Source organism: Lates calcarifer, linkage group LG17, assembly GCF_001640805.2.
Source record: "Lates calcarifer isolate ASB-BC8 linkage group LG17, TLL_Latcal_v3, whole genome shotgun sequence".
NCBI lineage: Eukaryota > Metazoa > Chordata > Actinopteri > Centropomidae > Lates > Lates calcarifer.
In genome coordinates this window covers 15166389-15310567 of record NC_066849.1, presented here as the reverse complement: position 1 = coordinate 15310567, position 144179 = coordinate 15166389, and the positions used below count along the sequence as shown (strand labels likewise).

Below are 144179 nucleotides of genomic sequence, written 5' to 3'. Positions count from 1 at the left end.
AGGGGCCGCAAAGAAAAACAAACTCATGCTTACCTTCCTAAGGGACGAGGAGACATGACTTTATTATTGGATATACTGGATCTCGGCCTGCAACAACTACCATGCTTGTGTGTATAACAGTAGATACATTCATTCATTCACATAACACTGACTGAAACATCAACAGAATAGACAAAGAGCTCATATATGATGAGCTCTGTTACAACTTATGCACAGAATAGGTCTGTTATGCAAGACCGGTCCTCGGTAATGAGGCTGCGTTCAGGACTTTGTAGAGCATGAATAATGTGTTTGCATGAACTTACCCAACTTACCAAGTTCACTTACATAACGAGGACTGTTCAGGTTTCATGTGCGTGCACTAAGCCAAATACCTCTAGCGGCATTAGTCAGTTTATTTGTTCTTTGTCTTTTGCCAAAAGGCCTGTTGGAGCTTCATGTGATACTGACACGTCAGGGTAGCAAATAGGGTCAACTAGGCATAAATTTTCAGAGGCACCAGTGCATCTGATAATTTCAAATGCAGTAGCCTGAAATAACAGACGGCTTGGGAGATCAGTTACATACAACTGGTGCCTTACTCTTGGTTTTCAGCCGAGAGAGAGAGAGAGAGAGAGAGAGGAGATCCAGAGACAGAAAAATCTGAGAGAGAGAGAGAGGGGAGTCATGGCTCAATATAGGAGCCACAGAGAGCAAGGCTGAATCCCTTCACTTCATCACAGTCCTATTAAACAGAGTCAAATTAATGAAATAGAGGGTCGGGATCTAAGTGTCTGTCACTCAAAATGAGGTCACTCTGAACTCATAAAAAAAAAAAGATGAAATCTCATAAAACCTATAAGTCACTTTCTCATTATTTGTGTTGAGAGTCAGAGCTGCCTGGCCTCCTCTGGGGTTCTGCTGTATTCCAGAGGATATTGATCCTGGGGCTCTAATGCAATCTGGCTCCCCCGTCAGTGCTTATTGACTCTGGGGTTTTAGACTAATGCCTTCTGAATAAACACTGATGTGATCATGTGCAATAAATGAGACCAAATGGGGCAAAACAACAACAGCAGGAGAACAGTCTGAGCCATACGTGAAAACAAGCAAACACCACCTGTAAAGAAAACATGGACTCAGTTTGGTGTGTCACCCTGATCCAAGCATGAGATGAATTATGTGGGTTAAAAGATTTGTTCTCAAGGTTTTATACTCATCGTGGATACTTTTCTACCTTCTCTCTGGCTTAAAAGATATCTGATAAATAATGAGAGTGATGTGTATTAAAAAAATGGTTAAGAACTAAACAGTTTTATATCATTTAGCATATGAGCATCATTATAATGTATCTCCCTTGTCATAATGAGGAGAGAATTACATTCACAGTAATTTAATTTGTAATGAGGAAATTTGCTATAGGTAATGTAATTGTGTCTTTCACAGGTATAATTACAGAAAATTAAGAGTCATGAGTAGTCAAATTATATAACAAATACATTTAAAAAGTGAAGACTTTCATGAAGCCCATACATGCTAAGGTTCTGTTGGGTTATGTAGCCCACAATCATTTTGTTTGAGTATTTTGGATTTTGATAAAACCAGGGACAAGAGGACACAGTGAAGCATCACCAACATGGGATGCCCCAAGTCAGAAGGTATTCCATTGTAGGGGTTGTTCAGTCAACAGTACTGTATACTACTGTTGACATACGTTTGTACACATTTGCACATTAAACAATGCACTACAGAGGAAAACGACAATAGTGGCAGGCTACAATCAATTAATAGTTTTATTTATTTTTATTTTCTCTTTTACAGTATTTATTTCAGGTTTGGCATTTACTTTACAATAAAGTCATTATATTTGTCAGCTTCATCCCTCAAAGTTAGGATGGCTGGTTCGTTGATTGTGTTTTGCAGAAATGCTCTCCAAGGGCTGCTGTCTTTAGCTATCGATGTCTGCGCAGTAGATTGCCATTGACTTTGCAATGGGAGATTAAAATGTCACACTGTGGAGGGATGAGACTAATTAATGTCTAACTGGAAACTATGGCATCCAACAATTCCTCTGAGTCTTCAGGAAGAAGTTAACTTCAAACATGCTGCTGCTGTTGCTTATAGAAGCCTGTAAGTATTGATGTATATTTGACCTCAAAAGGAAAGAAAATTAGATTTGAATTACCAATCAAAAGTTACTGCTTGAATTGGCATGCTGCATATATATTTCACTGCACAAAAAATCGAGGTGACACTGTGTGAAAATAAGTAACAATGGAAAACAAGTGAAAAACATGTTATGTAAGTGTCCTCCCACCTGGCTTAGGGGTAAGGCTGAGAGACGGAGGAACAATGGCAATCAGCATGATGTGCCTCTGTATTCAGGTTTAAAGGGATAATTTGATTGAATGCCAAAAGACCAAGGAGACAAGGGCATGCATGTAAATTACATCAACTGAAAACACTTGAAAAATGTTTTTCAAATTTCTCTTTGTATACAGTCACTTCAGAAAGTATTCAGACCCATTCACTTTTTGCACATTTTATTGTCTTGTAGATTTCATTTTAAACAGATAAAATGGCCTTCTACCCATCAATCTTCCATCAATAACCTATAATGACAGAGTTTTGTTTTTAGAAATGTTTGAAGTTTATTGAGGGAATTGTTCAGACCAGTAATTCAGTACTTTGTTGAAGCCACTTGAAGCAACACTTACAACTTTGAGTTTTCTTGGGTTAACTCAAAGTTTACCTTTTGGTTGGGCCCCTCAGGGACAGTCGGCTATATGCTCAGGTCACCTGTACTCTGGTCTGGGTTTTCCTCAAGGACTTCTCTGTATTTGGCTGCATTCATCCTTCCCTCAATTCTGACCAGTCTCCCTGTTCCTGACTTTGAGAGGCACCTGTGTAGAACAATTATTCCACCACCACCATGCATCATTGTAGGGATGGTGTTAGCCAGGTGAAGAGCAGTGGCTGGTGTTTATCAGGCATGATGTTTAGAGTTCTGCTCAGAGTGTTTTTGTCTCCAGAGAATCGGTTCCCTTGTGCTCTCAGAATCCTTTAAATGCCGCTTGGCAAACTCTAACTATGCCTCTTAGTCAAGGCTTCTGTACAGCCACTCTACCATAAAGAACTGATTGATTGAGTGAGTGCTGCTGAAATGGTTGTCCTTCCAGACGGTTCTCCCATCACTACGGAGGACTTTTGAAGCTCTGTTAGAGTTCTGACGCTCCTCTGTCAGTCATTGTATCAAAGCAAAGATGACCGTAAAAGTAGCTGAAGTTTGTTTGGAGGCCTGGTATTTGCTCAAATTACCCATCCATAAAGCTGGAGACTGCTGCAGCTAGTCAGGTGTGATACTCCTGAGCTACTGCTGGGTTTCACCACGTGAAAATACAAACACAGTGTGAAGTGCGTCACATCCACCAGCTCTGCTGTCAACTACAGCAGGTGTGACTCAACAAGCTGTGATGAGCCAATCAATACTTCTCAATAAGACACTACAGAGAACTTAATGTCTTAACTTAAATGTCTTTACATTTGTGTTTTCTTTCTTTTACTTTACATCGTCTCACTGTGAATTTATCTCACTCAAGTCTGTGGACTTAATAGTTCTAAATCAGCAATCCTGCTGTTACAGCTCTGATTACGGTGCAGAGCCTCATACACTTCTAATCAGGGAGGCTTGATAACCTCTATGTATGGTCAGAAAATCAACCATGATGTTCACCCTACATGCATATTATTTCACCCCCACACAAAATTTAAAACCTGATTTTCTTTGATTCATTCATCAGGGTGAGAAATTTCTGGCTGCAATCAAGACTTATTCTGAATCTAAAGCTGTTGGAGTGGAAATTGACACTTGTGGCAACAGATCCTAAAACCTGTCACGCTATAGAACAAGCTGGCTTGCTGGGAGATACATAATGTAGAGAAAATATGAAGCTGTGCACTCTCACACTTCCCTGAAAACCTAAAAAAACGCTAATACTACAGGATAACATATGAGTATTGTTAACATGCTGATGCTCTATAGGCATATTCACAATCTTTAGTTTAGCTTGTAACCATGCTAACATTTGTTAATTGGCACTAAACACACAGAGTGCAGCTGAGGCTGATGGGATGTCAGAAACCAGTACTAGATGAAAAATTAAGGAATCACCAAAGTCATGGGCTTTTATTTTCTCTCTGAGGATGAATGAGTGAGCCAAAATCTGTGACAGTTCATCCAACAGATGTTGAGATATTTCATAGGATGAGTGAAAACTTTGACTGGCTCGTGACTTAGAGGAAAGGACAGGGAATCATACAGATTATTCCTGTGGACACTGTGGATTTCTGTACAGTATTTGTATCAATGGCATGCCATCCAGTAGTTGCTGAGATATATCATTGTCGACCAGCTGTTTGACTTTGCAATCCAGAAATATGTTGTAAAAAATGACACAAATAGAAGAAAAAAAGAATGAAATATAAGAATAGATGATCTATTCATCAAAATTTCCAAAATACAGAAAAAATAAGGCATATCACCATATTGCAAAGTCTATGCTCTGCTATAGTCACAAGCCATATAGTGGATATGTAGAAATGTGTGTGTTGTAATCCACTTCCAAGCTTGCTGAATCTAAAATAGATTTGAGTGAGAAGCTGCTTTTGTGAAGATACATTGAGTGCTGCTTTTACAAGGATTTATCAGTTATTCTCTTGCCAATAGTGATGGATTAGCCAGTGGAAAGTGGACTTGTGCCAGTCAGAAGCTCATTGGAGCAGATGAGATTATGTTGGTTTTGAAGCCTATTGATCTCAAGGTGATCCTCTATGCAAATACCCAAAGGAGTAGACTTGAAATGCACTTGTGTGCCTGTACATCAATCAAGGCCCTACAGTGTGAGCAGACAGCACTTTAGAGCCTGATATTGAGGAACTATGAGGACTGTCTCTGAACACATGGCCTTACAGAGCTCCTCCAGCTCTTATCAGTAGAAGTGTTCAGAATCATTAAAGGCTTTTTGAACTATGTTTATTCTCGCTAGCTGTTCAGATTTGTTTAGTTTATTTGCACCTTGTGATAAAAAAAGTAGATGTAAAACAATTGAAGCTTGATAAGAAATCTAATTTTCCAAACTTGAGCAGATGAGATAAAAAATGATGCTTGTGTGAAAATATAACAGAGAACTGAATGTGGAGAAATGTCATTTGTTTCCAGTTGTAATAAGACGTAATTGTGGAGATGGTCACTGAAAGACTGATTGAGTCTGCTTAAGTCAAAGATCGTGTGTCAGCTGATGCCTTCCAAACTTGTCCAAAAGTGATGCCGTGTCACTCAACACAAACAAGGTATTTTTGACACTGCAATTCCTTTTCTACACGGCCACACAGAAGAAACCACAAAAGTACAGAAAATGGCCAAACAACATTCCTATTGTGCTTTTGCAAACAATACTTCTGAGCATGTGCCACGTGAGCTGCAGAGGTCCGGTGCCTGTGACATCAAACCATACAAGCGTTCACATTATTATCCTGAGGTAGAAAAGCAGACACTGAAAAGAGGACACAGAGGAGTGGAGGGTGGGGGTATTTGATGTCAACTGTTATCTGAAGGTTTGTTCTTTTTTTTTTTTTTTAACCTACAAAAGTCATGAAGACGGATAAAGTTTCTGACATTCAGATTCACATTTCATACACACACATGTGCACTAAAGCGATCAGAAAAACATCAGAGAAGCAAATCATGGAGCAAAACTGACAACATAGATGACATTTGAGCAATGTGGATTTGTCAAGGCTGATGTCACTGCTGATAGAGAGAAGCTGCTAATATCGCTCTATTGTGTCCCATAAATAATGCTTTTGATTAATATCTGGCATTTGATTCTTGCCTCTGATTAACTGTATTCTATTTTTGTGTCTAGTCTTATCAAAGTAAGAGAATGGATCACCAAAATACCGCAGCAAGAAGACACAGCAGCAGTAGCTGAATTATAATATGCTGTAGGAAAAGTGCCAGGAAAGTAAAAGCTGAGAGGAGAGGGGGACACAGTGTTTTTGATTTACTGTACATGTGCTCATATATCACTCTGGTATCAGACAGACAAGAATTTGCGGTCCCACGTGTGACCTTTCATCATCAGTGTGCCATTTTAACACCTCAATTTCCCATAACATCTGACCATAACGATGCTGTTGCCTTCAGGAGAGAGAGAAAAACCAAAGTGTGTCCTTTTTTTTCCTTTCTTTTTTTTCATCAATTTTGTCCACCGCCTTGGTAAAGAGAGGGAGATGAGAGGAAGGTAATGACCGGTTTCACTGTAGCACGTGAATAAACAAACTCATTTCCAAGACTTCTGCTGGACAGATGGCGACAACACGTGCTGTCACAAAGGGCCATGATGTGAGTCTCCTCTCATCTGTCTTTTGCCCTTTTCACTCTTTTTTTTTTTTTTTTTTTTTTTTACTGGAACCATTTGTTTTTGTCTCGAGAGAATCTAAATACAGAGTTGGGGCAGAGTGTGGGAGCTGTACTCACAGCATCAGACTCATCACCTCCATCACCACCTTGTGATGTAAAATAATGACAATAATACACATACGTTGCGAAACATTTACCAATAAACAGGATTTGATGTCGGATCTCTCAGTATGAAAATCGAAGGCACATGCTCAAACAAAATAGAAATCCCACAGAAACCCTGCATTTTCTCTGCTCTCTGCAATCTTTACACTCTTGCACTTTCTCTTTTTCTATCACCTTTTTTTTTATTTTTGCCTTTCTCCACAACCATCTCCTCAAGCTGTCATACCTGTCTGTCACTCCTGTCTCTCAAATATATATGTACATTATATAAGCAAGTCATGTATGGATTTTTTGGTTTTCATGAACGTAGAGCAGCATCAGTTTAGTGGCATTTTCCCTTTAAATTTCAAACTCCTCCATTGCATGACCTATAGTGTCTTCATGGTCAGTGAACTGTGACGGGGTAGAGTTAACTCTCAAGTTGCTGCTGTTTGTGGTTCAGATCAGAACCATGATGGCCTCTGGGTATTTAGAGAAAGCTTTGATTAGCTTTGTTAGTGTGAGAGAAAGAGATGAACCCCCCACCCCACCCCCTACTCTCTCTCTCTCTCTCTCTCTCTTGATGGAGCGACTGAGAGATGAGAGGTGGTGGCTTCCGTGGAGAGCAAAAGATGCTGCTGTGGAATCTGAACATGTCTCTCCACTGTCATCTTCCACAGCATTGCCTGCTGCTCGAGTGAGCTCCACTAATGACTGCAAGAGCTTCAGTCTAAACTTTGAAAAGGATAGAGCTTAGTGAAGTCAGCTTACAGTACATCTGTTACTAACCTCTTTGAGACTGGGAATCGAGACCCATAAAAGAATTAGATAGATAGATAGACACATCTTTGAAACACGGTTCATTCAAGAAAACTGAAATAAACCTCTGGTATTGTAATGTGTTTAGAACATGTCAAATCAGTTGCTAAAAACTGACATAAAAGACACAGCTGTCAGAACTCAAAATCATTTGCCATTGAACACAGTAGGGTCAGTAAAACAACCACGCTAGAGTAGCTTTTTGTTTTCCTAATGCGCTGAGTAGATACTAAATACCTTTTGCCCTGTTTTTACACATGTGTAAGTTTCCATTTTGTCTCTGCATGATGAAAAGGGGCAATTATAAAATGTGTTGCCAGGAAACTTCCTCATTGGGAGAGCAATGTTTAGGTGTTGAAGCCACAGCTGAATGTAAGCGTAGCTGATCCAGCTTGCCTACGTGTTTCACCGAGGCTGATGATGCAGTATACACAGATTAAAATTCCCTGCAGAGGACCACAGATGTATAATGGGAACTTGACTCAAAGATGGTGCCCACTTGCTTGAATGAAAATTGCTAAAAAGCTGCAAAGGTTTTTTTTAGCTTCTCTTTGTGTTATGTGGCCCACAGTCTACACTAGGGTGCCGTCACAAAGAATAAAACTTGAGAAGGAGGTTTTCCTTCTGTAGGTTTTTAGGTAGTATTAGGAAGTGTTTCCACAGGTCACTTAGCCTGAAAGCAATAGTTCATTGTATGTCGCAAAGGACAGCTGTGAAGACGATAGAGTCAAGCTGGCTCCAGTCCCCAGTGGCTGTTGTCATAACAACCAAGGCCGTAAAGTTATGATGGACCGAGCCTCCGGTTGAGCCAGCGAATAGTCATAACACAGGAGTCCTTCAGTTCCAAGACGGATTGTCTTCCCTTGGGAGAGTACTGCATGAGAATACACAACAGGACTTAGGTGAATGTGATTTATTGTTTAGGATTTGGTACCCAATAGAATATTCACATATGTCCAGTTAGGTGTTGTTGTCCTGTGAAGAATATCCTTATTTGGATGTGAAGTAAGTTTGTATGAGCTCTGTATCCCTTTTCAAAGCAAGATGTCCCTCTCAATTTGGTGGCATTACCCAATGTTAACTTGTATTATTCACCTCTATTCTCCTTGGCCAAACTGCAGTAAAGGATTCTGCTTCTCCTGAAATTCCCATCGTGTGAGTTAACCAGCTCACAGATTTCCATCACAAAACTCATTTTTCTAGGCTCAGAGAAAGTTTTATAATTATAAAACCTCCATTAAAATTCATAATAGAAAGTAATGACCAACCTTGTTTGCAGGTGGTATTCTATGGGAAAATTTATATTTGAGCTGCAGGAGATTTTTTTGTTGCAATATTGCAAGTGGTGACTGGGACAAATTGAAATGGAGGTTGATTGGTGGCTCCAAATTCAGCTCACTTTATACATCAATGATGGGCATCTTTATCATTACATAGCACCTATTTTTGACCAACAGCATCCAGCAGCTCAGAGTTAACAACTCTGCCAGAATCCCTATGCACAGGCAGTCCTCAGAGTCTGTCTGACCTTTCATACTCACATTGTGAAGTTTCATCTAGGGCTGCACCTAACCATTATTGTCATTACTGATGAATATGTTGATTATTTTTACAATTATTTCACTGTAAAATGTTGAAAATAGTGTTTCCCAGAGCTAAAGGTGACATCTTTGTCCAGTTTGTTTTTGTATGACACTAATACAATATATATATGTAGAAAACATTTAACTGACTCAAAATAGTGACATTGACAACTAATTGTATCAGTTAAAACAAATACAATTAATGTGTCTACTAATGACTGTATCCTGATTCAAATGACTGATGACCTGTATGTAATTGTGAATCAGTGACATATATACTGTAGTGACAGCTCAGAACATTTCGGCCTCAGAATCACTTTAAAGTCCAAATGTCTTTGTGAGCACTCATCTGTAGTCGCCTGCTGCAGCATAACCCACCTCAGTTATTGTAAATGTCGCGGCATGCAGTACATACACTGCGAGCTCACGTGAAGTGTTGAAAGCATATTTTTCAAGGTCCCAGGAACACCTGTACTTTCATGTTCAGACAGAGAGAGGAACATTTCATTCTGATTTAATCCTCTTGTCACGTTGACATAAAGATTATGGATGTCAGCTGGCAACCTTCACTTAAAGCAATTTTGGACTAAGACATAGCAGTATTAATAGATGTAAGAGCTTATTTATTCTTGTTGTGATATCCTTGTTGATCATTGATTTCTGTGTGAAAATGTCAAGGGAAAGGTGATTTGTCGTGCTTCGAGCTGGAAGGTGCTTGTGCTAATTTCACTGTAACTATGGTAACTGTTTCATGTTATCGATGACCTGTATGCAAGACACGCATAGAGATACAATAGGACAATCAATTTAGGCAGAAGGTAAACATCTCTGTAAAGGGGAATTGGAAAAAAGAGCCTGTTTTTTTAATTTGCGTGCAGCATAAAATGGAATCTGTTTTAATGTACTGGTCGAAGTTGGTTGTGAAAATTGGTAATGATTCATTTTAGGTTTGCTCCTGCTGCTGTGCAAATACAGCTCATGTTTATCTTAATCAAAAAGTAAATCTAGAGCACAAACAAGCAACAAAACAAGAGCAAGACAGGACCATGTTTAAAATTTCAAGGTTGTGTCTGACTCTGACTCTATGCATGCTTCTGATTACTTTCATGTTGACTTTGGGTCTTTATGAACCAGTATCTAATACAACTAACTCGAGGATGCACTGACTAAACATTTCTTGGATCTGGTTTGAAATACAGAGAGTTTCTGAAAGGCAGAATCTGCCTTCAGCATCTCTTTTGTCTGTTGTCTTCTATTGAATGCTCAGCTGTGTATATCTCCTAGTGCTGACAGTGAGGCCTGCAGTCACGGAGCTATTGTCAGTGAGCCTAAGTCATTGCAGCTTTAGAGATATATTTATAGATTTTCTTGAACTGGTCTTATATCTCTTTGAATGTATTGGATCTGTACCACAGTGGACTCTTTGTCTCTTCTTTCACACTACAAAAAAAAAAAAAAAAAAAAAAAAAAATCCACACTGAGTTCTCTGTCCTCAGTCTACCTACAGTTACCTCTCTCTCACCTCATCCCTCCAGTCAGTCTTTTGTCGCCCGCCACCATTCGTCCAGCCCCTCAGCCAATCAGCCAGTCGCCAGTCAGCCATGGGCAAATGCAATACTGTAAAGGGCCTCGACTGATTTGATTAATCAAAACTAAAGTGGGCAGAGAGTAAGTGAGGGGAAAGAGGCCGGACCTGCGACTAGATTGTGTTTCTGTCCGTGTGAATGTGCCTGTTTGAGTCAGTGTGTGTGAAGACAGGAAGGTAAACATGTGGGAGGATAAAAAAAAAACAATGAAATGAAAATGAAAACATGATGCTAAAAAAAAAAAAGACAGGCTTAAAATACAACCATTTAGCCACTATTTTATTCTGAACGCTCAGTCTCTCACATCAAATTATTTATATCCACATACATTATATTTTCTGTAAAACACCTGTAAATATTTTTTTAAGTGATTTTGGTAGCAAAGTGTGAACTCTTCAGGAAGCAAAATGTTTATTGTAACTTCTGTAATCTTTGGTCTGACAATGACTCATTTATCAGCTTGATATTGTGGTCTCCCTTCCTGTCTTGCTTAAATGAGCAAGTTGACAGCAGCTACATCCAGTGTCTCCTTTGTCTAAAATTTCTACAATAAATTCCCCTGGTTATCAGTCAATAGCCAATAGTCTTCCTTCAGAAATGATTCTTTGTGTCTTGTTCCAAGCGTTTATCAGAGTTAACCTGTTGTTCCTGCTTTTTAAAGAGATTTAGAAGATTGCCAATGACTCAGGCATTTGTCACATGTAGATTTTTGCAATGAAAATTTGCAAGCACTTTGAGAACTGTATGACTTTTGCAGACTTTATAAAAAAAGGAGCAATAGTATTATAACAATCTATATCCATATAACCTACCAAATCCATGTGAACATGTGCACAGCCTGCATTCTTGTTGCTTATTCTTTAATTTTCTCTTGTACAGTATCCAATATGTTGTTATCTCTTCTCAGAAACATATAATTCACATTAGTGTAAACTGATACTAGACAGAAAGAATAAGAAACTGCAGATTAAAGGACCACTCATTAATGCAACTCGGGGGGGAACAGTGACATACCATAATTGCCACTTCATTGTCACCTTGGAAACTGCTGGCATATTTGAAAGTCTCTCACCATTTCTCCCTTTCTTTCTCTCTGATGCACTCTGTATCTCCTCTTCCATTCATGTCAAATTATCTGTGTGAAGTACTGACTGAGTGCAAGTTAATAATGAGAAAGACAGACACAGGAAAAGAGGGAGAGCAGTGACCAGTCTGGCCGACCCTTTCACTTCCCCAATTACAGTGCAGCCAGAGAGCTGCCCCTGGCTGACTGGAGCACCAATTAACATCCACGGTGAGAGGCTTTAGGAAACCTCTCTGAGTCAGTCCTGTGACCTGACATTCACCCTGGCATCACTGTATATTAACAGCCCGCCAATGAGACCATAATGAGATCACACCCAGGCAGAGGGTATGAAGTGCTGTGCATCCCTCAGGACACAACTTTGGCACAACATACTGGCTGGAAATCCTGCATGAGCTCTGGCAGATATTTTTGAATAATGACGCTCACGAAAGTGCAGCGCAGGGTGAACCTTCTGCCAGATGGGGACTAGGACCACATATTCCCACAGTGACCCCCAGAGGATACCATGGGAGCCTTGGTCATAAGCCTTCTCTAATGGCAACCCAAACTCAAAAATCCACTTAGTAGCTGTTGTGTTTTCTATCTTTCTCCTCAGCAGCATGTATTTCCAGACGCTACCTCACTTTTCTGGTTCTTGGGAACTCAGGGACTCTGATTAACAGAGTCACACACACAAGTCACGACAACTTCTCTTAAATATATGATAATGTATTATATTTACACATACTGTAGCTCCATTCATCAAATGAAGACCCTGAGATGCAGCTGAATGCTCTGTGACCTAGTAAGTGGACCTTTCATCTTAGATTATCTGAATACTCTAAAACATCTAAATCTAATCTAAAAACACATGGAAACTAGATGAACATCCCATGACTCCTTGAGTATCTCTGTGATAAGATGAACTTAATAAGTCCCACATGGGGAAATTTGCAAGTGAGGATGAATAGCCAGTCCATTTTTTCTGTGAGTTATAATACTTTGTTTCCATTTAGTTCTGGTCTGCTTTATACTCACACTGACTTACCAGAAAGGATCCATGAGGTGTAAAAATGAAGTCATATGGATTGAAACGTGACTCCATTCATTGGACAGTTTAGATTACTGTCATTCTGCATCATCATCATTTTTATTTTTTTTTTATCTCCATTGGTGGTCATAAAGAAATAGGTATGAGCATTATGAGTGCAGACTCCAACTGGACCTCATATGTCATTAAATGTGATGGACAGTTAAAACAGGATAATGATGAGGTGTCTGGTATGAAGGGTGGATATGGGAGCTGCTGTTAAAGAGTGGTCACTACATTGTTCTCACTTTTTAATGAAGAAAATGGGAAAATCTGTGGTGTAGGACCCAAGTATGACAGCTTCTTTCAGTTTTATATATTATTGTAGACTTAATATCTTTGCATTTTGGACTGTTCATCAGACAAGAAGAAGACAAGATATTTAAAAAGCATCAGATTAGATTGTTTAGCACTGTCGCCTCAGGAAAAGGGTTCCAGGTTCAAACTCCAGTTCGTTCAGGGCTTTTCTGTGTGGAATTTGCGTGTTCTCTCTGTTCCTACATGGGTTTTCTCTGGGTACTCCAGCTTCCTACCACAGTCCAAAGACATGCAGGTTAATTGGTGACTTCTAATTCCCTGTAGTTGTGAATGTGAGTGCGAATGGTTGCTTGTCTCTCACCCCTGCGATGGTCTGTCCAGGGTGTACCCTACCTCTCGCCCAGTGTCAGTTGGGATAGGCTTCAGCCCCCTGCAACCCCTAAGGATAAGCGGTATAGATAATGGATGGATGGATGGACTGTGGGAAATTTAAAATCGAAACATATCAATTGAATATGAAAATAATAATCAGTTGCAGCCCTAGTTTTAACCCACTCTCATTATCTGATGTATCAAAGAAAACCTCTAGTCATGTGCTGATACACATGCATGTTAGAGTGGAGGATACCCACTCTGTGTGCAATATAGCAGTTGGTCCACACCAGAATTTGAATGATGGTGTTCACACCAGTGTGAATAAAACCAAATAGCTCATCTGATTCATAAACCTTTTCTTGTTCTGTTCAATTTTCAATTCAGTTTTATTTATATAGCGCCAAATCACAACAGTTCTCTTTTCTCTCTTTCTTTACCACTCTTGTCATTTCCTCTCACCCTCCTAAAGCCTCCCAAACCATGCATTTTGTTTAACAAAGCACAAAAAATCAGCACTTCAACACTAGACTCAGCACTAAAAATAGGGAATAATATAAAAGAAAATGGGACATTGAGGTATCAGGCAGCCTGTGACAATCTGACAATAGATGTTATAATTATTTATTTATTTTGCGTTTCATCTGTTCGTCACACCCCTTAGGAGCTCAGCTGAAAAGGAGTGTGCGCAAAATGCCACAGCGGTTATGAAAATAATTATGCAACTGTTGAACTCACACAACACGCAGGAACTAACATTAGCTGGCAGGCAGCCAGAGTGGCATCCATCCAGTCTGTCACTGTACGAGAGAGAGAAAGAGGACGAGAGAAAGAGGGGGATTCATGTACAAGCTGAAGCGATGAGACTGATTGCTAAGTGGGATTTAAGATGACAGCACCAGCCACTAATGGCTGTAATGAGCTGCAGAGCTGAGGTCTGGACCACATGGATTAACAGGTCATCGGTTGACACACATTACATGCACATGTTGATGTATGGATGTGTTTTCATGACAACATCTTTTGAGTAAACAAGACAAATTTGAGCTCTTTATCAGGCTGAAATATATGAATTAAGAGTCTTGTGTGCCAAACAAAGTGCAGAACTTTGTGGGGTGTGCTCGCTGCAGAATCTGTTCTCAATTTCTGGCTAACAAGCCTCAGAAAGACACAGGCAGGAGGACAGGATGACACTTCCAGGTCAGATCCAATGATTTTTTTTTTTTTCTCTGCTATCGGGTGGAGTTCATATGCGACCTCAGAGAGAGCAGCACTGAAGATGATCAGCAAAGAAATGCACATTCTGCACAGTGACTCATTGTGCTCACGCTTATTATTTGCCCTCAAAAGTTGAGTCTTGTCAAATCTTCGGCTGTGTATGCCGAAAATGATTTATGATTGATAATTTGGTAAACCTCACATACATAAAGACTGGCATCACTCAGCAACTTTGACCTCAACTGTATTGATTAATTAAGACAATAATGATAAACAACAATAAATAAATTGCAGACAAACAAACAGTAAAGACAAATTAATTAAAAGGATTCTTTTTTATTATTTTTTCTCCCATAGGTTATTATCCATCAACATGCTTGAAAAAGACCATTGTGAAGTTTAATTACAAGGAATGTATGTTGGTCTATTGTATAAACCAAACAAAACAAACTTATTACTGCAAGCCTGCCCCACAGTGACCTGAGAGCCGAGGCTTATGTGCGATGACAGAGAAGTTAAAAGGACATCTGAGGACACTTAGGCAGTAACTCAACAACAACATGAATACATTTCCTGAAGATCCTGTAAAACAATATATCCATTTTAAAAGGGAAACATTAACCCCAGTAGATGAATGTCATAATTTAGTGTCTTTTAGAATAGTGCAGGTAGACAAACAGGTAAAGCAGTAGCTTTGTTGACATTTTATAAAAAGAAGAGCTATGAGAGTTTTGCTTTGTAGCCATTTTATTTAGTTTTAATATGGGTCAGTGTTGGTTATAAATGGTATAAGTAAAGTAATGGTAATAGTATCAGTAGTAATAAAGCTCAAACTGCTAAAAGTCTGACTAATGCATGTGGTGTTACTCAATACTGACTGACCCGAAAAATGAAAAATTGCAGCCAAGAGCATAAAGTGTTCCCTCCTCTCTCACTGCAGAGATCACTGTCAGCTGAACAGTATGTGGAGATGTGGAGAGATAACAGTAGAGATAACTACCCCTTTCTTTATTTCGCTCTCTATCCCTCTCTCCTTGCCTTACACTCCCCCTCCCTCTGTCCTTTATCTCCCCCATTAAAGGGCTGAAATTAAATCTTTGGCAAAGCTCATGCAGTAATCCTGGATTCCAGGACTCCGCACTGGACTGCACTTAAACTGAGATCACTCTATCCTCTCCCAGTCTCCCTCTCTCTCTTTTTCTTTGTACCGCTCTCTCTCCTTCTCTTGTTATGCTCTGTTTTTCTCCTCCTCTTGTCTTTGTCTGCTGATAGGATGCAGCTCTCAGTCTCTGAGACACAACAACTATACTTTTTGTAATGACACTCCTTTCTCTTCCTGGATTACAGTAACCTGATGAATCACGGGCTGGCACTTAATTGAGGTGGCTCTCATGTTTCACTGCATCATAATGGTTCACATTAATAATCATAATCAAGTGTACGAAATCCCATACAAACAAAAAATGTAAATAAAGAATGCACTCCCATCCATTTACAATTATTTAATCTCATATGATTAAGAAACAGTTCTCTGAATTTTCTGGTTTTTGTAGCTTTTTTCACAGGATTAGAACCAAATCTGACGTTTTCCAGTTAAAATATCAAACAGACACAAAGACAATACAATGCAATAATCGACTCTCAGACTTTGTTTTGTTGTCCTACTTGATACTGAATCTTCTGCACAGCTGTTTGGTCCTCCAGCAGTTGAAAATGCCATTTGTGCTGAAAGAAAAACATTTACTTTTGCATCTATTTTGATATTTAATATGTGTTAGACTGGATGAAGTTTGGAGTGACACCCCATTAACCTCAATACAACTACAGTGTAGCTCACAGGGGATCTACACAGTCAAACATAGCAGATTTTATAATGAATGAATGAATGAATGAACAAATACACAATTATTAAGTTCTGTATATATACAGAACTTAATAATAGAATATATTATATATATATATATATATATATATATATTAGTATATAGACAATCAAGGTGTGTAGTCCGTAGTCTGCTTTGCTCCGTTCATGAGGTGTTGTTGTCCCAGTATCATTTTAATTCATCCAGGCATAGTGAAACTTATTTCACTGTACCCAAAACAAATTCCTGTGCATGTTGCAAGTGAAGCTGAGGCTCATAACTGAATGGAAAGGATTTAGGCTGGAAGATTTTGTCAGCTGGTTCAGAAATGAGTTCAGCCTGTTTGCACAAGTGTATTTTTAGCCTCTCACTCAGACAGTAGAAACGCTGAATATTGTCTCACAGCTGTGAGAACAGATCACCTCAGGAGGTGAGAGATGGCGATAAAGTGGTGGAAAATTCAACAGGGTACCAACAAAACTGAGAGTGACAGCCGCACTGTGATATAGAATCTTTTTATACTTTCAATTCTCTCACTCACCTCAGAGATAGATGCGAGGGCAATGTGTAGTAAAAGGCCTTTCCCTGAACTGTTGTAATTTATTAGATTTAATGCTGTTTGGTTTGAAATTCTTCCAGGAGGACTTGTTTGTGCTGTAACATCCTGATACGTCAGAAGCCGATATTGGAATAGCTCTCGCAGAATGAAACTGTTTCATCTGCTGACAGTAGTACGCGTGTCTTTCCCTGCAACTAACCACAGCCAAAAGCCCGAGAGGCATTCATTATCATGTTCACATTTTCTCTCGTTTTCATGTGCCTGTAGAAAAACTCCCCTTCGGCTTCTCCGTCGCTCCTTGCATGTTCCTCAAGTGTGTGAACGTGGCACCAAGCCCACTCATAACAAGAAGTGTGAGGAGTCTGACCTACACGAAGAGCTGGCTCATCCTCGTCCAACCAAAAAATCTGCTGTTTCACGCAGTAGTGAACATGAAGTACTTAACAAAATTGAAATTGGATGTAACTTCAGTATGATTGTAGAGAGAGTGCCTAAATGGCTTGGGGTCGTCTCAGGTGGTGAAGTGGAATCTCAACAGAGATAAGTGAAGCAGCTGTGAAGATTCTCAGTCACCCAGGTCGTGGTTATTCAAGAAAGGTTGACTGGAGGGCAGCTGGACTAGGTTTCAGATACTTTCACCTCTCATCCAAGAGGCTTCTTCATTTCTGACTCACTGGTGTTGAGACCCTGTGGGGGTTATCAAAGCCATTGATGTCACTGGGTTTGTTAGTGAAGCTCAGTGTAGCTCTGTATACAACAGAACTGGTTCCATTCAGGTAATTTCTGCTCTGGTAGCGTTTAGCATCACTGCACTGTCACACACTGTCACCTAGAAAGCCTTAACTGAGGCCCTGCTCATTGGACTCCAGCCTTTGATGGCAGGATCGAACCATGGCGGGGGAAACTGGAGAAGGTCTGATATAAACAAGCGAAACATGTAAATGTCACTGGAAGCCAGCATCAATGTAACTGGCCAAATTCCCATTTAAAAGTAAAAGCAGCAAAACACATTGAATCAGAATGACTGCAGAGATAATGAGATATAGTATAACCACCAAAAAAACAAAACAAAACAAAATAAATAAAAAAAACAGTAGTCTGTGTTTTTGGTGACTGGCTAAACTGGTGCATACAAATATAGAGGAGGAAGCCTGTGTAAAATAAAACTCAAAATACAGCACTCAGACAACCTTGTGAGATTTTAGCACTGAGGCCAGCTGGCTGCACAGAAACTGTTGCCAAGGTTTTATGAAGAAAGCTTTATTGTCTTACCAAGATGAAAAAGAAGTGGTTCATATAAAAGCACCAAAATTAATTTATTTGTACCATTTGATGTGCTGAACATTCATATTTGCAATAAAATTGGAGCTTCACCTTGGTGAGGAAAAAAAAAGTCCTTTGAAAATGTTTTAACATTACAGCATTACAGAGTTTAAGAAACCTGATGCATTATGTTTTCGTTTTAAAAATTGTTATTTGAAGGGGATTTGTCGCCGCTGAAACCACAGAATCAAAAAGCACAGTGTAAAAGACGAACAGATCAGCAGAAGAGACAAGATTCGTGCATCCGCGAGTGGGTGCATGGAGAGAGAGCTGGGGAGGGAGGGAGATGTCAGCCCACAAGCACGTGTCACGGTCGCCTGCTGTGGCTCCCCCCGGTGCCTTGTGGGGAGAAAAAAAGAGGGCTGATTGATTGACCTGCTGCACAGAGAGGCATCAGTCAGCAGCCACTCAGTGTCCACAGAAAGAGACGATGGTAGGTGGAAGCAAGGAAAGAGGAGAGGAAGGATATAGAGATGAGAAGGAAGAGAAAACAAACAGAGAAAAGGGAAATAAAGAGATGACTAAGAGTGAATGAAAGAGGAAAAACAAAGGTAAAGAGCTGCAGTATAATGACAGTGACAAAGACAGCGACTGAACTGAGGCAACAGATAAAAAAAAAAACGTACAATGAACGACCATACAGCAGATGACCTATTCCACCATAATCAAGCTGCAGTCAGAAGGTGGAGGTGGACGGGCAGAGAGATCTATTTTTTTCGCTCGTTTTCTCATCACGTTCAGTGCATGTGGAGAGCACGTGTGACGGTGGAGGCCCTTGTTCTTCGTTGATTACCCAGCTTCACATTCACAGGCTGTCAGTGTGACTGCCAGTTCTGTGGGTGAGAAATGAGTGATGCTGCCTTACTGAGGGAAAAAAAAAAAAGTACGGGAGATGTCAGTTCATCATTCAGGAAAATATCTTACTTTTTATTGTGCAGTTATACTTTTCATTGAGGTAAACAGAGCCTGGTGCATGTCCCAGCATGCACTGAGTAGGGAGACACACTCCTTCACCAGCTGTCATCCTTTCATTTACTCAAAGGACAATCTATAGTCTCCACTTTCTCATATTTATTGTGTGAGTCTATAGATTCCCTTGTTGTCCCCCCTTAACATCACAAACAGAAAGAAATATGCTGATTTGCTTCATGTAGGATTCTCCGTCTTCATCAGTTTATGATTCATTTGCCGTCCTTCAGATTAACATGGTGTGAAGTGACGGGATGAAGCCACTGCGTTATGATGATGAATTCTATTTCTGAAACTATGTCTCTGCTGTGCACCAGTTGCTGAGGTTCTGATACAGATAGACTACTGTGAAAGCACAGTGTTTTTTGCTCTAACTCCGATTGCCAGAGATGGAAATCTTTTCTGGCGTGATGATTGGTCAGGGCCCCACAACACTATCAACAGCTATCAAGGAGGCAATAAAGGCTTTTCACTTCCGTCGTTAACTTCTGAAACTCTCTTCAAGAAGCATTTTAATATCATTCACTTGAGTTTGAAGAGACTGAGGTAAAAGAAATTTTTAAAAGTAATCGCTGTAACATAGTCACCGGCCCTCATGCTGCTTTTTCCTGTTTACTAACCCTGTTATCTGGTGCATTCACGTGGCTGAACGTAATACACCAGAAAAGGAAAAAAAAAACATAAAGGTAAACCTGTCTATTCTCAAAGGACAAGGAGTCAGGTGCCTTTTTAGTGGGTTTACCCAGGTTTAAAAAACCTGCACATATGCACTTATTTTGAATAAATTAGAATACATGATATTACTGAAACTGTTCACAACCAAACCTCATGTGGGATTTTTTTACTTTTACTTTTTATGTCAGGTGAGATCTTTTGGTAGCAGGAAGATTGGGCAGATGCATTTACTTTACCACGACATATAGCACCTGGTCCTTTACTACATTATTATGATGCTATACTGCAATTACCAGATAGTTAGCAGTGCATATAAAATGAATATATACAAATACTAGTCTTATCTTCTTATAAATAAAGTTTATTTCTGTTAAAATTGTGTCAAAAATCAGAACTCGTTGTGTGTGTACTATGGTGTGTACCCTTTAGGCCTCACTGATGGGTTGAATACATTGAATAAGCTGCAGTCAGAAGGTAGAGGGAGAGAAAAATCATTTTTTATCTCCCTTGTTTTCTTATCACGTTTAGTGCATGTGGAGAGTACGTGTGACGAAAGAGGCCCTTGTTCTTTGTTGACTACCCAGAATTATGTTCACAGGTTGTCAGTGTGACTGCCAGTCCTGTGGGTGAGAAATGACTGATACTGTGTTACTAAAAAAAAAAAAAATGAACATGAGCAGGGAGATGACAGGGTAAAAGAGTTCATTGAGGAAATTTCTTACTTTTTATCTCTATACTTTTCATAGAGGTAAACAGAGCCTGGTGCATGTCCCAGCATGCACTGGGAAGGGAGACACACTCCTTCACAAGCTGTCATCCTTTTATTTACACAAAAACCATCTAGAGTCTAGTGTATGATTACTGAAAATGGATGATTCCACAACTTCTTAAACATGTCTTAGGAAAATATATTAACATTAAATAATGAAATTACAATTTTTTTGTTTAAATCCATTCAAAAACTTCCTCTACAGATTCCCTAGTAGACCCCAGTTTTCATCAGAAACACACTGAAAGAAATATGTCGATTTGCCTCTTGGAGGATTCTCCATCCTCATCAAATTATGATTAATTTGCTCTCTGTCAGATTCACATGGTGTGAAGTGACAGCGTGAAGCCACGGTGCTGTGATGATGAATTCTATTTCTGAAACTGTATTTCCTCTGTTCACCAGTTGCCAAAAAGCACAGTGTTATCAACTCCAGCTCTGACTGGCAGTGATGGAAACTTTTTCTAGCACGAAAAGATGTCAAGGTCCGCTGTCAACAATAGCTAACAAGGTGGAAATAAAGGCTTGTTGCTTCCGTTGGTAACTTCTCCTTGCTGTCTCAGCCACAAATTCCATCGGTCTCTGTTCAGGAAGCACTTGAACATCACATTTACAAGGGTAAACTAAGTTACTCAAGCTACATTTATAGCAGTAGTGACTGATTCTGATAGATATTTCTTACCCAACAGAATGTGCTACCTTAATTAGAAATACATTTATGAAAGTAGGAGTCCATTCTAATAGATAATTCCTACTTGCACTACTTTACTTACAGCTACTGTACATTCATAAGAGTATTCTTTTACACTGATAGACATTTCCTACTTGAACTATGAACACTGAAGGAATTCTGACACATAAAAAAAGAATTGTTTAATAATGAAAACAACAACTCCCACGATTTCAAGGAACTTTTTTGACAGCAAAAATATAAACTCATACATAGAAAACAATGTGTTTTAGCTGCAGTCAGAAGGTGGAGGTGGAGGTGATAAAAGATCTATTTTTTTCACTCTTATTTTCTCATCACGTTTGGTGCATGTGGGGAGCACGTGTGATGGTGAAGGACCTTGTTTTTTGCAGTCAGTGTGACTGCCAATCCTGTGAGTGAGAAATGAGGGCTGCTGCGTTACTGAAAGAAATGAAGATGACAGGATGAGAGAGCCCATTGAGAAAATATCTTACCTCCTGACAGTCGTTCTTTTTTTTCCTGTGCAGTTATCCTTTTCATAGAGATAAACAGAGCCTGGTGCATGTCGTTCCAGCATGCACTGAGTAGGGAGACACACTTCTTCACAGGCAGTTATCTTTTTATTTAAACAGAGGACAATCTAGGGTCTCCACATGTTTATTGTGTGAGTAAAATGTATTTACCTTGAATAGCGAAATCACAATTTGTACAGATTTGTATTTCTTGATTTAACAGAGAGACCTTTACTCTGCAAATCCATATACCGTAATTTCTGGACTATAAGCCGCTACTTTTTTCACACGTTTTGAACCTTGTGGCTTAAACAATGATGCAGCTCATTTATAGATTTTTACGGGCTGATGAACCTCATGCCAGCAAAACATTTAGCCTTGTCATATCAGACCAATGAAATTACCGAACAGGTCACAGTGGACCAATGAAACTGTTCGAATTAGATCAAACGCACTCACACTAAATTCTTCAGAACAGTCATTTTGCGCTTAATGCACACACCCTCATCATGGGATCACACTAAGAAACGCATATGATGCTTTTAAAGGCAATCGATCCGGCTGTCGAAAAATGAAATAGAGCTGCTGCATGTAAGCTTGGCATCAATGAATCTATGGTGAGACGTTGGAGACGGCAGTGTGAATGTGTAAATATCTCATGTTACAATGTAGACACCTGGGGCTTATAGACAAGTGTGGCCTATATATATATATATATATATATATATATATATGTACATTTTTTTTTCTTTTTAAATTTAATTTCTGAAATTGTATTTCCACTTTGCAACAGTTGCCAATTCAAGTATCATAGCGAACAAGAAGTTTAGTGCACTATATAGTAGATTTCAGATTGTCGATTTCAGACGCGGCCATGTTTACTTGCTGGTGGTTTTCTTCTTCCCTGCCTTTGCTGGTGTGTTTCTTGGTGCATCACTGCCACTTGTAGATCAGTGGAATAGTGTGAAAGCAAGAATTTGTATTGCGTCAACCAAATGCACGTGCACATCTGTGTGCATCATCTGTGCATGTGTATGATACAAACAAAATGAGGACCCACACATAAAACCATTACTCCATAGCATTCAAATACTCCCACAGGGTACGTTTCACTTTAAACTGATTTATTGACTGTATTTTAGGCTGCAGTTTAAGTAAAGAATTTCTCTCTTTTTAACACAAGAAAATACCTTTAATCATTTAAAAATGCATTTTAAAAAGCAATTCAGGAAAGTCAAAGTAAAGAATGAGGCAGCCTCAGATGAAAAACAAAGGATGACTGAATACCAGCAACAGCGTGTGAGAGTGAAGTAGGATGAGAGAGGGAGATGGAAAGTGATGACGGAGGGGCGGAGAGAAGGAGGTTGCTATAGTGAGCGATGGAAGCCCAGAGTTGTGAATGTAGGTCATCAATTCAGAAATGTATGTCAGTGTGTTAGGACCGAGGGATACGGCTTCAGTTAGCAGAGCGTGAGAGACAGATAAACGCTTGGCTGTTTGCCAAACAAAGGCAAACACATGATTAGATGAGTAATGGGAGTGAGTGCTGCTAAAAAAAAAATAAAAAAAGAGGAGAGAAGAGAGGGAAATGTAAGTCGGGGAGAAAGAGACAAAAAGTCAGTCAACTGTTCAATACAGTAACATTCAGAAGTACAATAGAAACATAAACACTGTTAATATATGTAGTTATATAGTTCCGATTCATGAGTTTTTCCTGTTGTTAAATGGTAAATGGACTGCACTTATATATTGCTTTTCTTGTCGTTCAGTTGACCACTCAAAACGCTTTACACTACATGTCACATTCACCCACTCACACACACATTCATACATTCATATACTAAGCATGAAGCGCTCCAACATCCACACCCATTCACACAATGTAGGGGCAACGTGGAGTTCAGTATCTTGCCCAGTATCTTGCCACTTCGGCACGGACTGGAGAAGCCGGGGTTCGAACCGCTGACCTTCCGCTTAGTGGGCGACCCGCTCTACCTCCTGAGCCGTGCCGAGAGGTAACGTAATTAATTTATTCATGCAGAGAGAACTGTCTTAACCCAAAACAGCAGAAAACTCTCTACCACCTTATTAAAATCCAAAGGTTTCTTTCTTGGAATATTGAGCAATATCCAGGCATGACTGTTATGATTTGTGCAGTTGCAAGGCATAAAAACTTCTACAGTAGATTCTCCCATAAACTTTTTCATTCTGGTTTGTCTTCTACCATGTCACACAGTAATGTCACTCTGAATCCCGACTATGTGTGGCAGTTGAAAAAAAATAAATCAAGTGTCAAAAGTGTCAGGATAGTCACTGAGAAGACTTGCAGGCTTTACACTTTCAGTATCAGTGAACTAATGTTTTAAGGGATAAAACAAGTGGAGGGTGTTTGAACTGTGAAAAACTGACCTGAAGCGATTGCTAATGGTGATAAAGGAGTGACAGACCAAGAAAAACAATGAAAAATCTCTTCCAGCCACCTTTGTGCTGCAAACTCTAGCATCTCTGAAGCAGAAAGTTTAAGGTCGTTTCCATAACCTACACTTTGTCTAGTCCTCTTTGTCGGTACTCAAGAAAAGGTTAGAATAAACACTGATTACATGGTTCTCTGCGCCGACCTCATGTTACTGTCCAAAGAAAAGCTGTGGTGAGAGGCAGCGAGTATGTGTGTGCATGCAAATGGATTGTCCTATTTCATGAGAAGCAGCAACAATACTCCCCCTCAGAGTACAGCAGTGCCTCCCATAGGCAGCCCACAGGATCTCTGCAGTTTTATTCAGTGTGAACAGGACATAATCTATCTATCTATCTATCTATCTATCTATCTATCTATCTATCTATCTATCTATCTATCTCTACACAATAATGAGGATTTATAACTTCTGGTAATTTGTTTTCATTTTAACTTCTTCCAAATTTGATGAAAATTTATTTAATCTAGCTTCCACCGTACATATAAAACAAAGCGTGACTCTGCAACTGCACAGTCCATCTGCACTGCGGCCTCAACATTGTTCACACGGTTAAGAGAAATCAGAAATATGTGAGCGTGTATGTTTTTCTAGTTTGAAATTTCAAAGCATGAGCAGGGATGGCCCAGTGACTGGTGTGTTTGTCCAACTCCAACTGTCAGGAGTTTGTTTTGTCCTATTTTAGTGTAATACTTGTCAGTCTTTAGAGTACAGCCGACTGTCACGAGCAAACTGCCAGACCACAGTGAACAAAGAAAACTTCGCGGGCACGCTAAGTACAAATGACAAAGCATACATCAACAAACATCATGTTCTGTCGCCTTCTGATACCGAGGCCTTTAGCCCAAACCACCAGAGCTGGCACGGACTGGAATGAGAGCAGCTGCGATCAAGCTGGCATTGATAAATCAAACTTCCCCTGCAGTAGTAACCATAAATAATGAGCCGTGACCAAAGTTACGTAACACAATTAACTGGAAGCGCAGCAGCATCCATTTGCAATTCCAAGAAGAGCCAAATACCATCGCCCCATTAACTGCAGCCTCAGTGTTGTTTGTATGCTGCATGCATACACACAACATGCAGGTCACGTGCATGTGTACATTTGTTGGTTTGTGGAGCAGCTGTGCATTTTTGTGTGTGCATCTGAGGGCAGGAGCATGCACAGGGTGTGCTGGACAAATATGTTTTGAGATTTCTTCAAATGAATGAATCTGTCCACTCATGTCTGCCTCATAGATTTCAACTGATATTGTATGTGACTCCATATAAAATGATGATAAATCATATTAAAAAATAAATGATAAAGTAATGTAATATTTCCCATTAGTAAATACAACAAATAGTCATTTCAGATGATATGTGGGTTTATCAAGTTGATTCCATCATATTTAACTTAATTTAAAACCATGTAAACTTTTAATTTCTATGTGAGGGAAGGGTGAGAACATAGAGCAGCATTCTCATGAGCACAAAGAAAGTCTAGGTAATGGGATAGTAGGGAGTAATTATAAGTAATGAATGTCATTAATGTAATTATCTGGGAGCTTTATTTTGCTGTTTCATAATCTGTTGTAATTGTCTCCTCTCCTCTTCGCCTGTATGTTTTAAATGTGAATGTTCCCTTTCCGTTTTTTCTGTCAACATATGCCTTTAAGACACATACAACACTACCTATGACTGCTTACATTTCAGTGATCCCAACAAAAATTTGCGTAGGCAGGATTTTATGATTATAATGCGAGTGTGTATTAGCACATATGGTATTAGTGGGACAGCATGTATGTGCACCAGTCATAGTAAATCAGAGTTGCTGTGGCCAGTGTCACTCCAACAGAAGTCACAGCAGATATGAGTGGGTGGTCCGGGCTGAAGGATGGGGGCTCCATGCCAGGGCTAAACTGGCAGCCTCTCTGGGGCAGACGGAGGAAGTGGCACTTCCACGGGGGTGGGACGGGGGCCGGGGTGGTTGTGGTGCTATCTTTGTGAGATCCTGTATGTGTGTTTTGAGGCATCAGAGTGTAAAGACTTTCGTAAAATCAGATTGTGATTATCAGCAGATGTCTCTAAATGTTGGTTGTATATACCCTGTCACAAGATAAATAAATAAAAATCTGTACCATACGTCTAAAAGGTGCTGTCCAAAGCTGTACTGCAAGATGAACGCTTACAATCCACAACTCCAACTTTCACCTACATGTTATACTAATTTCAGAATGAAAAACATTATTTTTATCACTCGTTTATTGCGAAACTGTTGTCAAAACTGCCATTGCTGTAGATGTAAGCCTGAATCTGTTTGTCTATTCATCTGTAATCCCTGTGATAGACTTGTAACCCGTCCAGGATGTACCTTCCCTCTTCCCCAGTGTGTGCTGGGACAAGCTCCAGCTCCTTGCAGCCAACAGATTTAGAGAACTGATGGATATGTAGAGGAGATGGTTAATTTTGAATTGATGTACTGTAGTTACTGAAAGGTCCTCAAAAGAACAGGAATATAAACATAGAAGAACAAAGCCTGTTCAGTATTATTTAAGCATGAAAAATCCCACTTTTAAAATGTCTTAAATGCAACGCCAGTTAAATTCTGCTGTGTGTATGTACACCTTATTTGTCACCCTAAAACACATACAGCACAAGCATAAAGCTCACCTGTAAATAACATAATTTAAACACACAGGCAGAAAAAGAAAGTGCACGCACAACCGTGGTGCAGTGGCTGGATGTGTACAGATGGATCATTGGTTTGTTAAGCCTAAAATTGAGCAGAAGCCACAGAGACAGCGATGCATGGAGACACAAAGAAAGACAGAACGAGCGAGAATATATTTTCAGTATCCTCCATCACCACCCACACCTTTTAATTCACTGCCACTGACAGCTGGTGCTATCTTTACTGTGAAGACATGTGTTTATTAAACCTGGATGCTACAGGGGGAAAAAGCAGGAAAAAATGTGGCTAACACATTTAACTGCCTATGATGAAAAGATATTTTTTTAAAAAGATTTTTAGCAAGTGTTTAAAGCAGGACATCTGTTCATAATCATTTACCATTAGATGGAGATTTGCAGCACAAAACTTACTACCAACTGTGTGAAATGTCGACGACACATGAAGCAGCCTCCACCAGTGGAAACACTAGAAAAGGCAACAGAAATCTGTTCCATTTTTTTTGCTACAAATTCAACTTTTCTAGCTTTGACTAGCGAATTTGCACTGTTGACCATCAGCAAGCTGTCTTCATGTTACTTCTGAGGGAACTGAAAATCCAGTCCAAAATGAGGCCTTATAGTTTTAATTACGGATTTATTTTTAGATAGTTCTCCATTTTTATATCAGTGTCTTTAGAATAACTTGTGAGGAAAGTGATAGAAGCCAGGTTGTGTGGTTGTTTAGTGCATCATCTTATCTCAACAGGAGGACTGAAGCACGGTAAAGACAATAAAAGCACAGTGTAACAATTATTGAATTAGCTATTCTGCTGTTTATCTGTTTATCCTGCTGGAGACAGGATACGTGACATTTACCATACTATTATAACAAGCAGCTTAACAGAGACAAATGAAGGATATTTTGCACATATGATTAAATCAGCTAATTACAACAAATTACAGAGGAAGATGGCATGAAACCGCTTAATTGAGCTCAGCTACAGTTTGCCTGTTTCAGGTGTTATTTCACATTACCAGTGACGTGAGTCATCATGACACACACATTAGTGGTAAATGTTAAATCTGCAGAGGAGAGCAACAGTTGTTGATGGACAGGCAGCTGGAAATGTGAAGGCAGGTATAAAGCGAATCTGTGCTTTGTGTAAGATTGTAGAGGAATGTGTGTGCATGCCACGTGCATGTCGGGTTCCATTCATATTAGGGTTGAAACACACACTAATAGACACACATACCATCATGGCAATAAAAGCACAGGACACACACACACTGACTCTGTTTCCTTAAATGTGAATTCCACATATGCAACAAGGTCACCTGTGTTAAAGCAGATTCCAGTAAAGCCCCTGTGGGTGCACCTGAGTTCAAACACGCAGCCTTGTCTATGTGGTGGTTTGTAATTTGCCATTCACATCAAAGCTGGCAGAAAGTAAGGCTAAATTTAAATTGAACAAATGATTCATTTCTCCACCACCACTGCTGATTTCAATTTAATCAAAGCCTTTATTCCAACATGGAACAAAATATTCCCCTGAACAGAACATACTGTTGATGAAATAGCAGAACATTTAAAGCAGTGTCAGTATTTTGCCTGGTACCTCGCTGCTTTCCAAAGCACCCTCACCTGAGGGAGAGGAGTAATTTTCATTAGTCACCGCTCTTTTCACACAGCAGGCTCGTCTGTGACAAAAGACATAAACACAAAGAGAGAAAGAGGAGCGAGATTGGAACAGTAGGAGCACCTGTTTGTTGTTTGGATGCAGAATGTGGGTCAAACTCATGAAGGCTGATGCTTTTCAGTTGCAGAGACAACAAAACACCTCTCCACCTGCCAGGAGAAATTAATTTTTTCTGTAGCCTTTACATGTGGCCTTGTGTGCTTGTGTGTGTGTGTGTGTGTGTGTGCATGAATTCCTCACAAAAAGGCATGTTTCTCTTTGCATCTGCTCATCATCAGCTCAACCATGAGAGGTTTTAATCAGCTGTTCACTTGCACCCCACCCCCACCCCCTTCCTTATTTATTTATTTATATATATATTTTTGCCCTTTTCCCCTTTTCTCTCTCTGCGTCATTCACAGGTTTGGTGTCACTTGTGGCCTTTCTGTTCCATCTCCGATGTTCATAAATGTTCTTTATTCATAAAGGGCACAGACCATTTTAAGTGAGTAATGTGACCCACATTGTTGTGTAACCCCATTCCATGCCCCAAGATAGGAAGGGAAAAAAATGTTTTAGACTGGGCACTTACCTACCTAAAAATAGTGTTTCAGAGTCATAAACAAGCCTGGAGTTGGGCAAAGATTTGCCCCATAAACCAAAAGAAAAAATAATAATAATACAGAACTGAAGTATTGTATTGTTTTTTTCATGCAGTGGCTGTTTTGCTTGATATCCTCTACATGGGAAGAAGCATAGATCAAATGATGGAACCAGGTCGTTTGATCTGCAAATACAACACTCAGGTGAGTGTGTTGTATCTTTGTGTGTGCATGAAAATGTGTAGATGTAAATGTGGTGTGTGGTGTATTTATATGTAAAGGATATGATATGATAAATTGTTATTTGAGGATGTAAAACTACACAGGAGTGAGAATTAGACCATGTCAGATTGTTGTCTTGATTAGATGGCACTGGATTTCAGCGTGTCTGCTTTCTGTAAGAATCAAGTGATGCTGACAAGTGCCACGTCAGACCTAACGGAAATGCTTTGTGTGTGTGTTTGCGTGTGTCTAAGTGATATAAATGAAAGAGAGGGCAAAGAGTGCAAGATTTTGATTTAATTTGTATGCCAGTGAGTGTTCCTTTGCTACCCATTAGTGGCATATTATCAAGGTCACTGGATATGACACAAATACTTAGTCATCGGTAATTTTATGCAGGGTCAGTCACGTCAGAGAGTCAGAGAGAAAGAAACTGAGAAAAACAGAGTGAATGAAAGATGAAGCTACAGCTAATGTGGAAGTGTTATTAAGAATAATCACCAAACCTGGTGTGCATCTTAGCTGTGGGGAGTACTTTAGCATCTTTTAGCTTGACCAAAACAGGAGAGCGAAAGAGCTAAAAGGAGAGCGAAAAATATAGCTGTGGCTACTCTTTAACATTTTCCATCTCTGGCATCTCTGCTAGTTGTGGCATTTACAAACACTAATCTGAGAATAAGTGTTTTGAGTGCCATCTATCATCTTTAGAAAAATATATATATTTTTTGTAATTAGCACAAAAAGAATAATTTGGTCTTAAAATCTAGCAGGAGCAACTCATAGCAAGTGTCAAAACAATTTTCAGTACCGCATGTTGACAACAGGTGAGCAGCCACCGCTGTGACCTCAGAAAATCAGAGCTGCCAGTCAAAGTCAGCTGTGATGAATGAGACTTTGCTCTAGGGCTTGATTGAGGAGGTTTCTATTCTAGGTAAGCAACTATTGCATGTGTGTAGAATTTAGGAGAGGGTTATAGAGAAATTCCTACATACACAAGAGGCTATACTGTTCAGTCATTCATCAGTCAATATGTCCATCAACATCCCCCCTGTTGGATACATTCACTGTGCAAGTATACTTGACCTAGATCATTAAAATAATGTTTACCACTAAAGAGCATCAGCTAAGACTTCTGTAGATGTGTTATATCATGTACAGTGTTTACACAATATTCGTGCATTCAGCATATTACTCCTCTAGTTCCTCTTGTGTATCTGTATCCAAGTAATTACTGGAATAGACGTGTGTGTTCATGATTCTGATCTATAGAAACCTGTTGGACTTGGTAGGTACAACTTCTTTCTCTGTATGCATTATTCTATAACTCCTTTCTGGTTAAAGTGCAGAGCTAGTCAGAATCATCTCCAGCCACCCTGTCACCCTATCACCCTGTTACCCTGTCACCCTGTCGCTAATACTGTCATATCTTTCATGTTGACGTCCTGTGTGTATACAAGGAACTTGTGATTAAGATGCTACTCTGTCAGTGAGGTCAGTCTGAGAACAGCATGTACATCATCTAAGAAGGCTTTGATTATTTGACTCCTCTGTCATAAATGCCAGTGAGTCACTGCTTTGGCAGAGACACAGGGCACGGACGCTGGCCATCTGGGCCAAGGAATGAGGACAGAGCCATGGACACACAGACTGCCTGTAGGGCATGCTGTCATTTGATGGTGGCTTATAACGATGCTCTCATCAATCGACTCTGCTTGCTCTTGCTCTTTTTCTAAAAGAGAGAGTGGAGGGTAAAGGGTTACATAAGTAAAGGTGAATCATCAAGTGTAAATAATTTTTCTTTCATTACAATCAGCCTCCGATGTACCCAGGCTCCACACGTAGTTGAGCTGAAATGTAATGTTAGCATGCCAGCATTTGCGTATGTTTTACCAACCACTGTATATACAGTAAACATTCTTAGGTTTAGCATGTATCATTAGGATAACTAATAATAATTAAAATAATAATAATAATAAGGCAAGGATTGATTTTAAAGGTGCTATACGTAAGTGTCTGAGTTTAAAACATTACAAAATTAACTAAAATTAACAATAGAATGTGATGAAATAACAGTTTTTACATTATGTCAAAGACTAATATGTATATTTTTTTGTGGAGATGTCCTGAAGTTAGCATGCTAACCTGCTAGCGCCAGCCTGTTACATCTCATAATGCCAGTTTGTACCTCAAGAGGCAATAGTGAAGCACTGTAGCGTCCAGTCTGCTCTCAGTCCAACACGAGAAGAAACTACATTCGACTGCAAAGAAAGGAGTTGATGAAAAGACAATGTAAGACAAGAGTTAAAATTGGCATTGCTGTCCACCGCTGGAGACAGCTCATGACAACTAAAGGAATGAAGTTTGATGCTGAACACAAAACATTTCCTCCAGACTAGTAAGTAAATGACTGTTAATGCTAACGTTGGCTATGTAGCAATAGCAAAACTTTACATTAGCACCTCTAAAGTATAGCTAAAGCTGATGTGAATTCTGTCATTCAGTTTGGCTATATGATGTTATAAAGAGTTAAAGAATGTTTTTTTTAATTAGTGGCTTTAAATGAAAAGTTATTGGATCACCAAAGTCATTAGGATTTATCCTCTGGGGACCTTGAATGACCTTGAATTGCCTTTGTGTTTGCCCTTCTCCACATGATAGTGAGAGGTCAGAGGTCATCTACAGAACAGCACTGCTTGTACTGAAGGGAGTTCAGTGCCTTTAGCAGGGCAGCTGCTCACTGTCATGACACTTAAACACAAAGCTTCTGGTTGACTGACAGTCTCCATCTGCTTATTAAACTATCCTGCAGGCCACACTGAAGGGTTTCTAGTTTTTAAATGTGGAAGAAAATACACTCTCTGAATTGACTGAAAAAGAAATGGATGCCAATGGATGCCATCCCAGCAGATCTGTGATGAATCTCCCACAGAGGGTCTCCTAACTGAGCACCTACATCTTGTTATACTGTGTGTCATTCTCCTAATGTATGCAGTGGCAGGGCCTGACTGGCTGTTAATCACCGCTAGAGCTTCTCCGCTGCTAGCCTGTTGCATGTACTGTAGCACACTGACCTACTTATGGGGTCTGCTGTTTGTGTCTTATATCCTGCCTGACACACAGACGGCAGAGTGGATCAATGTATCAGAGCTTTATTATCGTTACCTTTCCCTCTGGTTTTCATCTCAGTCTCCGGAGTATTTCCATCATCAAGCCTGTGAAAGATAAAAGCAATGTATGTATGTGCATGCCTGTGTGTGTATGTGTGTGATTACGTGGTCCGCAGTGTGTACCCACGTATGTGAGAGCCTCATTATATATGTGTTATGAGTGAGAAAGATGGGTAGTCACAGTATTAAAGCAGTAAAGTCGTTTTATAAGCATCACTGTCCTTTCGCATTATATTAAAGCTGGCCACACACACACACACACACACACACACCTGCTGGCCGGTTCTTCCTCCCAGCTCCCATAAATACCATCTTATGATCTTGCCAGAAGTGATCTGTGTGGCCTCAATAACAATCAGACGTTATATTACCAACAAAAATACCACAAAATGGGGTCAATATTTATGTCTTGTCAGGTGACTGGCAGCTCAGGTGCTGAAAACTCAAAAAGGAGCACAACCATCAGGGAACACTCAACAGACACAAGACATTTCACTGCCACGAGACTTCATCAGCTCTACCGATTAGTTGTCTCTGGCATTTTTACATCTGGGTCATTCACACCTTGATGTCCTATTAGAGCTGTAAAGGTCACGTCAGTCAAGATTATTCGAGACTGAACTCAGCTGACTCCTGCTTTTAGCTATGAAATAGTTGCTTTTGCCATTTTCCAGACCAGACATCTCTCTCAGCAACACAAATTCCCCAAAGCATCTTATAATCAAAGATATTGACTTTGCAGGAGAGAGTATTGCCCAGTTTGCTGTAATCTCATTTGGTTCTTTGGTCATTGATTTATTTATTTAATCATTGTTCGATAAGCCCTATGGGAGCTTAATTTTCTGCTCAGTCACATCTACTATGACCTCAGGCTTTACTGACAACACTTAACAGAGTTAAGCAGAATAAGAATAAGGTAGAATAAGTAGGTCAGCTAATCAGTTGTTATCAAAGCAACTGAATTCAAGTGATTTTATTTGGTTTTTCTTTAAATGATCGCATATTTCTGCAGAATGTGAACAGAAGATTGCACAACATTGTTTTAAGGCTTAAACCAAAGTACATCCACATACTGTATCTAAGTCCAAAATCTAAACAAGACTGTTATTATTAAGCAGCACCTGAGTGGTCCATTGAGATTCTCCATAACCAAACAACTCTCACTGTGTGTTTTGAAATGCATTAACCCTCAGCAGCATGTGTGAACCTGGCAGCCAAAGCTGGCAAGGAAGGGATAAACTTGGAGTTCATTCAGAGATACTCATGTCAAGGAATTGTCCTTTTACTGTATACAGTAGCAAACAGACTTGGGGTTTAATGTAAGATTTAGTGGATAGATTTGGCTGCTTTCCAAGGAAGTTTGCGGAGAACCTGAGCATCAGTGAGGATTCTGTTGAGACTGCTAATCCCCGGTTAATTTGAGGGGTGAATTAGTAATTCAGGGGAAGACATATAATATATAATACATAATTTAAGACTTCAAATTACTACTGTGATTTGTGAGTTATGTATACAGGTGGCATGACATAAGTTTGAAGACCTTGAATTTACACAAAAAGTACATTTAGTTTCAATTTTATTCAATTCAGTTCAGTTTTATTTATATAGCACCAAATCACAATGGAAATTATTTCAAGGTACTTTTCATATAGATCAGGTCTAGACTGTACTCTTTATATTCTAAAATTTACAAAGAGAGACTCAACAGTTCCTGTCATGAACAACACTAGGTGACAGTGGAAAGGAAAAGCTTAGTTTTTAAAGGCAGAAAGGGTGGGTGGTCATCTGCTTTGACTGGTCAGGTTTCATTTAGTGGACTAGACCCTCAGAACACTCAATAATAGTACTGAATGCAAAACGAGACAGTACGGAAAGTAATGTATGACATCAGTGTCCCTTACTGTCCCGTCAAACTGCCTGCTTATCTCATCCTTCACATGAAGATCATTGCAGTCAAACTTGCTGTTTACGAATGACGTCTGGGTTTAGGTCCAATTTTTTCAGTGTCATTTTATAGGCTGTCACTATTGGTAGGCAGATTATACATTAACTTCCTACATCTGAACATCATAGTCCTGTATGTGCCTATCCGGCAGTGTGACTACATTCATTCAAACTTGTTCCATCTGCCCAAACTTGAAAGTCATTCAGCGATCTAAAACACCTAGTAAGATTGCTGTCGTGACTTTAAAAGAAATATGATCAGGAGCCCAGTTTCCAAAAACATCTTCAGACTGAGATCATCGTTGTCCTATTTTAAGTGTACTGATGATAATCACTGCCTTAAGATGCTTTTGGGAAAGAGGGTCCAAGATGGTTATTCAGACCTGAGGCCGACATGTTAAATTGCTTTCAGATTAACAGATACTGGCTTTATTTAACTTATTTCAAGAAATGATTTATTTTACGCATGAGGAACAAAAAATCAGAGAACTCCAGTGCACTGGGGACAAATTCAGTCAGACTCACCCCATCTTAAGGATAGTTCGCCACCTCCGATTTTAAATCAGATTCTGCAGCTGAATGCAAGATTAGATGTTAACATGGACATTTCTCCCTGTGGACTTTGAAGTAGGGCGACACAGAGACCTAATTTTTGCTAGATGAAACCATATATTATGTGGGTCAGCCTCCCAGCCAGTGTTCACAGTTTGCATCTTCCCACAAGGCATTGTGATTCCATATCTTGTGAATAAATGGCTGTAATATGACTAGGTGTAGCTCTTGAGACAGTCTGTTCATATATCTCACTGTCCCATCTCATTGTGAGGCGGCGTGTTCCCTGTGGTTCGTGACGCACCACCCAAATCCATCCTCTGTACCCGCCTGATCTCACATAGTTTATCTTGTGTCATTCACATGATTGAAAACTGAACATACAGTGCATATGAGAAAAAGGGACTTACATGTCTCAAGGGTTTTTGTTCTTCCTGTTACTGAACTCAGACTGTGCTGTGTTGTATGTACATAATCCATTTTCCCTTTAAGGCTTTTGGTAACACATTATTTCACAATGGATTTATTCTATACTCTGTTCAATGGAAACCTTTTTTATACCTCCCGCTATAGGCTGTGAAAATCCCCATGTTACATAATGTATTTAAACCGGCATGACAGTACAGGACTATCAGTAAGCACTTAAAGAAGACTATTCTGTACTTTATTATCTCAGTTAAGAGCTCAGTTAGTGCAATTAAAAGTGCTTTACAGGTGAGTTACAAACTACTGAAACATAAATGGTCAAAAGAGGGGGGACAGATGCACACAAGAGGAAATTCAAAGAAATCTAAGTTTAGAATTTATTTTAAAAAAGTAAATCAGTAAAATAAAATTAATATAGTTAACTTAATCTTGACCTAATTCCTTCTAAATGGAGCTTTTTGCCAGTTTTTAACTGCTTGACTGCTTTTTGTCAAGTGTCAGCATCTGTCTGCTTATACCCACAAATCATTTTGAATTGTTTTTACTTATAAACTGCTCCAAACATAATGAGTAATCTTCCAAATCACCAAGTCAGTGTGTAAACCAGCCTATATTAAAATGTATTTACTAAGTTAGCAAAGTTTGCTGATACACTTGCATCCCTTGAGGAAATAGTTTGACATTTTAGGGAAATACACTTATTTGAACTCTTGCCAAGAGTTAGATGAGAAGATCATTACCACTTTCATATCTGTCTATTCAATATGAGGCTATAGCCACCAGTCAGTTATCTTAGCTTAGCTTAGACAGTATGCAGCTAAGAAAATCAACCAACCATGGCTCTAAAGCTGATTAATTACACATTATATCTCTGTTTAATCTGGATAAAAACTGAAATGTAACAATGACAAGTTGTGGCCCTCCTTAGAAGTTCTGGTAGGTGGATTTTGTTGTTTTTGGACAGAGCCAGGCTAGCTGTTGCCCCTTTGTTTCCAGTATGTATGCTAAGATAAGTGAAGTGCTGTTGGTGGTAAGTTCATATTTACTCTACAGACAGGAGAGTGGTATCATTCCTCTCTTTAAAACTCTCTGCAAGAGAATGCAGAAGTGTATTTCCCAAATTCCTAAATCTAAAATAATAAACCAAACCTCCAAGTCTCCACAGAAAATATATGGATTATAGGTTATACGTTTGTTTATCAGATGAAAATAATATATTTATATTATAGTATCAACAGTATAGCTATATTATATACCCTAGATCTTCTCTGTAAAACAGGATCTTTCTGGGTTGCAGGTATATTGTTTCATCTCTTGCCAGGGGTTTCACTTTTTAGTGATCCTGTTATTTCTGTTGTTCACCCACACATTTCAGGTTATTCTACTGTCACAGTCAGTCAATGTCAGCCTGGATAAGAGCATCAACTCAGTGTGTATAAGATACATTTCAAAATCACACACATGAGTCTCGCCTGCTATTTACTTAAACTAATGAGTCTCAGAAATTATGTTGATAGTCAGTGGCCCAATTTCGAGCAGTGCCATTTCAGCTGATGTTTCATCTGTTGGTGACTCACAAAATGACCCTCTGCTGTCATTATAATCCCCCCTCTTGTTTATAAGTTACAGCTGTTCTGACACTGAGAGGTGGAAAACAGAGCAATCTCTGAAGGCCACAGATGGTGGTGGAGTGTGTGAGTGCATGTTAATTTGTGCCTCACTCTTTATGCATATGCAAAAACCTCAGGATGTGAAGATGGCAGCATGATGAAAAACAGGAATGGACACAGGGAGTACATCAAATATGAACTCTCTGTAGACTTAAAAGGTGGCGGTACAAAGTTGTGATTTGCGGAACTACTTTCCCAGCTAATGTAGTCATGTGTATGGGCATGATTGCTGGTCACACAAAGTCCTAATGTTCCTATGTTTAAGTAGCCCTCACTGAATCAGTTGAGAATCTCCTCTTAAGTAAGTTTTTCTTTGAAGTCACAGGATCCACAGGCACAAGAAAGCTTTTTATGCCTTAGCAGCAGCATACATTGTTTCTGATTGCTGATATTCAACTTGATATCAGCCATTGCTGGCAGACTGTTGAGTTGTCAGGAAATAATAGGAGTTCTGCAGCTCTTGGGGCAGTCTCTTGAATGCATATTGACTGTGTAAAGGTGAATCCAATGCATTGGTAAAAGATGGCAGTGTTGTTGGGGCTGCCGCACAGCATGAGGGGGATAGAGTCAGACCATGGCTGGAAATGGCACATGAAATTAATAGCCAATAGAGACTGGGATTGCAAAGTCATTTTTACACGATGAGTCACACTTGCACTTAAGTTGAAAACAAGATTTCAAAAATCAGCACACTGTTGTGCACACAGAGTCTCGCACTGTTTGGTTGGTATGCTCGATGTTTTAGAACACAAAACAAACTAAAATTCCACAGGCTCTAATCAAAAATGTGAATCAATCAAAACTTGACAGGATAAATCACCAGCTGTAGTCAATGTCATCAAGGTTTTGAGATATCACATGCAAGCTTTAAGTCCTACCTTTTGGCCTAAAACAATTCATCAAGCTTTCATTTTGTCCTTTTGCAGTGAAGGAAACTAAAAGAAGAGGAAGCAAAGAGAAGCCAGGGGGAGGACATTCACAGAGCACAGGAGGAGGTTTGTTTTAACTTTTTCTTTTCTCCTATAAATCTTTTTTAAAAATTACACCAGACTGATGTCTGTAAAAATTATGGACTATAATTTTACTCTGGCATGAAAAGCCCTTAAACCTGAAACTATTAGATGAAAATAGACAGGTCTGGTCCAGGTTGTGTTTGGCCTAGAACAACACAAAGACTGGAAGCAGAGGGAGACAGTTTGTGTCCATTAAAGATTAAAAATATGCCTTTCAATTGGAGGTTGGGCATTTGGAGCATTTGCTGGCAGCAGAAAGTGTGGTTTTAGTTGTAATGAGTAACTTTAATAACTGCATCGCATCATATTGACAGGCATTCTTATTATTTTATCCACCCCGTTCAAATCCACGAGGGTAGGCTTAATAATAGACACACCTCTCGTATAATGCAATGCAGTTAAACAGCACCACAGACTACATACTCTAAAATGATCACACTGTTGAATTGACACCTCTTAAACACAATGTCAACAAAACCTGAACATTAACCTTTAAGAAGGGAGGATTTACTGCAGGACTGTTGTATTAGAATAGAAGGACTCAGAGGGACTGCTTTCAAAATATATTTGAAGAGACTCATATAATGAGTCAATGCAAACCAGCCATAGAAGATGTAGTCAGTGTTTTTCCCTCAGTACTAAAAGCTCCTCCATCACCACATAAATCGACCTGAAAAAAATTGAGGGATCATAACAGATTTGATAAGTGCTATTCCAAACTGTTAATCACCTTAAATTTAATTGTTTTTTTGTTTTTTTAAGGTGGTTTGAATATATTTCTATATGTTTTTGTAGTGGACTTTCAACACCTTGATAAGAATGTGCAACATCTGTTTTTTGCCTCAAAAAAATACTGTCATCATTGCTATAAAATGTGGTTAAATTAGCCAAGCATCAAATTGCCAGACAGAACATTCACAGCCAACAAGAAAGAGATAGTCCAGGGCAAATGCTTTCTGAATTACGAGATGAACAAAGTTTAAGAAAGTTCATGTTGTATCTGTGCTGTCTGCAAGCAGTGCCAAAAATATAAAAAGTTTCAGTGTGTTAAAAGCGAGGCACTATATAGGTTCAGTGCATTCCCAGCTAATCAGCAGTAGAGGCACTTGGCACATTTACTGTCCAAGGAAGTGCAGACTGTTCACCTCCCAGTGGTCAGCTGACAAAAACCGGGTAAACGGGTCACCTGTTTAAACACCAACAGCGACTCGTTTTTGACTTGTTGCCATACGCACAAGTGTAGGTAGACTCCTACACGTGTCCATGTGCTGTTCTCTTTGTGTGCACGTCTGTAGGAGTACCATCATGCAACACTTCTGTTGGCTTTGAACGTGGGGCCGATTTAGTGAGTCACCCATGATTAGCTGTTACAGCAGCAATAGTTTCTGCAGAGTGTTTTTGTCTTTGCTTCGCTGCCAGTCTTAAGGAAAGAGAGCTGCAGAGAAACACTCTGAGTCTCTCTAAGCTCTGGACTGAGCTGTTTGTGTTTCTTGGATGAGACATCGGTGCTACCGCCTGTATCAAATCTATACCAGCCTGCTGTTTCTGCTGCTTGCCCTGAAGGTAAAATGTGCTCAAAGTGTTTGTCGATGAATCCAGGCTGAGGGATTTTAGAAATCACAGCACACTAATATGCTGGGTGGCCTAGGGTTATTATGCCCAGCCTAATATAATTTAATCAGTGTAGGAGCTGTAATACAAGGCCAGGCGCTGGAAATTCAAACAGCCAGAGGAGTCAGGAAGTGTAAAAAGCTACTTTGTTAATGCACTCTGTTGGGATGAAGAGTTGAAATGTTATTGCTTGCTCACCTGTGCTAAAATGCCTGTATATCCATGCAGTCAAGGGTACTTGTATGACGTGAACGCCCCCAACAGAGAAATTCTCACATCTGAGGTGCTGTCTTACTGATGTCACCAGGGCCTAAAATCAGCTGTCGGGTAAAGCTGCTCATTAAGAGCTAAAAATGCGTGAACCAGCTCTCTCCTCACCTCCCACAACACGCTCTATAATGTACACAACCTGTTGTGCGAGAAAACATCACTGAAAAGAATGTAAATGTTACACAGACACGTGAGTCAACACATGTCTAGGGCTTCTCTCGAAAAATGAATCTGATTTCATCGCACTGCAGGAATCATCGTTATATTTTCTGACACATCTTGATACAGGATGCGTTTTAGTTTCATTTGTAAACTGGGTTATTTTAATGTCCGCACATTCAGGGTTCAAGGCTGATTGATGCTGTTTCTCTGACTATGAAGGGTTTGCTGCCTGCCTTGGCAGATTTGAGTGACAGATATAGGTCATGTCTAGCTTGTCGCAGATAAACAAGAACACAGCCACAGGTTTGTATAATGAGAAACGTGAGGGCGCCCTATTAATATACATTGATTTTAACCATCTCATTGTAACCCTTGAGCGACTAAAAGTGTCCTGTTTTCCATGAGGAGGATGGGAGTGTTGTCAGCTCTCCCTCCTATTCACACCCAAAGAAGCAAAAATGTCATCTGTGACCTGTTTAACAACTGAAACGAGAACAGAGAATAACTTCTGTTTTTGTCTTTAATAGAACATCATAAAAAAAGTAATCATATAATTGATTTAGGAAATCTGAACATACACAGGTAACAAAGTGGAAGCTTGTCTATGAAAAGGTCGTGTAAAACTACTTTCACATTCGTTTTTGTCATGGAAGAAACACATCACCTCGAGTCTTTAACACTGAACAAAGCAGCTTTATAATCTGGCGACAGCTTTCTAAGAGAGATGGAACATTTATTTATACATTTATTTTCAGACATTTATTAGCCCTTAAAAAATATCACTGCACATTCAACTTATTGACAACAGTCATTTACCCCTTTCACACCAACAGCAAATGCATTTTTTTCACAGTTATGTTGGTGTGAAAGGGTGAACATAGGTTAATATTGTAAATATGGGCACATTGTCATTGTAACATTTATTAAGTTACACCAGATCATTCATGTTGCCATCCATCTTGAATCTCTACCTACTTCCATTAACATATATATATTTATACACATTAGAGTTTGTGTGTTTAAAAGGGGCAAGAATACATAAACCCTGTAATGCAGTGGTTTTCAAACTTTTTGTGCTCAAGGCACGTCTGTATTCATATACCTGCAAAATCGCCTTTATACCATGTTATCACTCTTATCACACTGTTAACACTTTTGAATTAATGCCAAATAAAATTTGATAACCAACTATTTTACTCATGAAATATTTATTAACAAAATAAAGAATTCATTTGGAATCAGACCAAGCCGAGAGGAAGAGAGTGTGTGGTGTGGTGAGTTGGGGATGGTGTGTGTGTGTGTGTGTGTATGATGTAACATCCAAAACTCTGTGTGTGTATATATACACATTCATCCACATTACACACTCTTCACACACAACAGTTTGTGAAAACTAAGCCAAGTTCGAAGCATCAAAGATAGCTGATCAGAACATAAAACGATAAGTGGAATACAGTATTCACAGGGTGATTCAGAACTAGCCATCATGAGTAGAACTCGGAGTCCACAGACAGAGAAGAAACCAGAGGTGAGCGTGGACACTCTACTCCCTGTTGTTGAGTCCTTCTTTAGAAGGATCACATCGGAACAAAATCTGAAATCAGGTAAACCTGATGATGCCACAAAGATCATGATGGTACAGATTCTTTTGGACCTCATACTGTCCATTCTGACGGCTCTTCAGAGCACCACTGTAGCCATGTCTGAGGAGCCTGTATTGTCCAGTGGGAGCAACACAGGTCCATACCGTCAGCTCAAAACACTTAAAACGTTGGAACCCAGGAGAAAGTCTCCAAAGGATCAGCAGAGGACAGGGACAGTCTTGTGGCTTCAATATCTAAAGCTGGTGATAATCAAGAAGGAGGTCAGAGAAATATCAGAGTTTATATGACAGACTATGATCATAAGCAGTTGGAATCTGGTTCCCTCCTGGAGATTAAAACCATGGGAGATAACATCGCTCAGGTGATTGTGGACAAAGTTAAGAGCCTGGAAGAGAGAGGTGCTGCAGGAACACCCAAACACCAGTTCTGTCTGAACAAAGGTGACATTTGTTGCAAAGCAGTTTGCCCAAGCATTAATTTGTCACATTGCAGAACAACTAAAGGCCACATTTTTGACCACCCAGAAGCTGAAGGCAGGCAGTCAGTGCTGGAGTGTCAGATGGTGAGAAACAACAAGGAGAGAATGAGGTCTGTGAATCTAAATGGATAGAGGACATTAACAATGGAAAAGTCCAGATGCTCAGAAAAGAACTTGGTGATCTCCTCAACGATTACATGCACGAGATGCACCCAAAGCCTGTCAAAGAATCAAATGGGATGGGTTCATCTTGGATCAGAGTGGTTGTTACTCCACTACACAACTCGTGTCTGCTGACATCAACACCGGAGTGTGGCGTTTCCTCTGTCTAATGGAGCGGTGGCTTAACACACAGGCTGACACCCACAGTGACAGGGTGACATCCCTCGCTGTAGCAGACACAGAGACATGTGCCAATCGCGAAGAAGAGGAAGAAGATCCAAGAGTGAAGGGTGAAAAAAAACACAAAAAGCTCATCCAGATCATTGCTGCGAAGCTAGTTTCCTGGGTCTTTGACAAAACAAAGGCAAACTGCACTTTTGAAAACCCAGAAACCATCATAAAGGGTCTGTCTGAAAAGATATGGGCTGAAGTCGAGGGTGAAGACTTTAATATTACCCCCGGACATGATGAAACACCTCAACAAGGCCATTTTCAACAGCCTGTGCAAAAACTGGGATGGAGCAGACATCATGCTTTCTTTACTTATTTTGAGAGATCCACAAATTGAAAAATACATCGCCGCCTCTTTCAAAGATCATCTGAAGATGAAGCCTAAAGAAATTCAGCAAAATCAGCAGATTTTGCTGAATTTTGCTCAACTGGCCTCTGCTGGCCAGAGACCAGTGGAGTGGAAAGTTACCTGGATATGGGGCAGGATTTGAACTCTCATGGCCACTTCAGTTTCTCCCACTTTCAAAACTAACAAACCAAAAAACACATGCAGCAATTGGGCACTCTAAATTGATGGTTGATGTGTTTTGAATGGACTTAAACTCAAACCAAAGAAAAAAAAAAATGTTTCTGTTGCATTACTCAGTAGTATCACTCAATTCATGCACCAGTTTCAATGAGGAAATTCTACATTAAGGGATTTCTCAGTGTTAGTATGCACTATTAATGAATACAAACAGTAAACAGAGACAAGACACAAAAAGAAAAACAAATTAAATAATAACAGTGGTTTAGCCCTTTAGCTACAAGACACCAATATTTTTACATGACTGCCAACCAATGCAACAAAGATGTTTCTGATTTTAATATTACACTGTAATCTATCACATTGAAAAATGTATTGCACTATTTACTTTGCATTTATTTGTCAAAGCAGTGATGCGATTTTGAGCAGGGAATGTTTTGTAACCTCTGTGTTGCTGTGGAGAAATAAGCTCTGACAGTGGTAAATTTGAAAGTCTGCTTTTTCATTTAAGATGTGACAAACTCCATTAGTCCTTTTCACAATGTTTATATCTGGGCACTACTTTCCTTTAAGACTGGACTTTTCAAATACATACTTAATCTTGTGCAGTTGTTATAAGCAGATGAGTTTACTTTCTGGAATACTGGAGTGTCCCTGAACGCAACACTATGTAGAATTAGTCCTTACTTCTGAATGAAATGCAATGTTATTACTGTATGTACTGAAAAAGCAGCAATAAAGAAGTGCTAGCTGTGATGGATTACTTATTTTGAGCAACTTTCACCCTGCAGTTTTAGCAGTGAAAGAAATGGAAACCAATTGGTGCTTAAAGGGCATGGAATCAATCACGTTATAGTTAATGAGCCAAAAAACAATTAATATTAAAGCCAGCAGAATAAATGCAGCCATCATCTAGTCAACAAAACCCTTGATGATAAAGCATGTGGTTTTAAGTTGTAAAGTGCAGTCAAGAATTGAGAATAGTTATTTTTCAATGTTCACTCTGATTCTACGCTCCTTTTTCTAGTTAACAATTTGTTTTAGAGCTAGAAAGACTAAAGAGTATTGCTCTGACAGAGGCATAAAAATACTGATCAGCTTCAGGATGAATTCAGGAGAAGCTTATTGATTTGGAATAATGTTTACTCTCAAGTGTCTGTGGTCGCTTTTCTTTGATGGCGCAGGGCATTCAGCTGCTCTGCCCTGACTGTGCGTACGTGTGTAAGTGTGCATCACCTCAGACAATTTCCTGACTGATGAATATTGAGTGTTGACATTTCTTTGAATCTGGGCGTTTATTCAGTGAGCACAGCAAGAAAAAACTCAAAAGTGGGTCAGTGTCTGCAGTCACGGTCCCGGACCCATCACTCCTCCTGAGGCGTGTGTTTGGCCTCAGCTAAACCGCAAATGCAAGGGCACCAACAACAGCTATCAGTGCCATCATTGCTAACCATTATCTCCCTGACCCTTCCTCCACCCTCCACCTTTCCCCCTCGATATCTTCCAACCTACAGAAAGATGTGTCTGGCAGTGTGTTGTGTCCTGTGCCCACATGGCTCCGGAAAGATGGGAGTCTACTGGTGTTAACCCCCTCAACACCCACACCCACCCCCCTTCTTCCACAGACCACAGAGGTGGAAAGTAAATGGCACCAGATTAGCCCTCATCTCACTTTACCGGGGTAAACTTGGGTCACTGGAAAGCTTGAAGTGCAGGGAAACAGAGTGAGAATGACATTTGCTGACTTTATATTAACTGCAGATATCTCAATTAGGGTGACGACTAACAATTATTGTCATTAATGATTAATTGTTTGATTATTTTCTTGATTTATTGATGAATCATTTTCTCTATGGACTTAAGAAAAAAAAAGCCTGTATAATTTCCTAGGATTATCCAATCAATAGTCCAAAACCCAAATAATTATATTTAACAATTTATCATACAAGTCACAGAAGAGCATTATATTCTCATAGTTAAGAAGGTACAACCAGCGAATGTTTGGCATTTTTCCCCATACGATTATTTAATAATCGAAATAGTTGCCGGTTAATTTTTTGTTGATCTAATCTGTGCAGCTCTATTAGCAACATGAATTCCTTTTGGATTATCAGTTTTCCACCACTCTGTGTAATGTATGTGGATAGTGGACTTGGATAGCAAATGAAAAGAGAAATTACTTCAAATTGACAACGACTGCATGATGCATTGGGCATCATTCATTCATATGGACATAAGCCCCCACATTCATTTGAACAGGGGCAACTCTGACCCAGCTGTGGTGCCAAAGCAGTGCCCTGTGAAAAAACTTTTGCTGTAATTCAGTGTAACATCATCGCCAATCACAGATATGCAAGAGCTCTTTGCGACATAAAACTAATTTACCACTATAATAGTTTTCGAGGGCAGCAAAATTCCTCCTGATAATGATGTAAACCATTCTGCAGTGTTAAGTATTCGGTACCAGAAGAAATCCTAATGTAGCGCCTTGCATTACTGAAGTGCAGGGCTATTTTCACCCTGAACGCACTTTAAGGACACCAATGTGTGGAAGGGCCCTTCGATAGCCCCTTAACCAGCAGGGGGCAGAGTCTGTGACTACAGCTGCACGGTCGAGAAAGGAAAACTGCCGTAAAAAAATAGTTCCCGTAAACTATACTGTAGATGTCACAGACTCCTTCTCAGTCCCAGCATTAGTGCAGCACATACGTCAGTCATCTGGTATAGGGGAGTTACAGTTCCCATGGTAGATATAGACAGGTCCATCACAGCGATAATACAGCTGAAACACATCTCCGTACCCGTGGTCCCTCCACCAGGTGCACAGCTGCCTGTTCCAGCCACAGGCCAGGGAATAAAACAGTTCAGGATGCTCCATACCGATCATGGTGAAGAAGTCCTGGTCACCGAGGTGACCCCTGAAGCGATATTGGTCGGCCAGTTTGGCCACGTTGCTGGGCTTCAACAGTTGGTTGTAGAGTGCTGAGGCCCTCATCGCTCCCAGGTCCAATAACATCACACCACTGTTGAAGCCTGGGAGGCCGTCAGGAGGAGGTTCACCTACTCTGGTCCGAGGGTTCTCCTTACGATACTGCCAAAAGGTGTGTCTGCAGAAAGAGGGAAAGAGTTGTTAGCCGTAGCTCCGTCAACATCATTAGTTAACTTCCTGGCCCAGTTGACTGACAGGAACTTTTCCAATTCGCCATCACTCTGCTGAAATGATTTGGCATGAACAGTTTGTATTAAATCATCAGGGAGTCCAACTTGTTTTTGTTTGTCCACTCCATCACTCTTAGCTCCGACGTCTGCTGTGTGCAGAGTTCTGCCTGCTTACTGAAAACCGCATGCCTGTCACAGGAACATGCACAGTTAAAGTGGAAACTATCAGTGTTGCAGTGTTAATTCCGACTGACAACACTGTCAGCAAGCCCTGCAGGAGAGACACACCGCGGTGCAGTAGGATTTCATAATTTAGCACTCCTGTGCAAAGTCTAGCCATATGCATGGTTTTTACTCAGTCTTGTTTACCACAATCAGGTCAAATGGAAAAAGTCAATTGGTGGATTTACATTTAAAGGGAAAGTAAATTTGCATAGTGCTTTCATGTAGAGTTACACTTTGTTCTGACACATAAATTCACAGTTGCAAATCTTCTTGACCATGGTGAACAAACAGCTGGAGACCAATGGAGAAGACATCATTTTAGTTGTGTTGCACCATCCTATTTTATATAACCCTGCTCTGCTGGAGTATTAACTGTTCACCCACAGAGGAGTGTTCGGCAGCCAGTTGAGAAACAGGAGTCAGTGTTATCCTTACCAAGCTTCCCACACCAATTTGACTGTGCCACTTTCTGGTGCCTGAGGGATTACTTTTTTCCTATGTCCAGTCCATTAATGACACCCAAACCTAAGTAGGATATGTAGAGCATAGTGCAAAAAAATAAAATCTTTCAGGCGGTTAAAAAATGATAGGATAACTTGAAGCCGTAGGTGCAAAAGAGTCAGGAACCATGTGTGCCTCATTTCCCTCTGTATAACCCAATCACATTTTTGGTCCAGTGATTACAACAACATTTGAATCTGAACTCATGCCTGTGCACCAATGGTAAAATTTCACACTCAAATGTATGTTTGGGCTGCCACCATGCAGTTAGAAAAGTGAGGGGCATCTCTGTTTCAGTTGTTTGCTGAACAAACAACACTCTGGCCAAAAACAGGAAGCGAGTTGGTCCAGGACTGTCAGAGGCTTGTGCCAACTCAGCACCCTGTTCTGCCAATATACCGACTCTGAAGCAGCTAAATGACACACAGGGCTTCATTCGCCAATCATTGTGTCACACAAGTAAGAGGTCTTTCCTAATATTATCTTATTTCCAAAGTTTCTTGAGCAATGCAAGAAAGGCTTTAATCTAGTGTAATATATAGTGCTTGCTTTATGTTATGTTAGACATGATTTGGCACACTTGACTAACATGCATACCAGCATCTATCAAGCAATCCTTTAGTATTTTTCAGGTTGTATGAAAAATGTAATCAAGGTAAGCTGCAGATCTGATATATTATTTACTCAAAAGAGCAAAACAAACTACATAATTTCAGTATTAATCTTAATCTCACACTTTTTCCACCTCTAAAAAACTGGATTGCAAAGAGATGATGCAATGGCACTAACAGAATATAGTGAAGGTGTCTGTAGAACAGAAAAGTCTCTAAACTGGGTCCAGTTGCTCAAAGAATACTGAGCTACAGGAAGGAAGCTACACTTGTGAGAAAGCCAAAGAAGGAAGGGAGATTTGGGTAAGGGCCAGTTCATTTAACTAAAGCTGTGATGGTCCCTGCTGCATCCAGAAGAACAAATGCCCCCACTCTCCTCCTGTAAGCACTGAGCTGTTAGTTGTCTATTCAACCCCTGATGTTCAAGTATGTACAGTATGTGCTGCTCAACTTATTCCTCAGGGAAAACAGATGAAAACTGAACAAATAAACAGGAAAAACATGCTATCACGTCTTCATCTGTTTTCTTACTGTGTTGCTGTGGTTTTCTAACTTGTATCAAGTGTATGGAGACCACTTGTTTCTCAGCTTTGGCTATGCCTTTTTTTGCAGGGGGTGGTGGTGCAGTATTCAAGAAAGTGCAAAATGCTCTTTTCTATATTCTGACTAACAGCTGTTGGGATGATGTTTCATTTCTGCCAGACACAAGGATAATTGAGAATTTTCCCTGTTTTCATGCATGTGCGTACACTCTCTCTCTCTCGCTCTCTCTCCCCCCACAGAATTGAGATTATTCCTAGCACTGGCCAAGCTGGAGGTAGATTAAATATTAATGGTAAACTGTACTCACTAAAAACACAAAGAGACAGAAGACGGAAGGCAGTAAAAAAATATGAAAAATAATGAGGAAACAAAAGAAATCAAAAATATTCTACCAGCTGCGCTCTGCCTTTTCTCTTGGTGCAGCTCAATGCACATGGGAAAATTGTGTAGAACAGTTATGCTCGCTATAGTAGAAGAAACCTCTTCCTCTCCTCCACTCTGTGTGTACAGTTTGATCAAATCCAGTGGGAGAAGTGGATCCTCTGAGTCACACTTTGATATTATTACTGACCTATATTCACCAGCTGTAGCTTGTCCACACAGTTTTATACAGTCTGCCGGTTTGGTAGCTGGGGACTTGTGTCCCCTGTAGAGCATTTATCGTCTTTAAGACATACACTAGGTCTACGTGCCCAGACACACATTCAGAGTGAGCATCGTCAGTAAGGGAACATTTACACAGACTTTTCCATTCTGCTGTTTTGACATAGGAATGCACTAAGTGATCTGAACCACATGTAGTTACATAATATACGACTGACACCATTCTGGTTTTGAGAGATGACAGATAAGGCAATGTTAACAGTGATGGGGGGCAAAAAATATATTCCCAAGTTTATCTGAAGGTAGTCAAGCCTCAGCAGCCTGTGTTAGGCAGTTAAGTGGTATCTTAAGCAGTTACATGCTTTTTAGAACAAAATGATCTCTACCTCTCTGCCACCACTGGGAATGATAACACAAAGAGGGAATTTATTACTAAAAAGACTCTACCCACTTATCCACTAAAAGAAACTATCCACTTAAATTGTATAACTCCAACTGGTTTAGAAGTAATTTTTACACAAAACTATGACTGTCTTCGTGTTCAATTTCACACCAAATATGCCCAGAGTCAATTTTAAATTTAAATGTAGATGTTACCTCAAGTTTTGTTTTAAAAATGTATGAACTACTATACAACTTCATTTGATTTTAGGGAGTGAGATAAACTTTCTCTAGATTATACTTTAACTGAGGTCATTAAATCATCAGCTGCATAAAATACACATGAAAATGTTTCCAGTCAAGTTCTTATATAAATAACATCAGGAACTGTTTACAGATGAACCGCAGGCTTGATGCACAAAGGCATGTGTTTACAATTACTAGTCCGACAACATACCTCTCACATACTGTATCAAATACTTTCGTGTTGTTTTCATGCTCATTTTGAGGCACAAAAAACCTAGCGAGTACAGAACGCAGCTCTGTTGTCTGTGACAGTGCCTTCAGTTTCCTCTGTTCCCATGTACCAGGACACTCAAACCAGACTCAAACAACACACATAACCTCTTACAGTAGCTTAGATCACTGCTCCTACAAGTACTTCTTCTCCTGCTCTACCAGTTCACAGCCCCATCGTCTCCTGCCTCCAATATTTGCTGCCAACCTTTCAAGTCAAGTGTCACTCTCTCTCACTCGCGAAAGAATGAAAAGCATTAGCAGGTGACGGGGACATTCTGTGCTGCTATCCCATCCAAATGTGTTCTCCACTTTGTTCAGGACAAACAGCCTGCTCTCTGAAAGCAGTGTAAAACACTCTCGCTGTCAGACGGAGTGAAATGAAATGTCTGGTCCTTTTCATCACAGAGTAGTTTGGCAACATGATGAATACATATTAAAGAAAATTCCAGCACTGATGGAAAAGAGGAGCATTCAAACCCATACTTTACACTTTTTTATGTTAATTTTTAGATATCTAAAAGGAGATAATATATTTGTGGTTTTAAGTACCGAAAACCATCTCAATATAGCTTTGCATCTCCTCTCTGGAGCTCTGGCAAGAACATGGCATTTTGTGTCTGTTTCTGAGCCTCTCCTTTGATTGGCTGACTGTTTTCTGAGTGATGCACAGCCAGGCCAACCACAGGTAATGGATTGTAGCCTGCTGTAGCTTGGTAAAACTCTCCCAGTAAATGTAAACGGTTATAGCAACCACTGAGGAAAATGTTAAGCACTGTTGAAATGAGCCAAATGAACCCAACTAAAATGCTCTGGTATTTCAGGAAAAAGAAACTTTAGTCACTGGACTCTAATATAACTGTTCTCAGAAAGGCTTGTAGCTTGCTAGCTAATCAATGGAATGACTGTTTGATGTTGTGTTGTTGATAAAGTTAAAATGACCAAAAGGTCTGGGAGGTGGGTCCAGGTGGGCCATGCTGGGAGCATAGCTGAGGGGCGTCCTGATGGCTCAGTTTGTGAATACAGGCTGTGTGCATTTCTCAGTGGGTTGTGCATTTTGATAGTTTCACAGCATTTGCACAGCACCTGGACCTGCTTTATAATCAAAAAAGACTTTTTCTCACTTTCTACAAATTGGGACCTTTAAAATTAATTCATAGCATATCTTATAAATCTAGGTTTATTCTAACTTTAACACTTCCTCTTCACTGATTTAGGGGATTATGTTGGTGTTGAGTAGTTTTTCCTTCCAAGAACAATGTATCTCTCAGTTTCAAAACCCCATTTTGATGAGAATAAAGACAGACAGGGGTGTCACAGTGAGACTGATACATAACTCACAACCATCTGGCTGAAAACACTAAAATGCTTAACCACTGGAAAATGTAATATTTCACATTCAACATTTAATTCCATTTTAGAGCAAAAACTGAGAATATGTGGGATGTATCACACAATGGAGACTCGCTACACAAAGCATAAAGAGAGTGACTTGCTTCTGGCTAATGTCTCTCATTGTGTTTGTGGCTTTGACTATGACACTTATGTAAGTGGGTCTTGTCTCCTGGGTTTTAAAACATTACAAATGCAGCTACAGAGAAAAGACATGGGGAATTTTTTCCAATAATGAACTTTTCAGTGGCAGGATGTGCTCTGAATGTGGCTGGTGGGAGGATGCGTTCTCCTGCATAATGCTCTGTCCATTAGCACCAAAACCGAGTGGGAGCTGAGAGCCCTCTCCACTCAACACAGGAAAACACTCCAGTGGAGAGGATGCACACACAATGCCTCACTAATAACAAGTTTTAAAAAATTAAAATATTACAAAGTCCATTGGACACTGGCTAATGGCTAACAAGCCAGCTTACTGGACTAACAAGCTGGTAGTGGAATTGTTCCACAAATGCTCACTCTGGATGGATTCTCTTCTAAGTAAAAGACTTCATACACTGACAATGTAACCACACAGGTTTGTTAAAAGATGACCCTGATTACAATTTATGTTTTCCCATGATACTATTAGTTATCGAAGTCTCTCATAAGGTGAAACATGAGCGTCCATTAAGGCATGATGTAAATCCCACATTCAGCTAGCTCTCGGTCTCATGGTACATATGTCAGGCTCTTAGATCAAATTTAGTTTCTTTGGTTGTTATCATTTCTCACTTCCATTTTGAGCACCACAGGAAATAACTTTTTTTTTTACCTGCTTAACAGATGCTTTGGTTCCTGGTTCGTTTTTGCAGTAAACGTGTTGGTAGAAGCTTTTGACTCGTTTTTACTCATCAGGAATTTACTTTCTTCGTATGTAGCTGTTTAATCCTCAAATATATTTCAACCCCAATTTTTTTTGCAACATGAGGTTTAGAAAAGAAAAAAAAATCACAGCATGGTCAATACCAAACATTTCATTTTACTTGGAATGCTTGGATTTGTATCCAGAAATTGCACCTGGCATCACAAGTCACCAAAGTTCAAGCAGAAAATCCACCAAAAAAGGGGTTTTGTTCCTTGACTCATTACAGCAAAGCTGTACACCATGACTGACTGGATGGATAGCAATATCCTTGAGAGTCTCAGTGACGTAAACTGCCCAGCTGCTGTCAACACTTTTTAATTTCCTTTAAAAAAAAGAAAAGGACAAAAATCAATTCCAGGTCCTGGAATGTGCCTCAGAACTCTGAACTTGAAAACTCAAATATGCTGGTACAAAGAGTTGTTCTTCATAACATTGCCAGGGTTGGACGTGCATACATGCTGGTCTACAAAGACAGGGAACCAGCTGTGACAGTTTGTGTGAATGTTTTGTTGACATCCTTTTAAATTCAACCAGTGAGGCTGTTCATGCTAAGAGGCACAATCTCTTGCTATGCTGCCGGTTGTTTTAAATAAGAGTGTCTGGGCACACAGGAACAACATTAGCAGGGGATTCCCAAGGTTGGAAAACCATTGAGCTAGTGCAGTAGAGGGGCAGAGATACAGATCTGTTTACAGATATTGGTGCCAATTGCAGTCTGCCAGGAAAACCAAGGCTCCGCTTCTGAAACTTCTTGCACAGAAACCTGACGTCAGCAACGTTTATGGCTACGTACACTAAGCTTTACTGTCTCATGAATTTATCAGCCTTGTTACACCATGACAACCATGTCATCAACAAAATCATGAGGTAGAAACTTTATTATAAACACGCATTTAAGGACTAGAGATTGTAATGAACTGAGATATCATCAGTCGTGAGATGTGAATGCATTTAAAATTTGAATGAGAGTGATACCGACACATAGTCAACAAAATGCATCCGGTTGAAAACTAAAAGCCTTCAAACATTTAACTTGCAATGATTAGTCAGTGAATTGATTGGCTGATCATAACATGAGTCTTAATATTATTAACGATTTTTCAGATAAAAACGCCAAACATCTAATGGTTTCAGCCTTTTGAATGTGAGAATTTCCTACTTTTGTTTGTCATAACATAATAGAAGTTGAATATCTTAAAGTTTTAGACGTTTAGACACTTGATGACATCAACTTTGGCACAATTGTGATTTGTCAAATTTTTTCAATGTTTTTTTTTTTTTAGACCAAACAATTAATTGAGAGAATAGGAAGATAAAAATAATTGGTTGTTTCATTCACACAGTCTTTAAAATCCCAGAGGAAACCACCTGCCTGTGTGTTTATCCCAGTAAGCAGCTGCTCCGCGAAACCCTCCCACCTGACCAAGCTTCATGTAAGCTTACTATCTCTCTCACTCACACACACACACACACACACACACACACACACACACACACACAGTCGCAGTGATGTCCTGTTTTGATGCTGTGCCTGGATGGAAAACAGTGAAGTAGTCTAAACGGACCAGACGTGTTTGTTTTACTATCTTGGAGAGGGACGGAAAAATCAGCTGAGGAACAAAGAGCTTTGAAAGTGCAGTCCCTTGTTGACGTGTGCGCACACACAGACACACAGACACACACACACACACACACACACAGATCACTTCGTTGCCAGTAAAAAGTAACACATTTTGGTAAAGCTGATGTTCCAGTTTACTAGATTAATGTGGTTGGTATGTACCTTCATTATCTTTATCAGATCAAAAAATGTGGGAGGATAGTACAGAATGTGATGTGTACCGATTCCCAAAACGTCTTACTCAACAACTCTCCTGACTGATATGCAAAGTCTTACAGTGCCAATAGAAGCACAAAATTATCTCAAATGTGTCAAACTAGTTTACTGTTTAACATAAAGTATGCCAACCTTCTCTGTGACTTTTAGTGTTTAATGTTTTCACACAAGGAGTTGTAAGAACTTTGCCTACATAAAACACAGAAATGCCACTCTGAAGGTGACAAAGGTTTGATTTAGATCGGAAAATTGCTGGTCAAAGAGTAAGCAAACAAATCCAGGCATTTAACAACTTTCAGTAATTATTGCATTGACTCCTCCGCACACATCCTTCCACTGTTCTCATTGCTAAGTTATGAGTTGTGTTTATAAGAACAAAAACAATGGTCTGAGAAGGCGGTTTATTCTTCCTTTATAAGAAGAGAACGGGACAGGGGATAAGACGAGGGAGGAGTTAAATCTGCAGTTCTGCAGGGCAACCACGGGGCACCGTAACCTGACATCACAGTGGGTTCAATAAGTTTACTTGACTGACGTCAAGTTTCTGATGAACCTTACATGCAAAGCAAATAATACGGCCAGTTAGAGAAGGTTATATGGATCTTATTAGTGTGTTGCCAGAGTTTATCAGTTCGGAGGATGAGCAGATTGTTTATTTACTCCAGACAGGTCTGACAAAGAGACAGAAGGCAAAAATCAGATTCACAGGATGAGAACAAAACATTTCCTGACAATAGGCGTCTCTCTGCTTAGATCCTGCCAAATCCTCAATTATTTATCTCCCAGTAAGGACTTAAAATAGCTTATTCATGAAAACATCACATCATACTGTCAGTCTCGCACCATTTTGCAACTGTTAATTCTTGGATCAGTATTTTGTAGCACTGTCTCGATGCTGCCATGTAAAAGGATGGTTCTGAGCAGTCTGTGATTCGTGGCTGGCTGATTTTTGTACCATGGCAACATTTACCTGATTATTAATGGGGGAGAAATGCATCAATGTTTTTTTTTTGTTTTTTTTTAACCAGATGACATCAGAGTTTCCTGTTTCATTCAAAGTCCAGACTGACAGTGTATTCAGGGTACTCGGTCCATCTTCAAAAGGATTCCATTCAGACACATTTTCTGCACATTCAATAGACTCTGCCCGGAACTGACGAAAAAAACGGAAGCATGATTCAGTACGGACTTAATAATATAATGTAATTTTCTTATAAAGTAATTGCCACACATGAGAGAGAGCTGAAAATTCTGCTCTCTCACAAATCAAAGGCACCCTGTGAAATCGATGGTTCATTACTACCAAGACCTTAAACCTCCCCATATGCAAAAGACTCCAAAAGGAACACATAGCAACATGTCTGAGATGCATTTCTGCCTCTTTTGAAGCACATTTTTGTGTACTGATAAAAGCAAGATGCCAACGTGATTAAGAATCGGACCAAGCATTCAGTTAACGTGACAAGACAGTTTTTGACAGTTTAATATTGTGGATGCCGCAGAAGCCCTGTAATAGCTGGTGTCATGTGTGCACGCTGTCTACCTGTAGACTGGCTGCATCTCTCTGGCGATGCCTATTACCGCTCCTGGAGGAAACCGGTCAAATTCTTGGAAGAGGTCCCTGATATTGGTCCTGTATTTCAGATCCAGGTCAAGCTGCACGATGCGTGTCAGACCTGAAAGAAGAACACACTGATGAAAATCATCACTGATGAGACAACATCATCAAACTCATCTCCCTGAGACTACTACCAGCCTCTGGTAGTCAAAACTGAAAAAAAAAAATTATTCTAAACATATGTAAACTACTAAAAGAATAGTTGCTGTTTGATAAAGAACGAGCGACCTTCATTCATGTAAACACATGATGAATAATAATTTCATTTTAAGCAAGTTTAATCAATGACAAAAATGAGCTCTGCCTTTTTAAAATGGTCCCAGGAAATGTACTTCTGAGTGAACCGTGCATGTAGGCTGAATTTCTCTGACCACCAGCACATCATTCAGTGACCTCCTGCATAATCACTTCAGCACAGTCTTCCCAGGAAGACAGAGTTAGAGGAAATAAGAACAGACTCTGATAGACTTAAAAAAGCTTAACACAATTATATGCTTGCTCTGCAGCAGCGTATCTGACTTCTGTTCTCTGTATTGTTACCAACTGCCTTAAAAAACAGGAAACTGCATGACGATGTCTATAAATTGTAGGAAGAAATGCATATAAAGTTGAGAATACTACAAAAAGCACAATGTGCAGGCTGTGTTTGACAACTGTGAGTGTACACACAGTAAATGATTAACACTGTCTCTTGTTGTTTGTAGATCAAATCATAACAGTAACCAGGATATTCAAGCCCTCATCTGTTCATTGTTTCAGTTTCCTATGTTTTGCTGGTTGGCATGGTGATGAAAGGATGGGAAATACTCAGGAATGGTGCACCATGGGCACAAGGCAATTACTGAGCTGATGAAAACATTTGCCATCTCAGCTTGAGAGGTACTGTCAAAGATGACAGTCTGTAGTTTAAGGGCAGTAAACATTTATTGGCAATGCAAAAGGTTAGTTAGACAACATCTGCGGAACTGGAGCATGATGGGGCTACTTAAAACTTATGAGTCGCATGATTTGTCTGTGTATTATCTACTGAGCTCATGAACCTCAATATGTTTTCAGCTCATCACAGCCTTGTTGAGATTCAGTGTCCTTCAGATACTTTATCACATTAATTATGTGTGCAACAGTGACAGCGTGTGAAACACAATTTTTGTCGTGTCCATCCATAATGTCAAAAAGTTTTAACCCTAACCCTAACCATATGAGCTGCTGTATTCGTTTGCCTGCTGCAATACAAATGAACTGTCCTGAAGTTGCAACAGTTTCCCAATATATATCAGTGAAGTTCAAGCCATTAGAAACACAGTGTCTTGTCTCTGTAATTTGATTTAATGTCTGTCCAACCAAAAACAGGATCCTAAGGCTCAACATTTTGCAGATAGTAACGCTTTAAAAGTTGGTATTTTGGACTATAATCAGTGTTAATACTGAGCAATCAAAAATTCCAAATGTTCCAAAATGATTCAATTGTACCATGCTACCTCATGACACCATTATTATTAACAGACAATCATCAGCTATTACAGACCTGGTTGGTGTCTGTGTCATACTTAATTCTGGTAAAAATCTGGTGAAATCCAGTGCAGTATCTGACTCAGCAGGGTCAGAAAGAGTCACAGTCTGTTTTTATCTCAGAAAAATAAATCACAACCTTGGCCTCGACAAAGCCAACTGAAAACTAAAGGCAACAGTAAACGGTATGACTATGGGGTGATCATGGCCGAACTAAAAGTATCTGCTAAATGATAGCGTCAAAACAAATGACGGAAAAAGAAGACTCAGCAATACGGCAGCGACCTGTTTTCTATGCTCTGCAAACAAGGAAGTGGCCATCACAATGCCTTCATGTACTGTGGCAACAGAGAGGGCCACGGAAGAGTAATCTCCGAGTGGTCAGCGCTGTTTGTTTGTACTAACGGGGCTTAGCTAGTGGGAGTATAACAGGAAGAGGGTCTCAAGTTGTTATAACATTGTGATGTGGTTGGTTTGATGTTAGATCAATGACTCAACACAAAGTTCTATGAAGGTGAAAGTAGGGTTGGACGGTATGGATGTTTATGTTTGTAATTACAGCATATTTTGACCCAGCAATTTTTCTTTCAGCATTTTGGATTATAGACAATACGTCTTTCACAGATGCCCAATTACGACCTGTATAAAAGTCCCACTGCTGGATTTTCTCATCATAAGAAGAGATATCAGTTAGTGTTATTATTTTTCCCCACAGCTAAAGTTGCTTGTGTCAGGGCTGAAGTACATTCTCAAATATTCTTCGTTCATCATGTGTATATGTTTTGCTTTTATGTGATATTGTCCGTTGTCAGATATCTCAGTTGTTTCTATCCGCCTTTTCTCAGCAAATGTGTTTGTTTTAGAGTAAAACTGAAGCTTACCCTGAATGATCGACAGGACAAACATGACAAATCCATTGCTTGATAAATAATAAAATGGATGCTATGGAACCATTTCATGATAAACAGAAGGACAAAAGGAAAATTATTATCTTGGAAAAAGCGCAAGACTTTTGAAATGCTTGTCAATTAGTGCTTTAGTATTTCAGGCTCAATAGATTTGTGAGTGTATAGAAAGCTGGATATAAGCCTGGAGAGACAAAGAAAAGGAGACAGAGCATGTCTTATCCATGCTTCCCCCACTTGCATTTCTACCTCCTCCGTCATTTGCTGTCAGCATGAGGATGGAGAAATCAAGGGAAGGTGATTTTTTTTTGCAAGTTGGAACTCCCTATCCAGAAAAATGTTCAAGTGCTGCCAACTGCTGATGATTGGCACACAACTGGATCACCAGTTAAGACTTTAACCTGCTCTGTACAGTGTGTTTGTCCTAAAGTTAAAAACTTAAAAGTGAACGGAGTTTACCAAAGATCAACACATCAACACACTACAGCCTCAAATTAACCAGTGTACACATGCAGGAGCAGATGTATCAAAGGTTCATGCTTTTCATTTTTTTGAGATATTTTTTAAAAAGGAGTCGATTGTTTAAACTGACTTTCTTCTAGATTTGCTTTTCATTTAAGAAATGAGGGAAAATTAAAGCATTTAAATAGGAAGAATCAGTCCAGTAGTAGGAGTCTCCTGTGGTGGGCAGGCAGTGGACTGAATTGTATAGGACTGAGTCCATGTACTGCATAGCACTGTTTTATTTCAGTAACCTCTTAATTATACGTGATGTTTTTCTGTATTTACAACAACAAAATGGATAAACAGAAATAAAGGGTGTAAAAAAACAAGTCTTGGCCAGCTGCGTGGGTGACAAATTTATTGCAGCAATAATGTTGTTAGGGTGGCTTAAAGCTCGCCTGAGGCTCTGGTCAGATCAGACATTCGTACACAACTAAACCTCATCTCAGCCACAGCAACAAAACAACAGAGACACTGTTATCTAATGCTACAATTTTTTTTTTCAGAAAGAAAGTGGGTCAATCTCATTAAGCCCTAATATCAGTCTTGATGTGAGCACTTACAGCTGTTTTGTAAGGGTCATTGTCTTCTGCTTTTACCAGCATTCACTGGATATTCACAGTGGTTAATTTTTTAAAGAGATCACTTGAAATCCATTTTCACTATCATTAGGTTCTCGTGCATCGTATGTGTTTTTAAAGCATAACATAACTAAGCAATACTAATTTTGTTGAACTGCAAACCAAGTTTAGACTTGAATCTAATTGCTGAACTTTTTTTTGATTTTTTAAAATGCTGGCTAGTCATGTTGACCTGTTTGCTGTGGGCACTCTGCAGTCAGCTCATTAACCTTGAAACAGTAAACAGATCACTTTCATGGCCGTGTGTGTTGTATTAATAATAATTGTATAAAATATCCAGGTCACCAAGTTTTTTCAATATGCTGAAGTCTGTCCTCAAGTGAGTTCTCTGGAACTCCAAATCAAAGTCCCCATTAGACCCTTTGTGGACCTGAGCAGCTTTATAACTGGGCAGCTTTAAAGGACATTTCAGTTCAACTCTGGTCTAATACATTACACCATTCCAGTCATATTGAACCCTAGCCTGTTATTTTATATCAGTAAATCAATAGGGCAGAGTTATTAGCTCTGGGGTAATGGGGTAGGGAGTATGATTAGAGCAGCAATGTCTTTTAAAGTGTGGCTGTTTAAAAAAGGCAATACATCATGTATTAGAACTGCTAGTATTATGAAAATGTTTTATCACCAAATAAAGTGTTTTCTGTGCTTCATCTTGGAATTTCACCAGGCTCTGACAAGTCTGGGAAGTGTTGCCAAACCCCATTGATATACTCACAGTCATAAGGCAAATAAAGACAGAGCCTTAAAACTCCTGAAGTAAATTTACATTTTTGACACACATCTGTTATGCAAGCTTTGACCAGCCTGGCAACAAACAGGTCAGCTACTACCCTCACTTCCAGGTACCATCTTTCTCATTTTAGTAAAGCAATTCACACATTAACACCACTTCTACCTTCGGTGGAAAATAGAGGTCAAGGTTGTTGAAGACACTCATGTCCCAGCATGCTGAGACCTCTCGAGGGGATGCAAAACATGCGACACCTCTCCACTAACAAAAACAGGGTTTCTTAGGAACCTTATTGTTAATTACAACAGGTTTCCATTGTGCAGTTTTATTTCCTGCCCTCCAAGGACAGATGGTGTGAAAATAGAGTCTTCTCTCCACGTGACTGGTTTCATTATGATCTGTGAGCTTATCACAGTGTTTGAATTTTCACAGCAAGTTGCTGTTAGATACTGCAGAATATTAGACAAAATAATTTTATCTCAAGGTCTACTCATTAGCCTTTTCCTGGACTCCCTGAGAGGAACTTGCTCACCAGGGAGCTCCCCCAAGAACTACATATCTTCAAGGGCTTTTTTCTGTTTGCATTTGCACCACCAATTGAGACGGTGAACTGGCATAAGCCAACTAGCAGTCGCTATATCAACATCAAAATCGCTTTGTGCTTCCCCCAACGCAAAAACACTCCATAAGGCCTGAACTTCACTGTCAGTCCATTTGTCCATGTTCCATTTTTTATGAGTTATGAGTCATTGTTTACACACCCATTGTCTTTCACTGGCTATGAAAATGTCGGTTGCTGCATTGGCTCATGTTTGACCAATCACCGTACATTTACGTCACTCGCAGTTTTTCTTGTGCTACCTAAAGTGAAATATTATCTTAAAAAAGTCAGGCAAAAAAGCAGTCTACGAACTACCATCATCCCAGTTCTTGCAGTGCGGACACAATAAAAAAAAGAGGAGGGTCCTCCAAATTACTAAAAAGTCTTTTTGCACTTCGGTAGACACAGTTTCATCTCAACTGTCTGTGAAACCTTGAACCTGACAGTAAAAGCTCTTCCTTATGTAACCTAATAAAGCATATGATTGATTCCTACCTTTGTAAAAATGTATTTTGCTATTTAAAGGACCTTTTTACTTACAACAACAATGTGATGTATGGTAGATGGCTGTCTTACAATATAATATCAGGTCCTGAAGAAATGTTTATGTTGTGATATGGTTGTTGTGAGTGTAATATTGTGGTAGTGTTGTGTTGGAAATTAACACAATATTCACCTCTATTTGGTTTATTATGTAAAAATACTGAGTACACAATAGACTGCTATTTAATGACAGCTCAATTTCTCAGTCTAGATTTAATAGGTCTAATAAAAATAAAATTCACACCCTGCAAACATTTTTATTCAGGCTGTGTGGCTAGCCTTACACTGAATCCACAGCCCTGACAATTTCCTCTGCATCTCCCTCCTTTTCTGACAACCAAATTAAACCTTAAATCAAAACATCTCCCACTTTGCAAGTTAGAAAAGAGCACTGGTGTGGATTTGCACGCCACATATCCCTCCACTCTCTCTGTTAAGGCAAACACATTATGCCCTTTCTGGATGAAAGCATTCTTTAAATAGAAATGGGTGACCACTTGGATACACAGAGTGGATGGGTGGCACATGTGGTTGATCAATAAGCATTTTAAGGAAGCAACGTGAGACACTAGCAGACACACGACGCCAGTTCAGCTGTCGGACAGAAACACCCAGTGCCTCTTTAGCAATATATTTAAAATCTGGTCAATGCTGCACCACAGATTACTTTTCAGAACTGACAGCTGAATGACAACCACGCTCTCACACATTTCCCACAATCTTTTATCGTCCTTTTCACACATCTTTTTCTTCAAAATTTTGAAGAAAACCATAAAGAAAACCTGGATTTGACCACAGGGGTTGTCAAGCTCCCAAATGTGGACATGCAGTACATTTGTTTGGGAAAAATAACGTTCTAGCTTATTATGTCCCAGTGCAAAACATTTGATAAACTATAAACTGTTACTAAACTATTCACATCACTCCTCGCTGTGCACCCTGAGTTACAGTTTAAAAACCTCCAATGGGATGGTGTCCTGCTGTCTGCGAGATGGACACTTCAGCTTTCATACGTGCGCCTGTGTCACCTATTGATTCAAACCTGAAAGCCGTAATGGTTTTGGTTCATCTGCGGATTGATGCCCCATGCTGCACACCCACTGACGTGAGCCACAACAGTGAAACAACAGAGGAGATCGCTGCCATCGTTCAGCACCAACACAGGGGGCACTAATGTGGGCAGCAGTGACACAACACATCCCCCCTTCCTCGCTCCCCAGGGCCTTTGCAGCATGCCACGTGTCTGTTAGATACCTGCCCGTACTGCCTCTTCCAGCTGTGCACCGGCAGTGCCGGAAACGAGAGGTGAGCCTTTGAGTGAATTTAAAACACGGTCTGCCAGACAATCAAAGTGGTGTATGGTGTTTGAAGCTACAAAAGCCAATATAATTATGTTCTCTTTTTTAATTAGACATGATGCATAAAGTGCACATCATCCCCACTATAACTTGGGAACTATAGTCCTTAAATACAACTTTACTTTACTTTGGTGATTTAATCTGACACCCCGACCCATTTAAGCTATTCTAAAGTGAGCTGTATCTGTAGTTGAATAAATGCTACAAAGAGAGGTGAGAAAATGTGCTTTTCTTACTTTCAGGCATGATTTGATGCATGGCCACAGACAGGAAGAAGATGGCGTCGCTGTAGTAAGCTCCAGAGCCAGCACTGAAGTGTTTCTGCATAGCCTCCACAATAGGGAAGAGCTTCTGTGTCAGAGCCACCACGTCATGAAACAGCACCTGCGGGAAAGATCAGCACCAGTGAAATCGTGTAAGTACAACAGTCTCTAAACTGCTGAGGAGCTGGGAGCTACTTAAGATATTGTTTTATTAGACTTAGTATAGTCTGAGGTTTTGTTTATGGCATTACAGAAACAAACAGTGAATATATGTACATGCTCAAAGACTTTTGTAAAAAGTTTCTGGTTGTGGGTAACTTTTTACTGGCTATTACTGCAGGAGGCTGCACTTTGTGGAAAGAATCAGAGGCAGAAGACATCTTTCTAAAAAATTCCATTGATGTGGCATTTCCAACTTCTGAGTTTACATGTCGTGACATCTGCTAACATTAGAGTCCATGGGAATATTTCTTTAACGAAATATCCTACTTGAAATGGGTTAAACCATTTACTTCTTTTATGTGTGTATAATTTGAAAATCTGAGAAAACCAAGGATGACAAGCTGTACACATTCCGAGGGAAGGTGCTGTTCAAAAGTGGGTAAAATTAACCATGACCATGGATAGTGACTCATAAGAACCTGACACTCGCTTCCAGTCCACTGCAGACAACTGTTTCCTAGATATAAAGTAAGCCCTTGTACTTTCTTTTTAAGAGCAGTTTCCTTACTAGAGACAGATGAAATCTGTCTTTAGCTTTGCTTATGCAGATTCCTGCTTAAGCGAGCCTCTTGGAGATGACATTAATAGCTTCTGTAATCTCTAAATTAGATGAGACAGTGTGAAGATTCTCATTCATTCAGGTAATTGTTATCCACGAGAAGTTGAATCGAGGGCAAAAGGACTTGGTTGTAGATACTCAAAGACATTTCACCTCTTATCCAAGATGCTGCTTCAGGTCAGGACTGAAGAAGCCTCATAGATAACCACCAAATTTTTGTTGTAACACACTCTCTTATGTCATCTTTAAGGTTTTGGTCAGGTCAAGCCATACTGATCTACTACTGGAATTCTATTAAATGCTGTTTTCTTGTGTAGCTACTTGGTGTCTCCCAGTGCTGCTCCTGTGAGCTTTAAATCCCATCGTGGCTGTGAGGCAGCAGTTTCTGCTCTGATCAGTACAGTAGATATCTCCACAGATTACTGAAAGAGGATTTTTTTAAATACAGTAAGCACTGATTATCATTAAAGCTTTCCTGCAGGAGAAAAACTAAAAAAAAACAAAAAAAAACAAAAAACTATTAACTCGGAGCATTTCCTGAGGACAATCAAGGATTTTCTGGTCTAAGCCTGGCATCAGTTGTGTGTATGTTAGAGTCTTTACATATAATCTTGACAATATGGCTGGTGTATTATGAATCAGGCCCATGTGCCTCGATGGGCAAACGTCATTTAGTGATCCCTCACAGATTAAGGTAAGCCCTTGGTCATTTGTTGAAATCAGTGTTGGTAATGCGATCTAATGGCAAATAAAATCACTGCTGTGGGTAGAGGAACTAACATTTTCAAAAACCTCACAAATAATGCTCACTGACTGGGACTGCAATGGACACATTCAAATTCTATACATTCATTATATTTTCTTAAGCCATTCAAAACAAGTAAGTCGCATCATAACGCTTATATCAGACGATGAATGCACATTTTGACTGCAAGAGTTAGAACAGCAGTTGCTCTATGCAGAGTAAAACTTCAAAAATAAAAGCTAAAAGCTAATTGTCTCTGTGGTTTCATTAAGAAAACACCACTGTCAGTCACAACCAATTCAAGTCAACAGACAAAACAAAACAACAAAGAAAGGCGTGAGTAAAATCAGGGGAAAAGTAATGCTAGGTTTTCCACAAGAATAATTTTGCTACATAAAATGTAACCTGGAAAGACAGGACTAACAGTAACTATGGATGGTTAGTTGAGGACAGGAAAAATCCTAAATCCAACTTTTATGGCATGTTAATTATTGGAAGGTTTTCTATGTTTAATAAACAATTTTGCAATTCTGCAATTTACTCAAATGAACCAAATATTTGACATTCTGATCAAAAGGTTACATAGGACTGCTACTTTAAGTCTTTTGAGATCAGGTGGATGGTTTGTGAACAGGACATCAGTCAATATAAGTAATCTGCACTGCCAAAAACAAAGTTTATTCCAGTATAGTAAAGGGTTTACCTATGTGGGAATGTTTTTAAGGCCTAACAGATTGACCAACTACACAGTTCCATCAGTCAGACTAATATACTGTCTTCTGGCTTCAGCTTTTTGATGCATTGGGTAAATGTGGGCCAGCCACCCAACTGCAACCTCCACAATCTGTTTATATTTTGCTTTGTGCAAGTGACACACAGTTGATGGCGGACTAGTATTTTGCCATGTGAGCAGCTATAATTAATTTCACTCTGTACAGAAAAAGCACAAAAAGACCAGCAGTTATACATTTTTATGTGTCACATAAATGAATGCTCACGCAGCAGTTCCTTTGATAAAGAGGAACCAGAGGAGCTCTCTGACTAACCAGCCTTGAAAACTGACATGCCTGAACACACAATTCAAACTCTCTTGTTTTACAGTAGCAGTATAGTCTTAAGCACCTGCTACTTTTTATAGTATTTTATACTTAGAACATGTGGTTTGTGAGCAACAAGTTAAGGCCCCACCCTTCCCCTGGAGTTGAACACGAATGAATTCTGAACCTGTGAGAAACAGCTGGCGATTGTTTTAAACATGGGATGTGATCTGATGTTCGGTCAAACGTTGTAATTAAGTTAGAGGAACATTATACTTTGCTTACAGGCTATTGCTCACCATTCTGGAGTGAATAAAAACACATTGTATTTCAACAGGCACTCTACACCCCACTTCTCCAACCCAGATTTTTCCCACAGATCACAGATTTTAGGACATACTGACACACTGCCAAGCAGCCGCACAGCATTTTTAGTCAGTGATAAAATAAATGCTGTTCTGTTGTATCATCTACACTTCTGATACCTCTGGTATTCAGTCTATGTGGCCAAATATTATTATTAGCTCAAAAACAGAACTAGCTGTTGACTTGAGAGACTGGGCATGTCAGGCAGTCGCTGGCACGCTGCGCTGCTTTTTGAAGGAACGCCAGTGCTGAGCAAAATTTCCTTTTTTGACTTTTGCGACAGGACCTGCTTACCATAACCTCTACTGAACAGAGTATGAGAGGGAGAAACTGAGAACTTTAAGGCTTAATACACAATGAGAAATATTACAAGTGAAAGGTGGATATGTAGATAAGTTTAAAACATTCCTATACTTCTTTACCTGTCGGTAACATTTACTGTCTTTGTGTGGACAAGTTTTTTTAAACAGAAATGAATAATAGGAGAAGATAAAAGTTCATAAAGTGGAGTTAAAACATCTACATGAACCAGAGTACCTGTTAGAGGGACATTATTTTCAGAGGCTCTCCATAAAGAGGTGAGGATATTAACCCTTTGCTCCTTAGCATCTTAAAATACACCGCCCCACTCATTTGGCTTTGGTAGTGCTACTTTAGATGTATTTTGGTCTGTACTGGACTCAGTGTTCACACAACCTTGATAAATTATACATTGTTTGAAAGCTCCAAGTCTCCTGATTCTATTTGTGCAAAGCATTTCAGAATCCACACATCACTGCAACAGCTGTTGTGATGAACTGGATTGGTCACATAAAAGGGCCGACTACAAACCTTGTATTACCTTTTTATATCCCCCCCCCCCAAAAAAAAAAGGAAAGGAAAATCTATTTAAATTTCAATCATGTTTGTGAATCTGTAACCTTTAGTTCAGTATCTCCCAAACTCATTCTGACTTTTTAGTCAGAAAATTTTAAGTTTTACGTTCAAAGGAGACCAGGATTATGACTGAAATCAAAAGGGTTGAAGGACAATAAGCGTTTGTGAACTGTATGCGCTCTCCTGCTGACAGGAACAGGATTTTAAACTGGGAATCATATCACAACACTCTGCTTAAATTCTTTGCAGTCATTAGCACTAGAGCACACACTGCTTAAGACTCCAGTATGTTGTGTGAAATATGGTCAGCAGTAATGAGCACAGCCTCTGGGTAGTGTGACTCTGCAGGCTGTTTGTTGCTAATGTCAAGTGGGTCATTGAATTCACTGCTGTTGGGACGTGATGGAGGCTGAGGTTCTTGTGTAACCACTGTTTTACCCTCAAGTTCCTTTAAGATAAATAATTAAAAGAAATGAGACTCGTGATGAGCAGACAAGCATGTCAACATGCTCAGATGCACTGCCTCAGTCGGCCTCTGGGGAGAGTCCATCCCATCTGTAACTTTTGACTTTTCTGTGGGAATGTTTGGGTGCACGCCAAGAGAGATAAGGCAGAGCAGTATATCAGCTTTTTAAGGTATATCGATATATTCCTAAATAAGATGCAGGACGAGCTAAGACTGTTTTTATCACAACCCAGCCCGACTCGCTCTTAAGTTCCCCTGCAACATGCTGCTGCTTTCCACTAATATGAACTAAGGTGCTAGTTCGAAGATGGTTCGACTTGCAAACTTTTTAAGAACCAGTTTGCTTTCCCACGCACTAGAGAGCCACAATAGATCACATCATTATGTCACTGTAAACGTCTGCATTAGGGATAGACCAATTATCGGCCGGGCTGATTATCGGCGCCGATATTCCGCACTCTGACGCATATCGGCATCGGCCTTTTTTAAAATCCGACGGCCGATAAGAGAGCAATTTAAAACTGGGTTATTTTGGCTCTGATGCAGCCCCGCCTCTCTGTCTGCAGTCACTACTCTGTCTCCAGCATTATCCCACCCACAGCACCATCTGATTGGTTACACGCAGAGCCACGGCACAGGTAACAGCCAATCAGCAGTGAAAGCTGTGCATGCACAGTGCGCACACACACGGCGGAGAGGAGAAAAAGTTTGAACTTAAAACAAAGATAAGTGAAAGATAAAATACCATTTCAGTTATATTGAAATTTTGGAAAACTTTTTTTACTGTAGAAAACTTTAGGGAGCTATTTATTTGTTTAATTTTCCATTTAACTTTATAAGACATGCTGCTGAGCTCCCTGCACTTTTTGTTAGAATTTTAAAACAAAGATGTCTATTGTCTAACATAAAAAACAACCTTTAACATGTTGCAAATCTGAAAAGCTGTTTAATAAACATATGCTTAAAGGCATTTAAACAAAGTTAAGTGTTGAAGTTTGTATTATTCAAAATTTTGACGCCAATATTTTCACTTTTACTGCAAATGAATATCGGCTCCAAATAGATCAGTTATCAGCCTCCTTGACTACTAACAATCGGTATCGGCCCTGAAAAAAACACATCGGCCTATCTCTAGTCTGCATACATCTCAACTTTCCCAGCAACACTAGTGCCAAGCACAACAACAATAATGTCAAGCTACACTGTCTCCTTACAAGTGTTGCTCCTGGCAACTCCTGCTTTGCATTAGATTTTGATTATTGTTTTAATAGAAGGGGCTTGAGACATTTCATGTGGCTTTGACTTACAACTTAAAAATTTGCCCACTCTATATAAAATACAGAGACACTGGGGTCCAAGATCATTATTCAGGTGAATGGGAATGTGATCTTTGACATTTGGACCCCACTGTATTTTTGAGAATCTGGTCCTGTCTTAACATCCTGGTAACAAAACATATCTCACAGCCCTTCACCATCCCATGTCTGACCCTGAACAGTAAATGTGTCCAGTATTTTACATGACACATTTCAGCTGTGTTCCTGCAAGGCTTTGAGCATAGAGGATGAAATGAACAGTAAGCAATCTAACCCGCAGGCTAAAATCTGCCAATATGCCAAGCTGAGCAAGCCTCTCACCAATCCAAAAGCAGGCATGGGATCAGTCTAAGCTAACAGAGAGCTGTAACATCCACACCAGATGTTGCAGATGATGAGACATTCCTGAGAGAAAAGGTTTGGCTGGGGAGGAGGATTTGGGAAGGGATAAGTAATCTGGAAACAACTTTATGACTTGTGCTCTGTGAAGAGTACAAAAGAGGAGAAACAGGGCAGGACACTGTATATAACAGAAAGAGCAACAGAGAAAAGACATAATCCTCTCTTTTGGCAGAGAGAGCACATTTGAGGAGGGATATCCCCATTACTGAGAGATTTGTTTGGCAGGCCAACACTGCCCCCATGTGTTTCAACTTTTACCAGCATGTACAGCCAGTGTGTTTCTCTTTCAGGAGGCCGTTTTAATTTGGATTAAGGAGTCAGAATGCTTTTAAGTAAGTGCTTGTCATGTGTCATGTGTTAGAAACTCTGGTACAAACACTGGCTCTGCCACTGGTCTGTCAGACAAAGTTGTGCAGTCAACATACAAGACAGATGCAACAAGAAACCAAATAGCCAATAGCAAATAGATGTGGCTCTAAGACAGTGTTTCAGGAAAAAATATCTTAATAATGATATTAATTTCCTTTAACCTGCCCTCACTTTACTCAATAACTACATTAGTAATGTAAAAAATATATACGTTATTTTAATGCAAATCACAGGCAACTTTACAAGAAAGCAAGTTTCCATCATTAAGTCAAAACATCTCAAAGATTTCTTATGTCTCAAAAATCAATAGATAACTGATAAATGATTAACTACCTACCTCATACTTAAACGTTGCGTCAAGGAGAAATTCCTGCAGCATCCTCTCTCCCAGTTCTTGGCTGGCCTGATCACTCACAAAATGAAACACCAACACCTCTCCTTCCAGAAATTGTCCATGCTTCACCATGGACAACATGGCCACCCTGAACTTGTCCTGCAGGCTCCGGCTCTTGTCCACCTTGGTGAACATCATGAGTGCGTGGTAACGTTGGTTAGCAGCCTCACCATCCCCTCTCTTTGATCTGAAACCCTCGCTCTCTCCTCCTTGCTCCTCAGATCCAGCTGTGTGCGAGAGCCTGGTGTCCACAGTCAGGTCTGCATCATTTCTGTTGGTGTTGTGGCTGGCCTGGGTCTGCTTGATTCTCTTGGTGGTGCTGGAGAAGTTCTGCTTCTCTGAGCCAAAGTAGTAAAAAGCTACAACAGCGAGTGCAGCAGCCAGGAGAAGCACAAACTGATAGGACCTAAAAGTACTGATCCTACCCATGGTTCTGGCTACTAGTCTTAAGATGCCCATATCTTCCTGTTGGCGTCATCAGAATGGGGGCATAAATGAGAAAACATTCACCATATTGTGCCCTTACAGTTCATGGTTAATTTTTATATGCTGCCAACATTTTCCTGAAAGAGAAAAAATTGTTATTTTAGTCTCATCTCAACAGTAGAGCTGAACAAGCAGTTGAATAGTTGATGGACAGAAAAATAACTAAGCAACTATTGTGATTATCAATGAATTCAATAAAAAAACTGTGAAACAAGTGAGTGGATTTCCCAACTTTCTTTGTTATATATCACTGTAAACTGAATATTCTGGAGTATTTGGACTTTTGGTCAAAAACAACAACAACAAATAAAAAATCAAATCAAAAAACAAGACATTTGAGGACATGTCATGCAGCTTTGTAAAGCTGTAACGGGCATTTATTTTTTGACGTTTCACAAATAGACCAAAAGATCACCACATTAGTCAAAAATTAAAATAGTCATTAGTTCAGCTGTACAGTACAATAGTCATTAGTTCAGTGTTGTGCCAGCAAAACACAGTACTACACTAACACAGTACTAGACTAACAGTAATGTCAATGAAAAAATCAGATGAGTACTGAAATCAGTTCTTGTGCCTGTTAAACTCCTTTTTAATGGTCCGCATGCTCCACAGCTGGATCTCTCAAAACTTAAACACTCTTTGAATGACATCCTGTCATCTCCAACTCAGGCTCAAACAAATATAGCGGATTTCAAAATATTTAAGTTTAATTGAGAGTATGTACCACAATAACTGGTGCAAATAAAGGGTGCATGTCACGCAATCTTTCTTTTCCCAGAGAATATTCACCTGTGCACAGACAGAGTTTATCCACTTGCCTCTCATGCTGTAGTTCTGTGCAGTCCCGTCCTGACAGCTTGTCCGGGGATTAGACTTACTAGATCCTCGATTAACACTACATAAGCTAACGTCAGCCTGAGATGTAACGGCACCGTTACCGTTCAATTAAAGCTATTTATTCAAAAATATCCACAGCAACCTGTTGGCATTGACTGGCTACGAGGATGCTAAGTTAGCGAGCAACGACTTTGCGCCCAGATGTGGGACGTTGAGTTGCCCATTCGAGGCTGTGTTTGCGCGAGACTAAGCACTGTTTGATGGTTGAAAATTAAATACGTATATGTGCATACCTTTGTCGATCTTAAACCACCACGATGTTTGCACACTTACATGATTTATAAAGGTAAAAAAGCCAGTAATGCCTGATGCAAAAACCTCGAGCTAGGCAGCCTAGCAACAAAATGTTGTGACGCAGCCTTAACCACACCCACTGTGGGTTTAGCCGTATTCCGAGTAATGCTGCCTTTATGTGCTGTCGGAAAAAAATCTAACCCGTTTCTTGTGAAACACCCCCCTCAACACACCTTTTAGAATATTCTGCTTTGAATAACAACTAGTCCACGCCCGTTAAAATCATCTCCTCGTCGCTTACAACAAATCCCAATTTTGTATTAATATTGTGGTGCCAAATAATATGATCAGTTGTGTTCACTATGACAAAAACTTATACGTACGAGTTTACAAGCTGCACATGAAAGCACCATCTCTGCCTCACGACAGTTTCGACCGCGGCATTGTTGCTCTCCGCTCGCGGTTGTTGTCTTCTGGTCCGTAAGAAACGCTAACCACCTTCTGTCCTGCAGGAAAGATGATAGGTTTTCTATTCGGCTAATGTTGTTTTCATCGTAAACGTTTCCTAGCTCGTCTTTTTTTGTTTTGAAACCAGGCACGTCGCTAGTGTAAAGCTAGCCAGCTTGCTAACCAGTCGCGAAAATGAACTCCAACACGCACGTCATCCAGGTGACAAATGTCTCCCCGAGCACGACCTCCGAACAAATGAGGACTCTGTTCGGATTCCTCGGAAACATAGAGGAGCTCAAGCTGTTTCCACCTGAGTGAGTATTGTCCACTATACCTGGGTAGATCGTTGTCGTACTCTAGCTCACGCTGGGCTCCTCTTGAGGCCTTGTAGCGTAGAATAGGCCTCGCCGCACGGCGCGCTGAATGCTAAAGCTAACGTTTACCCGCGCCTTTAATGAACGGCAGTCCCTCCCCGCACCACATACCGACACCACGTCTTCAAAAACACTATTACTTTTATTATAGATTAGTCTTTCGACTGTCTTCCTAGTTAATTGTTATGTGTGTTAAATGGCAGAAAACGGTGAAAACGCCCTTTATAACTCCCCAGGCCATGCGTTTACATTTATTGTTCTGTTAGGTCAGCAGTTCTAAACAAAAACGTGCTAAAATGTACATTTACATTGTTATAAATTATATAGAAAATATATGAGAGGCATACTTGGCTTTTGTTTTTGGCTTGTAAAACTATCAAAGTAATTATTCGATTATCAAGTGATTATGACTAATAGGCACTAATATAATCTACAACTCTTTTGATAACTGATTAATCCTTAAAAAAAAAAAAAATGTTTCAGCCTCTTTAAGCAAAATATTTCCCGTTTGGATTATCGTGTTGTATCGTCACTGTAATAATAATAAGATCATTAATCAGTCATCTTAATAAACTAGTTGCAGTTCTAGGTGTAGTAGCAATTTCTAAAATTTAGTAAATGATTGATAAATGGAAAAACAAGTGAAATTAATATAAAAAACTCCTCTTCAGCGACTCCCTTCAGAGATCCGTAGGTTGCCCTGATCCCGCTAAGATGCTTTGAAAGGATTGACACATTTTCACACCAACTAGGGTTATGATTAGAATTATAATAATTGTTTTCTGCTTTGTATTTTCTTCTAATGAATTACACCTGGCTACGGTGCAGGTAGGAAATGTCTTAGACTGCTTTTAAGGCCAGATAAAGATGCAACAACACAGAAACAGTTCAGTTTTTTACACACCAGTTCACCCACATTACAAGCATCCAGTGAAAAGAAACTCCATGGTCAAAGCATGTGATTGGCAGTGTTTCTTAAATTCTGTTGATAATTGTGGATAAATTGTGAGAACAATACAGCACATTAAAATGTTACTTAAGCAGACTTAGTTTTATTTCAGAATATCATGTTGGAGAGGACACAGAGAGCAGGAGAGACTGTTTTGTACCTAATTCACTATTAACTCGGTTGTCCCTGAGGACACAAACTCACAGTTTGAAGAGGGCATATTGGATCTCCTTGTTTGTATTCTTTGCACAACATATCTGTATTTTTTTCCAGTGACTCTCCCTTGCCTGTGACTTCACGTGTCTGTTTTGTAAAGTTCCTTGAGTCTGAATCGGTGGGAGTTTCTCAACACCTGACGAACACCGTCTTCGTGGACAGAGCATTGATCGTGGTCCCTTTTGCTGAAGGTGGGTATCTGTTTTATTCTTGTCGCTCACATGGCTTATCTCTGAACGTACATCACAATGTGTAGGTGTATTTGATAGCATTGCAAACACTATCTGAGCCATTGTGATTTTTTCTGACCAAGCAAAATTAGCTAAGCTTTTCAGTGCTTGGCATTTCTAGGTATGTAAAAGGGAAATTGTACATTTGTGTCCATGTCTTACAATCTAGCTGTAAACTTCTCTCTCTGTTATTTGTGTTGTGGTTTTCATAGTGGACAAGTCATTTGCAGAGAGCCCCTTCCTTGCTGGCTGAAAGTGGTCCTCTGCTGCCATCAGGAGATTAGAAAAAATAATGGCACCAGGCTCGCAAGCCCCCCTTCTCTCTCTTGTTCTGCAGTAAAAAATTAACTCTTTATTTTTTTCTCTCTGTTCAAGGCATCTTTTCTTAAAAATTTGCCACACAACTCTTATGCAAAATGAGGGGGTGGGGGAGAGGGTGCAGGGCAATCTCAAATCCTCACAAGTTCAGAGTATTTAAATATTTTTCAAATAAAATGTATGTCGATCAGTAGGCATGCACCAAACTAGGGATGCCCCGAGCAGATCTGTATCGAAGCCGATCAAGACATTTTTTAAATTAAATGATATCTACTCTCAAGTTTGAACCATTTCTTATCCACTGTTTATATTTTAACCCTTTTCACTCTGCATACGCCACTTGTCAGAATAGTCATCATGCCATCACTTTAGGCTAAAAACAGTCACTTTACGTCTACATCAGCTGCATTTTGTAGGTGTTACACACCTTTCTAAAAGATCTGCAGGTGAAAATGGTGTTTAAATTTGGATATATATATCCGTAACAGATGTTATGCACCATGCATGTAACAGATCTACACTGACAATCTTATGTTTGTTGATATTTTATCTATAGAAAACCATTAACGACCCTGAACGTGCACGTAGGTGTTTTCAGTTACTGGCTGATTAGTTGGGCTGGACTGTGATGGGAGTTTGCTGAGGTTTCGAAACTCCAGGTGTAAGTTGTCCTGTCCCAAAAGGTGCAACAAAGCTTAGCAACAGAGTGATGGAGATGTCAATTGAGCGCAGTGTTACAGTAGAGGAGGTCTAATCAGCCAGACAAGTGAAGACACCTAGGTGAGTTTATTGTGGGTGTTCTGTTTTCTTAATGCAGAGCTGTTCAGCAAACTCATGCAGCTGTTCTATGAAAAAATATAAATATTGGATCAGGACTTGGTATCTGCAGATCAGTAACATTAACACACTGATTTGGAATGAAAAGAAAGAAATGTTCGGGACCTCCCTACACCAAGCATAAAGCATGCAGGATAGATTAACTAAATCAGCTCTGCATGCAAGGCTAGATTTGGAAAGTGTGTGCCATCATCTACACAGTTATTTTCAGCAGATGTTGGGGAAGTTAATTTGAATATAATTTGGTTATTAATCATGAAAAGCACACAGACTGCCTTTGGCTTGTACTTGCTCCATGTGCCAAAGCCTTGTAGTATTTTCCTCTGTGCATTTTTATTCCAAAATTTACACTAACACACAAGATAAAACATAGTATTAAGCCTCTGCTTGATGTTGCAGTAAAAATGCTTTTTTATTGACCCTCTCCACACATGACTCTGAAAGAGTTGAGTGAATCTCCCATTTAACAGTGGTGTTTCTTTTGTTGTTGTGTTTTACAGTTCTTTTTCCTGGTTCAGCCAGCCCTATATACCAGGCCCTGCTGAAAATGCCACCAACAGTTTTGTCTTCTGCAGCCTTATCCTGTTTCTCAAGTGTCCTTTCTGTTGTGTGTGTGTGTGTGTGTGTGTGTGTGTGTGTGAGAGAGAGAGAAAGCGTGTGTGTGTCTCTCTCCCTCTCTCCCTCTTTCTCTCTCTCTCTCTCTCCCTCTCTCCCTCTCTCCCTCCCCCTTTAAAATGTAAAAATGTCAGATTATCATTAGCCTGTTTTCAGATTGCTCAACCATGGATGATCATCTCCTTAAGATTTTCCCTTTGATTTTACTGTTTGGTTTTTCTTCAGCTTTGGGCACATTTTTCATGATTTTTTATCATGGCTTTTGCTGGCATTAGCCTGTAACTGATAAGTGCAGATTATCTTGGACATTGTTTATTTGTTTATTTTCTCTTTTTTTGTGACATGCTGTTGGCTAAAACCTAGCAGTACTGTAGCTTGTTAGCAGTACTTTATCTGGTTGCAAAGTAAGTTTTTTTTTTTTTTTTTTTTTTTTTGTGGTGGGATTGTACAAAGTAACCACCAACAAAAGCCCAGAAAAGGTAAAATGACTGAACCTTTTCTGTTTTTTGTATTGGTAGTGGTAAGTGATGTTGAAATGTTCCCTTGTGTCTACACCCAAATCATGAACTTTGTTTTCTGTATCTCAATGTTTTTGTGTGCTTTATAGCGAAGCAGCCGGCGTGAGTCGCTTGTTCATAAAACATCTAATGAAAGTTGAGAGCACATCCCACGGGACAACTGGCTGTGCTTGCTTACGTTTGGTTCATGACTTAAAAAACAAGTACAGGTGATAAAATCTTGGCAGTGTTGACCACAGTGTGTATTGTGACTTTTAACTCATAGCTGTTAATCCTACAATCATACTTTGACAAAAAAAAAAAAAAAAAGTCAGGGATCAAGATTTACAGACAAGACAGAAGTGGATTTTTCATTATTTTTTTTATTTTTCACTACAGAGTAGTTAGACTGAGGTGGCTTGTCTGCAAGTCTTGTCTGAGTGTTTATCACTGTTTGCTTGGAGCATGTACTGAAATGATGTTGTTTTTCTCCAGGAGTCATTCCTGATGAATCTAAAGCTATGTCGCTGCTGGCTCCAGCCAATGCCGTGGCAGGAATGATGCCTGGTGGAGGCCTTCTTCCAACACCCAATCCTCTGGCATCGGTGAGTCCTCACATTTGAAAGCTTACACTGTCTTTTGTTACTGCTTTATTAGGTGCTGTTGATATAGGCTGCTAATTGTAAGCCAAGTTATGATGTATCTAACGTTAGGTTGATTTCCTACCTTCCAGGCAGACGCTGAGTTCGGTGTCCTGTGAAATCAGCCCCCGCGGTTAAAATGTGCATTAGATATGTAAATTTACACAGTGAATATTTCATCACCTTTATTTGCCAAATGAGCACTGTCACAAGATGATGTGTAATGCAGGAGGCTGAAACCTTTACTTACTCCAACACCTGACTTTAAGAGTAGAATTCTCAGAAAGTAATGTTTTATTTGAGAAGCTGAAGCAGGTAAACCACAACTAGACATATTTAGAAATGGAGAAAAATGGCATACAGCAACAAAAAAATCACAGAAATTTAACATCAAAGAAGAAACTGGAGGTATTAGATTATCTATTCCAGTACTTTAAAGTGAAGTTCCATTTCGTTTTTCATTTAATGCAAGATTTATTAATGATGTATTAAGTACTGCTTAGAATTAAAACTCGATGATGAGCTATGAAAGACGTACCTTGCACATTTGGAAAGCTAGGAAGCACAAGTGTACCCTCTCTGCTATAGAATTAATAAGTGATTATAAGAAACCACAATCATGGATTCAAGGAATGTTATCTGGTGGTAAATGGCAGTCAATAATATGGTCAGCTGAGTATAGCATGGGTTAGGAGGAAGCATACAAACCACAAAGCATAAAATGCACCACAAGTACCACTCAGTAGTAAGTCAGCTGCTGTGTTAAATGCTGTTCATCAGGCTCTGCTGTTTATCTGACCTGTCTTTGTCCAATGTATCAGATGGGAGGAACACCATTTGGAGGTCTTGGAGCTCCCAACATGGAGCAGATGGCTGCAATGGGAATACCGGGACCAAACATGAACCCCCAGGTGAGCATCAGATGAGCTACATTCATGGTCGCAACATATTCAAACAAAATTTCCGTCCGGTGTTTCAACATCCTGCTTATCTCTCCTTCAGGCTCTTTCTGCAGACTTCCTGAAGCTCATGCAGTCCATGGACCCCAAGTAAGAAACTATACACGGTCTCATTTAGAATATGTGATCCATTGTACCTAAATATGTTTTTGAGAAAAATCTAAATGATCAATGGAACTTGCAGATTGAATCCATTAGCGGCTGGACTGAACTTGAATCCAGGGCTCAAGACTGACGCTTCCAATAAGGAGATAGAAGAGGCCATGAAGAGAGTCCGAGAGGCCCAGTCTCTCATTTCTGCAGCCATTGAACCAGGAAGTGAGTAGTCTGTTTGTTGCATGTAATGGCTAATATTGTAATAATGCCTCAGTCCTGTTCAGTTAGACTGTTCTGTTTAATTTTCTTGAAATGAGATGACTTCTAGAATAATAATTGAGACTTAAGTCTGCATTTGTAGGAGTAAGTCTCTACTACGTGGTAGATATTTAACTTTATATCCTTGTTGTTTCTGTAGATAAGAAAGATGACAAGCGTAAACATTCCCGCTCCCGCTCACGGTCTCGGCGCAGGCGGTCCAGGTCTCGCTCAAGACACAGGTAAAGATTCTGTCACAAATTTTTCCACGAGACTTTTAACATCAGGTGTGAGAAGAGTTATGTGCTTTGTGTCATCATATAAAACTTTAACACTGGATACCGCTGTCGTATTATGTTTTAAAATCTATCCTATCTTAATTTTGGCAGACGTTCAAAGAGCAGGTCTCGACGGAGGTCCCATTCGAGGAGTAGAAGGAGGTCCAAGAGCCCACGAAGGAGGAGGTCCCACTCCCGGGATAGAAGCCGCCGCAGTAGATCAAGGTCAGCATCTCTGATACTGTCCCCAGTTCCAACGTAGCGGCCTTTGGACCTTTTAGTAGACAGGGTTTTTTCTAAAAAGCTCATGGTGAATATGCATTGCTTTTCAAAAACATTCTCTGTTAAGATCTGGCAGTAAATCTAGTTTTAGGGATTGTTGAAACAATGTAATTATTGTTTGTTGTTGTCATTGTTGTGATCAGGGGAAAATGATAAATTTTAGTGGATAATGTCGTCCAGTAATGCAGAGCATGCTGCAGACTGGAGACCTGAGTTCTGATTTTTGTGCCATTTCCCTATCTCTGTGTCGACGCCTGTTTGCACAGGGCTTCCCACAGTACATGCTTGTTAATAAGGAGAATCAGCCACTCTACAAAAAACTGATTACAATAAATTAATGTATTCTTTATTCCAGGGACAGTGATTGGTGTTTTATTAGAGAAAGAAATGTTCTCTTTTCCTCCGCAGACTTTGAATTTGTAAGATTAATATTATTGGTTATCATATTGGTCTTAACAGATAGTTATTAGTCCTGAAATTTCAGATCAGTGCCTCTATCCAGTTTTGTACTGTTGGCATTGAACAGCTCTTCTTAAAGCTTAAAATGCCTGTGAATCAAACTTCCCCCACTTCCTGTCACATGCTGCTGCTGCTAACGTTGTTGACCTTTCTCTGTCTTGAGCAGGGACAGGAGAAAGGAGGAAAAGTCTAAGAAAAGGTCCAAGACGCCGCCCAAGAGCTACAGCAGTGCCAGGAGGTCTCGAAGTATCAGTCGGTGAGTGGTTTGAGCACAGGTGTTATTCTGGTCCGTTACAGACACATGTACCACTCATAACAGGGTGAATCTTTTCAGTAGATGTTGAGTTATATTCACAGCAAATCAGTTCAAATTTGAGAGCTAATAATGGAATTAAATGTAGACATGCCACCTTAAATCCAGAAAACAATAATTGTTTTAATTTTGTTACCTGATCTGATTCGTTTAATCTTTTTTTTTTCTCTCAGGAGACACAGGCGAAGCCGCAGTGCGTCTCGGTCCCCCAGGAGAAGGCCGTCCAGGTCACCATCACCCAGGCGGTGAGTCGACCTGTGCAATTCATGGAAGTATTTTACAAACAAACAGTTGAGTACAGCAACTAAAGATGACGATATGATGTTTTCTGTAATGTTCTTAGTCACAAGAAAGAGAAGAAGAAGGATAAGGATCGTGAGAAGGACCGGGATAGAGAGAGGAGGGAGGACAGGGACCGGAGCAGAGACGAAAGAGAACGCTCCACCAGTAAGAAGAAAAAAAGCAAGGACAAGGAGCGAGATCGAGACCGCAAGTCCTGACAGTGAGAAAGGAGACGTTAAGGTACGTATGGCTACATCCTGTGTGTTGTTGATGAAATGTACCTAGAGAACGAAGAGCATCTCCCAGCAACTGACTAATCCCAGAATTTTGACAGCATCCAGAAATCCCTCTTTGCTTTTCTAACACCCTTGAAATTTTGGTGACACAGGTGACCCGGGATTATGATGAGGAGGAGCAAGGTTATGACAGTGAAAAGGAGGGAGAGGAGGATGACGACGAGAGGAAGAGCGACTCTGACTCCGCCTCGTCCCCCAAAGGCCAGGAGGAGATGATGGAGAGATCCGAGGGCCAAATTCCCAAAAAGTCCAAACTAAACGGAGACGATCACCATCAGGAAGACATGGAGATGAGCGATTAAGTACGTCCCCGAGACTGAACCAGGCCGCGTTATCTTTCCACTGTCCTTTTATATTTTTATTATAGGCCACAACATGTCTGTGCCTGATCACTCAAAGTTAAAAAGATTTGTCGTCTTAACTGTAGGGGAGGGGGTGTAGAATGAAAACTGTCGAATAAGTTTTGTAAAGACACGAGAAAACGAGGACTAAAATATGAATAACATGAGATGTGGTTTTAAACTGTCATTGCTGTACTTTTTTAAAATCCTGTTGATTTTTCTTTTTGTTGCCTTTGTGTTCAAAATTCCTGACAGTAGAATACGCAGCAGTTTCCACTGAAATGCTGTATTTGTAAATATTTTACTAGTCGGGATCGAGTCCTTTCCTCGGTCAGACTGTTAATCACCCACCACTCGGCACCAGCTTCATGTTTTTTTTTTTTTTTTTTTTTGTTTGTTTTTTGGTTGCTGAACCATTTTTGCTTCAACTGTAATGCACCCAGTCGTGTTTCAGCTGACCCTCCTATTTACAGCCCTTTCTAAGTGTACACTGTAGATTGAAATGTGTTGCAATGAAATACTTTGTCTGCAATAGGTTTTCCAAAGTAAACTAATAAAATTGGGTCAAACTTGTCAACTTGTTTTGCTGAAAGTTTTACTGAAACGTAAAAAAGCTTGACGAGTTTAACGAACTATATTACAAGTTGATTTAATCACTAATTGACTCAGTAACTTTAAAAAAAAAGTTTTGCTTAAAAGTTTGGAAAAAAAACCATGAAGTCCAAACTCAGTTAGATATGTGGAATTTTTATTTTAGTACATTTTATATGAAAATAGTGTCGCAGACTTATACAACAGTTTTTGCTGTACAACGGACATGTAGATGGATGAATAATTTCTGACAGAAAACATGTAAAATTCAAGCAGCTGAAGTCAGGAAGGAGCTTAAAGTTAAATGTAGGTTAAAGCATTATGTCAGCGAGGAGGCACACTTCCATTAGCTGCACTTCCACAACTGAGGAATGTGATGTTAAAAATTAAATGTACTGTATTTGGTTATTATGATACTGAATATGGATATAAATAGGCATGATGTTCAGCATCCACATTAATAGAACAACACTTTGAGCCACCAAAGCTTGTTCATTCAAACTCGAGGGGCAGCCACTGAACCACCATAATATCACCTGTTTCAAAGTAATTAAGAGCTCATGAACCACAGCAACAGCATCTAGAAAGACTCATTAAACTTCCCCAGCCTCCGATGAACGGCTCTTGGCCTTTCTACAAAATAACTTTTCCTAAGAACCTCCTGCTTTGTGCTTTTCACATGGTGGAAGTGATCGTTGGTTCCACCCACCTGAGGGAAGTTTGTAAAGTTTATCAGATACAGTGGGATGAGGTGAAAAAAATGACAGAATTAAGAGATTCATTTTTTTCTTCAAAACAACACGAGTATGTACAAAAATAACTGCCACCATGTTACAAACCAATAATTCTCAAATTAACTCACGTGACGCTACATTAAAAAAAAATCCACAACTCTTCCTCTTGCAGAGGACATCTTAAACTCATCGGCACGAATAATAAGGAAATGTAAAATAAAAGACAAAAGCAATAAGTCATAAAACATGTATTTACACACTGTGCAGGGGAAAAGCCTGGTTCTTGTTATGTGTAAAAATGGGACAAATGTTGTAGGCATTCATTCCCTAACATCTACTTTCTGTACAATCTTCTTTTTTTAGCAGGATTGTACAGGTTGTTACACAATTTACAAAGGTGTAAATAAGAAACAAAAGGCTTGGACGTCATAACTTAACACTCGCTGCCACTCAAACAAACAAACAAACTGTTGTACCATAAAAGTCTGCAGCATTTTTCTAGCGTTGCCTTGATTTAACTATCGTATTTAAAATGCAGGAGTTAAGGGTTGAGTGTCACAACACGAGTGTCTATGAACTCAACTGAATGTAGTGGATCTACATAGTGCCCACAAGTTCAGTGATGCTACTCCATGCCCATGAAAATTATTGTTACACACACACACACACACACACACACACACACACTCACACACAATTTTTATAACGTGCAGAGTTAAAGTGGAATTCTACAAAAAAAAAGTGATTTTTAGTTTGTTTTTTTTTAACCTACAAAAGTATCAGCTGGACTTAACATTTTACACAACTGATTTTCAGTTCTGTAAATTTCAAAGTGACATTTTAACAGTACATCTTTGGGAACATTTCTAAACTGGATAACATTTAAGAAGTGAGTGTAAAAAAGCTGTGATTTTATTCCCCTGCACACCTGTCTAAGAGGTGTGCAGTAGATTATGTACAGTTTTTGTATTACTGGCTAAACTGAACAACTTTGTACCTTGAGAATTTTCTTTCTACTTAAGTAGGAAAAGAATCTAAAAACTCATTTTTAGTGGAATTCCTCTCCAACATCTGGCACAGTAATGTCAGTGCTTTACTACAGGTCAGTTAAACACAGTCCCTTTAAAAACATTACTTACATACTTAAATACATAGCATCAACTGAACTGGTTGTCTTTTAATGTCTTCTACTTATACCCCATGTTCAGAAAACTCACCTGCTCTGCTGCCACTCGGTTTAACTTCAATGCCCTTTTCACTGATGAGACATTTTATATCTCTCATCAGATATCCACGTCTGGACGATATGCCACACTGGACGATGCCGTTATTTTTGCCATGATGATCAAACTCTGGTCGTGGTGTTGCTGTCTGTACTCAGTCTGGATGGTGGGGGGGTGGGGGGGGTGGAATCCATAAACTGTCGAGAAGCCATTACCACTGTTTTGCTAGTTTTTCCTTTTGTATTTCAAAAAGAATGTTTAGTAGCATAATGTTGCCTTGTTGTACATATGTTTCCTGTTCCTGCTTGAGAGGTTAAAGGTCGGGGAAGCGGCTAGGGTCTTCTTTATAATCGTTGGGAATGGTAAAAATGGACGCGTCAAACTCGTCGTAGCGAAACTCCTGAAATGTCACTGTGGCTGTGATCGTAGGAAAGACAGGGATGTCTGCAGGGAGAGAGGAGCAGGATTACAAATTACACCTGCGACGTCTCAGAGGCACACTTTTTCTCTTTAAATTTTACACCGTCTGTGGTAAATGTCTTTCCACATTTTAAATGACAAAATCCCTTTCATCTACCACGTCCTTTAGTTTGCCGATTCTACATTTATCTATGTAACAGTCAAGCTGTCCAATAAACGCGCAGATGGCGTGTGCTTCTTTGAATTACATCTACTTACCGAGTTTGACAGGAAAGCCGGGGGGGAGCTTCATCTGCACAAACTCCCTGAGTTTATTAAAGTGCTTGAAGGGTGCAATCACCTCCAGAACATTCAGTAACCTGAGGGGGAATAAAACAAACACATAGTTTCAGAAAATAAATCGACAACATACAAAACTTATGGCTGAAATCCAGACAAATATAAAGCTAATTTAACTGGTTATATCTCATAAGTTCATTGATTTTGTTACATTTCTTCAACACAACTGTGTACCAGCTACTTTACTTTTTTTTTTTTTTTTTTGCACAATCAGTAAATTAAATAAAAAATGCTTTTAAAAGGTTAAAACTGAGATTTTAGCAAATATATATATAAAAAAAAGCTTTTCTGACATTTCTACAAGTGTCTGTCTTTATCAGGACCTGTCAGGAGAAAATAACAGAGCGTCCTGTATTTGCTGCCTGTTTCTAAGTTAAAAAGAAGACTCACGATTCAATGCCCAGAGGGAAGTCTTGACTCATGGCTATCGTGGCTTTGAAGTTTTTCTTGCTCTCTTTGCAGACCAGCTCTCTTCCTAAATGAGGTGCTCTGAGGAGGAGAGAGAAAGGAGTTGACATGAGATACTGTTGCTCTGCAGTAGTTGTGAGAAGAGATCTCTGCATGTTAAGATTTATGTCCAAAAAAAGGAAGCAGTATGTGTTAATGACATTGTAACGTGTAGGGAAATCATACAAATTACACCAGTCTATATTTCTGTTTTTGAAATAAAAATTATAAACAGTTAAGTCATCAGAGGTTTAGCTCCTTCACTCAGCTACATCTATGACTTACAGTAACATTACGTCCTCTATGTCCCCTTATGTTCTGGTTTCCACTGTAGAAAAAAAAAAAATTAAAAAATCTAAAAGTGCCACCTACTTTCCGTTGTCAGCAGTAATGTATTCTTCCCAGGATATAGTGTTGGGTAACGGGGGAGTTAGAGACTGCCTCCTCGCCGGCTGAAGGGCAGAGAAAAAAAAAAATCAAACATGTTAAGGTCAGATCTCAGATTAAACCACTGCACTGTACAGAGGGAAACGACAACGGCTCGAAAATACACTGATGGCTGATGACAGACAAAACAAAAAATGGTATTTGATGAAAGTGAGAGGAGCCTAATCTGTGTTCTTGAGATGGGTGATTAAAGTCACCCCAGTTATCTAAGTGGAATCTCTTCAATATTAGTTAAACACTTGAGTCTTTTTTTATTTATTCCCTCAGAGCAATTACAAACACAGCATGTACAAGCCACTAGAGGGCCCCGACAGATCACTGAACCTACTCCTACTCAGCCTTACTCTTAGTCAAACACCATTAGACACCTGCAGAGACAAATACCTAACACAATCACACACAATCACACTTAACTGGTTGACATTTCTGCAAATACAGAAGCATTAAATACAGTAAATAGTAAGAAATAAAAGCACCAGCTACACTCTGTTTCATTGTTATCAGAGATGGGAAACTAATCCTTATTTTCTGATCAGTTTCTTTGCTGCCTCGAGACTTGGTGTACCTACTAGCAATACATCTACATCAGTCAACTCAAAGACATAGCAATAAAATAAAAATGCTTGTAATATGATTGTCAGCCTGAAAAGCATCAAAAATCACCCTTATAATGACACATACATATGATACACACCTGATAAAATACAGTTCAGATGTAGAAAGTATGATACTGACAGATAAATACCTAACCTAATAAGATTTACTTTTAACTGACCAAAATACCTGGAGTCAATATCACAACCAGCCGTTTTGATCAGCTGGTTGATTCATTTTTATCATCCACAGAGACTCTTCCCACCAGCAAAGCAGCATTAAAGAGAACTCGCTCCAAAACAAAACATAGAATCTGAGCTTCCTGAGGAGAACGATCTTGACTCAGAGTTCTCCTTCAGAGTCAGTTTATTTTAAGATTGGACAGTCTGTTCTTGCTGACCCTGAATTGGAACTGGGATGTGCTCCATCCTCTTTCTCCTAAAATTGACTTTCTCCTAAAATGAACTTGCTGTTCCTGCCAACGTTCAGGTTAAAAAAAATTGGAATCACACAAGCTGACCTCTCTTTCGCGAGCCGTGGTTAAATAAGGCAACTAGGGCAGAATAATGTGGAAAAATGCGGTGGATGATAAGACACCTGACTGTGCCAAGAGTCAGACGTGTGAGGTGTGAATGAAAACGGAGACAACGTTTTAGCTGCCCTTTCATTCCCACCTTTGCTGCAGTCATCACAGAAATGTTTTGGTGGGGTTTGTCCCCCCCCCCCCGCGGCTTTGCTGAGTGCTCGCTCTCACACTGCATGTATCAGCTCTGGCGTGTTGTTGTGACGAGGACAGAGTACACACAGGCTGCCGAGGCCCTGATCTGCTGGTATGCCGCTCCCGCCCCTCCATCATTCCATGGCACCAGGGGTTTTAGCCTTCATCCGTGTGATCAATAGTGTCAAGCCCTGTTCGAAAGCCCCCCACGCTTCCCTGTGTCCACAGGCACAGAGCTGACCTGCTCTCCCTCACTGTGGTAAACACAGCTACGTCACAGCTGCTGTTTATTTTCCCCTCGCCCACTTCCATGTATCATTTCCCACCAGCGTGGAAGGAGAAATTATTTCCACGTCAACACCAAGGCCCACTAAAACACAGCTTTTCTTACTTTTAACATGAGTAGGCACTGATTCAAATTTGTATAAATAGACTGACAAACAACAGAGGACACTGTGATGAGACAAAGCCCAGCACAGAACAAGGGAGAGTCGACAGAAAACAAGCGAGCAGTTAAAAGGCATCTATTGAATGTTGAGAGGCTTTGTCTTCACTGTGTGACTGGCTTTATGCTCGGTGTTTAGACAAGGGCTTGCTAAGCAAACTCTGGAACATACTGTAGTGAGGGGATGGATGGTGGGTGGGAGAGTCGCCCCTGTGAACAAGGTGCAGCTTTGTAGCTTTCACCACTAGGTGGCAGTGCTGGGACTCTAATCCATGCAGTGTGGATGAGGAGGAGAAATAAACCTGTCTTCATGGAGCAGCTTTTTCATTCTGTTCTCATGTTGGAAACAAATTAAAAAAAACAAAAAAAAACATCAAAGACACAACAGTGGGGAGTCAGACAGGAATTTTTCAATAGACCATGCAAAGTTGATTGACAGAGTCTGGCAGGAAGTCCATGCTGTTTCTACAAGATTTATCTTTGTACAGTTACAGCAGGGGGAAGTAGTGTGAGGTTTATCTTTTCTGAGACTGATGTCCTACCCCAAGGTTCCAGCGGGACAGGACAGTTTCAGGACTGGACTGGTGGTTACGCTGCAGGAGGTATAAGTAAACAGGATGTTTATCAACAGAACAGCTTGTGCTCCAACTGCTTCTCATTTTTTGCTATTAAGTTCCTAACAGCGAGTCACGAAAGAACATTAAACATACACCTGTGCTCTGAGTTTAGAGCTGCACTTTAGTGGCCATCTTTTTCGCTCGCTCTTTTTTTCTTTGTTTTATCCTGAGAAAACATCCAAAACTTGATGTCTGTGAAGATCTGTCACAGTTACTGGCCCAAGAGAGATCAACTACCACAGTGCAAGTTTAGGTTTAGCTCACTCACTATGTAGCTTTTTCACTGTAGGAGAACCTGCAGGAAAATAAACTAAAGGGGATATGTAAATGAGGTACATTTCAATAACGGCATCAAACCTGCAGAACGTGTATCTCGCCAATCTCAAACAGAAATATTAGTCAAAAGTAGTTTTAATGCGGGTAGGCAAATCAAGGGATCAGGAACCTTTGAGGAACTAAACCTGCATTTCAATGGGTGGAACCAGGAACTACATTTAGTTCCTGTGTGATAGTTTCAGATTTAGAAAGACCCTAGTACTCTGTTAGTTCACCAACTGTGCCTGAGCTCTCCACCACTTTCTTGTTCTCTTCTTTTTTTATGTGTTTGTGTTCAGTACAGCAGACAAAGCAGCTCTTCTTCTTTTTGCATGGATGTCGCCATTTTGATTTGATTCATAGCGTGCATGCGCTGAACACGCAAGCGAGTATAGCTGAGGCTTGAGGCCGTAAACATGATTCTCTGGTGGAATCTCTCCGCTTACTCACTGCCCTGCCGAGAGGAATAAGGGAACAACCGACTGGATATGATGCCCGACTCACCTCGAAGTTCTGCTCTATGAGGTTTCCTCCTTTACTCAGGCTCTCCATGATGGCTTTGTTCCTCAAGATGTCTTCCTCACTCAGATGCTCCCGTCTCTTCCTGGACTCGAGCACCAGGCCGTTCACAGAGTAGAAATCTGCCAGGAAGTTTCCCACACGCTCCTGGAGATAGAAGAAACAGTTAGATAAGTCTCTCCCCCACCGAGTCACCAATTTCCCTTTTAAACAAATGTCAAAAGGGCAAAGGAGCGACAGGACAGAAAGCAATACCCACATAAATCATTCACCCCCACCCACCCCCAACTACCCTGTCTGTGTTGTTTTTAACCCCAAGCCTATCACCTGTGGTTCCTTCCTGGGGTTATCACCGCTGCTCCTTGGATTTATTTAACGTCTTTTCCTGCCTGGTGTGGTTGATGTAGCACAGGAAATATGATCAGGAAAGTAGAGGGAGTCTACAGCACCGAAAAGCAAAACTGTAGTTCCTAAACAAAAGTAACACTCTAACAGAGGAAGACTTCAGGGGTGAACTAGCGAGAGGACACAGAGGACCAACGTTTACAAGTCCAGCAACTCAAACATAAAGAAAAAAATAAGAACATAGTCCAGCAAGTCCAGCAAGATTAAAAAGTAAGAGTACTTGGTTTGTTGTTATGATGTTTTTCAGGTCAGAGAAGTTGAACAGGGGTAAACAGTCTGGTCTTGTTTTGAGACCAGCTGAAAAGGATCACATACAACAAATGATGTTATGTTACACCCCATGTGTACAATACATGCCGATACAAATCTGTGTACTGACCCCCTGTGTAATGTTTCCCCTCCATTTCCTGCCCTTCCTGAAGAATTAATCAAATTCCCAACTTTCTGTCTGGAACAAGCTAGTGAAAATTCCAGAAATTCCACGAGCAGGTGGAACCCTGTGACCCAGAGCGGTGTTTGGAGAAGCAGTGGCGGCGGGAATAATAATATCACGTTAACAACATGGACCCCAACAACTGACACCAACCGTCTTGTCTTCTCTGAACAGCCAGCCAGTCTGCGCCCTGGAGAAGGTGATAGACTTGGTGGAGAGCGTGGCGGAGTAAACATCGCTGCTCATCAGGATGTCTACTTCTTCCTCTGTCTCCATCTCTGATTCCTGAAATGACGGGACAGAGGGATCAGCACTAGCACTCAATATGAGATGTAAGGAATGAGGAATGCTAACAACGATAACGAGCCAGTAGAACAGGATGGAGAGCATGCTTGGATTTGTTAATCCAGTGCTAACAGAAGGCTCACCAGCGATTTTAATATTTCATCACAGTATTTTTTCCCAGCTAACTACATAAAAAAAAAAAAAAAAACTGGGCATCCACATCATGGCTGAGGATGTGAATTTATCAGACTGTAGCATTAATGCAGCACAGACTTTCCACCAATAACAATCCCAAACTATCAGTTATATTTTTCCCACTGGTGGTGGGAGCCAGTCACTTTCATGTCTGTTGATCCAACATCAACATGCAGATTTAGATCAAGATCTCTTGAAACCCGCTGGCCACGTCACACCAAAATATTGTATGGTACTGTATATTCATGGTCCACAGACGCAGGGTGCAAATATCTGTGACCTTTGACCTTTGTTTGCTCTATCCTGAGGACAAATTGTTCACTTGGGCACATAAAAATACCATAATGAGCGGGAACACTGTTGTATCTTTGACAGACTGACATTAAGCATCTGAACAAACCTTTACATTTTTAGCCCCATAACCAATAAAGCTGTGACAACAGCAAAACTGTCAGTTTTGTTCTTTTCAACCAAAGGTTCAGTGATATGTACTGCTTCCAGCTTCTCAAATGTGAGAATTTTGTGCTTGTCTTTGTCTTGTGACAGCAAACTGGACATTTTGAGCTGGGCGAAACCACAAATCCAGAAATTACTCAGCAAGTTAGCTGATAATGAAAAATAACTGTCAGTTGCAGTCCTAAATGTGGGTTGTGATGAACACTGCAACAGTCAGGAGCCGTAAGTGAGACTGTCAGCTTTATATTTGTACATGTCTCACACACCTCGTGGTGTATCCGCTGGTAGACTTTCTGTTCGTTGTCCAGCACGACAAAAGACTCGGAGGGGATGGCATTGCCGTTGAAGATGAAGCTGAGGTCACCGCGTTGGCATTTCATGTCCGTAAAGTCTATCAGGGTAGTGTCCAATCTATCCACACACAAATGTACGTGCATACAGGAAACAAAAATAGGGTTTAGTGTGAGAACTTTAATCAAAGAAGACAGGAAAAGGAAACAGAGGATGACAGCAAAAGAGCAGGACTGAATTTTATTTTGTCCACGTCCAAGCCACCAGCAGGCACAGTGTCAAAAAACTGTAAGCTAAAGAAAAACAATGATGGGTGTCACACCTTTGCTCTGAAAGTTGAGACAATGTGTATGGAAATTATTCCCACGGGAAACCAACAGTGGATTTCAAGAATCTTTTCTTTTTTTACTTTGTTAAATTGGGTAGTCCTGGAGTGAAGGGTGACAGCAAAAAGAATAACTGATCAGCTTCTGAGGACCAGACACAAAGTGGTAGGTGCTATGGGTAAGTATGACAGGCCTGACACACTGTAGCACTAGAATGTAAATGAACTTGCTGTGACAGTTTTTTCTTTCACTCTCTCTCTCTCGCTCTCTCCCTGCAACTCCAGGATAATAAGAGGGCATTTTGAATACCAAATTAGACAGCCAGGAGCAGTTTCAGAGAATAATGACAAGCTCCACATCAAGGCTATCTCGCACAGGAACAGCACACAGAGTCACAAACACACTTTTATCAACCGAATTCACTCTTCAAATAGATTTTGTTGATATGTTATGAAACCCAAATATAGAAGCATCTGTGTGTGTGCTAGATAAATGCCTGCCCTGGTTTGTCAGACATGTTAAAAAAAAACACTGCACTCAACCATGCATTCATGTGTGTGCATATGCCGAAAGCGGTGGGCGAGACATGCACAGCAACATGGATTGCAGCCGTAGATTCATTTTTGCGACACATTTTTTTTGCTGACGCCCTTTGTAAGCGAGCCCGCCAGCACCTTAACAGTCTACAGTAACTATCCATCTATGAAGCTCTGATTTAAACTGCAGCACAGATGTAAAAGATTTGAGCACAGAGGCATCGCCGTTCAGCTTCCTCATACTGTTAGGAACTGATTTCACACTCTAGTTAACCAAACTAGGTTGAGGAGAGGAAATGGGAGGTGGAGAGAGAAGAAAGAGGAGAAAGAGATGTTGCGTTGTGTGCAGCACAAGATGACGTATAAATTTGTGAGCATTAAAAGTAGCAAAGTGCCTCGATAAAAGGTTTTCTAGAGGAAGTTGCTGTTCAGTGGTTTTCACAAGGTGGTTGTTGTTTACTTTGACGCAAAACCACAAAATATAATGTTGTTACAAGGCAGCTGTGGAATTGACTTTCCTTGCCTTTAATCATCACATATTTTACATTAATGCATTACAATTGTTGACAGGACTTGCCTGATATTAATGCCCTGCTTGTAGATCTTACACGCGTCAGAAGGCAGGATTCTGGAGAGCAAAGGCACTGCAACAAGAAAAGATACAGTCAGGACATGTAAGACATCTTCAAAGTGCCTAAATTTAAATTTAGAAAGCTCACTCAATAATGAAGACAACCATTCACTTCAAAGCTTCAGTAGCATATAGCGCTGTAGACTAGAGGGCCATATAACATGCAGCTCTGTAGCTAAATATTTAATAACTCGCAGCCTTCACCAGGTTAAGTAACTGAAGGCAAGAGACTTCCTTTGCTGTTCCATCACTGCACAAAACTCGAGAGGGATTTTAACAGTATGGAGTAATTCTGTGAAGGACTGCATTGGAAAAAAAAAAAGTTAGCCCAGCAGAGCACCACATGTAGTCTGAACAGGCCTGAAGGGCACCAAGCCAGAAATCCCTCTGACGTGAGCACAGATCCATGAGACCGTGTTGGTTTAAACCAGATTCTTCTCTGAGCAAGTAAATCTGTCGCTCTCTAACCTATAAATTTTTAGATAGTCTGTCAGTACATCAAAGCTTTTACCTTCTTACAAAATTTCCCCCATTACAAATACACTATTATGCAACCAGTGCACATTTAGTTACTATCATGCATCTATTACATAATCTTGCCCACCTTGTCAATAATTCACAAAGACACAGTGAGTACTCAGCATTCAGTCCTGGCTCACACTCTGGGACCAGACTTGTGCAGAGTAAGCAAATGCTGCTACACCAGCACCAGGAGATACACTGAATCTACTGTCACACAATATTCTTCATTTGTATTATTTATGAGGCCCTGCAGTGCATAAAAACGTACATTCAGTGCAGCTGGAGAACAAATTCTGCATCTGGTGTCGGCAGATTATCACTGACATAATCAGAAATGAAGGGACATCCGCAAAACAGAGGATGGTGTGTCAGTTCACGTCCAGCAGGAGGGGTAACTTGACTCCAACAGTGGATGACCCTCATAGCACAAGGTAAACACTCTGATCCCATCATATTTTCCTGTTTGTAACACACTCTTCTGTTGGTTTTTTCAGACTACACCCAAACTGGTTATTTTCAAGCCCTAACTAAAATATTTTCTCTCAACTTCAATATCATGAGACAGCAGAAGGTGGAGGCTGACTCACCCCAACTTTGGAAGTCCCAGTGAAGCTCCAAGTAAAAGTCGCCAAGCTGCAAAAAAAGACAGAGGATACTCAATCACAAGTAAAACCATGGGTGGAGAAAATGGGAATGCAAAGCTATTCATGATTAAAACGCTGTATATTTAATGGAGTATAGTGATATTCTATAGTTACTGTCAACAAATCCAAATGAAAAGACCAAACAGGAGTAAGTAGTGTATTTGTTGGGGACTATTTTCAGCTGCATATTAATCTACATTTGCTGTTCCTGTAAGTAATTTACAGCACCTGGAAGGTGTATGTGGAAGTGACTCAAAATAATCAGTGCCCATGTTCCTGATAATGAGGGAACATGTCCCCCAGTACAACAGTGCGGCTCACTGATGTGCTTTTAATAGTTCTGAACAACAACAGAGGTCTATGGGAAAGAGGAATAAGCTACAACAGGATTTAGATATACAAAATATTTGTTAGTAGCATTAATTCTTTGCTGGTTTTGCTCTTTTGGCGGGATTTAATGACAATAAAAAACAGAATATGGCCAGTCTTATACTTGAACAGTAACAAAAGGTGCTCTGTTGAGTGGAATAACTAATGATTGTTTTTATGTGCATGCAACATCTTTGCAGAACAGAAATCAAAAAAGCCTTTTGGTTCAGACAGACCTGAGTAAACAAACCTCTTATGTCTGTCCATAACAAATCATGCTTGACTGGCACAACTCAGTACCACCTAATTATCCTCTGCAGTATGAGGCTGGGATGTACTGATCTGATCTCATCACCACTACTGGTGGTCTCAATCCATCCTTCACTGATGACGTCAGGCTGGCAGGGGATCATCACTTCCCAGATCTTTATTATCTCTGAGCAATGATGATGACGCAGGAAAAAAAAAAACCATCTCTGCCTCATCATCCAGGAAGGCTCACGTCATGTTACATCAAAGACAGACTCAGCTGACTGTCAAGCAACTTCGAAACAGACGACGGAAAGGGCCTATGATACGACCTCTTTAAACAAAAAAACCACACATGGTTTTTGCAGCTTTTGATCTAGTATTTGCCCATCTGCTTGCTTCCTCCCTGACTCTCTCAGTGGGGGTGGCGCTGCAGCACAGCTGACCTGGAAGCTGCGATTGCCAGATGATCACGCCTACGGTTTGAAGCCCATAACTTAATGTTTGGCAGCTACAACAATTCAAAAAGGCTCCATATGCAGTCGCTCTAAAAGGCATGTATGTAAGCCTGTTTATGACCAAATGTTTACAGTGTCTGCGTGCGAAGGCTGCGTGACATCATGTTAGGCAAACAGCCACAACAAACCCTGAAGGATAACTGTGGCTCTGAACAACAAGTCTGTGAGAAGTTACATGTTTACTGTGTATGTGAACACGTGGCGTCATACAAAAACACTGAGGCTACACTTAGCCTTAAAAACAACCTCTCTAACTCTGACTGCTTGATAATGTGAGTGTGTCCCTCCTGGCTTTGCGTCATTGTGATGACAGTAATTTGAGAATGACAAACTGGACTGAGGTCTGGGAGGGACGTTTGTGTATTTGCGGGTGTACACTTTGTATATTTCACCATGTGTGTGGGTGTGTGTTTGGTTTGACATTGAGAAAGAAACACTGAGTTCTAACTTATAAGAGGACATTAGATGGACAGTAAGAGAGAGGAGGTTGAAAGAAAGAGAAGAAGATAAGAAAGAAGAAGAAAAAATGGCCAACCAATGGCTAGAAAAAAAGAAACAGCATGGAGACGTCAGGAGCGGCAGCATCAGAGAGTATACAGCTAAGAACTACAAACCTCTTTCAGGGCTTTCAGCAGCTTGGGCCTCTTGTCCTCAACACTCTCCCTGGACTGTTGCTTCAGCTTCCTCAGCAGTGCTGTGACTGAAGGACACAGAGAAGCAAAGAGACAAAAGGGAGATGAAGAAAAAAAGCACGAGACTAAAAGCTGTGTGGCTGAAGAGCTTCTGCTGAAAAAAATATTCAAGGATTGGACAGCACTTGTTCCCATAACAGCTGACTGTTAATTTTTTTTCAAATAACCTTTTGCTACGTTGAATCTGATCCCACCCTCTTAACTTTTTCCAAGTAGAAAATTTATTCAAAAACTGATTTCTCCACCATGTTGTTGCTGTTTTGGCGAATGGCAAGCATCCTTCTCTACATGGCATGAAAGCCAGCTTCTCCTAAAACCATGATTAGTCGGCTGGTAAAAAAAAAACTAATTTTCATTTTTCTAAAACACTGAACTCATCTAAACTTCAGATAAGGAGCTTTTTTGAGAGTGTCTTCACTGTGAGTGCCTTGCAGACTCTCATCATTTCCGTTTTAATTTAAAAGAGGTGACGGAGGTTTTGGTGCGTGAACCCTTCCAGAGACGGCAGCTGTTATTGCCACTCTATGCTTACCCACCTGAGCAGCTAAAAGTTGACTAAAACTAATTTCATATCAAAAAGATTCTGATTTTGCTATTTCACCATAGCACAGGTGGTCCTCTCTCATTATGAAGATCAATGTTTAAGTTTGCAAGAAATGAAAAGTCTTATATAAAGTACAGTATCTGTACGCAAATACTGCCAACAAACGCTAACACGCTTAAGGCAAAGAGCGTGCAGTTTACAGTAACGATGGCTTTAGGTTCAGAGATCTGCTGACTTCCTGCAGGCAGATGGGACAATCCCGGCAGCATCCCACCAATGCGTGCATGGTGCCTGCAGGGATCAAACCGTTGTGGGAAGTTCAAAGGGAACGAGCCTGGCAGATACGGAGCTGCCTGCTAATGAGCTGTGCCTGTAACCTCTTTAGTGACCTGGGGGAGAGATGTACTCAAAGGAGACTTTTAACCATGACGGGTTACGTTAACAAGCATTCGCAGCTCTTTAGCCAACTGGCTGCAGGAGACTGACTTGTTTATGCAGAAGAAAACAGGGTTTAAAAAAGGGATCCACATCCAACTAGCGAGTGTTTTTTAAATGTTATTTGCTGTTTATAAGGGGAGCATCAGCTGCTCACTGATATAACTGTGGTGATTTTATGGAGCCAGGAGGGGATTAAATGACGACATGGCTGTGCCACTTATAAAACTCATGGAAACAGTAATGAAAAAAGAAAATGTTTGACTTGTGACACGCAGGCCGCCCTACATTTTAATACCACTAAAAGCAACAGTGGACATATGGCATCATCATTAGCCTAACTAGCTCCCACGCCTCTTTGTGTCCACGTGGTGAGTGAACATACACAAACATGTTGTACATATTGTTTAACTGGTGCTTCCCACGAGCCAGCGCAGAGGGCTAGGGCTCGATGGTAAAACTAGGCCAAACAAGAGCGCACGCACGCACACACACACACACACACACACCACACACACACACACACGCCAAGTGACACAGACACAAGTACAGGACGGGGGTGTCTTTGTGGCCCGGCTGCCTAATGAGTGCGGACAAGCTCTGGATGGGGCTCCTCCTGATCCTCACCGCCTCTCAGCGGGACAAGGAAAGGAGTACAATCTCACCATCTGCCTACGGACGACCCAGCCAACACAGGCAGAGAAACCAATCCGGACTGCTTCAACGCTAACCCAAACTGACTCTCCATGCTGGCACTAATTCACCCCAATACTGATCAGGGCACTTTTCCTGGCATTAATTAGGTATGTGATTTCAGTAATTTCACCTCCACACATTAATGAAAAGAGACTGAGTCAGGTCAATTTTTGTATTTACATCAACACAAACTGCAGCTCTTTAACAATTAGCTCTTGGATCTAAGTGGACAACTGCTGCTGGCCGGTCTCCAAGAATCTGAGAACAGTCAATATTGACACAGGTACTCTGTGGAGTGACTGTGCGGTAGAGCAAAGCATGAAGGCTGCTGCAAACAGGCCTATCTGAATGTAGTTTCAAACCTGCTGTTTAAACTTGCTGAGGCACAGTCACTTGATTTTACAAGACATATAAAAAGACGCAAAACGACCACATTAAAGGAAGATAACACACCACATGCAGCATGGGGAGTTCTTAGCATCGGATTAAAAATTACACACTGCTTTCAAAAAGTCTGAATAAATGCAGTGGGGAGGAAAGAATTTATTTAGTTAGTCTTCTGGTCTGATGTTAGCTAATGTGCTTCATCGCAAACCACAATATGTTGTAATATTTCTTTTAATATATATGTGCGTTGTTGTGTTTTAAATGGACCATTTCGCTTTGCTACCTGCAACCTGCTGCATTTCACTGGACGTCCACTATCCAAGTACAGGTTGGCACCAAGTAAAATATTCAAAGTCATCAAAATGTTGCATGTTTACCGGCTAAACTGGTTGTAAAAAAAAGGCAAACTGACTGGATATGAAAAAAATCAGTGGATGGTGGTAAGTTTCCACAGAACCAAAGAACACCTGTTCTAGACTCGTTGCTCTTCCAGGAAAAAAACTGAAACAAAAAAAAAAGGAAAAATAAAATCTTAAAAACCAGATCTGTCATGTTTCCCACTGGCCTCTGGAAGGACAATGCCCTCTTAAAAAGCCTTTATATGGTACAAAGCATCCTCTCTGATACATTATATCACCCAAGTATTACTCCAAAAACACATTACACACAGGGTCATTTGATGGTTTCAAGGTTGATTATTCGTAAAATAGTCCAATATTCGACAATTATTCATTAAAAAAAAAAAAGTAAGACAGCAATCTTACACTTGGAACGAAACAGATAACCATTCTATATATGAGCTGAAACCATCCAAAAGTTTTCAGTACCAGGCTTCAAACCTCTAACTAGCTGCTGAAATTCAGACAATCTCACGTTAAACTTTCCTGCAGCAAACCTAAAAGTCTGGTCCTTTATTCAACAGTCAACTACCAAGACCACTGCAGTCTGACACCCATATGGAAAAGCAGCTCCCCGTCTAATAAACACCAGCATGTCTGAGGCAGCCCTTTAAACGAGCTCCTGAAGTTGACAACGCAGCTGTGTGAGTGGAAGGCAAGCACGGACAGAAATAGTTCTTTCTGAACAAAACACATGACAAAATCTATTTCTGAGCCACATTTTGCCTCCGAGTTCAGACAGAAAGCTACAAGTGACAAAACTCAGGTGATGAATACATCAAATGCTTATTGACTTCAGTGGAAATTAGTCACAAACATTCACTAAAAATAACACAGGAACAGCACTGAGTTTAGTTCTGTTTTTTTTCTTCTAAATCATCACTTTCAATAAATAGTTTGCTTACTAAACAAAAATATTGATCTGATAGTCTGTATGAGGAGCTGGTGAAATACTGACAAATAATATTACCTGTGGTCAACACTTTCCAGGCCAAGACATTTTCCTGACTGTAAAGTAAACAAACAAAGCTCCTAGGTCTCCACTTCCCTCACACGCTCCTGACAAATGCTGACTCAGCTCACTCTGAAAAACTGCTAAGCAGGGCTCTGCTAGGCTAATGCTGAAAAAGACTCAACGTTTATTGCGCTGAACACAGGAAAAAGTCCATTCCCTTCAGTGCTTCTCTCTTTTATTGTCATCATAGCGGCCAGGTAAAATCCTATATAGAGAAAGCCAACTGTGAATGTTTTATAGCATACAGAGTCAAACGCTGTAGCTGAACTGTCACAGCAGAGGCCCTGCCTGCTTTGGAACAGTTCAGTCTGGTTGAATGTGTACCTGTCTACCAATCTCCTCAATTAGCAAACAGACACAGGCCCAGCCACCAGGTGTTCTTCTCTCAGGCCTGGCTCCAGAAGAGGGCTGTGGTATAGTCCCAGGAAATTTACTCCTTCTGAAAAGTGCCGTTTGTGACACAGGAGATTCTGTTGACTCCTAGGAATGGATAACGGTAACACGTTTCTTATCAAACCTTGTATCTTAATACAATGGAAAACATATAGATGTTAATGTCATATTTTTAACCAGCTGCCACAGTTGCTGGTTAAAATGACAGACATCACTGACAGACACTGGTGGCAGATTAGATCAGCTGTAGCACATTAACGTCTGGATAAAATAAAAAGAATGTAGTCTGTTCTCTGATTAATGCCGCCTCTGCAGCTGGTGTCTGCATCAAGCAGTAGTTTGTTTGTGAGACATCTCTGTGAGGTGTAGTTAATTTAGTCCACAGTTGCCTGAAGATGTTGAAAAGTAAAACTAAGATTCGATAGGGGATTTGAAAGGATGCGATGAGTGGACCTGAGATAAAATGCTATTAACCCCCACCTCTACTGACTAAGGCTACTGGGGCACCAAACCTTTCCATCAAGATGAGGGACTTTTTCACATGCTATGATTCACACTTTCTTACCATTTGCTTTTGTGAGATGCTTTCAAAAGCTCCAGAAAAGCTAGTAAACTTGAGTTTGAGGGGAGTTTAGATTATTTTGTGAGACATACTGATCCCATGGTAAACCATTAACTTCTATACTCAATAAAAAAGACAACACAATTAGCATTAGCTAATATGATGCACTACAAGACAAATGTATGTACATTAATTCTTCTTAACAGCTCCAGCATCTGTTCAGCTGCGATGCGCTACACAGCCAGTTCACATGCAGAGGTATTTAATGTATTCAGTGCAGATTGCTGACAAACAATGTGATGATGTCACTTTTTAAATTATGTCACAGGCTTTTTAATGCATACTGAATAAAAAGTTGTTTGCTTTTTTTCTCTTTTTCATTTATCAAAGTACTGTCATAACAATATCATAACATTCACATCAATATCTCAGTCTGGCTATATATGTTACTGCTACAAATCTCCCAAATAGAAACCTCTGGCCTTCCTTTTCCCATGATCAATATATTAAGAGCTTTAAACAGACAATAGGTGAAATTGGCTGGTGAAATAGTCACTAGTTCATTACTGAGTGTTTGTAAAACTGGAAGGTATTATGCTATCAATTTACACCTAACATGATTGGTTTCACCCATGTGTAAGCTGATGTTCTTATACAAGACCATGGCTACTATTAATGGATGCATGAAACTGAAACTAAGAGAATCTAATATTTCAAGCCACAGTTTAACCCAGAGTTTGGACTGTGGGCAGAAAATAGGGCTTGAGCATAATCAGCCTATGAGGAGACTGAAAAACATCTAATGAATTGCCTTTCATTGAAGCACAAAAGCCCGAGGGCCTTGAGGAATGTCCCCTCTCTCTGAGGGACAAAGGAGGCAGGCCGGCGTCACAGCCTCACTGGGAGGCAGCAGTGTGGAAGAATGTGCAGAGCCACTTGTTGATGTGCATCTGTTGATCGCACCTTTTTTCTCCCCCTGCACTGTTTTCACACAGGAAAAATCTGAAACCCCTGCTGAAGCAATGTTCATTTCAGTAACTGAGTTGGCTGACCAGCATGTCGAAGTTGTGAAGTTTCAAAGGTCTGTCCTCAGTGTGTAACTAAGCAGTGCCAGTCAGTCGTAGATACTTACTCATCTGACGGTCTCCGTAGCTAATAGCCTCTGCAAGGGGGCTCCATCCCTGAGCGTTCTTCACCTTCACTGGTGCATTGTGGGCCAGCAGCAGGTGGGCACACTCTACAAGAGGTCCACACAGGAGGGCAGATAATCAATTACATTATAAAAACTTTATTTTGAATGATAAGTTTCACTAATAGCTATCACAATCAAGACAAATAAGACACACAAGAACATACATGAAAATAAAAGACCAGCAACAATAAAGGAAAGAGAAACATCTTTACATAAACATGTGCCCCCAGAACAAGGTTCAGTTTTGTTTAGTTTAGTTTTTTGAAATTAGCACAGGTTTGTTCAGGGACAGAGGGTTGTACACAGGCTCATCCCAGAGTTAAGATGGCTGTATTGTAATTACAGTCAACTTTTGTGTGCTTCAAAAAGATCAGAAAATCTGTAAAAAGGTTGCTCTGCAGTGAAGCAACATCCCAAGTGCCTTGTTCCTCTGACAACCTATTAAAATTCTAGCTGCTGCTTCCTGTTCAAACAAGAGGTGCTGGAGACGCATTAAATTTAAGCAAATTAATGGAATGATAAATTAAGGCCAAATAAAAGATAAGCTATTTTTTTGACCGGAACAAAACAAAAGTCTGCACCTATACAGGAAAGGTGACTCAAAGTCAACTCCTAGAAATCAAGAAATGTATATTCTTTTAACTAAAGAGACACAAACATACACAGTGAAACACACAAAAAGAAAAGGAGGTGTGGTATTTAGCAAAAATTACCTTTATTTAAGGACAGATGTCAATGTTGATTAAGCACTAATAACTTTCCTCATTTGTCTGATGTACTTGATGCCACATATCCACAATGCAAGCTGAATACAAAATGTAAAGACGTGACTGAGGGAAAACACCATTCGTTTTGCTTTAAAACAGATATGTATGTTTGAGAAATTACTATTTCCTCTAGGCATTAATGAGGTGAGACTGACTTTAACATTCTCGCATTTCCCATCCCTACTTCTTATCAGCTCCACTGATGTTGCTATGGTGATTTACACATGTAATTCACACTCAGATCTCCCCTGTCAAACAGATAAGAAAAAAACCCTTGAAACTAATTTTAACTCTATGCCAACACTGTCCAGCTCTAATTTTGTGTTCAACTTGACAAATAGACAAATTGATCTCATCACTTTGCAGTAAATTCTAATACATGTGTTGATGATGATTTAAAAATAATCCTGGTTTTATAGAGGGACAGATTGTGTGTAGGATTGAGATGACAGCTGACCCATTAACCAAAGAGCCATATGGGGCCGTCAGTTACACAAGACTCTGAATCCTACTTTAGAGGCTGCACTGCTATAAAATGAGGAAAGATTCTCAGGAATAAAATGTCAAACTTCACAAAAAGACGTTCCCTGGTTCTGCGCAGAATAACCTCCAGAGCTGCGCTTGTATTCCAGCAACGGGAAAACAGCCAAAAAGCCTCATCCCTTTTCTATGGCAAGATCAGTGGTAAGTGCAGCACAAAATCCCTCCACTCTCTGGGCAGCCTGTCAACAAACTACAGCCGGCCAAAAATGAAGCCTGTTGTTCCGGCTCAGCTGTCAGTTTTGTCGTGACATCATTCAGTATATTGTTGGCGTCTGTACAGCTCTGTCTCAGCGCTGGCCTGGGCAGGAGCAGTCACAGTCCTGTGAGCAGCAAAACGCCGGAAATGCAAAGCAGAGGCTAACTGTTAACAGTCTGCTGCTGAGTGAATACGTAGGGGCTGTTTGGCCGGCATTTTCAACAATCATTCAGCCTGATAAAAACCCGCACAGAAGCCCTCACTATAACTGGTTATTGCCCTCATGTTCAGACTTGTTTCTCTGCTTGACACCACCATGAACACTATTTAAAAAAAACCTGCCTCAAGTGGTGTGTTCATAGAGCCAACAAAGGATAACTAGTGCCTTTTGAAAAGAGAGGGTAACACACAGCAACATTGTTACGTAGTCTAAAATACCACATCACCTCCCTGATCTACATACTCACCATGTTTTATTAATAAGAGAGAGGCCAGAGTCTCATACATTCTTTATGACAGAGAGGAATACATTCTGAAACTCCTCCTAATTAAACATATTATACACACAACAAAGAGGAGTGTGGCTGTCCCAAGAGTGTGGTGACAGAAAAATAGAAAGGCAGGTTGTGACAGCACCTCAAGCACTTAGGCTGTATTCTTCACAAAAACAATTATCAGCAACACCGTTGCTCTAAATGTACAGCTGACTTTAAAGTGGAAGCATGGCGAAGAAAATCAAAATGAACAAAGACAGGGCCAGTGGGAAGTCGTGTTCACACCAGGGGAGCAAGTGAAGTTCAAAGACTTGGCTTATGACTAGTCTGAGTTCGTTTTCTTATTATATTTCTGCCCAATTCTGCTGTGACGTGATCTGCGTGTTAAGTGCTGAATAATGTCCAAAGGCTGACCACTTCAGAAAGATTGGCCACGATACTGGCCATGTAGCATGCTTTAATTAAATAAACAAGCTGTGCTGGCACCATAAATGGTGGATATAACTGCAGAGCGCATCACAAAGAGCATCACATCAGCAAACAAAAATGCAAACCTCTGTGTTTATGCATGAATTTATGTCCTATCCGTGCCTGGGCTTGGGGATGGAGTGGTCTGATAACAGAAGAGGATGTCGAGAAAATACAGACGGCCAAGCACACAAGCGCTCGCTTTCTGACGCAAGGCCAGCAATTCCCTCGAGCCTTTGACCTATATATCACCCTGCTAAATCCAATGATTGTATAATAATAATGGCAACATTTAGCAGATATACATTACATAACCGTGGAAACAGCAGCCAGGCCATGTGTGCTGAGCTACAGACCTGTTGGTCTGGGACTAGCTCGAAGGACGAGCTGATAATGATTTGGGATGCATGGACACAGCACACCAATAATTTTCTATACATTTAAAATGCATTTCAGGTTTGCCTTACTTGAATTAAAGGCAGGAGTAATGTTTAACATTTCACCACCTGAGACAATAACTTTTATGGATGGAAACAAACCATTTGTGATGCATTTACAGTTACCTGTGCAGCTCAGAGACAGCTACATCATGTAGGGTGAAAACACAGGCTTTTCTATGAACAGTGACATGCGATACTCTCTTGACTACATAAACAAACAATACATGTAGCCACTCCACTGGCACCAGGCTGGCTGTGTATAAAGCGTATTTGAATGTGGACTTCCTCACGAACAAACTGGACGTAGTTGACTGGCAATTTCTGTGTTTTAGCTTCACACATGTAGGCAAACCAGTGTCTCAGGTAGTTTTATCAGCTGGCAAGTACATCCCTATGCAGTTAGCTACAACAGACAATCCAGTGGGCAACATATACTGGAGCAAGCAGTGCATGCTTGCTCCAACACACAAAGATTTGTTTTGTTTTGCTGGAATCATACAATTATGATTGAACATCATGATTGAAAAATACCAGAATTTCCCCTTCAGACGTAAAATGTGCCTGCATCTTCATACAACTGACATCTATCTACGATTTACTGTAGCTGCAAAAGCATCAAAGCAATTTGTGATGCAAAAATGCTCCAGTACCTTATATATAGTGTATTGTGATAGGCAATGCTCTGCAATATCTGTGTACACAAAGAGAACTACTAGCTTATTCTTAGTGTCTACTGGTTAAGAACAACATTACTCAGTCTAGACTGGTCAGTTATCAATCCTACGAGTGAGATAGTTAAAAAAGTAAGTTTGACCTTACAGTATCTGGGAAAAGAATATATACAGTTTTTATGTGTGGATGTTTTCCTTGTTTGACCCAGACAAAGAATAATCAAACAACAGCAGGTCATTCATCAAACTGAAAATATCTGCCTGGAGAAATTAGAATTTAGCCTACAACTCATTAGCCATGGTTTGCTGTCTGATTCAATCCGATATGCAGTTGTGAAAGTATTGATACAGGGAAGTCTCCCTGTGGGTTTGTAGGTTGATTGCATGTGCAGCAGCTGTACAGGAATCCTGGTCGAGTCACGTACGACCCTGTGAGTGAGGCAGAGTGGGGTGGAGAAATAAAGTGCTAATCTAATGCTACACTACGTGCACTGGCTACACATGGGACACTTGTCAAGAGGTTCTGTGGGCTGTTAAAACCCCCAGCGTCGCCACCCATTCTGATCCAGGCTGAGTACGTCTATAAAATGGCTTTCTCGCTCGCTTCCTCGCCATCAATCACACACTCAGTGACCCAATCAAACAGCAGTTGAGGGATCACGTTGTCACCGTCTCTGAGGCGAAATCGAACCGTTAAACATCATTTGTTTTTGCCTTGCAGATTGACTGAAACCGGTTGATGTTTTTTTTTCTCCAGACAAAGCTGGTGTTATGTACATAATGATGCTCTACACTTCTCTCTCAATTTAATGGGCTGCTTCTTTTTTAGTGATGACCTGATTCAGAGGAAGACAAACCCAGCCAGACTGGTACAATGGCTCCAAACCCTCACTAGGTTGTTATCTTGTATCTCTGAAACCAACCACTGGACAAAAGAAAAACTTGGTCATTGTCTGTCCTTTGATGGGACATGACAGAAAACAGGCTTCAGGAAAAAAAAAAACTGTCCTAATCTCACACCTCTGACAATAACATCAGCCAAAAACTGAGAGTGAAATAGAGCATGTGGTGTTTCATTTCCAGAAAGTGCATTCATGCCCTGACTCATTACAAGTAATGACTCAGATGGTAACATTATTGACTGAATGGAAAAAATTCATCATCAATCCATCATTGATTTAGAACTTGTTTTTATATTTACTCATTTTGTTAACCAACATTTCTCCACCTGACATGTCTTCTACTTCAGCTACTGTTTTCTTGCTTTCCTAGACCTCAAACAACCAGTCAAATGGCAGAAAATGAACCAACAACTATTCAGATTATGGATTATTAATTTTTCTCATTTCTTTCCCTAAAACTTTTCTGGTTAGAGCTTCTCAAACATGATTCATTTAACAGCTTTTCCCAGTCTGAAATGAGTTTAACTGGTTTTGGAGTGTTGGTTATACCAAACAACATCTGACTATAAGATACTGTAACAGATATTTTTCACTACTTTCTGACAATTCACTGAGAAAATACCAGCAGATTAATCGGTAATGAAAATAATTATTAGCTGCAGCCATATACATTCCCTAATTCCCTACATTCCTCTGTGCCAGGTTGTTATATTTATCAGCTGGTGACATTTTTTTAGAGGAAAGTACAAACATGCTGTGCAGATGTTAATGGTCATATGTTAATTTAGTCTTGCACCTGTAGTTATGTGCATATAGAAATGCTCCTTTCTAAGTATTTCATTTGTTACCGATCGCAGAGTTACAAATGTGGACTGCATTATGCTCTGTTTTTAGCTGTTAGTGATAAATATGGTCTCTCCTCTTCTTCTACATGAGGGTTTTCACCTGTACAACCGTTAAAGCTCAAAATTAATCATTACTAGTCTGGTACATAATAAGCACACACACACACAAACCCATACACAAAGACAACCTTGTCCTCTCCATCCCAACAGGGCAGCCACACCCAGACTATGATCTCATGCTGAAGCCTTCAGCCTGTCTGGCCAAAGCATCCCTAGAGGACAGGGCAGCAGCTCAGGCAAGAGATAGGCAACCTCATTAGCACAATCAATTCCATAGCGTCCCATCCGCCACTACACTTTGGCACTCCGCTGTCTGAATTACCAATAGCCAGTGCAGGGCCTTCACTCTGGTGACAGGAATTGAACTTTGCGAATGTGAAATCAATTGAAACCCATGCTCCAAAGACAGACAATAAACAAATGGGACTGTGCAGAGTGAGTAACCCTATGCTTCAATTGTTCACTGAGAGCCTGCTGCAAAAAAAAGGGAGGGGAATTGAGGGGGATTAATTTTTCAATAGCATGTACTGAAGTCTCCTTGTGAAATTAAATGTAAGCATTGACTCACAGAAGGGGCAGTACATTAATGTTTTATGCACATGCTTTCAGTCCAACCAGTGCAGTTTGACTGAAAACAAAACTATGTAAAGGTTTTTAGAAAACCTTGGTACAGCACAACATTATCATTGCATGCTTCAAACCACACAGAGCTCTGCATGATACCTGTCAAAGTCTGCATAAATCAAACTAAATGAAAGAACCAAATGAACAACTACAAAACCTCTTCAACATGAGAGACGCCAGCAGGAAAGTAATAATAGCACACTAAGCAAATATTATGCATGTTGAAGATGACATCTCTTATCTCGGCTAATTATCCCCTGTGCCAGCTTCAAACTATTAGTCTTTAAGCCAGCAGTGGAACATCAATTTGAACAAGAGACTTTAGCCACGGAGACGATCCTATTTCTTGCAGTGTCATCATTATCTAATCCCTACTGATTACATATGGTCTAATATTCTCTGTGAATGTATTAAATAGAAGGCAGATCCTATTAGGAAAGTAGAGAATTGTTTTCTTCCTCAATCCCCCTTTTTTGTCCAGGCAAAAATCCACAAACACAACCTCTTTACTCATGCATGAGCATCTTGCCTTCTGGGATTTGTGTGGTGATCTGTGACAAACGTCTGGTGGTGCTTAGCCAGACAAATGCATACACAAAGACAGGAAAATAAACTGAAACACCAACACAAACAAAAGACATACAGCCCTGCAGAGAGAGTCATTTAGAAAGCCACAGCGACAGAGAGGAACAGAAAATAAGCCGCAGTGGAGGTGAATCTTTAAAACATTTCTCACCTTTGTGCCCCATCATAACAGCGAGATGCAGCGGTGTGTTTCCTGAAGAAGAGAGAAAAAGAGAATTAATTTGTTGGCTGTCTTTGATAAGCTTTATAAGAGAGGTCTGTGACAAGCGCTTTGCTTTTAAAACTGTACCATTTAAGGTGAATTAGATATTCAAATTGGGAGGCATAATCCACTAAATTCCAAATGATATGGTAAGTGTGTGCCTATTGTGTGTACTCCTACCATGACAAGCAATATTACAGTCTATTAACCTACTGCAACCCCCCCAGTAATAAGCTGCATTTAACAGGCAAGGACATGGCTTGTTAACAGACACAAAGTAAACACTGAATGGTGAGGGATGCACGCTAGATATTCATACAGGGAAAAATAACATTTGCATTAGGTGTGGAGAGGCACTGCTTTTCTTCCCAGGATGTGAAATGTGCCTCATAAGCGTTGGAGAATCCCTCAAGAGGAAGCTGAACTGCCCGGTCAGCTCCTTCAGGCTCCCGTTCTAGGGGGAAGAGTGGTGGGCATGGATCCAGAATAAAGAGGGCCTGCCTTGTGGAAGCCCTGATTTGGGATAAGCTAGAAGTCACACTGGATGTTGTGATAAACTGTACAGATAGGGCAGTGAACCAGTAGGGGCCATTTCTGAGTGCACAAAGATGTTGTAGGTCTGTGGTATGAGAGCCACCCCTCCTGTTCAAGTGTCCTTGAGCGTGACACTGAACATTTACCTGTAGGACTGAAAGCGTCACTTCACCCAGATAATAAAATATTTTCTCTCATGCAGACAATTTTGAGATAGTCACAGAGATTTCTGCGGTAGACCCAATTCAATGGAGACAAATGAATTTCATTTCTATTACTCAGAACACTGGAAAATTACAGTTTTTAAACTCAACTACAATGTGAAATCAGTGTTGTGATTATTCTGGAGAATCCAGGACTTAATGTCAGTAGTTTTATTGTTTCTTCTGTTAAAGCATGGAAAACATTATGCTGAAATGATTAGTCATAAATTTTGACAGTAAATAAATTGTTTTAAGTCATTTATCAAGCAAAAATGCCAAAAATTAATAGCTTTAGCTTCTCAAATGCAAGGACTTGCTGTTTTTCATTGGTAATATCAGTGATTTGAATCGTACTGTAAGTCAAAACAATGGAGCGTAATATCAATATTATCTATATGGTTTAATTACGATACTGATAATGTAAGTGACAAAATATGTTTTTAATGGTGTGGGTGAATCACTAACCACCTACATCAGCCCTTTTATAACCACTGACTGTTACTATTATGTGTCAGATGTTGGGCTGAAGAAAGAATGGCAGAAATAAAGCTTTATTTCTTTGTTCCTACAGTACCGGTTGTTCCTCTAAATGGAAACAACCTAATTAATTTCAGTTACATTGTTTGTCAGTTCAGTTTCAGCTTGTATACGCTGGAGGCTGAACTAATGTGTGAATAAACACACAAACTGCTGCTGCTGCTGCTGCTGCTGCTGAGCCACGCCAATCCACAAGAAGGTGGGCAAAACTGCTCGGAAAAAAGAAAACCGGTTCAAGTTCCACAACAATACCAGAGGCGAATGCTGTGCCTGACACCTTTGTTGCATTACACAATGTCAGACGTTTGGTTTGAAGACAGACCAGATTCCAGTGCTGACACTGAGCACAAGTTCGAGCTATCTTTTGACTCAGCGTGTGAACAGCAATGAAACAAACTTGTTGTTCAACAGTTTAGGGAGGGTTTCTTTGCAAATTATGGTGTTATCTCAGCAGACTTTGACCTGCAGAAGAGTTGCTATCAGTGTGGAAACCCCAAAGTTTTGCAAAGTACCTATTAATACATCAACTTTAAGAAAAACTTACGATAAGTTTTTAACCAGAGATGAGTTATCCGATAAGGCTTTTGTGACTTGGTCTGATTTCAGCAAACACGATTAGTCAATTAATCGATGGACAGAAAAATAATGAGCAACTATTGAAATAATGAGTGATTAATCTTTTGAGTTTTTTTTTTTTTCCAAAGAAAACATGCCAAAATTCTCTGGTTTCACCCTCTCAAATGTTAATTACTTCATGTTTCTGTATCTTGGGTTTTGGGCTGCTTATCAGACAAAACAAGACATCTGAAGACATGGGCTTTGTCTCTGAATAATCAGGAATTTCACAGCTGTTGGTTTATGCTAACTTGAGGAAAGTGGATGTGATTAAGTTAGAGTAGAGGGATCAAACTATTTCTCTTTACGGGAAACGGTTCAGTTTTCCAGGCCTCGGCAGGGAAAAGCCTCGCCTACTCTACAGGGCTGCTATAAACTGATGGCCATGTTAGCTCAAACTAACCTCCACGGACTGCACCTTGAAATTAGTGGATTATGATGGGATTTTTTGACTCCTGCCCTCGGGGCCAGTGTGATAAGCAGCTGGTAGACTCACCATGGACGTCTTTCTGGGCGATATTCTGCGTCCGTATGAGCGAAGACAGGCGTCGGACATCTCCTTTAAACACACATTCGTGCACCGGGAAGTCCTGCCCGGTTCGGATAATGGGGTTCTTGTTGTTGTCATCGATAACATCCGATGTTGACAGCGTGTGGGTGTTAGCATTTAACTGCGACTGTTGATTCTGTTGCTGTTGTTGTTGTTGTTGCTGCTGCTGTGTGGACGACGACTTGATTAACTTGTGATTGCTGAAGATTTTACTCGCCCTGCTCTTGTTGTTCGTCTTGGAGGCGGTGAACGTCCCGGTCGCAGCCTCCTCGTCCGGCTCCAGTAAATCCTCGTCCTTACTCGGCCTGTGGTCCTTGCGCTGGGAGCGGATCTTCTCCCCGGTCATTTTCTAAACAGTTGGCGCTAACGGAGCAGAGGGTGTCGTCGCGGACGATGACCCTCCGGGCCAACTGATGCGATTCGCCAGTTGGAAGTCGTCACGCAAACACCGAAAATTGCACCACATGAAAACACTTAATACCGAACACCGGTTAGACTAAAAACGAAGATGAACGAGCAACCGCTCCCGTTTAGCGCCGGTTTATAATGAATACAAACAGTCGACTCTCCTCCCGTCGTTCAAAACTGTCGCTGGTTGCTGCACAACGTAAGCGGCTCCAGTTGACTAGCACGGAGGATTTCGGCTGATGTCTTCCGCCTCGTGGTTATCGCGAGAGTTCGGGAGAGGTTACTAACGGTCAGTGGCTGATAACGCTTCTCCTCGGGGTATATGGGTCAGCGTTAAATCCCAAGGGGGGTCGGAAAGAGAAAGTGAAGGACGGTTCCCCTTTCCTTTACTTAACCCTAACCTGTTATATTTGGCTGCTCTTCTTTTCCCGTGGACGATATCATAAAATCTGGTTTTTATGATATCCAGGACCAGGATCACCAATATCAATACAGATACCATTACTGTTCATTTTAAAAAGCAGCTAATGTACCATAATGTAACGGAGAGAAATATGTCATGATGTATGAGGTGAATGCATTATTAATTCGTTACTTCTGAGGATTGATCCGCCCAGCCCCAGCCTCTACTAGGCTCTATATTCTATCCACAATCCAACCCAGTGGTTTAAAATAACAAAGTACATTTACTCACGTACTGTACTTGAGTACACATGGGAGGTACTTAAGTTACTTTATACTTCTTTCCCACTTCATTTCATTGGTAAATATTATACTTTTTAAGCTACTAAATCTATTTCACAGCTACGGCAACTATAAGCTACTTATTTTTCTGGTCATGATTTTCCATGCTATTTGATGATTCTTAGCAATAATTGTACTTATATTATTCTACCCAATAGTACAGAAATATTAAAAAAAACATAAATGCTGCTTCAAAAATAATGATATTTAATAATGTATTACTCTCAAAGGGGACATACTGTACATGCCTATTTTTAAAGTAAAATAATGAATTTGGGTATTATAAGGGAAATATACTTAAAAACTCCATGGGAGAAAATGGTCCCTGTGAGTGTTTTATTATAACATAGATTGTTGGATTATGAACACTAAAGCATTACTGTGTATACTCAAGTATCACGTGACCACCTAAAACTGCAATTATGTCCAGTACCTGAGTAAATGTACTTTCCACCTCTGTAAACAGTATACTGTGTAGTTTCTTGTACTGTACATCTACTGCAACTACCAATCTTATCATTGCGTGTATTTTAAATCTTTTGTCATCCCCCTGCTGATGTGAATGCTGTTCTCTGAGATATTCACATGTAACAATACTTTGGGCCAACGCCTGAGGAAATATGGGAGGATAAGAGCTCAAATTACATTTTGATTATAAAAATATATCAAAGGTGACACCAGCAGTGGCTCCAGACGCACAGAGAGATAATTATTTCCAGTCCTCTGGCTGACTTCAGGGTAGAGTCAGACAAGATAAATAAACATTATAATCTTTAATGTTTTACAGTTTATCATTTGGTTTCCAAAATAAATACATAAATAAAATACTATTAATGATAATAATTATTAATAATAATATATGTAATAACACACCTGCTTGCATGTCCATAGCAATGCCTGAAATAGTTTTTGTCCCCAGGAGAGAGAGAGATGATACCATGCAAAATTAAACAAGATTTCTGTAAAACAGTTGAGTTTTTCCCATAACTGGAGAGGAGTGGTCACTTGGACTAAAATATATAAAAATTTATCACAGTTATTATATTATAAATTCATTTCTTGTTTATTTGTTCACTTGTAGTACATCAAGGCTGGACAGACATGTAGTTGTTATATACACACAATAGCCATATGTAGTAACAACAGTATTCTTACAATACAGAGAAAGAAAATGACAGTAGTAGGTGAATGAATTTGTTCTCTCATTTTTAGTTTACATTGTTGACTTTTGGAGAACATATTGATTCCAGGCACTTGTTTTGCAAGTTTTACTGGAGCATCACACTCACCAGGTTTGGGCAGGGTGAGGCGCAGTAGACTTCCACTGTTGAGTCATTACAGATCACTTCCTCCCCCCTATGGCTGAAGAATGGTAACAGCAGCTCTCTGTTGTGTGCCACCAGGAGCAGAAAATGCACAAAATTCAACACGTCATTTCAGTTCAGTTCTGCTGTAGGAAAGATCCTGAGTATTGTTAGTGCATGGCTGGATTAACCTCCTGGGAGGACATTGGTTAAAAATGTGTTGAATACCATTAGCTTTATTATTTCCCAACCTAGATACTACTCAGCAGTCTGAAGCTGAAGTGATTAGTTGATTCAGTTGACTAAAAATTAACTGGCAAAACTTTTTTTGAAGCACAAATGCCAAAAAAATCACTGGTACAAGCTTCTCAGATGTGAATATTTGGTTGCTCCCCAGTTTTCTCAAACTTACCATTTTGGTACAAAACAAACAAGCATACAAAATAAAAAATGATGAGCATCTTTCCTTATTTTCTGACATTTTATTTTTGTATATTTTAACAGAATCAAAGAAAATACCAATACCTTACAGTTCTCCTAAGATGAGAATCAAACAGACTGGCAAAAATGAAAGTAATTTTATAAGAAGCAAAATAATTTAATGTAAACCTAGATTTTAGTTCCCCCTGTGGGTCTGGGGTCCTCGGGCAGTTGTCCACTTAGCTCAGTTGCTAATCCATCTTTTAGATTTTGAGGCTTCTTTTTTGTTATTTTCTTGGGATTTTGTCTTTATGAAACCGGACAAAACTACAACTTTAAAGCTGTTTTTTGGTGGAAATCTGACAGGAAGTAGCATATAATGGTAAATCTGATGCTAAAATACAGCAAAGGAGTTAAAAAGTGTCTCCTTCCTGACTCAAACAACAGGAAGCGTTGCATCAGTACAGGCGAACACATAACGCGGTTACAATGAGCACACACACACAAAGAACGCAAACAACGTTTTGAATCACGTGGGTTTTACGCCCTCGCCGAACTGCCCATCAGCGCCCTCCGTTTTCTGTTAGTGAGCGCCGATTGGTCGAGAGGGACAAGCGCAGCGCACAGCTCTGTTAAATGGCCTGGCCCTTAACCATACAACGGTAATGCATACTCACCCCGTGTTCACTCTGGTGCGTGTCTGCCATGGATCAAAAGCACACACAAGACGAGCAGAACGACGTGTCCGTCGGTTTCCGCACGGCCTTTAAATCGTTCGCCACAGAGGCTATTCACGTCGGTCAGGAGCCCGAGCAATGGAAGTCAATGGCTGTGGTGCCGCCGATTTCCCTCTCTACCACGTTCAAGCAGCACGGACCGGGAAAACACGCCGTAAGTAGTCGGACATAACTTGGTTATTTATGGGCTGGTGGTGAGGAGGGGTGGGGGTGATCCGGCGGTATTCCCATGTGGGAAACAGACCCTATACGGCGTCATGTGCGAGGAATTAAGGAGCTATAAATGAATGTTCAGTCGTCGGTTTTTGTTTTAATCACAGAAACGTGTCGTCAGTAGAGCTACTGATAAGGCCCCATCCACATGTCTTCATAGTATCTTTCGTCTTATCAATATAGCAATGTAAGAATGCTGCATTACACGTTAAAATGTATTCAAATCTGTATGTAAAACTACACATCAGCAAAACGCAGTAGTAGTAGTATACTGTTTTAGCAGATCGAGGTGCAGCTGGTTTCAGCTATAAACAATTTGGTATTTAAGTTCAGTGGTTTCCAACCAAGGGGGTTGTGGCCCCCTTCAAAGAGTTGAAAGATAAATCTGAGGGGCTGTGATACGAGTAATGGTTGAGGAAAGAGAAAACAAAGTTTTGGCAACAGGAAATTTGTATTCTGTGAAATACTGGATGATAATGACCTGTTTGGGCCTCGAACTATTAAAATGAAACCATGTGAGAAGTTGAGAGGGGAAATGTCTCTTATGTGGCAACACCTATGCATCTGAAACATGATGCTGGGCCCCAAGTAGACACGGCTTTCTTGTAAGGAGTTTTGTGTTCTATTTTATAACCTTATCATGATTTTTAAATGAATAACAAATGAACACAAATAACAAGATTAAACAAGGACACACAAAAAGGTAAAAAGAATAGCAGATGTGTGTTTGCTTTCACATCCTCAATTTTCAACCCCCCTTATGTCCCCTACTTCAATAGCCAGTATTTCCATGGCCATGATAAATAAATCTACTAAACTAAAAACTCTATTGGAATTATATTGATGAGTACTGGGTGTAAGTATACAGAGTCTCTATAAATATGCACAAGTATGTGAAATAATGGAGTGTATATATGCATTTATAGGTATGTAGTAAAGTATAAAATTGAAGGTTATTTTAGGTTGCCTTTTTTATCTATCCTCTGTTAGTTACTGAGTACCTGCGTCATACACTTCTATTACCTGTTAAATTACCACTGCTGTGGCTGTTCCCTGACTACCTCAGTCAAAGTTTAACCTCTTTTAAGAGTTTAAAAGTTTAAAAGAGTTTCAAAACTTATGGACTTGCCATTTGTCTCTGTCAATAATTATACCAGAGATTACAGATTACAAGTCTGGTAGTGCCAGCTGAACTGGCACAAGGACAGGAGTCATTGAGGTTTTCACGTCTGTTGTCACAAAGAAGGCACAATCCGGTTGTCTATAATGTTAGTTTTAAGACTAATCTCACAGCATATGTACAGCATTAATTGATAAAACTGCATCTTCAATTAAATTGCCACATTAAAAGAAATACCCCAGCCCACTGCTCACACTGATCTCCTGACCTCTTGACCTTGTTTTCCAGACCTTGGTACGCTCCGTTCCACTACTCCCACGAGCAGAGTTTGGAGTAGGGATTTTACCTTTCAAAAATAATGGCTACTATTTGTACAGATGTTAAAAACACAAAAGAGAAGTTAACTCAAACAGTAACACGAGGCTTATCTGCTATCTGCTTTACTGCTGCATAGTTACAGGTGGCCTTACTCACAGAGAGACAAACTACAAAAACTCTGTGGTGAAGGTCATTATAGCTCCATTTATTGCCATTTACAGCCTCCAGTTTTTATGTAATTTATCTAAACATGTCTTGTTTTACTGATTATGTGCGTTGGACAGTGTGGAGCAGACGAACTCTCTCTGTTTTCACTCAGAAAATGTAATAAGCTATGACAAACATCTCTCAGAAATCTTCCTTTTTATATAATACATACAGTCACTTTGCTCATACTATGAATCTCCCTTTGTTTGTTTCTCACATTAATGGTAAAAACAGTCACAGATGCTTATTTTGGGCCACATTTGCTACATTAATTTAATCAGAACAACTTTTTTTTAGTTCAGTCTCACCAATGCTCTCATGTAACACCCCACTGTTGAGCAGTGAAGAGTTAAATTATTGGGTGCGGCCATCTTTTCTCACCTTACACTGTAATTTTAAACAAACACACATAATCTCTTCCATCACATTTGCTGGTTTGTTACTTCTGGTTCTCATGGTTTTCATAAGATAATCCAACAAAGGACAAACTTAAATCCTGTTTGTGGTAGAGGCAAGCCAGTACAGGTAAAGTTGTTAAACTAGGCAACATGTTGTTACACCATTTTGTATACCCCGCAGCTAAATGCTTTTAAAGGTGACAAGTTGTGTTGCATTACAGCATTTTAGGTATACTAGGCCTAAAATCTATTAACATATACTTGTGTTGGGGCAAGTTGTCTACAAAAAGACAGCTTCCCCTTGTTGTCTGAACACAATATATTATTATAAATGTTGGTTTTGTTCAAATAATGTTTTTATGTGTAGGGGTTTGAATACAGTCGGAGTGGAAATCCTACAAGAAACTGTCTTGAGAAGGCTGTGGCAGCTCTGGATGGAGCAAAGTACTGTAAGTCTGATCATTTGTTAATCGTGGCATACTCCACACACAGGAAATTCTCAATAACATCTGAGCACAAAAATGAATCGTTTTGAAGCATATTTGATGCTGACTGCAGCCAAGCATTTCAATATGAAAGTACTTCTAACAAGACGATATGAAAAGGATTTTAGGATTTGATGACATGTGCTTTTTTTTTGTTTGTTTTTTTTAACCCCTGCAGGCCTCGCTCTCGCCTCGGGGCTGGCAGCCACTGTGACCATCACTCACATGCTCAAAGCAGGCGATGGGCTCGTCTGCATGGATGACGTGTATGGAGGTGAGGCACCTCTCTGGGGCTTGGGCCCCTGTGTAGAACAAAACCATGCAGCTGTATGATGTGTCCTCACACCATAAGACGCTCACCAGTTTCATTATGCTGCTCACTTGTGCAAAGTGAAACTAGCTTTGGTTGTGGTTTGGTTTTGAACATCAAGTTGAGTTATTTTTGCAAGTGTTGATGGCAGTTCCGCTTTCTTAATTGCCAGGCACAAACCGCTACTTCCAAAGAATTGCCGCTGAAGTTGGCCTGGAGGTGTCTTTTGCTGATTGTACAAAGCCAGAGCTGCTTAAGGCTGCACTGAAGCCCAACACTAAAGTAAGTCAAAGAATTTTGTAGCATTTGTTGTTTTGTGTTATAGCTGTTGTTTTAGTAGTTTGGTCTCTTCAACAGATTTTATAATAATATTTAATGAAGTCTTTAAAGTTGCTTACTTAATTCCAGTTTTACCAGCATGTTGCATAACTGGGTGTGTCCTTTCCCTCTGTGCAAAATTTTAAGTGGTCATTATGAATAAGCACTTTGTGTGATGACTGCTACTGTTTTACCTTCCTGATAAATGCACCTGTAGCACCCCTTAGCTCTTTCAACTGTGTGTGTGTTTGCCACATCATGGACTTGCCCTTCTGAATATGCAATTACAGAGAAATGACACCCTGTCTTTGCTTGGTTGCAGCTGGTGTGGATTGAGACGCCCACCAACCCCACAATGAAGGTTGTTGACATCAGGGCCTGCGCCGATTTGGTCCATGAGCACAACAAAGACATAGTGGTGGTCGTGGACAACACCTTCATGTCTGCCTACTTCCAGGTGAGAGTGACAGATGTGCACTTCATGCTCTTTTGATTGCGAAACGGCTGTTAAATATTTCCCTACAATCAAATTCCAGTTCGTGTGGAAGCAAATCTCTGAATGATTAACTCAGGTGTTTGTCTTGTGCACTTGTAGCGCCCCTTGGCTTTGGGAGCTGATATCTGCATGTATTCAGCCACCAAATACATGAATGGTAGGTTATTTACACTTTCCCATTTCACTAACATAATATTTTCATTACTTCATCACTTTTTCAAGGATAAATAAAATCAACTCAAAGTCAGACAACTCTAAAACATGCACATGATGCAATCTGCTCAATCTAATCATCATGCATTTCTGCTGTTCTCTAAGTATCAGAACTTCATTCTAACTGAATTCTCATAACATTATGACTTTTTAATTAAAAATATTGCAATTTTATTTGGAAGTTCTCCAGTCTTTCCCCCAAGAGAGGCTCTCTAACCCTGATACAAACACACACAAATTAAAATTTTCTGCTCCAATGTCAATCACTTGTAATTTTATCAACCTCTTTTATTGCTGTCATTATTTTGCAGGTCACAGTGATGTGGTAATGGGTCTGGTTTCAGTGAACCGAGAGGATCTGTATGAGCGACTGAAGTTTCTGCAAAATCGGTGAGTAGAAAAGCAACAAATTCAACTACTCTTTCAGTCCGCGCACCAAAAAACACATTTTGGCAAAGAAAGTCATCTGAAAATTAACTGTCAAATATCTTCATAGTTGATCAGTCATTTATCAAGCAAGAAGCCAAATGTTTGCTGGTTGCCAGATCTGCGCTGCCACACTCGATTTTTGGTGGACTGGTTATTCCAGCCTGACCTACATTCACTCATTAAACAACCAAAACAGGCTCCTGAAGCCAAAGTTCTGAACCAAATTAAAACCTTTCCAGTGGGAAGTGTTTATGTATACTTTTGTTGTTCGCCTGATCTGGGTTTTTGGAGGCTTTATTTGTAACCTTGTTGTTTTCTTATATCTGCTGCTGCTGCTGTGGTTCAGCCCTGGGGGGCGTACCATCTCCCTTTGACTGCTTCCTGTGTAACCGTGGACTGAAGACGCTACACCTGCGTATGGAGCGGCACTTCAAGAATGCCATGGCCGCTGCCAAGTTCCTTGAGGCTGATCCTAGGGTGGAGCGGGTCATCTTCCCAGGTGATCATATAACACTATAGACTTAAATCTCCTTTTATTCAGCACTCATACCATTACAGTGTTGAGACATGCTGGTTATTACTCCATCGCCAGACCATTAAGCTGCTTTGTTCAAACACCAAACAGGTTTCTGTATAGTCTGATGGGTGTACAGGATAATGTTAGAAAACATGGATTGAACTGAGGACACTGTGGCTGTGCACATTATCTGTCTGGGTCATTTAAGGTCACAAGTTTCCATCTAAAAGAAAATCACACACTTTTCCCTCTACTTCACATACAGAAGGTCATACCAACTAAAGAGAACATGAAGAAAAGGTCTGAGCAGTAGCTCTTGCATTTTGGGTTTTCATTATCTCCACCTACACCTTATATTTACATATGCAGCTGTCTTAAGAGCACTGTACCAAAGGGGGAAACACTCTAGGGTTAGAAAACACTCCTAGCCTGTTTGGAGCAAGATGAATGCTTCATTTCAAGTAATATGAAAAACCCATGCACTGTCTTGCCAAAGGACCCACCTCCACACGTCAATGCTTTAGGTGGCAGTTACAGGATTCGTCTGCGTCACTCACTGGTTTGTCATGTTTTCCCTCCCTTGAAACAGGTCTGCGCTCTCACCCTCAGCACGAAGTGATGAAGAGACAATGCACTGGGTGTCCAGGAATGATCACCTTCTACATTAAGGGGAAACTGGAGCACGCCACCACCTTCCTCAATAGCCTCAAGGTTATTATGCAGTAAACTGTATTTAATCTGGGTTTGTTTGTTTGTCTTTTAACAAGTGGGTAGTGTGGTGAGGCTGGAGCAGATTATGCAAAAATAACTGGATCACATTCCCAGACCGACAGGAAAGGTGAAGGAAAAATAAAAGCAATAACACAACATTTCCTGAACAGACGCTTTAGACAGTCTAATCTTTCCAGTATAAGAGCTGATGTCCAGACGTGAAACAATAATTAAAATACTTGATTCATGAAAATGCACCGAGGATATACATACACATTATTTATGTCCTGCACAATCCTTTAATTTATGTCCTGTTTTCTTATTTTAGATGTTTGCAGTAGCTGAGAGTCTCGGTGGTTATGAAAGTTTAGCAGAACATCCGTAAGTATCCCAAAATATATTATTTTCTACTTTTATTTAACAGTGCTGAACACCAGAAATGTTTCTTTTCTGTACCCAGAGCTGTAATGTAACATGTATCACCACAAGGGGGCAGCAGAGATCAAGAAGAGATTTTTACCAGACTCTCACATACTGACTTTAATTGAGACACTTTGTTTCCATTATGCTGAAGTCTCTACTTTGATCTTGATTAGATCATCAGGATGTTTTTCTGTATTAGGCTCATATGTCAGTATCTCTGTCCTATATCATCATTTAGGGCAATTATGACCCACGCGTCAGTGCCAGAAAATGAAAGAAGTGTGCTGGGGATCAGCGACACTCTGATCCGTCTCTCTGTGGGACTGGAGGATGAAGCCGACATTATTGCAGACCTAGAGCAAGCGCTTGCTGCTGCTGTAAGTATCAAACATCCAACATAGGAGGTATAGTTTGTTATCAGTCAATATAACTCTTAAAATGGGGACACCACGTTCGTAGACTGGACTGAGAAAGTTTGGTTTACCTACATCCAAGATAACTCAGATGTGTCTTAGGTCTTTTCTCATGCAACAAATAACATCTGGTCATAGCCCTGAATTTCAATAGTGTGTTTGTTTTTTTTTTACCCATAACCTGGTGAGGGACAAACACCTGCTTTAAGGTTTAGACAGGTCCCTCTGTAACGTCTTGTTTATGGCTGCTTATAAAGCATTGGTTTCTGAGATTTTCTGATCAATGCTGTGCTGATCAATAAGTGTCAGGCTGTGTGTGGGGTTTAAATGTGTGACCCAGCTGCAAGTTATCTGTAATTCATGTCTGATACACAAGTAAGACGGACAGTTTGGGATTGAAAAAGCACCACGTGGCCACGATTTTTCTGAGAACAAACTAAAAAACAAATGCTAGCTAGTCAGTGATTGACAGATGTGAACTGTGGAGCCATCTCTCCCTGCTGCTGAGAAATACAGTAATTTTACTCCCTGGTTTTGCTTTAGTTTATTCAGTATGATTTTTTTTTTTTACATTTAAAATCACAGCTAACCATTTTGCAAATCATGCTGCTGTATTGTAGAAATTCAAGTGTTAACATTTTAAGCATCAGTTGATTTCCATTCATATCCACAAAGCATGAAAGTCTAGTGGTAGATTTTGATGGCAAATAGCAGTAATTTCACATAGGCTTTAAATATTGATGATGAGGGTGCTATTGCATTAATCACTGCTGGACGTTTTGGCTCTGGGACACTGTAGCGTTCAGGTCAATTTTTTACCACTTTAAAGAGCTAAATTATGGCTGTAGCCTGAGCCAGTGTAACTACGGTTACTGGCTTCCATTTATCACTGGAATTTATTTTGTCGGGTAAAGTCCGGATATATGTCAAGAAATCTTTTGCCCTATTCGAGATAATCTAGAAAATAGGTGTTTTCCTGCAAGTATAAGCTGCAGTGATATCACACCATGGTTGTTAGTGGAATCGCTTCCACCTCAAAAATAATGCACAAAATAACTTACCCTGTAATCTAGGTCTGTGGTCATAAATTCACTTCATTTCACATAGCACAGTGTTAGCACAGTGACCTCATGGGCACACATGAATAATATTAGTTTAACATGGAGGTTTCTTTGTTCTTGACACAGAGAATCTCATAAGCATTTAATGGTATTTATTGCACCACAGTCTCTCTACTCCACCACAGCTTACTTTACACACCAAGCTTTATGGTTTGAATGCTGCAAAGGGGATCCAGATGCCACACGTGCCTCGTCAATGATTAATCAGAGAATAAATGGACCAGTGGCTTTGTGTACTTAACAGTTACAAGGTCACATTTAATCTCAGTGCTGCATGTTAGTTCATGAGTCGTGACCTGCACGCATGGGCAGTATTTTTAAAGAAAGTGTTCCCTCTTAGAGTTGAAAATGTGCAAGCTGCAACTTGTTTATTTTCATGAGGAACATTTTTCGGAAGACCACAGAATATGTATTTGACCTGTATGGTGCCAAATAAGGCACATCGGTCAAAATGAAGAAAAATCAGGCCTGGAGAAGACATGGTAATTATCTTGGGAACATTTAGAGAGAGCCAGGCCAGGAAGGGTTGCAGACCTGGATTGAGTTAAGTATGCAGTGGTTTTATGATGTGTGTTTTGCATAGGGCTTTTGACATATCCACCCATCCCCATAACCCCACTCTGCTGCACGACCAGATCCATCATGCACTGTGAGGTTTTTGTATCTGTGCTGCAGTCTGGGGCATGCCCCTCTTCAGTGCAGTCCACTGGGAATATTCCTCCATTTGCTCTTGGCTCAGTAAATCCTTATCAATCAAGGCTATTTATAACAAATTGCCCAAAGCCACTCTCCGTTGTTTAAGCCTTTAAAAGTTTGGAAAATGTTTACATATTCACACAAACACGCTCATATCTTCAGTTTTAAATACTTTAAGTTGATTTATTAGCTGCATGTTTTTTTCCCCACTGTATTTTTGCAGTGGAAAAAATTCAAAGTATTTCTGCTTATGAGACCAATGCATGGGCTCATCAGAAGCACTGCAGAATTCCCAAAATCCACTTTCAAGTTCCTCCTTCAGTTTCAGCTTTTCTCACCTCTGTGCAGTGCTGTGCGCCACTGCCCCCTCAGCTCTGGCATGGCTCGTCCAGACATCTGCATTTTCATCACATCTCTCCCCCGCTCGAATGGCCAGTGTCGGCATCTGAGGTTTTATTACACGTCTGTGTTTCTCTCTGTGCTGGCATGGCGGCTTAGGTTTTATCAAACACAGATGATTTTGATCAAATCTTCCAGTGTGGAGGGTCAGTGGATGGGAGTCCCTATAGATGCGTTAAGAGGAAAAACGCTACAGCTCATTTAGAATCAATTTGGCATTGGAAGGCCTTGATTTTATCACATTAAAACCATATTAACTGAGCTCCAGTGCGCTGGTTTTGGATAAATCACTACAATTTCCCACCTATGACTGCACTGCTATCAGTAGAGAATCTGAATTTCCTAAAACCCCCTCTGCCACCTCATGCAGTCTTATCCTGCATGGTGGCCTGCGCCTCCTCTCCTCAGGACTCAGATGTCATCTCTGAATCCCTCTGCTGCCCATCTGTGGCAAATGGAAATTAAATGGAGACAAATATCTCTAATGACCGTCTGTGGTCCTAGGAGAAGGCACCTCTGATGGGTGAAGCGTTTAATTGGATGGGACGTCAGGTCAGATTGGGCCAGGCGGTTAAATTTCCGGTCAAGTGTCCTCATCCTGGGGTTATTTGTGAGTCACAAATGTAGCTGTTGGTTAATCACTTGGAAGTCTTCAGTGGGTGAATGCAATTTGTAATTTTTTTGTCTGCAAAATGTTTAGACTGTGGTGTTTTTATTGTGGTGGGCTGTTTGTTAATCTGCTTTTCACTCCCTTAGTGGCAGACATTTTGGCAGCTCATTAAGATCAAAGAGAGGAGGGATGAGTGTATGGATTGTGCCTCTTTTTCTTTGCTCCAAGAAAATGAATCATTTCAGAAAAAAATCATAGCATGTTATTAGCTGTGATCTCATGTCTGTCTCCTTGTTTCCTGGATGTGGCCTGTACTGAGTATTGATTCCACTGGTCAATTTTTCTTTCCCCGTTTTCTTTTAATAGCATCCAAAGAAGGAATGACATGTCTTCAGGCGTCCTCGAGGCTGAGGTTGAATCGGTTGAAGTTGGGATAGAGACCGGAGGTACCTCAAGTCGTAAATCATCGCAGATCAACACGTGGTACCTCAGTTCAGCGCACAAACAGCACCTATCAGGGAACAAGCTGTTCTTTAAAAAAACTTAAAAAAATTATACTGTCTGTGAATAATTAACACAATATGTAACTGAGAATCTTTTAAATGCCTCTTTTACTAGAGCATCAGTTGTGATCTTATTTATCTTATGCTGGTTTTGCTTGTTTCTACGTTCGTATGTGTTTTGTTTTAATTTGAAAGGCTTCAATCGAGCAAAGTCCTATTCAGTCAAGACTGACACAGTATGAGTTTTTGCAGGAAAACACCAAACATAATATTTTTTTGTTCAGTTTTGCCATCAAAAACAGTGTACTCCAGGCTGCTTGCTAGTTTTGATGCATAGATCAATCTCTAAATACAAACTTTTATATCACTGTCCTGCAGCTGTAATCTGCATTACATACATACTTGCCATATTTCCTAAATCTGGCATAGTTTGCGTTGTAAAACATGTAGATGTATTAATGAATTCTCGTTAGTCAAACTAACCAGCCTCAGACAAAGCTAATGCTGCCACCTGCTGTCCAAAAGTCAGAAATATTTTATGATGCTGTCAGCATCTGCACCAAGAATTTAGAAGCTCCACATTAGCTTTAGATGAATATTATCACAGTATGAAGAACAAAGAATATTTGCAAAAAGAATATGAGTAGAAATGTGTTAATTTTGTTGCAGAAGCAAAAGCATAAACTGGATGCCAGTTTTGTTTGACTAGAACTTGACATTATGCTTCAAGTGTATGTCTACCCTGTGAAGAGAGAAGAAGAGGTGAGCAGTCATATTCCTCAAGTTTGAGACTAATATGGACATTTGCATAATGAGGAGTGTTTGTATGACGTCTTATTTGAGCAGATGTTCAGCAATGACTGTGTTGAAGTTTTTTTTTTTTAACAACTGAAGCTGTTACAAGAGTGTTTCTCAGAATAAAGTTTGATGGAAAGCTTCAAGTGCATTTGAACTTGAGTCAGAGCATTTTGGCAGATGACACAAGCTACATTTCTTCCACGTCAGGCTTTTATCTGTGCAAAGAAAGAAAAGGTTTTACTCAGGCACTCCCTCCCCCCTCGGCTACTCACATATCACATCCCGCCTCTCTTGGGACAGACCGCTCATGATCAATGTCATTTATGTAACCGACAGATCTATTAAAATTACTTTGCAGCATAAGTCTCTGCGTCTCTCACTTCCTCTCAACCGTCCCGCTGTACAAACACAACCAGTGTAATTGTGAGTTCAGTGTCAGCAACCGTGACGAGTCGATACGCCACTTTCAATTTAGCCTGGATAGCGGTGGGCTGCACACTGGGGCTCGAGCTGATGGATCAAATGAGCTAGTTGCAGTCCTAATGACCCAAACCATCAATAACATTTCCATGAGGAGACTGAAGGTTTCGGTTCTCTGTACAAAACATGTAATCGTCTTTTAAAAGGTTTTAGTTCACTGGAACTTTAATTTCTCGTTACCTACGGGCATGTAATGGATTTTACTTCTCGTGCTGAGCTCCTGCATCAGTTTTGTGTAAGCCCTACCTCTGCCAAAGCAGCCGGAGTTTGCTAATGAGTTAATTTAACAACCACCACACTGCCTCATAGGACCTTTATGAAATTTTGCGTGTCCAGTTAGATTGTGTAGATTCAAGGCAAGTGGTGGGTTTGAGTGGAAACAGGGCTGAGGGAGGCTCTGCATTAAAAGTAGAGGTGCTACTGAGGTGTTTGAAATTCAGCTCTCAACACTCCCTGCCTTGACTCATGCAGGGGGATCTCATCACCAAGTGTGAGGTTAGACTTTGCTAAGAAAAAAAAAAATATATATATATATATATATATCACCATTCAGCTCAGGTTTTTAGTGTTTGCCAGTTCCTTTCAGTCATCCAAAGCCATTTTTGGAGAGTGCATCCCTATCAGATCAGCCTCAAACATGGATAAAAGTCCCCGATGACACAACTGAGCGGAAGCGTGAGTAGTTATCTGGTGGCTATGTGGATTTTTTTGGTGTTTATTTCACAGATATGACTATGAAATTACATTCTCTGATGCTAATTCAATATAAACATAAAGTGGCTGCTGTGGTTCTCAATGCGTGCTTTTAATCTGTTGCATCATAGTAAAAATAAACCACCCACTTGCATTTGCTGGAAGCCGTCTGCACTGCATCACATCTAAGGTCAAAGATGACATTTATTTACACAAATTCTGTAGATAGGAGGTTTTGGTGCTCAGAGGGATAAATGTCGGTGACTGTGACCCCAAAAATGGCAGGAGGAGGCAACATGTTGAAATCCATGCTGTCAAAACAATGGTTATATGTGACCAAGGCCTGTAAAAAATCTCTTCATCCCCAAATAACTCCGGTCTACACCTGATGATCAAAAGCCCCAGAACAGCTGCTAACATGGAAAAATTGTTTTCTTGCATTTAGTCCAGTAATCAGGCTTGAATGCTTTTTGACATTCAAATCATGAAAATTAATCCTTATTAGGTGAACTTGACTGATTGCTTAACTATGCAAAAGTTTTTATTTTTACTGGTCTGGTGAAGTAAATCTGTATCTAATCACACAGACCGTCTTGCCTGATCAGAAAATGAAAGATCCCCGAGCTCGCTCTCTCTCACGTTAATGATTTTGTTTGCAGGGAGGAGAGACCTGAGATTAAACAGCAACAGTATAATGTATGTGTACTGTGTTTTATTGTCCATGTAAATTACTGTAGGTAAATGAGAGGGTAAATAAACCAGTTTTGTGGTTAATTTAATCCCCATCTGTGTCCAGAACTAGTGAAGACCTATAGTGAAGAATGACTGGAGTCATAATCCTAACACAGATCTGGTTGCATGTCGTGTGTCTGGTCGGGGCATATTGTTCTTAAATTTTAGCTTAATTGATGTATTTGCCCATAATATTAAAGGATACAGAAGTAGTAGATTGAATCAGACAACTAAATGAACCAAACAAAAACTGACCTTCAGAGTATTACACTCATATAGCTTAGTTGTAATAGACATCCACAGTGATGTTCATTTTTATCCGTCCGCCACGTTATAAATGGTTCTGCAGCTCTGAATGTCAGCCCTGCCAGCTCTCACACTGAGACACTGTAAACACTGAGTTTAATCTCGCACATGACGTAGTTTCTTAAAAAGTGAAATTGGACAGAAAAGGGACATCATTTTCAAAGATTACTCCTAAGTAGTTTAGAGAATAATTATCCTCTGTATAAAGTTTGTATAAAGGGTGAGAGTTAAGGTTTTAAAAGAAAATTAAAAGTGCGCAAAAGCTGCCCTTTGTTAAGAGTGTATCTATTTAAAGGTCTGAAACAATAAAGGGCCTTGCTGAGGCCCTATCGACAATGCTGGGTGAAGAAAACAATAATTACATGTCTGAAGGGTTTCAATCACCAGTGCCACTGCTCTGAAAAGGGAAAGAACATAATTAGTCCTGTATTGATTTTGAATAATGTCAATCTTGCCGATGTTCTGGGAAAACCAAAAACAGCTGCAGTTGTTGATCTTGCCTGTAGTCAGCTATTTTAACTCATTTATACCCAGAAGTGAGCTGCAACTGAGGTCAGCAATCTGAAAACTGACTTTTTTTAAAAATACATTTCGGTAGATATACTATAATATGACACATAGTCAGTGGGTTATGGCTGCTGAAACACTGCTGCCATTAACTATAATGATGTTAAGGCCAGAAGGGGGTAGAAAGTATAATCAAATGTATTCAAAAGGACCAACAGCATGTTTTGACACCAGCATACTGACTCTATATATGGCAGGATTAATAATAGATTTACTGAACATGTTCCATTGTTAGCTGAGGTGCATTTTCACCTCTTAAATGCACAGTGGTTTGACTCATTATAATTACATTATTACATTTAGTGAGTGAGACAACACTGATAAGTAAGGATTGATGACGGAATCACCATTTAGTTGCCTTGACCCTGCTGCTAATACCACACAAGTAGTCTTCCAGTCCAACTTTCCAGCTTGAGAAGCCAGAAGATTTAAAAGGCGTACACTTTTCTGGAAAACTGGCATTCAGCTGCTGTGGCCCCTGGCTGAACAAAAGGAAAGAGGTGCTGCAACTTCTTTGGTTTGTCCAGAAAAAGAACTGCTTCAAAAACTCCCACAAAAATGCTGCACTTGACCACACAACAGTGGAGTGGTGAGCTCAGTGGGTACAACCATGTTGTATGACCAGGAACAAGTGATTGTGATTAGTGATGACTATGCTGATTCATTTGAGTTTGGTGTCAGTCTATGAGAACTTACAGGAGGCTGTGTGATACGATGACATCTATAAAATTTTGTTTTGTACATTGTACCTGATATGTACATTGTACAATTGTCCAGCTTTTAATTTAATTGCATCTTTGTTACAGTAGATATCAGGGCAGCAGCATGGATTGGTGGCTCTGAATCTAAAAGGTCATGAGTGATGCTGACAGGAGTTAGATCTGCTTCCAATAAAACTGTGCTTACGTACGCACCATTTGGTGGAAACGTCTATTCATATCAAGTAGAGAGTTCATACATTTTTGGCATGAGTTGCCTCAGTGAATTTGAAGGCCATGCAGCAGCAGTCAGCTCAGGGGAAGTTGCCTTGTTTCATTTCAAAAACAGCAAGGAATGCAGGAAAAGGAGCTGATCTCTGGTTCTCTATACACTTAAAGTTAGAGGAATACAAAAATGCATACAGCTTAAAAATAGACAATACAAGGTATGTTTGTTACTATGTACTGTACATACAGGGTTGTGGTGCACAAAGTGCGAGAGTGAAGCTAGTAAAAAACCCTGGAATTAATATTTCATGGACAACACATTACTCTATATACAGAAGTGCTTTATGTGCATGTATCAAGAGCATATGGAGAGCACATCAAGTCAGCTTAGACTAACACAGGATAATGAAAGGATATTATATAGATGCTACTAGGGTTGAGACTTGGATCACTCATCTAATCTAACCATCCAACAAGCAGGAGGGTAACCAACCACAAAAACAGATTAATAAAGAATAAATAGAAAATTAGCTTGCATTACAAAGAAAATCTGTTTATATCATGAGTAATTCATGAACTCTGAGAAAATTTCCACCTATAAGCAGCTTGTTCAAATGTCCATGAGGACAGGGAGCAAAGCCCCAACTGAGGGCACCATGCTGTCTCTGGACAGTCTGTATGAGCTCTTAGAAACGTAGTGCAGAAACACCACAGGAGTGAGAAATCATCTCATTCATCATCATTCATATTAAAAAAGAAGAAAATGGTGCTGCAGATTTCCATTTAAGAGGCAAATAGTTCATAAACTGCACACCACGGGGCCATAAAAGACTGAGTAAACTAATTTAGAAAAGATGAAAATCTTGTGCAAGACAAGAGGGATGCATTTCATTGCTTTTGTTTCCATATTCATTTCTAAGTGAGGCTGCACTGAAGCCATATCTGATGCCTTTATAACTCTCACCATGTAAAGCAAAGGTCAGTACATGTGCGTGTTTTTACTTGGGGCTAAAATCTGTACCAGCACAGCTCAACATACTGTCCTCTACATGTATGCACGGTGACAGACGAAGCAGAAAATTGCCTCTTGTTTCTCATCATTACACACAGTCTGCTGGATGCATAGGATCTATGCATGTTTCTAAAGACTAGTTGATGAGCCATATGTTTGTGCTGCCTCCCTAAGAAAGGACAAGGTCCAACAGGAGTCAATCAGATTAGAGAGTGGAATAAAGTAACTCCCCGAGTGAGGAAATAGCTCGTCAGTGTTAACATGGAGGAGATGGATGCGTTGGCAAGTTGAGCTGGAGGGAATGCTTTCCCTGCTCCTGACCCTGTCAAGATGAGGTATCATATTAATTATTCACACTCTTGAGGTGTGTTGTGCTGTTGGGAGGACAGACAGAGCTATCTTCTTTTCTCCCTCAGCCCGGATCTGCCTCAATCTGATGTTTCATTTGTTTCCCAGAAGTCCTCGTCTTTGCTGTTAGGAATTCATCATCCCTTAAGTAAAAAAAAAAAACAAAAACAAACATCCTGCCCAGATCACATACAGTACTCCCCCCTCCCCTCACAGATGAGCCTGACCCTCGGTCACTCGAGCTGTTGTGACTCATAGCCAACAAAGCAGCGTATTACCAGATACTGAGACCATCAACACAAACATTATGATGAATGTTTTGTTGAACAAGGTGACAGCTCTGAGTGTCTTTGAGAAGGGACAGTTTGGAAACATTTGGATGACTGTTTAAAATTGGAGATAATTCTTGGAAACTAATGGCAACTTAGCTCAAGAAAAGGGTATTAGGCTTTATTTTTCATTACATAAGAGGTCTGATATGATGCACTTCATTAAATGATATAAATGTGGGTCCGTGCTGCGCCAGTCACATAGTTATTAATATGACACACAGATCACAGCAAATACAATCAATTAAATATGACAGTTGTACTTATGGTCCATATTTATAATGTGTCCTTGGTGTCTGTATTTTAAACAAGGTCGTTTAAAAACTAGAAAGAAAGAAGGAAAGAATCAGAAACACTTCTCTCTTCCGTCTCACAGCTTCCATCACGGTGCCTTTAAGCAAGGCACTGAACCGACTTAGTGAGTAACAGTAAAGGACTGTGGCTGCACAAGACTTCTCTCCAATGTGTGACGACAAACCAATACATGATTCAAAGAATCATTTTAGACATTTCTACTAATTAAGAGTGACTTGAAACCGGCAACATGGAGTGCAGGCATACTGTCAACAATCACTATGAATGTCAATCAGTGTTTGAAAACAAGAGGAATCAGGCTACAGGGAAAGAGAGGACAAATGAATGATTTTAAACTTTTTTTTTTAACTTGATCATTGAGGTTTAGTTGAAGTTTTGCTCATTCATATCATTATGCTGGACAACACATGTTTCTGTCAGGGCTGCCAGCATGCACAAAGAAACCTCTGCAAATGGTTCAAAATGTGACTGCACGTCTGGTCTTCAAAAACAACTCATATCACTTTGCTTTATCCTCCACGAGCTCAGTGCTGCTGCTTGCATCAAGCTCAGTTTACTAACAAGTGACCGCTCGAACCCTCCTACCCTTCCTCCATCATTTCAGGGGCCTACTCATTCACTATGATCTGCAAATGACTGATAAGATTCTTTCTCTCTCTCTCTCTTTCAAAAATGAAAAAGCATTTATGCACCTGCAACCTTATGGTATTTGAGGTGGAATGTGTAACTGAGTGTTGAGGCGCTTACTCTCCAAGGCTTCTCAGTGATTTACTGTGGATTGTATCTCATTGGCCGTCTGCCAAATGAATGAATTAAACATTTTTTAAAAAGTAGTCATTTTTTTAAAGTATTAACAGTGTGTTGTGGTTTACAGCTCTGGAAAAAGCTACTACAGTAAGTGCACCTTTTAGATCAGTTTAGATTAGTTACGCAGACCTCTCAGTGTGTTCGATGCATGATATCCTCTGATTTCTGTGTAGCAGGAGATATTGTTAATTAAAAATAATTTCACTTGAATCTGTGTGATTTCTTAGTCATTGCTGTGTTATCAGATTTCTCCTCAGGGATTAATTGACAGTATGTCAGTTCATTCAGCTATTAATCCTTAAAGTTAGGCAGAAATGCCAAATATTCTCTGCTTCCAGCTTCTCATGTGTCAGTACTTGCTGTTTTTCTCAGTTATAATATCACTGCCAAATGCTTTTTTGTGTTTTGAACAGTTGCTACAACAAATTGGAAATCATGACGGCATTATTATGATGGCATTTTTTTGCCATTTTCTAATGTCTTATAGAATGAATCAGTTGTAGCAAATGTTAGCACTAGATTTAGAAGGTTTCACTTATCATTTGTATGTTTATTGAAACAAATTTATTAGATTAGACTTCTAGTAGATTCTTAAACCTTAAAAACAAAGATGTGTCTTGTGTCTACTGAGCTGGACCATCAGAACACTGTGTTCTGTTTCTAAAAATGTCTCTGATGCACACAGGTACTCAAGAGACACATCTACTCTTTTGGTGATGGTGTTATAATGAGAGCACATCATCACCAAGGACAGGCGAGCCAAATTAAGCGAGTGCAGGTGATTCTTCTGCATAATGAAAACCCAAAAAGATGCGATTTGACTTCTGAGCTGTAACAAAAACCCCTGATGTTTGGAAGTGGATGCATGTGGGACAAAAAGAAGCACATTGATGGACATCCTCCTGAGGGAGCTCAGAGCCATATCAAAAGCAGGCAGAGGATGTTATCTGTGCGTGGGTGTTACGTGCTGTTTACCAAAGCTGTTGTGCCATTTATCAGTCTCCCTGCTGCTATCTGCCGTATTCCTGCTGCAGGTGTTATGAAAATGTTGATACACTGTGTTTTAGATGATTTGAGAAATTAAACTGGCAGGATGAGTCATAGTTTGTACATGAAAAAAAAAAGAAGTAATTATACTAGATCACAAAGTAATGAAATTTGTGTTGCAACAGCCATCAATATTTGATGATACCCAACAGCATACAGGTCTCTGAGGTGGCCTTTAATAATTAATCAGTGTAGCCTCTTTGGTTCACTAAGAAAGAAACTGTGGCATTGATTGAGCAGAATTGATTCAAAGGTTTTATTTGTCACATGCTCACACAATATGTGCAGTGGAATGCTAACGTGCAATAAAGACTTACTATTAGTGTCACAGTTACAATAAGAATTTGAAATATAAAAGATAAAAATGTACAAATATATGCAACATAAGTATTAAAATGCTAAAGTGTATTCTGGCGTGGTGTTTAAATTGGCTGTTGAAAGTATATAAAATATAAAAGCTGCAAAGTTATAGTTAAAGCCATTTAGGAGAGAGAACATAACTTGCTGTAATAGTAAAATGAGGATGTTGTTTTGGATGTTCTGATAATAATCTTTAATTCATTCGAGTGCTACACTAGATGAGATCATTCCTAACTGCAAACACGCGCGCGCGCGCGCGCACACACACACACACACACACACACACACACACACACAGTATTATGTAAATGGGTTTGATTGTATCAATTGCAATCTACTGCAATCTACGAGTGTGAGGCATTTTGTGGCTGTGAAAAAGTGTATCTATATTATCACTGAAGGTTTTTAATTAAAAATAGAATTTGCTCCACAGTGCTGGGCTTTAGACGCTTTCTTTTCTGCCTGACTACTTCTCCAGCCTTAGAAAACTTCCTTCCACATGGCACTGAGGATGCTGGCGAGCAAAGATATTACATAGCCATCTGAAATAAGTGGATATATACAGCCTTGTCAATCATCCAGTGCTGGATAATATTTGTACTTTAATTAGATATATTTTCTTTCCATAACAGTTGAAAAATCTAAACCACATCTTTGGACTTTGTCAATGTTTAAACAGTTGAAACTCCTCCCTGGTTCAGTGATGCTTGAAGCTTCAGACGTCATCAGTCACACTTGTTACAAGCCTCAAGACACTGGTTTGAACCAGTGTGGAACCACAGTGTGCTGGAGCCTCTGGGTAGTTCAACTTGATATTTGTGTGCCCTCATCAGTCAGTCCTGGCTGACTACTGAGGCAGATCCTCAGCACACTGGACAGTTATTGACTGATTTTTCTGCATCAGAAGACTTTGAAAAGTTGGATGTTTATGAAACTTTCAAGCTGTGGAAAAATTCTATGTTGGCATTCAGGGCTTAAACATGAAAAGGCCAGGTCTAATAACATCTTTGTTTTTTGACATTTTCGGTGGTTCACTTTTTCCAAGCATTAGGGGCTTTATTTTTTCAGTACAAGAGACTGCAGTAGACCAGATTTAAGTGTAGGATTATATTTTCTTGATGTAAAGTTGATTAATATCTTTGAAAGGAAGTGATGACATCTTTGGAAAATAAACACTTTTTATAGCGTCTTCACTTTCTGCTTCAGACTTCACCTGTTTGGACAGCAGACTGTTGGGGCTACAGCTGTTTCAGACTTTCAGACATTTAACACTGCTTTCTTTGGCCTGTGGCTACAGCGATCTTTACAAATAAATGTCAATCCATAAATATTCGCTGCTGCAGCAATAAAAAATAAAAATGTCACTAAAAGATTGAAACAATGACACAGCTTTTTAGTCTTGAACTGACATACGCACAATGTATTTAACTTACAGTGATGAAACTGACTCAAAGCCAATGCAATTATAGTTTTGCTTTAGCACTTCACTGGCTACAAGCAGCAGTTCAAAATTTATCCTCCATCTTTTTATTGGTTTTCTTTGCCACTGTTTTCCAAAATCCATCACAGTCTACGATTGGATTTATGTGACGTTTGCATAGAGAGACAGTATGGTGTTGATTAAATCAAACATCTGTGCTGGCAGAGGAGCACTCAACAATATCAGACACAAACCTGCTCTAACACTCTCAGGCCTATCACATTTCCATCAGCAGGTGAGGGACACTGCAGATTTATTGCAGCATGATGTCCTCTACAGTCTCCTTTGATGGGTTAGTACTTCATAAAATTTGTGTGTAAAGACACACATCAACATGATTTAAGCCCAAGCAAATCAAAATGCCACATGTTCTGAGGAGGTCGGACATGAGAAACATCAAAGAGAATAAGATCAAATCACAAGTCAAAAAAAAAAAAAAAAGGCCTGGATGCAGCGTGGAGACACCTTTTGGTCTCACGAGTCAGAGAGTAACCAGTGCTCCGATATGTTAGTACACAACCCAACAAACACAGTAGCACAGGTGATAAATAATTAAACACTGACTGGCTGCATCTGCTGTTCCTAACAAATACACAGATAATGAATATATCTTAAAACAACAGCCAAATTCAAAAATGTTAACATCACACGTCACTGTTGTATCACAAAATGATGCTGCAACAGAGACAAGAGTTCAGTTCACTGTGTCACTGTGTCCAGCTAACTGAGGCTCAAAAGTTCTACACGGATATATTTTTTTTCCATTAAGTCTAGCAATAAAACTTCATCAAGCAATTCTGTGCCTAGGTTTATATCTAGTGTTAACACTCTGTGGCAAGGCAGGACTTGCCGGGAACATGTGGTGATGGTCACTTGCAAAGTGCCTTGGCCATCATTGTGTTTACAATACAAGAGGCTATACGTCCTCTGAGCAGTGCTACTTCTTCAGGACAGTTTGGACGATATAGTGAGTGTCTATCTGGCTGGTTCGCATGGCTGGCTGGTTAACTTCAGTTGAAGAAAAGAGGCGACAGAACTAGAAGATAAAACATTGGTGTTGCTTTCCACTGCTAGAGGCAGCTTTTGGTCAGTAAAGGAATGAAGTTTAATGATGAACATGCAATGTTTCTTCCAGACTGGTAAGTAAACAGCTGTTAATGCTAACGTTGACTATTTTATCATTTTATCATTGCATTACTGACCTTTAACTGTGCTCTTTATTTTGATAAGTAAGACATATGTGGTTTAGTTCCAGGTATCAGACATACATCTAGTTTAGTTCTTGTCTCCTCTTAGAAAGCAGAAAAATAGTTAAGTTCAGGGGATAATAGCAGCTGCACACTCTCTGATAAACTCCATATGAACTTCTGAATTTTGTGAAACTGTTCTTAAAAGTTATCTGTGTAGAGCGGAGTGTGGTTTTCCAACTAGAACTGGTGACGACTGTAGAAGCAGAAAAGAGGAACTGCTCACGTTCTGCCTGAACTCAAAATTCAAATTGTGTTGAGGATGTCCTGTATGAGTATCGGTCACACACACTTGGCTCTGTATGCTCAGGGTCAGACCTCTTGAATACACCTCAGGTGTAAGAGCTCCGTCCTTCCAGCTGAAATAAGACTCTCTATGCAACTTTTTAGTATTTTTCAATAAAATACACAAAGACAAGTTTGTTTCATCAGATTATTCACTTCTCTCAAGGAAATGATACATTTCCATCACAATAGGGTTGTTTCGAAGCTTTGGACTCAAATGTAAAACCTAAATTTATACTGTAAAGTTGGGTAAACTCTGACAGAGATGTGAAGGCGCCAGACTGTGACTTGGCCTTGTAAGAAGTGAGTCAGCAACACAAACCTGAATACCTGGACCTATAGGGCAAATCTGAGTTATATGGTCTTTTACTACAGCAGACAGATCTGCAGTAGTGTTGAATTTGTAGTAGAGAGGGTGTGGCTGAAAATGAAAGATGCTTCAAAGCCTAACAGAAGCATTTTTCAGTTTTGTCTTTTAGAAGGATAAATCATTTTATTCTGTCTGGTCTCCAAGTAATGTAACTGAAATATGTTTAATTAATTCCGTGTTTAATTAATTAATTAATGTTAAGTTTGCAAACCAGGAGACACTGTCTGATCTGTTGGATTACAGGATTCATCACTGAAGTGATTATGTGATGGTGTCGCATTTTCTCAAGGTCATATCGAAGGAAGAAAGCCAACCTAAGATAATGAATGAACGTGCCACAATTGATTAGGTTAATTTGATTACAATGAACAATGCCCTGCTCTGTAAAATCGATTGGCCTCGACTGGCTGATGTGCTTCATGACAGACAGCAAACAAGTAAACTACAGTCTGTAAAAAAAAAAGGATCAATTTAATTTAATGATTGGATCAATGTACTTCTGGTTTATTATTTAACAAAAACTAAACACTGTGGTAAATACATTTGGTTTCCGAAATAATATGATGTTTATAGACACAGATATAAGCATGTAACTCAATGTTTTGTCATGAAATTGGTGATTACATAACGTGCGTAGGTTGATACTGATATTATTGTGGGAGGACTTTTCATTGACCTCACCACTCCAGAATGATACATGTTTTATGTGATGCATTCTCCACATTAACCTTGTGACTCTTTTAAGATCTTGATCGATTTCTGTTACACAAAGAGCTATTTACTGCGTGGGCATAATGATGAAAAAGGGCCACTTTACAGACGTAGACACAAAAGATGGAAGACACACCCCATTAATGCTGAATTTGCATTCTTGACAACATTTGACAAGACCAATTTACTATGCCATTAAGAGTGCTGCTTATTCTCCCGGACCACGCATGAGTGGAGCAGAGAGAGGAGAGTTTGTTATGGGCCACAGGAAACATATTTATAGATGATTTGTCTCACAAGTTCTTCTGCATCAGTGTGAGAGTATAATAAATTGAAGACTCATCCTGTTTTTTTCCTCTTTCGCTCTCTGTTACAGGTCAAAATAATACTCTTTATGTTGTAATAGATCATAAAACACAAGGTACATTAAGTCAAATTGTATAGTAAATTCTTATTAAGGACCACTGTGTAGCTTGCTTTACCCCAGGCTAAAGCTTTAAGAGTAAACGCACAATAAATCAGATTTATATTTGGCCCTCTAGCCACTTGTTTGCCCTTTTAGTTTTCACTTTGTGACCTTTTCCAGGTGAAATAATTTCATGTGCTTTCTGAGTCAATGACCACATTTAAACTTTACTAAAAGGTTTTTGAGCCAAGAGTGGACACGACATACAGCAGGCTGTAAATCAACACTCTCACTATTCCTGGAAAAACAGCCTGTTTGTACATGTTTGAGGTGAATCAATTGAACCAATAAATTAGCTGTTAGTTAGCGCTTGTTTATAGGCAGATGGCTTGAGGACAGACAGTTTCATCAAACCTCAGTGTTTAGAAATGCACTGTACTGTGTAAGTGTTTCTAATGACCATATAAGGAGATCCACTAGAGCAAAACTACAAACAATAGACACAAAAATTACCTCAGCGATGTATCAACACAATGTTAACCAGAATGGCACTCAGTATAGAGCATAACTCCATGAAGGCGAAACAATCCTACACATCTGTCTAGCTTTTAAAAAAAGGAAAAATTAAGTAATCTGATAACATAATGATTTATTTATCACATCTGTCCCTTTAACTGGATCACACCAAAATACTAAATACAATGGGCTCATTCCTGGCCTATGCTCCATCCTTCAAGTTTGGTGCAGATCAATGCAGTAGTTTTTGAGTGATCCTGCTGACAAATAAACAAACCAACCAACCAAAACAGATATGGGTGAAAACCTAACGTCCTTGGCAGAAGTAATTATGATCAACAACAATTAAGAATTTACAAAGATGGTATTTATTACCCGATATGGACATCAATACAGGAGTGTTGTATTGAATAGTATGAAAATAAGGTTATATAATATTGTATATACTATAACTATATTTAATACTGAATATGATAATATCAATTGATGGAAACATATTTGCCATCAGTAGAAAACTGCTCCATGTTCCTGCTGGAGCTGCAACTAATAATCATTTACATTAATCTGTGTATTATTTTCTGATACTGTTTTGGTCTATATACTGTCAGGAAATTGGATGAATAAATGAATAAATCTTATTCATATATTTACACATAAACTTAAAAAAACGACTCTTTCTGGCCAGCTAATGGTCTTTCTGTTATTAATTCATCCTGCAGATCACTTCTAGTTCTGGGTTATTTTTAGGATGTCGATGATGTTCAGGAGTAGTTCATGGTAGGTTTCTGAGGTCTGCTTTGGATAGCTGTCCTGTTGTAGAAGCCAGGCTTGTTTCAGTTTTACTTTCTTTACTGCCTGCAGCCAGGACTGCTGACTGCAGAATTTCCTGATATTTAGTGCAATCCATTCATACAGCTGTATAGCCTGTAAGGGACCATAACTGAGGTGAAATATCTGCCAGCTGTGCGTGAAACTAGGTATTGTACTTATGTCTCCCAGCAGCAAATTAATTTGTTCTGACTCTGTCCACCACTATGTTTGCAGTTCAGATGAAAGTGAAGAATTATTTCACTACATGGAGCCAATTTTTGTTCATGACTCGAGAAAGCCTGTGGTCAATCAGACAATGTGAAAAATTCACATCCTCAAATCATCAGCAGCCCGAGGCTGCAGCAGAAGTCCGAGCAGCACAGAATAACCTTTAGCACCTCTCCATTATTCCTGTGTCTTCTTGAGCTCGGTCAGTAATAACATTTTCTCCTAGTAGCCCTTCAGTTCGTACAGATGGGAACAAACATGTCTAACCCTGCTCTGGTCTTTCACAGGCGAACTTTAATGCTGAAAGCGGGCTCCTTTACAAAGATTTAATGTGCAGGGAATATAACAACGCTTCAAAGGTGTTCTGCTAACCACGGCAGTGGATTGAGGTGGATTGAAGATGTGAGGTGATTTATTTGGATTTCACATCTAATTTGTCTCATGAAGAGACGGTTAAAAAGTAATCACTGTGATGTGAGGGATGTAAAGAAATCAGAAGACAGAGCAGCCCCTTTGAGTTTCAGGCCTCTCTTTGAAGGAGCTCCTATGATGTCCAATTATTAACATTTTGGTCTGAACATGGCTGAATTTACCCAGGAGCAGATACAGACGACCGTGTTGGATGAAAACCAAGCATCTTGGTGCTTGTTTGAGCTGCTGCTGCTATAGATGAACTGACGGATGATAATGTTTTCTTACATGCTGCTACTACTAACATGCTTCACATACTATCTATTTGCTACACTTATTAGTTTTTTCACCCTCTGGGTTGAATTTAGTTAGTAGCTAAGCCAATAATGAACTGCAGAGACAGACCCCACTTTGTTCCAAGAAATATCAGGTCCTCAAAGCTGCTATAATCAATATTTTAATATGAACACTGGATCTAATAAATACTTGTGTGTGCAAGGGGTTACTTATGATAACAAACCCACAGAGAAATATCCCAGACTCCTTCAGCTCTACAGTGCTTTATATAATTTTTGTTGATGTTGTTTTGATTTTACAACCTGGAGCTTTAACTTTCACTCTTCTCATTAATTCAGTATTCTTTAGTAACATTGGCAGCACGACTCAGTGTCATTCAGTCAGTCCAGCACTTGATGGATTGCCATGAAATTTTCTACAGACATTTATTGTGTCCAGGGCATGAACCCCACTAACTTTCGTGATCCCCTGACTTTTACATCAGTGCCACAATAAGGTTTGGTTTGAATGTCTCCTAGTATTAAATTGGTATTTCTTTTGGGTTGGACAGGACTGAGGGCCAAAGTCAGGAGCCAACAATATTAGACCATGTTTCCATTCTTCAGTCTCATAGGAGGCAACAGAAGGGCTGAGAGGCCAGACAGAGAGAGGACAATGCCCAGCAAATACAGCTAGGCACTCCAGAGCACTCCACCAATCTGCAGTTTCCTGCTTGGTCTAGATTACCCTGTGCTGTTTGATTTATTGGATTCCAGCCACAAATGTAATCTTGCAGTGACCAGAGCTCAGTTGAAGTTGGAGGAGCCCTCTCAAATGCTCGGTGCCCGGCCTTTCAGTGATGCAGACCTGGAAGCAGCACCTGGGAGGTCTCAAACATCACAGGCAGAGAGGACACAGAAAAAATTGTTTTGCTGTAAAACTAGCTCTGAGCCTGAATCACCCTTGGGTTCAGAGACAACAGTGTTACAATGAAATGCAACATAATGACCCAACTTTAGAATCTCTGGAGAAGGAACTGAGCCAGACTTCTGCAGTAGTGAGGACATCATCCTGATAAGTGGTGGAGCAGCCAGGGAAACTGTGCTGACCTTCAGGGTCTGTGGGCTCACCATCTTAGCCAGAAGCAGATGCTATGGATTATATTATATATTTGTGAATGACAAAGGAATAGACTGGGATCAAAGGCTGCCCTACCTTCTCTTTGTATATAGAGAAGTAGCCCAGGCCTCCACTCTTCTTTTGAACTGTTGTATGGTAATGAAGAAATGGACATTCTCTCTCAACTGAGAGAGACTTGGACGGGAGGCCACGGGGGGTTAACATCATCTCTTATGTTGTCCAGATCCCAGATGGACTGGAAAGGATGAGTGAGCTTGCCCAGGCTTATATGGCAGAAACCCAGCAGCATCAAAAGGTCTGGCAAAATGGCAAGAACCCTTTGATATCCCACAGAAAATTGGACCAACTACTTAGCAGGTGTCCATGCCAGGTCAGCCTCAACAAAACAGGGTGCTGCATGTGGACCTAGTTAAAGAGTGGATGGAGAGACCTGATAGGAAAGCTGAGGTTTTACTTATCAGGAGGGTTCCAGAGACTGAAGAAGTAGAGGAGCTGTACTTGCCCCCAGCTACTCCCTTGGACTTGTATCCCAGCCACCTCCCAGACGAAAAGCAATTCCAGCTGATAATGTTATGTAACTCAGAAATATTCCAGGAGAATCTTGGACGTACAAACATTGTCAAACTTGTCATTGTGCTAAAGGAGGGATCTTCTGTGAGATGCTTGAGTTACAGAATACCTGAACACCTGCTGTTCTGCCTAAAAGGAAAGTCAACCTGTTGCTGGGAATCATCGAACCATTGATGCCTGAGTGGTGCAACCAACTGGTCCTGATTCCAAAGAAAAATGGTGACATACGGATTTGTATCAATCTCAGGTTTTTAAATGCACTCTCACATTTTTATTCATATCCTACTCCCCAGATTGATGACCTAGGAAAGGCCAAGTATGAGACCACCAAAGATCTCTGCAAAGGCTGCTGGCAGGTACCACTCTCTCAATGCTACACACACTGACAGCCTTCGTGGGGTCTGTTCCAAATCACAGTCCTACCCTTCAGACTGCGTGGTACACAAGCAACGTTCCAGAGGCTGGTGGATTGGGGACTGTGCAGTCTGTCAGATTTGACCAAATTTTACATGCTAAGACATCAAGCTAAGAACATTATAACTTGCTTAGCATCAGCATATTACCCTTTAGTTCAAAACTCCACTCTACTTAAGTAAAGCCTCACAGAGCAGCTCTAGATTTTCAGTCTTGTTAAAGCTCATTCCCATTAAAGAATTATTCTAAATACGGTTATGCTTTATTACTGCAGCAGGGAACATGTCCAAGACTTCGCTCTCCCTTTTCTATCTGAAAGAAATTATTTAAGTGAGTCCATTGACATAATGGGGATAGTCAATTCTTTTTCTGAACAAATGGTATCAGACAGAAACCCTGCATAAAACCTAGGGATTAGATGAGATAGCTAATATGATAAAGCCTCATTCTCCTGCTATCAAATTAAAAATTGCTTAATGGTGCTTCTTCCTCTCCTCCTTCATTCATAACTTCCTTTGAGACATTACATTCAAGCAGGAAACTTGCAGCAAGGAGAGGTCAGGAGAGGGAGAACTAGTCCAAAGCTTGGCTTCATTTCACAAAGACAGATTACAACAGTGTTGGTTAGTCTGTTAGTCTGTAAAATGGTTCTTTCAGGCACAGATGGAAACACCAGCAATATGCTCAAACATCTTTCTACACCATGTATTTGACACTCTGTGCAAGTGCCACTGCTTCCTAACTGGGTAGCACATCCATTAACAAGGGTAAATATCAAACATTATAACAACATTAGTGCCATGCAGGCAGATTTATCAGATTATTTCTTTGACTAAGAAAACCTAAATGAAAACACCTGCTGTACAAATATCTCATTTCATCCATTTTAGATGATGACAGACTGTTGCTATAGCTAGCTCTAAGGCTACAGACAGCTTGCCTCTTCTTTTTCTACTCTGTTACCACACTGTGTTCAGACTTAGAGACAGCTGTATTGAAGTGGAAAATCTGTATTGGCTAGCTTTTCATACATTTGATCAGGAATTGTTGAGGAAATCAATAAAGAATCAGACTGATAAGCAGAATCAATAATGGCAGAGGTATCAATGAAATCTTATCAGTTCCTGACCCTAGTTCTGAAGTACCTCTCCGCAATCTTACTTCCCTGGAAGTCGACTGCAAAACAGCATGCTCTTAATTAACTGCTTCCACAACACATTCCTTCTCCTCCTGAGGCTGATGACAACATTCAGCCATCTCCATCTTCACCACCACCAGCCTCAGACTCCATGTGCGATGCTCAGATGTGGGTGTAAGCTCTTCTGACTGAGTTAATCAGTAAAATTAAAGCTGTAGCCAAGTATGAAAGTGGAAAGGTTCCCTTTTAGCCAACTGTTTTTTTTTTTTTTTTTTTTTTTTTAGCTCACTGAAAAATTGCAGTAGTTTGTCCCTGTTTACTTAGGTTTAGCTCCTGGTTTGTGTTTGCCAAGCAGCTCTGCCTCTGAGAAATGATTGTTTAACTAAAACACCAGGCTGATATCCTCCTCCAGCAACACCTCTTCAACTATGTTTGCACTGTGCTGATGTGCCTTGGCAAACGGGAGGTGTCAATATTAATAAAAAAGAAATAAAATAAAATAGGTTCCAAGATGGTGAAACTGCTGATTATATCATTATTTGATACTGTTTTTTGTTGTTGTTGTTGTTGGTTTTTTTTTGGTTTCTGGGCTGGTCAAAACTGCTTGTACTTTCTGTGATTTTGATTCCATTCAGATATAGCACATTGCTGTGATTGGTCAAATGTTCTAAATTCAAATGAACTTGTAAACAACATAAAAATTTAAAATGGGCTGACACTGTGAAACAAACCTACTTATTCACATTAAGGAGATATGGACATGACAGAAGATGACATTTGATTATCCATCTCAAGATTTGTGTTTCTCCAGCAGTATTTATTTACCTGTAACTCTCTTCTGTCAGCAGTGTCCGATCTCTGTCTGTCTCTATGTGCAGCTAACATTGACACTGACAGTCATGACCCCTGAACTATAAAATTAATGACTCAGAAGCCAGAAGATGCCATTGTAGTCACCATCACCATCAGTCAAAATACTGATACATACTATACTGTCCACCATATATCATGTGTCATATCAAGAACTGACCATTTGTCAGCGGAAGAGAAATGCAAGGCCAGAGCACTGTGCATCTTAGAAAACATAAGACCAGCTAGACCATGTGCCAACCTATCATTTAGTTCCTGAACATTCAGCTTTCTCCATAGCTGCATTTTAAACGCATAATGTCAAAATGTTTCTCATTTGCTTTGTTGTTTCCAGTGTAAACCAGCTATTCTGTTTGTGTGAACAGCTGTTATGAACACTGCTAAGATCAATGAAGAGGGATACCGTATAAAAACTCACTGACTTTATAGAAATCTTTGTTGGTCATGGTCCTTTCACTGAGCAAAACCACTCATTATCTCCATCAGTTAAACCAATAAAGCTCTGGCCGCAATCATCTGGTCCTGCCTTGACTGATGGTAGCCATCTGGTAGAGACTGTTGACTGAATCAGGCTCAGGAACATTGATATGGATGATTTTATGAACACCTCAGTGCAGTGAACAGCAAAATATTCAAGGTTTCACCATTGGCTAATTTGTTTAAGCAGGAGTTCGAGCTTCCCCAAGCTACAATAACATCTGTTGTGGGGACAGTTTTTATCTGGTGGGAAAAGCACTAATCACCACAACATTCACAGTCATTAGAGTCAGGACTGATTATGGATCTGCAGCATGTGCTCCAACACAGCAAGACTTAAACTGAGCGGTTAGTAAACCATAGCATGGGGTTTATGTTACTACAGCACACAGTTAACACAGAGTGAGGGCTGTGCAAAGATGTGCAGCACTGGTTACATAAAGATACGTGTCAACAGGGACACAGCTGGAGGTTAAACTCCCAGTGAAACTGTTTTCTGAGGCAGAGGTGGTATTTAGCCAGAAATACAGGCGTTTAATTTAGTTCAATTTTATTTATGTAGTGCCACACAGTGACAGTGAAGAGGAACACTCGTAAACCAAGAGAAGGGATCTAACCTGCCCAGATTAGCTATTCAACTAAAATGACTGCCTGTTAGTTTACTTGTGCTCTGTGATTCTTCAGCTGTCTCTGGTGAGGTCTTTGTTCTCATTTACATAAGAAGTAACAATTCCCGGCACATTAATGCCATTCATCATTTGAAAAAGATTCAGCCTCCAGCTTTCTCTTTAAATTCATGGACACATCAGTCAAGTGTAGACTGCTGAATACCAAGTATCTGATGAGAGTCTCTGTAAAACTTCTCTCCTGTTTCATTTGAAGTACCATGCAATCCAGAGGACATACATTAATACATACTACAACTACTATTACTACTACCACCACTACCACCACAGTAGTAGTAGTAGTGCCACTAGGGCTTAGGGCGAAAAGGTCTGCATAAATCCTTCATTAAGACCTGGCCAGTTTGACTTGTTTTGTGGGGACAATATTTAGAGGACAGGAAATTGAGTTCATATGAGAGACAATGCAAATGTGTTCAAATTAGGTTGCAGATACAAGAAAGACAGGCCATGCACAGAAGGGGTTATTTGATCCCAAATATAATCAGTTTTTAGTATAATATTAAATAAGTTCATCACCATCTCAGAGGAAACAGTTGGGAACTAGATGAAGAATAAAAATAACTCTAGTATTGTATTATAAGAGGTCTCAGTAAGCCTGGAGAAAAAAACTGCAGTCACATGTCAGTGCAGCCCCCGTAGCTGCGAGCATGGTTATCTTCATTTCTGTTGGAGGTGATCCAATCCATATTCACCAATCAAAGCAGCCTTTTATCAAACAGAACATTCTGCAATTATTGGATTCCTGCTGCCATGTGTACGCTGAAGCAATTAGCTCCCATTTTGGCCAGTATATGCTCATTGCAATTCAGCTCAGTCTTGAGTCTGGAGCATGAGACCTTTTACTGAGTTACTGTAAACCGAGATAGAAAACAACATGCCTGGGAATAGTCAAAGCTACTAACAATCCAAGAGGAAGAGAACATTCTTTATGGTTCATTTTGAATTGTTGTGGTGTTGGACTGTTTATTGATGCATATGCAATCTTCTCTTCAGCTTTCAAAATGCCACCAAACTCCCATTATACAAAATCTATTGTACAAGGTGTAATTATTTCACTGCTTATTTATTTATGTATTCCCCCCATTTGTTTATTTATGTTCTGTAGACCCACGTAGTATTGATTTGAGCTTTCATGTAAGTACAGTGACAGGCCTGATGAGGCTGCTGGGGCTGGAGCAGCATTGGTCCACCACTAATGGTAACACAATAACCAAAGTCAATGGCCTCCATGCACCAAGCCAGGCATCTGTTTTAATGTAACTTGTTTATGATTAACTGAAACACAAGTCACTAACAGCCTTATACCGAACACCCCGTAATCAAAAACCCTGCCCTCCATTCAGTGCA

At 40.0% G+C, this 144179-nt stretch overlaps 4 protein-coding genes and 1 long non-coding RNA gene across 7 annotated transcripts; 3 read left to right on the top strand and 2 right to left on the bottom strand.

Moving 5' to 3' along the window:
- The first annotated feature begins 29436 nt into the window (after positions 1-29436).
- On the top strand, positions 29437-53835 carry LOC108881259 (uncharacterized). Its single transcript, XR_001960602.2, has 3 exons — positions 29437-29501; positions 38205-38273; positions 53517-53835. It is a non-coding gene; the product is annotated as an uncharacterized LOC108881259 (long non-coding RNA).
- Positions 40837-73094, bottom strand: xxylt1 (xyloside xylosyltransferase 1). 3 transcript variants are annotated; one of them, XM_018673130.2, is made up of 5 exons: positions 71839-73094; positions 69378-69997; positions 62656-62803; positions 55554-55686; positions 40837-46442 (listed from the first exon to the last, which is right to left on the bottom strand). In XM_018673130.2, the coding sequence occupies exons 2-5, from the start codon at positions 69891-69893 to the stop codon at positions 46046-46048; spliced, it is 1194 nt and encodes a 397-aa protein (XP_018528646.1). In that variant the 5' UTR covers positions 69894-69997; positions 71839-73094; the 3' UTR covers positions 40837-46045. The 3 variants fall into 3 exon arrangements, with proteins under 3 accessions (XP_018528646.1, XP_050933226.1, XP_050933227.1); XM_051077269.1 differs by lacking the exon at positions 71839-73094 and adding an exon at positions 70742-71336; XM_051077270.1 differs by lacking the exon at positions 71839-73094 and adding an exon at positions 71054-71336.
- Positions 71486-80317, top strand: LOC108881257 (serine/arginine-rich splicing factor 11). Its single transcript, XM_018673127.2, is given in 13 exon segments — positions 71486-71818; positions 73101-73234; positions 76036-76145; positions 77003-77092; positions 77184-77230; positions 77325-77458; positions 77655-77736; positions 77884-77997; positions 78680-78769; positions 79000-79071; positions 79170-79323; positions 79325-79348; positions 79497-80317. Coding segments are annotated over 13 exon segments (1383 nt in total). The 5' UTR covers positions 71486-71696; the 3' UTR covers positions 79707-80317.
- A 155-nt stretch (positions 80318-80472) lies between these two features.
- Positions 80473-109217, bottom strand: ankrd13c (ankyrin repeat domain 13C). Its single transcript, XM_018673126.2, has 13 exons — positions 108511-109217; positions 106075-106116; positions 99269-99373; positions 93629-93714; positions 91822-91867; positions 90659-90725; positions 89195-89339; positions 88146-88277; positions 87140-87301; positions 83872-83951; positions 83443-83541; positions 82972-83072; positions 80473-82737 (listed from the first exon to the last, which is right to left on the bottom strand). The coding sequence occupies exons 1-13, from the start codon at positions 108908-108910 to the stop codon at positions 82607-82609; spliced, it is 1596 nt and encodes a 531-aa protein (XP_018528642.1). The 5' UTR covers positions 108911-109217; the 3' UTR covers positions 80473-82606.
- Positions 109218-112046: 2829 nt separating this feature from the next.
- Positions 112047-122815, top strand: cth (cystathionase (cystathionine gamma-lyase)). Its single transcript, XM_018673132.2, has 12 exons — positions 112047-112331; positions 114801-114882; positions 115097-115192; positions 115401-115510; positions 115869-116003; positions 116142-116199; positions 116567-116643; positions 117030-117183; positions 117791-117912; positions 118241-118293; positions 118574-118712; positions 121941-122815. The coding sequence occupies exons 1-12, from the start codon at positions 112146-112148 to the stop codon at positions 121956-121958; spliced, it is 1230 nt and encodes a 409-aa protein (XP_018528648.1). The 5' UTR covers positions 112047-112145; the 3' UTR covers positions 121959-122815.
- The last annotated feature ends 21364 nt before the right edge of the window (positions 122816-144179 follow it).

What these genes read in the sequence shown, in the direction of transcription:
- xxylt1 (XM_018673130.2), bottom strand. Translation starts at nt 69,893, where the DNA reads ATGGGCATCTTAAGACTAGTAGCCAGAACCATGGGTAGGATCAGTACT. An exon ending in ACGCAACGTTTAAGTATGAG is followed by an intron (nt 62,804 to 69,377) that starts GTAGGTAGTTAA and finishes TCTTTCCCGCAG; the next exon opens with GTGCTGTTTCATGACGTGGT. An exon ending in GAGATGCAGCCAGTCTACAG is followed by an intron (nt 46,443 to 55,553) that starts GTAGACAGCGTG and finishes CTCTTTCTGCAG; the next exon opens with ACACACCTTTTGGCAGTATC.
- cth (XM_018673132.2), top strand. Translation starts at nt 112,146, where the DNA reads ATGGATCAAAAGCACACACAAGACGAGCAGAACGACGTGTCCGTCGGT. An exon ending in TCATGTCTGCCTACTTCCAG is followed by an intron (nt 116,004 to 116,141) that starts GTGAGAGTGACA and finishes GTGCACTTGTAG; the next exon opens with CGCCCCTTGGCTTTGGGAGC. An exon ending in AGCCACCAAATACATGAATG is followed by an intron (nt 116,200 to 116,566) that starts GTAGGTTATTTA and finishes ATTATTTTGCAG; the next exon opens with GTCACAGTGATGTGGTAATG.
- ankrd13c (XM_018673126.2), bottom strand. Translation starts at nt 108,910, where the DNA reads ATGACCGGGGAGAAGATCCGCTCCCAGCGCAAGGACCACAGGCCGAGT. An exon ending in CGCCCAGAAAGACGTCCATG is followed by an intron (nt 106,117 to 108,510) that starts GTGAGTCTACCA and finishes TCTCTTCTTCAG; the next exon opens with GAAACACACCGCTGCATCTC. An exon ending in TTCCCTCTGGGCATTGAATC is followed by an intron (nt 83,073 to 83,442) that starts GTGAGTCTTCTT and finishes ATTCCCCCTCAG; the next exon opens with GTTACTGAATGTTCTGGAGG.